Source organism: Periophthalmus magnuspinnatus, chromosome 21 (genome assembly GCF_009829125.3).
Source record: "Periophthalmus magnuspinnatus isolate fPerMag1 chromosome 21, fPerMag1.2.pri, whole genome shotgun sequence".
Classification (NCBI taxonomy): Eukaryota; Metazoa; Chordata; class Actinopteri; order Gobiiformes; family Gobiidae; genus Periophthalmus; species Periophthalmus magnuspinnatus.
Genome location: NC_047146.1, coordinates 8423924 through 8561916, shown reverse-complemented (window position 1 = coordinate 8561916; position 137993 = coordinate 8423924). Strand labels below are relative to the sequence as shown.

The 137993-nt window shown below is 39.9% G+C and overlaps 15 protein-coding genes and 1 long non-coding RNA gene across 19 annotated transcripts; 6 read left to right on the top strand and 10 right to left on the bottom strand.

The window, feature by feature from the left end:
* Positions 1-9234: 9234 nt before the first annotated feature.
* Positions 9235-11834, bottom strand: tmem182a (transmembrane protein 182a). The gene is made up of 5 exons (XM_033987045.2): positions 11487-11834; positions 10595-10694; positions 10107-10205; positions 9896-10033; positions 9235-9807 (listed from the first exon to the last, which is right to left on the bottom strand). Exons 1-5 carry the CDS (start codon positions 11637-11639, stop codon positions 9581-9583), a joined length of 717 nt encoding a protein of 238 aa, XP_033842936.1. The 5' UTR covers positions 11640-11834; the 3' UTR covers positions 9235-9580.
* A 5084-nt stretch (positions 11835-16918) lies between these two features.
* Positions 16919-22045, top strand: mfsd9 (major facilitator superfamily domain containing 9). Its single transcript, XM_033986713.2, has 6 exons — positions 16919-17038; positions 18069-18156; positions 18781-18824; positions 20188-20317; positions 20439-20648; positions 20723-22045. Exons 1-6 carry the CDS (start codon positions 16952-16954, stop codon positions 21538-21540), a joined length of 1377 nt encoding a protein of 458 aa, XP_033842604.1. The 5' UTR covers positions 16919-16951; the 3' UTR covers positions 21541-22045.
* A 240-nt stretch (positions 22046-22285) lies between these two features.
* Positions 22286-30938, bottom strand: slc9a2 (solute carrier family 9 member 2). The gene is made up of 13 exons (XM_033986712.2): positions 30401-30938; positions 30091-30305; positions 29765-30013; positions 27210-27460; positions 26905-27122; positions 25571-25770; positions 25391-25480; positions 25249-25319; positions 24345-24512; positions 24168-24267; positions 23419-23535; positions 23239-23326; positions 22286-23076 (listed from the first exon to the last, which is right to left on the bottom strand). Exons 1-13 carry the CDS (start codon positions 30663-30665, stop codon positions 22652-22654), a joined length of 2457 nt encoding a protein of 818 aa, XP_033842603.1. The 5' UTR covers positions 30666-30938; the 3' UTR covers positions 22286-22651.
* Positions 30939-31560: 622 nt separating this feature from the next.
* Positions 31561-43191, top strand: inpp4aa (inositol polyphosphate-4-phosphatase type I Aa). The gene is made up of 24 exons (XM_033986710.2): positions 31561-31624; positions 33579-33784; positions 33875-33919; positions 34327-34445; positions 34605-34721; positions 34875-34954; positions 35099-35216; positions 35588-35678; positions 35770-35917; positions 36227-36357; positions 36435-36539; positions 36624-36732; positions 36812-36829; positions 36906-37092; positions 37957-38238; positions 38320-38470; positions 38552-38584; positions 39018-39190; positions 39261-39384; positions 40277-40544; positions 41356-41453; positions 41528-41640; positions 41716-41870; positions 41948-43191. The coding sequence occupies exons 2-24, from the start codon at positions 33685-33687 to the stop codon at positions 42078-42080; spliced, it is 2898 nt and encodes a 965-aa protein (XP_033842601.1). The 5' UTR covers positions 31561-31624; positions 33579-33684; the 3' UTR covers positions 42081-43191.
* A 617-nt stretch (positions 43192-43808) lies between these two features.
* On the top strand, positions 43809-46817 carry si:dkey-4e7.3 (uncharacterized protein LOC402865 homolog). The gene is made up of 7 exons (XM_033987443.2): positions 43809-43868; positions 44342-44427; positions 44508-44701; positions 44955-45134; positions 45468-45579; positions 45645-45781; positions 46320-46817. Exons 3-7 carry the CDS (start codon positions 44519-44521, stop codon positions 46665-46667), a joined length of 960 nt encoding a protein of 319 aa, XP_033843334.1. The 5' UTR covers positions 43809-43868; positions 44342-44427; positions 44508-44518; the 3' UTR covers positions 46668-46817.
* LOC117389730 (cytochrome c oxidase assembly factor 5) lies at positions 46802-47522 on the bottom strand. The gene is made up of 3 exons (XM_033987447.2): positions 47329-47522; positions 47084-47167; positions 46802-46967 (listed from the first exon to the last, which is right to left on the bottom strand). The coding sequence occupies exons 1-3, from the start codon at positions 47428-47430 to the stop codon at positions 46926-46928; spliced, it is 228 nt and encodes a 75-aa protein (XP_033843338.1). The 5' UTR covers positions 47431-47522; the 3' UTR covers positions 46802-46925.
* Positions 47523-47790: 268 nt separating this feature from the next.
* On the bottom strand, positions 47791-64697 carry mgat4a (alpha-1,3-mannosyl-glycoprotein 4-beta-N-acetylglucosaminyltransferase A). Its single transcript, XM_033987442.2, has 16 exons — positions 64555-64697; positions 57567-57734; positions 57346-57486; positions 54822-54955; positions 54694-54740; positions 54509-54622; positions 53715-53790; positions 53241-53355; positions 52769-52899; positions 52580-52687; positions 52399-52473; positions 52209-52327; positions 51178-51256; positions 50909-50969; positions 49685-49797; positions 47791-49613 (listed from the first exon to the last, which is right to left on the bottom strand). The coding sequence occupies exons 1-16, from the start codon at positions 64646-64648 to the stop codon at positions 49587-49589; spliced, it is 1602 nt and encodes a 533-aa protein (XP_033843333.1). The 5' UTR covers positions 64649-64697; the 3' UTR covers positions 47791-49586.
* Positions 64698-65402: 705 nt separating this feature from the next.
* On the bottom strand, positions 65403-67885 carry creg2 (cellular repressor of E1A-stimulated genes 2). The gene is made up of 4 exons (XM_033987444.2): positions 67247-67885; positions 66574-66743; positions 66376-66489; positions 65403-66156 (listed from the first exon to the last, which is right to left on the bottom strand). The coding sequence occupies exons 1-4, from the start codon at positions 67643-67645 to the stop codon at positions 66015-66017; spliced, it is 825 nt and encodes a 274-aa protein (XP_033843335.1). The 5' UTR covers positions 67646-67885; the 3' UTR covers positions 65403-66014.
* A 344-nt stretch (positions 67886-68229) lies between these two features.
* cracdla (cracd like a) lies at positions 68230-74122 on the bottom strand. The gene is made up of 9 exons (XM_033987441.2): positions 73309-74122; positions 72182-72253; positions 71946-72084; positions 71729-71864; positions 71496-71651; positions 70856-71068; positions 69678-70665; positions 68590-69456; positions 68230-68517 (listed from the first exon to the last, which is right to left on the bottom strand). The coding sequence occupies exons 2-9, from the start codon at positions 72228-72230 to the stop codon at positions 68318-68320; spliced, it is 2748 nt and encodes a 915-aa protein (XP_033843332.1). The 5' UTR covers positions 72231-72253; positions 73309-74122; the 3' UTR covers positions 68230-68317.
* Positions 74123-74420: 298 nt separating this feature from the next.
* Positions 74421-76246, bottom strand: mitd1 (MIT, microtubule interacting and transport, domain containing 1). 2 transcript variants are annotated; one of them, XM_033987445.2, is made up of 7 exons: positions 76058-76246; positions 75886-75987; positions 75374-75510; positions 75165-75251; positions 74977-75086; positions 74828-74888; positions 74421-74735 (listed from the first exon to the last, which is right to left on the bottom strand). In XM_033987445.2, the coding sequence occupies exons 1-7, from the start codon at positions 76200-76202 to the stop codon at positions 74640-74642; spliced, it is 738 nt and encodes a 245-aa protein (XP_033843336.1). In that variant the 5' UTR covers positions 76203-76246; the 3' UTR covers positions 74421-74639. The 2 variants fall into 2 exon arrangements, with proteins under 2 accessions (XP_033843336.1, XP_055086534.1); XM_055230559.1 differs by having other exon boundaries at positions 74543-74730; positions 76058-76228.
* Positions 76247-76606: 360 nt separating this feature from the next.
* mrpl30 (mitochondrial ribosomal protein L30) lies at positions 76607-78082 on the top strand. Its single transcript, XM_033987014.2, has 5 exons — positions 76607-76727; positions 76807-76884; positions 76971-77117; positions 77708-77781; positions 77868-78082. Exons 1-5 carry the CDS (start codon positions 76680-76682, stop codon positions 77998-78000), a joined length of 480 nt encoding a protein of 159 aa, XP_033842905.1. The 5' UTR covers positions 76607-76679; the 3' UTR covers positions 78001-78082.
* Positions 78083-78383: 301 nt separating this feature from the next.
* On the bottom strand, positions 78384-80491 carry txndc9 (thioredoxin domain containing 9). Its single transcript, XM_033987464.2, has 5 exons — positions 80432-80491; positions 79655-79832; positions 79193-79311; positions 78814-79068; positions 78384-78735 (listed from the first exon to the last, which is right to left on the bottom strand). The coding sequence occupies exons 2-5, from the start codon at positions 79808-79810 to the stop codon at positions 78615-78617; spliced, it is 651 nt and encodes a 216-aa protein (XP_033843355.1). The 5' UTR covers positions 79811-79832; positions 80432-80491; the 3' UTR covers positions 78384-78614.
* Positions 80492-80589: 98 nt separating this feature from the next.
* On the bottom strand, positions 80590-88802 carry rev1 (REV1 DNA directed polymerase). Its single transcript, XM_055230557.1, has 22 exons — positions 88528-88802; positions 87969-88044; positions 87679-87811; positions 87419-87587; positions 86988-87323; positions 86176-86888; positions 85987-86079; positions 85802-85918; positions 85060-85186; positions 84837-84965; positions 84602-84756; positions 84407-84526; positions 84110-84330; positions 83870-84042; positions 83569-83783; positions 83324-83493; positions 83014-83247; positions 82852-82945; positions 82569-82768; positions 82357-82489; positions 82169-82271; positions 80590-82094 (listed from the first exon to the last, which is right to left on the bottom strand). The coding sequence occupies exons 2-22, from the start codon at positions 88032-88034 to the stop codon at positions 81983-81985; spliced, it is 3813 nt and encodes a 1270-aa protein (XP_055086532.1). The 5' UTR covers positions 88035-88044; positions 88528-88802; the 3' UTR covers positions 80590-81982.
* Positions 88803-90117: 1315 nt separating this feature from the next.
* On the bottom strand, positions 90118-100430 carry aff3 (AF4/FMR2 family, member 3). Its single transcript, XM_055230417.1, has 19 exons — positions 100315-100430; positions 97608-97722; positions 97107-97181; positions 97004-97037; positions 96859-96922; positions 96337-96388; positions 96205-96236; positions 95896-96073; positions 93112-94824; positions 92918-93027; positions 92696-92840; positions 92518-92621; positions 92372-92435; positions 91369-91505; positions 91208-91279; positions 91045-91138; positions 90902-90951; positions 90624-90826; positions 90118-90521 (listed from the first exon to the last, which is right to left on the bottom strand). The coding sequence occupies exons 3-19, from the start codon at positions 97176-97178 to the stop codon at positions 90400-90402; spliced, it is 3246 nt and encodes a 1081-aa protein (XP_055086392.1). The 5' UTR covers positions 97179-97181; positions 97608-97722; positions 100315-100430; the 3' UTR covers positions 90118-90399.
* Positions 100431-102139: 1709 nt separating this feature from the next.
* arhgef7a (Rho guanine nucleotide exchange factor (GEF) 7a) lies at positions 102140-118031 on the top strand. 3 transcript variants are annotated; one of them, XM_033986820.2, is made up of 22 exons: positions 102140-102518; positions 106409-106492; positions 108023-108107; positions 108938-109071; positions 109689-109890; positions 109967-110055; positions 110505-110599; positions 110684-110779; positions 111390-111512; positions 111669-111807; positions 111883-111942; positions 112014-112157; positions 112812-112898; positions 112981-113059; positions 113130-113269; positions 113429-113650; positions 114056-114149; positions 114226-114315; positions 114603-114782; positions 117104-117203; positions 117291-117345; positions 117553-118031. In XM_033986820.2, the coding sequence occupies exons 1-22, from the start codon at positions 102354-102356 to the stop codon at positions 117673-117675; spliced, it is 2586 nt and encodes an 861-aa protein (XP_033842711.1). In that variant the 5' UTR covers positions 102140-102353; the 3' UTR covers positions 117676-118031. The 3 variants fall into 3 exon arrangements, with proteins under 3 accessions (XP_033842711.1, XP_055086393.1, XP_033842710.1); XM_055230418.1 differs by lacking the exon at positions 114603-114782 and having other exon boundaries at positions 102142-102518; positions 114053-114149; XM_033986819.2 differs by lacking the exon at positions 114603-114782 and having other exon boundaries at positions 102144-102518.
* Positions 118032-120439: 2408 nt separating this feature from the next.
* Positions 120440-121223, top strand: LOC129457298 (uncharacterized). Its single transcript, XR_008649183.1, has 3 exons — positions 120440-120831; positions 120898-120991; positions 121134-121223. It is a non-coding gene; the product is annotated as an uncharacterized LOC129457298 (long non-coding RNA).
* Positions 121224-137993: the final 16770 nt, after the last annotated feature.

Genomic DNA, 137993 nt, shown 5'->3' with positions numbered 1-137993 from the left:
CGTATCGTACCGTATGCTCCCTCTGGCATCTCCTCCTCCAGCTCCTGCATATGGCACTGTCCTTTTTATATCAAACTTTGACTTCAAGAGCCTGGAAGACAAAAAGAGGGAGTTATCTAAAGCTAAAGTTAAAAGAAATGGTAGAACTTGTACTTGTATGGTTGAAAAGTTCTATATACTAAAGCATTTATGTAATTAATTTGAGTATTGAGTCACTTTAAAACTTTAAAATATAAGACTCTAGTTGAGGGTGGTTCATTTACTGAGTAGATTCTTCACGTTTAGTACTTTTTAATACAGAAAATTGCCACAGATATGCCCAAACTGTATGTAAATGTAAACATGAAATTGCAATCTGAGTTGTAAATGTAATCACTAAATCCAAACGCACAGATTTATAAATGCATAAAACAATATATTCATCTTTCATCTCCATGACGATACATTATTCACTCCACGCCTGACATTCCTGCTGGGGATGTTATTATACTTCAATTAATACAAATAGTTTTTACCATTGCAAAGCTAAAGAGTATGTAAGATTTCACTTTCAAAGAATGTCAGTCCTGCTCTGAGTCTGAGGTCGGATTTTTGCAAGTATAAACTCGTATAAAAGGCACAGGCTCCGCTCGGACTCTGGACACAACGGGACCGGTCAAACTGGAGAGAGATCCTGGGATCCAGAATGTGGAGAAATGGACTGTATTTTGACTGGGTTAAAGAAACACCTAAAAAGAAATGGTAAGGTTCAGCTGCATGTCCAGTATTTCTCTATAAGGTTTAGTTCTGCTTATAGTTAATGTTAGCAGTGTTTTTTATGTTTTTGTTTAAATGAAAGGTGAAGTTTTTAATGTTTTACATGGACTTGTCTGTTTTTCTGCTTGTATTGTATTTTAAACAGAACGCTCATGGAAAAGAGAGTCCAAGCGCTCTTAGTGGGTCTCCTGTATAAATAAAGACAAAGAAGAAAGAAAAGAAGCTAAATTATTTTTGAAAATGATTTGGGGCATATGATTTTTTACAGGGATGGTCATTTTTTTATTTTAAAAAGTCGCAAAATAAACATCTAGCTTATATGAAAATATTGAATATTATTATTAACAACATCTACATTTTGCTAAGCTAAATTTTTACTTTGTTTATGTCTTTTACACCTTTCTACATGGTGCAGCCGCTCTGAGACACGGCCCTGACACTGTGACCTCTCATTGTGTTTGTTCAGACTAAACCCTGATGGTACAAATCTTTAAGAGGATATACACTTTTCTCTAACCTTTCCTTTATTTCACCTGAAGTTAAAAATCTTCAGTGTAGAAATAACTGTGATGCACCGCTGTAGTTTTGCTGAAATGTTAAATATAATACATAATTTTCATAAATGTTGCTATAATGAAGAGAGATTGAAGCAAATCTAATGAATACACATGAAGCACAGAACAAAAAGTGCACAACATCCGAGCAGCTGCATTAGACTTGTATATTTTGTTTTTCTATTAAAGATGCTAAGCAGCAGCGTGTTAAGCCACACACAGTGACGTGGTTAAGATGTGACACAGTGTGGCATTAATAAACATGTGAAGGATTCAGCAGAAAGGAAGAGCAGACTCTCGCTCCACGGCCTGTACAAACGCCTCTGAGCTCTCATTTCAAGTGTGGAGACTGAACAATTTACTTTACTCAAAAGTTTTTAACTTTACTTTTTTAAAGTACAGACTGAATAATTATATGTTTAATTCTCTCAAGCACAGATTATTTAAAAGCAAGAAGAAAACATATTTTAATGATAAATCAAACTATTAGCAATAGACATGTTATTAATGCAAAGAATTATAAAGCACAGCCCTGTTTTACCAGCACATGTGATTTAAAGCTCATCCCTGAAAAATACCAGACTGTTGTAAAACAATAATGAAATATAAATCTGTAAAATGCTTGTCTTGAGAGAGCTGAGATGACTGGGATAAAGTCCTGTCAGGTTTGAAGCCATCAGAGCTGCTTCTCCACAGCCCTGCCTGTGTTACCACACTGAATAAGAAATGATATGCAAGAGGTATTTTTGAATATTCATGACCAAGTCTATTGGCTGTTTGCACTGTAGCATTAATTAATTGCTCCAGGGGATGCTAAACCCAAACGAGGAGCTCAAGTGTTGTGTGCTGAAACAAGCCATCCCCAGGAAAGACTGACGAAGACTGAGAAACTAACCTTTAAACTTTGGTGAAAACTAACAAGGGGCTGTCTCTGTGTGAGTATATGGGATGTATAATTACTATTATGCTGCAACACATAAAATATAGATAATGCAGTGATGTAAGTACAATATATAAGATAAAAATCCTATCAATGAAAATGTACTGCATAAAACTACCATACAGTCAGCCAGTCAGTCCCACCAAACGAGAATGGACTGAAACAGGCAACAGACGTACGATGAAAACAAATGTCAAAGCTAATGCATCTTTTGTGTTATTCAAATGTTCTTATTGGTGAAAAGAGTTGTGAAAGGTATGTGCTTTATGTTAGTGGTCCTAGTTCAGGACAAAGTGTGCATGACATTAGGCGAGTGTATGAATATTCAGAGGGGCGATGGTTGAAGAGTCCCAGCCATCTCCTACACAGTTTGCTCTGGCAGTTAAAAGAGTGCCGTGGAGAGGAGTTGCACTGTGAGAGGCATATTAGCATGCCTTTGAAACAAGAGACCTTGGATCTGAACAAGTGCTATCCATACTCACTTTGGAATGTGATTTATATGCACCAACGGAGGTGTGGGGCCAGAGGATGTGAGGGGGCAGGTGGAGACTTCACTGTAGCGGGCAGACATCTTTTACACCTCTCAGGATTCAGACGCTCCTGTGTACACAAACTTTTAATTGAGTGATATACACGTCTCCCGTCTATTGCTATTTCTCATCAAACATCATGTCATATTTAGGCGGGATACGTTTTAGTTTCCAGATACCCATTTGATGACAAAACTTACGCCAACGTGTCTCTACCACCAGTGACCCATGTGCTCCACTCTGAATTTATGCATACTGATAATACCACTAGTCCTCTGAATTGTAAATGTCCACAATTATACAGCCTATTGTCTATTCATAATTTCAGAGCGAATGGGAAATTATGTAAAAGTATCTCTAAAGAGGAAAGCGGCGTGTAATACGACTTGCCATATTGTTCATGCAATTCAAATCTTTGCTTTTCTCTAAGAGTTGAAAGTAATCAGATTGAAATGAAATCTGACTGGCATGTCAAGTGGGATTATGAGACGTTTGGTAGATAAGCAACGATAACGGCACAACATGAGGTGAGGGCACTCAGGCAAACAGTGTTTTCCAATTAACGTAAACCTCCCTCAAGGTTAAATATACAAACAATGTCTTCTTTACGGACGCCGGATTGAACTGATCATTTATGTCTATGTGTGAGTCTATGTCCAATTTCTTCAGGTTATTCTGTTGTTCAATAAGGTTGTACTCCTGTGTAAACACTAAAACGAGAAGTTGTGTCATAGTAGCGTAAAATAGTTCTCAGTTGGGCCTTTAACCTCATTTCATTTCTACTTCACACACACTTACAGGAGTATTTGTACGGATGAGAAAAATATGCGTCTACCTGGTGATACTGTAATAATATTGCTGCAATCATATACTGAAAATATATAAATAGAAAAAATAATAATTGTCCAACCTGGTTTTAGGGCTTTTCCAGTCCCTTTGAAGATGGGACTGTATAAATACTAGTCTTGTCATGACATTCTGAAGCACATTATATTGCTACATATATACTGCCATAAGCGATCATATTGAAACTGTTTTATGCCACACACGCAATAACAGTCGTGCAGGATAGTCCCAGTAAGATAATGTTTAAATAAAAAGCATCATTAAAAGGCAAGAGCAGCAACAAATACATGGCAGAATGAACCAGGACTTAGCCACAGAAGTCACTTTTTCAACTCTCTACAGCTCAAATCTTTAGTGTTATATCAAAAATAACAAAAATGTCACCACTATTGTAAAGAAACTGTACATACGAAGTAAGTACAAATAAGTAAGTAAGTCTTTATTTATTAGAAGGGACAATGTACAGAGACATTATGCTCAAAAAACAGAGATGATCTGCACCAGATTATAGCTAAACAGCTAGTTTTCATCTGCAGTCCCTGACAAACAATAAAAAAAAAGAAAAAAAATACACAGTGGAGATTAACATAATCAATAATAAAAGACAATAATCATTAATTCCTATTAGTCAGTGCATGCATTACATAGTAAAAGACATACATTTCATATTAATTGCATATTATAACAAAGGAATAAAAAAACGTTATTTCAATGCTGACAAGTCTGACTAGCCCATAACCATTTTTTGAGTTAAAACTGAGCCCCAAAACATTCAGTCGCCACATTCGCCAAAATCACATTTTGGTGAATGTGGAGAATGTGGAATGATATGTTGTGCTGGTTGGTTCTTGTATTTGGTAAGTTAGTGTGATGTTTTTTTTTTGGGTTTTTTTGGGTTTTTTTTTTTGTTTTTATTTATTTAGTAACATCTTTTTTAACGTATGCATGTTGTCCCATAATGCTTATAATAATTCTCAAAATGCTGTTATTAAGAGTATTTCCCCATGATTTGGGCCCAGAGTGGCTTGTCCACTGTTACTTCCAGAACTGCTTCCAGAACCCTCCTCTTTCTCCTCTTCCTCTTCTTCCTCTTCTTCCTCCTCTTCCTCCCATGGCCCTATCTCTCCTCATCCTCTATTCTCCTCACCTCCCGCCGCTCCTTGCGCCCCCGCCGCAGCGCGCACAGGTATTTGTTTAGGAATCTCTCAGTGGAAATTATGCCCCATCTCCGGCACTCCCTATCAACACACAATTATCATGGGCAATCATGCAGAACAGCGCACAATTCTGCTGGGACCCCCACTCTGATGACATTACTGACGGCAAGGCCAGGCTCGGGGAGGTAGCTGGCTCCACACCTGCACTGCACATCTCCTGCACATCTACTGCACATCTACTGCACATCTGCACATCTACTGCACATCTGCACATCTCCTGCACATCTACTGCACATCTACTGCACATCTGCACATCTACTGCACATCTACTGCACATCTCCTGCACATCTACACATTTCCTGCACATCTACACATTTCCTGCACATCTGCACATTTCCTGCACATCTGCACATCTCCTGCACATCTCCTGCAGTTAGGCAGAAGCCCTCCCTCTGTACGTTCTGGACAGGACATAAATAGGTGAAATTAAACATTTTCCTTTGGTTTGTCAAACTAGCCGCGGAATTCAATTTTGTGACCGCGGTGAAGTTGGTTTCATGTTGGACGTTGGATATTTGCCTCTGCATCCACAGCGGGAGCTTCCACCGCCTGTGCCCCGCTCCCTGCAGCACGAGGCGGAGAGCCGAGGTCTGAAGAGCCGCGAGGAGCTGTGGTTAGGGACCGTCAATAACTCTTGTAGTGAATGGCACAACAACACACTGCATAGTACAAAATATATTTAATAAAATATATATTTTATATTATATTTATGTTTTGGGTTTTTTGGGGGGTTTTTTTTGTTTTGTTTTTTTAGTTTATTCCATTATTTAATTCATGTTTTTAGCTTCCAGGTCAGGTGACCCAGAAAGTCCAAACCAAGTTATTAAAGTAGTCCCAGTCTCCAGGCATGCATGCCTTCTGGTTTCTGGAATTAACTCTTTGTGGGATTTTTAGGGATCTTTTCTATAGAAAATCACAACCTCACTGATCTGAATCCGAGCCTCCATCCATTTTGTTTTATCAGGCCAGGTCACAGAGGCAGCAATCTGAGCACGGATGCCTAGATTTTTCTCTCCCCACACACTTCCTCCAGCTCTTCTGGTAGGATCTACAGTCGTTCGCAGAATGTGCCCGGAACACCTCCCCAGGGAAGCATCCAGGAGACATCCGGAACAGATGCCCTAGCCACTTTAGCTAGCTCCTCTCGATGTGGAGGAGCAGCGACTCTACGTAGAGCTCCTCCTGTGTGACTGAGTTCAATGCCTCACTCCTCTATGCAGAGGAAACTCATTTCAACCACTTGTATCCGCGATCTTGCCATTACCCAAAGATCATGACATAGATGAGAGTAGGACCAGAGATCTAAACCAGGACTAAACCAGGACAGAGCCAGGGGCCATAGGTGATGATAGGAACACAGATTGAGCAGTAAATTGAGAACATTGCATTTGGACTCTTCTTCACTACAAAAATGTCTCATACAGTGACTGCACTGCAGACGCTGCACCGATCTGCACATTAATCTCACGTTTCAGATTCTGAGATACTTGAACTCCTCCACTTGAGGCAAGGACTCTCACTCACCTGGAGAGGCCACCTTTTTGGAGGTTTGGAGAAGCTGATTTTCATCTCAGGCACTTCACACTTATTTGCAAACTGCTCTGGTGCATGTTTCAGATCCTGGTTTAATGGAGCCATCAGGACAACATCATTTGCAAACAGCAAAGATCCAGTGGTCCCCAACTTGGACCCCCTGAGGAGTTTGATCCCCCTGTAGCACGCCCTCCAGCCCCCATTTTTTCAACAGAGGGACCACCAACCTGTCAACTAAGACAGTCCCACAACATCCTGAAACTTTGAGTACTCAGGACAGATCTTATCCAGGCCCAGAGCTTTGCCATCAAGGAGCATGCCAACCACCTCGGTGGTACACCTCTGAGTCCTAGGTCACTGCTTCCTCCTCGGAAGATGTGACAGTGGAATTGAGGAGATACTTAATGTATTCCTTCCACTGTCCGACCACATTCCCAGTCGAGGTCAACAGCTCTCCACCCACACTGCAAAGTTTACACCCTTCAAAGTTTATACTTGAAAGTTTACATTGAAAACAGTGTTAGTTAAACACTGCTCCTTCTCCTGCTAGCTAATACATCTCACCACCAGGTGATGATCAGTTGACAGCTCTGCCCCTCTCTTCAGAAAAAAGTTAATCATAAACCTCCAGCCTCGGGTGTCCTAGAGCCAGGGGCACTGATGGACCCCTTGTGCTTGAACATGGTGTTCACTATGGACAAACTATGACAAAGAATAACAGAACACTGCTCAGGTTAAAATCAGGGATCCATTCTGTCTGGTCACCCATTTCCAGGTGTCACGTGGGCATTGAAGTCAGCAGCCCTCTCGTTCACTGGGGTAAACTCCAACACGTGGAGCTGGGCTGTGGGGCTATAAGCAAGCCCACAGCAACCTTTGGCCTCTCTCCATGGGCAACGGCAGAGAAGTGTAGAATCCAGCCTCTCTTGAGGTATTGCACAGTTGCACCTCTACACACATCGAAGCCTGACTCTCTCTGGTTGGTACCTCTCAAACTCTCAGGCTCCTTCCCCCAGTGAGATCCTATGTCCCAATGGCTCTAGGAATCCCTGTGAGAGGTCATCCCAAAAGAGGGCGGGCACGAGCTGTCCGATCAGGCTGACCCTGGCCAGGCCCTGTAGGCAAAAGGCCCAGGCCATCAAATAATCCCACTCAAGCCTCATTCTCAGACCTGGCTCCAGGGGCCTGGGCCATCAGCTATACCGAGTATATTGTGAGGGTCTGTTGGAAACGCCTAGTTTTCCCGGGCATGGAAAAATATTATCATAGGTATGAGATCATCATTATATTACCTAGCCCTAGTTAATTTGGAAAACTAAAAAGAGTACTTGCTACAAAATGATAAGGAATACTATAATAACTTTATTGTATTGGGTTCCTCGGTCACCCGACTTAGAAACTATTGAAAAACTTTGAATTTCTACGTACAAAAATCCTTAATTTCCACAAAGGTTTAATTCTGGAAATCAAAAGGTGTGTGTGATACCTGGAGACTAGGACTACTTTAATAAATTGGTTTTGAGGTTTTAAGTCACCTGACACGGAAGGTATTGAAAAATTACATGAATGAATTAACCAATAAATACATTAAATATAAATATCAAAATATCAAATTTTCCTCTAAAATATATGTACATTTCATTTTTTTTAAATATATAATTTCAAAGGATACATTTTTTAAGCAAATGCCATTCACTACTAGAGTCATTCATTGACGGTCCCTAACCACACCTCCTCGCGGCTCTTCTGAGCGCGGCTCTCGTGCTGCAGGGAGCGGGGCTTAGGCGGTGGAAGATCCCGCTGTGGACGAATGTCCAACGTCCAACGTGAAACCGCCGTAATTTACTTGTATTTTAACGATTAGGCCTTTATAACCAGGCAGAGCTGATCTGCCCACTAGGCTGATCCCTTTGGTCAACATTTTTGACACTTAACATTCAAAATACAGTTAATAATAGTTAGGCTTTTCAAGCTCAGCCTACTCCAAATAAAAGCCTAAAAACATGAATGTGTAAGGCCTTGGGCCTAACCCTGAATATGGCTTCACAAAACTTTGCAGTTTGACAGAGCCTGAAAGTTCATTTAAGTCATTTATTTACCAGGGTGTGTGCTGTTTGGTGATGTTAGTTTAATGCGCACAACAGAATGAAACAGATCCATAAAATCAAGTGACTCAACACTTACCTTCAGCAAACTGTGCAGCTTCTGATGTTTGGGGTTTAATTATCCTAGAAGCTAGACATGTGAACACACTTTCAATTTCAGAATTTGTTTTTGAACGTGGCGAGGTTTGGTAATAGCTGCTAGACAAAAGACCTAGGACTTTTGAGCGTAAATGTCCATCTTTGGTCTGTTTCAGAGCAAACTCAACTTTTGGCGCAGTAGGCCTCATTATATTTTTGCCACTCGTGCATTTTTAGACCATAGATGCATTTTTGTGTTTATGATAACTTTATTATAGAGCCCTAAAAGGCACGTGAGAATTGACACAGGAGTCCATTCACTTCCTGATCAAATGCTCCATTCATGAGTGAAATTACATCCGTCTGTCGGCCAAGGTGTGAATGCTTTCATCTAGATACTACCTCAGAATGTTATGCATAACGCCACATGCACTGCGCCCAGAATAAAGATAAAGAGCTTTTCTATCACTATTACTACTTTTGTGATGCAATACTGCCCTCTAGTGGATGCAGGGAGTTCACCCACAGTCACTCACTTGAAAACTCATCTGTTACTATACACATCTGTAACTATACACCTATAAAGACTCCCAAAAAATCACAACATTTGTAATAATATTTTTTTTATTTAAAAACACTTGCAAATAATTTGCAAATATATTTTACAATGTGATAAGTCTATTTAATAATCAGCATGTGCTGAGAAGTTTTGCTTGCAGAAGAAGCACAAAGCCACACAGAAATATAAGTTACAGAATATAAAACAAAACACATCATGCCAATTATATTCTTTATTTAGACAAACTTCACTGGATCTGCTTTTTCAACCTTTCTAAACAAGTGCTATTCACACACACTTCAAATAATTTCCCCTTCAAGATTTCTGTATTGTATAAATACACTCACACAACTTAAAGAGCACATTTAGGCTAACAAAGCATTGGCACCATTATGATGATTATTGCACTGTTTCTCAGTCTCTGAAATTAAACACTTGTCCTTCCTTTTTCAGCCAGTCCCATCAGTGGCAGTGAATCCGTATTGTTCGGCCGATCAGGAGGAAGAGCAGCCCCGACAGAAAGCAGAAGAAAATGCCAATGGGAGCAAACATGAATGACAGGCCGTAGTCGATGGACAGGGCGAAGCTGGGGCACAGTGTGGCTCGCTGGTAGTCTACGTAGACACTCACCACATCCAGAACCTCCAGCCAAAGCACAAACATTACCACCACACAGAGCAGGAAGAAACCTGAGGGCAGAGGGACAGCATGGGCTCTCAAAATGTACCACATGATATGAGTTTACCTAATGTGTTTTAATGTTTATAAAAGTTTCACCTGCTGCAAGAAGAAGGCTGCCTCCTGTTTTATACAAACAATGGCTGGCGAAGGGAGCTGCACAGATGATGAAGAAGCCACCAACTATAACTGAAGCTACTCCAACCAGCATGAAAACACTCCAAAAGCCTCTGTAGACTGCACAACAGGAAGGTCAGACTTTAACATGTGATGTAAAAGGGACCTGTTACTAAGACACAAGGAAACTTACTGATGGCAGAGTCATACTGTGTGGCATTGTGGCTCTGATGGGACAGAGGGAATGGGAAGAGATAGGCGTGCATACAGATCTTTGAGGACGGCTGGTTGGCTATAGAAGGAGAAGTTAAGTTAGTTAGAAAATTGTACAGATGTTTTTGATTAGGGACTCTTCGACACCACCCCAAATAATTTACTACATTATGACATTGTGGTCTTTTACTGGTTTCTGTGAAATTCCACAGACTCTCAGAAGGTACCTCTGAACACCAGGCTGTTTCTGACAATGGCTCAGTGTTTATAAAGATTCCCTCAGGAAACATATGATGCAGAGTCACCTGACCACACCAGAATAACATCACATGGTGCTAAGTGCTCACATGAGAACAGCTTCTAACACTTTTGTTTATAACAGACATAGATGGAGTCAAGTCCACCGCTGCAGCTGCTGTGTGCTGTCTATAGTACATGCATGTTTACTCAGTCACACTGAACACTTACTGAACCAGAGCCTCCAGATCAGGTCATTGTCCTCCATGTTTGCTCCAAAGGAACACCTCCAGAAAAATCCTTCATGGTAAAGAGTAACATCGCTAGAGTCCTGGACAAAAAACAACAGAAAGCTTCAAACTCATAATACATCAAGAGGTTTGGCGCCAACATTCCACATTTTTGTATTTTAGTGCAGCGACACATGGCAGGTCAAAGGTCAAGCTGACCAAGCTCCTCTAACCTGCAGGTTGGTATGTCAGCCATTTACGGTGATAATCTAATACAATGAATGTGTTCATCAGGGACTAGGACTAGAACCTAGGACACGATTATCTCTTATTTCAGATAGAATGAGCACATTGATATCAGATTATCAAGCACTACTCACTGTTGCAACACTGATCACTGTTGACATGCACATGTCACTTTCTCCTTTTCAGATTGGACATTGGCATTGCCATGTGTGCATATATATTTAAACCTGCTGCCTTTATGTGGGATCACATATCTCTCAAAAGCTGACATGTAAAAATTCAAACTAAAAAATATCAGCCAATATATCATTTATTACTAGATATAAATCTCAATTGTTTGCAGATCATATTAAATGATCAGCTCCAGACGAAGTATGTTCCAGTCAGTGATATTTAATACACTGCTATGCCACAGGGACTACTGGTATTTGTATTGGTATCACAGAAGTGCAGGCTGGGTAAACGCCTAAGCCATGTCTCCAATGCACTGACAATGACATTTGTAGCACAGGGTGATAAAAGGATTTGCTGAGACTTTCAAGGAAAGTTACTTACAAAACATAAGAATTTAAATAGATGAGTCCAACATTTGACTTGTGCTTACAGCCTGTAACTCCACACTAGAATTCACTGTTTCTGACACTCACCTCACCACTGACCCCTTCTGTGCTCACAGATCCTTCAGGTTTACAGCTCTCAGACGCCATGAGCCAGTAATCCGTCCCAAATGAAAGCAAGATAAAGACCGCTGCCAAGGCACCAAAAAGGCCTGCGAAAAACAAGGCCACACTGAGCTTCATGATTAGTCCTGTCTTTTCTGACTTCCAGTTACAGTCTGTGCATGTGACAAGATCCAAGCAAGTTACTCCTCTATTGAAATTCCCCCTTTAAGACCAGCTCTCTCCAGTTTGAATTACTAGATCTCTGCTGCTGTCCTTGTATTATTGCAGAACAAGCTCATGCACATGATTCACCCACACCCTTCTGGGGTCTTTCTCACCCTCCCGCCATCCCCCCCCCAGGGCTATTTTTGGGATCTGACTGACGACTTCTGTCTTCTGTCTCCTCTCCCCTGGTTCACTATATGGGGGGTTGTGAATGGGAGGTATCAATGCAGAAATAACCAGCAGCAACTGGACACCCAATACGGGAATGCAGGAGAGGAGAAACAGAGAGGACACGGGAGGAGTTTTGGACCACCAGCATAACACGCAAATAAATGCACGCTGTTTCCTGTAAATGGGGTGGTGAAAGTAAATACAGAGAAGATGTGAAAGAGAAACTACAAGCCATCTTACAATATCAGACCCATTTTAGATCATAGTAAGTCTGCATGTGCTGATGTGATGTACTTAAGAGACTGTACAAAGAACAGTTTATACTATTAACTATTGTTATTTATTCACAAATAGGATAATAGGAACCAAGGAGAGACACAAAGAAGATAGGACTGCTTGAAAACTTGGTGAATTAAAAGATATCTATACTGTAAAAGCGAACAAAACCTCCATCGTGTTTTGTTTTCAGATTTAACACACATATATATTAAAAGGGCACACTTAAAGTAACTTGGAGCACCTGCATTGAAGTAACCACAGAACCTCACACACTTTATTAGCATGTATGAGGAACATTTAGCAGTCAAGTATTATGTCTACAGGCTCATTTACACCAAGACGTGACCAACGAGGATCCAAGGGGCAGACGAGTGTGGTTTACGCTGATGGAACACACACAATTATAAAGGTTCAGTTTCTTAAAGATTCTACAATGTGATTATGTTATACCCTCAGATGCAGGGAAAGAGCCAGATTTTTCTATTAATTACGTTGTACTTTGCCATAAAATATCTAAAAGGTAAATTCACCAACACTGAACCTGATCATTTCTGTCAGTGACTAGACAGATTAACGTCTTGTATTACAAAAAAAAAAAGCCAAAAAAACAAAACAAGCAGCATTTTAACAATATTCATTTTATCTGTTCCTGTCTGTATTAAATATTATTGGTCTATAGAATACTGTAATGTCATGTAAAACGCATCAATAGGACTATAAACCACACAGCACAAGCACCTCCACAGTCAAAAACATGTAAAGTACTTTTTGATTTATGCAACTTGTTGTTATAGAATAAACTAAGGCTGGATAAAGCCATGCAACATATTCTTGGCTGTGTAGTGAAAATAAAATGTGTCAGACTCCTCTTAACTCTTCTGTATGCTCAAAGTGGGCAGAGGTATGGCGTCACGTGACTATCTATAAGTTGAGGGACATTATGAACATGGAGGATGCACAGAAATCAGTAGCTAAAAGATTTATCATCGGTGTCAGACTCAAAAGCAGCTGTTTTCAAGTCATTTCCACTCTCTCATTTATGGATGTAGTGTAAACAGGAAGCTGCAGGTGCCATAGTGGTTGTTTTTTGATCCCACTGAGGCCATAAGAGCCGTGACGACCTGCTGCCTGGAGCCCGAAGAGTGGGACCCACCGGGGAATAGACATTTTCAAGTTAACAGCTCCTTTTACCTTTAGTTCAGTAGAGTTTGGAAATTGTAGGGCTGAAATAATCCAAATGATTCTAGAGAAGGTGTATGGAGTTTAAACACACAGCGGAGCACTTCCTGTATTACCACATGACATCACAAGGTGGAATAGAGTGTGTTCTGTTTGAAAGAAGGACTCAGCCTAAATATGCAGGGTTTTGGTGTTAAACATGTGTGAATGAAACAGAACACAGCTCATATGGGCCTTTTAAAGACGTGTCTGCAGCTTTATGAAATCAATTATTTAAGTTGTAGTTTCACATCTTCACCATGAGAATAAGAATACATGCAGAAAGTATTTGGGAACTCTGTACTTGTATTCACAGAGACTATAGTGTAACAGAAATATTTACTTGGAAAAATGAAGGTTTCTTTGCTGATTTTATAAAGCTTTTTGCATTGTAAGTATCATTCTCATGTGCTAACTGGGACTAACAAACAGTCAGCATCTGCAGTAAAAAAAATAAATAAAATAAAATGCCTGTGCTGGGTGTGCTACTTTAAATCTGAATGACATTTTTAGATGTCTTTTATGAAATGCTCTTGTTGTTGTTGTTGTTGTAGAAGAGTCACCGTCACTTGATTAAAGCTGCACTACACGAACCAACGCCTGATCAGAGGGGGTTAACCTTTCACCTGCATCAGGACCTACCAAGGATCTACTTATTATTCAATCAAGCTCACAATTTTAGGCTTAAAAACAATTACTCCATTTTTCAATTACTTTTGAAATGACCAATAATTACCATCAACAAAACTAATCATTTTTGTACAATCAGCATTTTGAAATAGTAGGCCTGTGATGATGTCTGTGATGACTAGTTTGGAATTTTATGTTCAGAGTTTCAAATAAAGTATCAGCCTGGTTACTTTGGTACAGTTTGATTGTAAACTCTGTTCACGTGAACATTGCATGTTGTGTTTTAATATATATTGAGCAGTAATGAAAAATCAGAGACACATTACACTTTCAATACAGGTTTGTTCATTTTGGGTCAAGCGTTTTTGACCCAGATCCCACTGGGACAATAAAGGCCCTAACCACCTGCTGAAGTGTCCGAAGAGTGGGTCCCACCCGGGAATCGAACCTTGTGGCTCGCAGCAAAATGCCTCCCATTCCTGAATGCGGAGGCATTTCACGACAGGTGAATGGAGGGGGCTGGGTGGAGACGGGCCTCTAAACCAGTCTCCTCGTTCGTGCGGAGCCCTCCTCATCTGTGGCGAGGTACGGATGGAAATACACGTCCACACGTACAATCTGTACAGCTTAATATCAGCCTACAACAAATCTGAACTAAAAAAAAAAAAAAAAAACATCAGTAGTGTCACGTTTTCAGCTGATACTATCTCAAAATCACATGATGGTTTCACTTTATTACGTGATAGTTTCATGTTAAAACGGGACACAAAACGATCATGAAATTACATGATATGTAAAACGAGGAGCTACAGCAGAGGATCTGTCTACTTTGGCCCGTGTGTGTGGTGAGATTCAGGCTATGCTAGTAGTAGTAGTAGTAGTAGTAGTAGTAGTAGTAGTAGTAGTGGTAGTAGTAGTAGTAGTAGTAGTAGTAGTAGTAGTAGTAGTAGTAGTAGTAGTGGTAGTAGTAGTAGTAGTAGTAGTAGTAGTAGCAGTAGTAGTAGTAGTAGTAGTGCCTCTAGGAGTAGGGCTACTTCTTGTCTGTAAATGACAAAGCCGCATCAGCAGTGATGAGCTGAGCCCATGAGGAGGCGCTCTGTCCTCTGCTCCTCTGAACTCAGGTCTGAGCCGTGAGAGACTCGAGTCTTTACAGACTGTGTGTCCAGAGTCTACAGCTGTGCACGCAGAATGAAGCATCTCTGACCAAAGCCTTCACCTTCAGCACTGCGCAGAGGCAAAGCCGCAAACAGGTGAAGAGCTCGGGGCGTGAGACTTTGGACAGACGGGCTGCGGGTTCGACTCCCACATTTTAACCCCGTGTGTTTGGCTCCGCGGGGCTGGATCACCCTCAGGCTCCTGTCTACGGTGGACTCGCTCCAGAGAGAGGACACTTTCACACCGTTATTCTTCGGATTTGTGTGGACGTTTTTTTTTTTTTTTTACAACAGTTTGCAGCGCTTCAGTAGAAGACTACGACCGGGACTGGGTCAGACTTGCAGAGGGGTGCAGAGGGGTGCAGAGGGGTGACTCGAGCACCCGGCCCATATCTCACCACACAAACGCGAAAAACTACAATAGTGTAGCTCCTCGTTTTACATATCATGTAATTTCATGATCGTTTTGTTTCCGTTTTAACATGAAACTATAACGTAATAAAGTGACTCCATCATGTGATTTTGAGATAGTATCGGGTCAAAACGTGACACTGCTGATGTTTTTTTTAGTTCAGATTTGGCAGATCTTCGCTGATATTAAATTGCACAGACTGGTTGTTCCTGCTTGTCTAAGTCGACGCTTCTGAGTCTGACGCCGGTGATAAATCTGTGATCGTCTGTTCAAGTCTTGTTTTGATGACGTATTTCTCATTGAAGAAAAAACAAAACAAAAAAAAAAACAAAAAACAAAAAACGAGCGGGCGCAGCAGAAAGACAGAGGGCGCTGGAGAGTGACTCACTGCGCACTCGCAGTGAGTCACTCTAAAACTCCTTATTACAAGTTTTAAACTCATAATTATGAGATTAAAATTCATAATTACACATTTTAAACTCCTATCAGTTTAAAACTCGTAATTATGAATTTAAAACTCCTAATTATAAAATTAAAACCTCTAATTATGAGTTTTAAACTCATAATTAAGAGTTTTAAAACTCCTAATTACGAGTTTAAAACTCAAAATTTTGACTTTCTGTGGAGCTTTTATTTATTTTTATTTTTTACATGGCAGAAACGGGCTTCCATAAGAATATATATATATATATATATATATATATATATATATATATATATATATATATATATATATATATATATATATATATATATATATACATACATACACCCCCCCCCCCACACACACACACACACACACACACACACACACACACACACCCCACCCCACCCCCACACACACAAATAAAAGCAAGTTTTGTCTTTTTACCTGTATCTTTCTATCCTCTCTCTTTTTTTTATCAGTGGTATCTTATTTCATGTACGGATTATGAATGTGCCAGATCACAAATACTGTGCAAATAAAAATATGTTCTACGATTTGTGCATAAATAGATAACAAAGTTCAAATGCTGTTTGGTAATGACACACGTGCGTAACCTGTAGACGTGACGTAAACAATATGGACTAAACCAAATGTCTAGAGTCCGGGGGGAGTGATTTAAGCGGCAGACTTTTTTGTGCAAAGGCAATAAAAAGATAAACATGCCTCTTTGTAAATCTCTGTGTATAGTCTATGTATATATTCAAACTGGTTGTTTTCTTGAACTTGTATGGATTTTTTTTTATAGTGTCTGTGTTGTAAACCTCCGTCCCCCCTGCACGCGGGCACACGCACATAACGGGACGTGAGTCTCTGGGCGCAGGGTCCAAGTGCCGCTTCCGCTTTGACTGGAGCCGGTTGTCACTGCGGGAGGAGGATGAATAAGAAGAAATGTAGCTCTTTATTTCTCAAACCTGGGGGTCGGACGAGGATAATACAATGCATCTACGTGGTGGGATTCATGGTGAGTAGATTGTAAAGATAATAACTCTATATGTGCTAAGAGGAGCCTGTCTTTCCAAACACAGGTGTCTCACTGGTGTTTTATTTTACATTTCACACATGAGTTCATTAGTTAAATTATTTTAGACTAGTTGTGAACTCTGTTGTTACCTCTCTCAGTAGCCTTATGCAAACCATCGCCTAACACAAGGTAATTCAAAGTGCTTTACAGAACAAGAAAGACATTAAAATCACAATACAGCAAATCAAAACATAAATAATCATCTTAAAATTAATATTAAAGGAGAAAAGTGCAGAATGAAAACCCTTTCAGTCATATGCACAGCTAAACAGAACAGTTTTGAGGCTGGATTTAAACATTTTCAAAGTAGAGGCCTGTCTCACATCTTCAGGAAGATTGTTTTTAGGATTTAGCAGAATTTATGCAGAAAACCCCATGTTTAGTCCTGACTCTGGGCACCAGCAGGAGGCCGGTCCCTGAAGTCGCCTCACAGTGCCAGATGGTTCGGCACTAACATGTCAGAGATGTACTTTGGTGCTAGGACATGTAGAGATTCCTTCCTTTAAAACAAGAAATTCCCATAATAGATTAGATTGAATGCTGCCTGCTGCTATGTATTTAAGTGTGGTGAGTAGAAATCACTACAAAAACTGATGGACTACAGATAAGCCCATCGGACAGGTCTAACAATAGCTTCTTTGTTAAGTACAGCAGCTTGTCTTGACAGTTTTTATGCACAAATATTTGCTGTCAGAAAAATATGTTCCATGTTAAGTGCAATCCAGGAGAAAAAATAACCTCATCAGTCAGTCAGCACTGTGCTGTTTTTAACTTGGGACAGAACATACTGTTAAACAATTAATCTAATGAGTTCTGCAGCAAAGTGCTATGTGACTTCAATCAAGACTTTGGCAAGAGCCGGTCTTAACGCACACCGCAGTTCTTTTTATCAACAGAGTCTAAAAGTGTCCCAGTCCTGGTGACATTTGTTTAATATTACATTAATCTGGTTTATTTGTGATGCTTGCAGGACCTGTTTGGGGTGAGCATGATCATTCCTCTGCTCAGCCACCACGTGAAGTCTTTGGGAGCCAGTCCTACAGTGGCAGGTGTTGTAGGTAAGACTATGTATTGCTTTCAGACCTATGCAATAATAAAGAATGGTTAGCTGTAAAATTGTGACCACGGACAGATGATATAAGGTAAGGCAAGGCTAGTGTATTTGTACAGCATAAGTCGTACACAAAGTAATTCAAAGTGCTTTACAGAATAAGTAGGAGATTGCAATACAACAAATCAAAACATAAATAAACATAAATGATCATCATAAAATTTGCATTAAAAGAGAAGAGTGCAGAATAAAAACCTTTCAGTCATATGCACAGCTAAACAGAACTGTTTTGAGCCTGGATTTAAACATTGTCAAAGTAGAGGCCTGTCTTTACTTTGACAATATTAGGATTGTCTTTTTATTGAGAGACCTGGTAATGAGTGTGACAAACAAAGTTGATAAAGGCCAGAGTGCAATGACTGGATGAGGAGGTTAGATCATTCAGCAACTCTCAACTGTTCCTTTTCAGTATAAAGTGTAGCTCCAGGTTGATGTATATGGATAGTGGCAGCAGTGGGGTTGAATCTATGGATTTTCTATGGATTTTAATTAAAATACTTGTCAGTGCATTGAATTATTAAATGTTTGTACTATGCACATGTCTGAATATGTATGTATCCCCTTTTTTCAGGATCTACTTATGGGATACTGCAGTTGTTCTCGAGCACTATAGTTGTAAGTACTGCCATTTTTTCCTGGACAATTATTTTGGCTTAACAAAGAGATGGTCATTGTAGATAAATTGCAATTGAATTTCCAATAATTCTTGGTATTCGACTGAAACAATACACAGTTGTGCCAAGATGGCGAAAGGCTGCAGTGTCTACATGTCACAGCGTTTGCAGAAGTACTACTAGGTTACTACAAAATCGTTGTTTTTTTTATTGTGACATTTGTCTTGCATTACCATATAGTTACATGCACACATACTTAAATATAGTCAGTATTCAAAATAGCCTTGAGGTCCAACAAGAAGAATGGCATCTTGGGGTGTGGTATTCTCAGTTTTCCACATCAATACAATTGATTTAATCTCTTGGGTCATGTGGCAAATTAAATGCATAAAGACTGACCTGTCTGTATCTCGTGTAGGGACTGGCTTCATCCAAGTACTAGAACTGCAGACAGGCTCGTCTTTCTCATAATCCACATCCAGAATACAGCAAATTCAATTGGTCCACAATTAACTTAAGTCTTGTGTAACATGTAATGCTTGGTTACAGAATTAACTTTTTGTCTTAAAGTTGGTGAAATCTTTTTTTTTTTTTTTACTTGGACTGGGCTTTGTGCAGTGGTGGAATGTAATGAAGTAAAAGTAGTAAACTACTGTATTTATGTAAAAATATTAGGTATATGCACTTAAGTAGATTTTAAAGTGGATACTTTTCACTTTTACTTCACTAAATTTGAGAGCCGGTATCTGAACTTTCTACTCCACTACATTGTTGAACAGGACTGAAAAGTAAAAGTATTTCTTTATTGCAGTTGAGACCTGCTGAAAAGGTTGAGGGGTTTCTTTTTAACGCGTTCGTATTTTGTTCAGTTCGTAGAAACAACTGAATCAATAGGTTTTTTTTCTAGCTGTTTTTATTTGTATATTTTTGTTTGCTCAAACTTCATCACAAATGTTTATCAAAATCACTACATTTGAAGCCTCATTAGATCTCAAAATCAAAGTACATTTATAGTGTATTTTTACTTAAGTTGATTTTTTTTTTTTTACTTTTACTAAGTAACAAAACTGACTACTTCTTCCATCAGTGGCTTTGAGATATGGCAAAAACTATTATTTCAATTATTTCCTCACATTTATCTGCCACAGTTCATTTGATGTCTTTCTCGATGAAAATTGTATAAATGTTTTTTTAATAATAAAGTGCATTAACTATTAAAAATCAACCTAATCATATGCTTTTAGTACATGACTGTAAACCTAAAGCCCAAAGCCAATAATTGTGATCTGCTACTGTTTTGATCAAACTTTGATATACATTTCTTTAATTGCATGACCCTTATTTTAATAAAGTGTGACTTGCAGGGCAGCTGGAGTGATGTGGTTGGACGGAGGTACTCTCTGCTAACCTGTTTACTGCTGAGTGCATTTGGGTACGGCCTGCTTGGCATGTCCACCAGCATCGCCCTATTTGTCCTTGCACGGATCCCTGTGGGTAAGGTGCCAAAAACACGCCAAAAATAGGACCTGGTTTCAGTTTTCATTTAAACTACAATATAAAGATGTTTAAGTAAAGTTTCAACCGTTATTTACTCTTTTTATGTTTGTTGTCTCAGGGTTGTTCAAACACTCCCTGTCCATCTGCAGAGCATTGTTGTCTGATCTAGTGTCTGAGTCAGAGCGCCCTCTGGTGATGGGACACTTTAACGCAGCCTCCAGTGTTGGGTTCATTCTGGGTCCTGTGGTTGGTGGTTACCTCACAGAGCATGACGGTGGATTTTACACCTCCGCCTTCACGTGTGCTGCCATCTTTGTCCTTAATGCTGGTGGGTTAAACAAACTGCTCTATATCTATATCTGATGTTGTTCGTGTGTCACTTTAATAATTGTTTTTTTTTAGGGCTTGTATTAATGCTGCCTTGGAATGATACAGTAATCAACTGCAACAGCACAAACGACAGCGCTAAAGCTTGTATAGACTGCTCCAAGTCCACACAGAATGGCTCGCATGCAAACAGCCTTTACCAAAAGCCCCCCTCAGAGCCAGAGGAGACGCACAGGGCTGTTGAGTGGGGGCAGGTGTCACTGCTACAGCCTGTTTGGAGACAGCTGTCCTCAGTGGGATGTAGGATTCACATGGTGGCCTCCTCAGACATGTGGGATCTCTTCCTCGTGCGACTTCTCATGGCCATAGCTATCATGCTCTACTACAGTAACTTCTCTCTGGCCATGGAGGAGCGCTTTTCTCTCAAACCAAAGATGACAGGTTACCTGATCAGCTACAGCAGCCTCCTAGGTGCCGTGTCTGGGTTTTTAGTGGGACCAGTCACAAAACTGTATGGGAACAACATGCATGCACTGCTGCTTCACTCCACAATGCTCACATGTACACTTATTTTTCTTTATGCCACTGCACCGAGTGTCTGGCAGGTCCTGCTCACCTCCACCTTTTTTGCCATTTCAACATCCATTGGGCGGACCTGTATCACAGACCTGGAACTACAAAGAGGAGGGGTACAGTCAAGTGGGACTCTGATTGGAGCGGGACAGTCAGTTACAGCTGTGGGTCGGGTACTGGCCCCTCTCCTGTCTGGACTGACCCAGGAGGCCAGCCCCTGTGGACCCCCCAGTCTGGGAGTGGCTCTGGCACTAGCTGCCGTTGGTTTACTGCTTATCCGTATTCCCACATGGAATGGGAGAAGGACAAAACAGGAATAACTTTGAATTTGAAACAGTCGACTCTGTTGACAGTTTAATTTCACTGTGCCGTTCACAGAAATGTTCCTTAATATACTGATGTGGGACATGTGTGGGAAGACTTGAGTGAAGGAGATAAATATGGCTCATTAGTCCGTAATCACCAGCATGGATGAGAACCAAACCACAGCAGTGTGTTATTTATAAGAAATATGGGCCCAAATACCAACTGATTTTAGTTTAACAATCACCACTGTTGAAAATGTAAGTATTTTTTTGCACAGTAGCTGATGACACTAAGATTTTAGGATGAAATGTCTCAACTACAAATGATGATTTTAGATTCTAATAGTTACTGAGAAAGCTTGATGTTCTCCACATTTACCTCACACTTAAAACTGCACTACCTAAAAGAGGACTGCAAGTGCTGTTAACTATTAGATATTTTGTTAATCAGATATGGCAAGTCTATATTTATAGAATTGTTTTTTTTTTAAATATGTAAATACAAGATATTTGTACAGATGCATTTTCAAATAAACCTGTTTAGAATAATATTTGTATACATGTTTGCAAATTTTCTGAGATCCACAACTAACCACTCTTATAAGCAGCTGGTAGCACAGTACATTTCTTATAAAGTTTCAGTATTTATAGCCCCAGTTATTGACCGGTGGTTAAGCAAACCCCAACTTTTGAGTGGACAGTGACACAATCTTGGATTTTACTGCCTCTAGCCTCAGTGTTGAACATTTCTTTTGCACTTTAACAATTTAAAACAACGTAGAAAATTTATTACAGTTAAAAGAGAAACATTTGGCCCCCTTGAGGTCTGCCACTGTAATAGACTTTGTTACAAATAAAAGGTGCGATCACACTGGATAAATATAAAAACATACACAACTGAAATGTCATACAATACATGAAAAATATTTACAAAAGTACGAAATATTCACAGTAAATTTAAAATGACACTAACTGTATAGTCAAATCTGAGTAAAAATCCTATGAAGAACGATCTCTACTATAATGTGCATAGTACCTGTAACAGTTCACCTGTGGCATTTTGCAAGACCACACTTATTGGTCTGTCGGCTTACATTTGTTTGCAGGTGAAACATTGCAGACTTCTTCAGGTCTTCTTTGGGTTCCACTGTGGTCTTCTCAGGAGAGGGTTTCTGTTGGCATTGTACCTGGGTTCAGCGGCCCAGGCTGGAGGAGGAGAGGGGGACGGGTGATCCTCCTCTTCTGCTTCATGATGCACATTTATGAGGTTGTCTGAAAAACCATTGTCCTCTTCTCTGGGGGGAGAGAGCTGCCGACGAGGAGCAGGTAGTCGCGAGTCCCTGGACGAGGAGTTTGTTCGGGTCGTACCTGCCCTGCTGCCACTGTCCTCCTTATTTTCATTTAACATGTCAACCGAAACGGCCTCTTTCAGTGTGTCCAGCCTTTTCAGAGGCATCATGGCTCTGGAGGAAGAGGAGCGTGTCGGCTGACTAGACCGGGACCGCCAATTCGTTATGGGATAGGCAGCTTCGGACATGGTTTCCCGATCATCTAAAAGAGGGAAAATAATTGCGTTTAAAATCTACAGCTTTAATATTTTTAATACATAACAAAACTGAATTGACTAAAGATTATGTAATTTTAAAAAAACAAAAAAAAACAAAACAAAAAAACGACTCTTGTATTATTAAACGTCAGCATTACAGTCTTTACCTGTCTGAGTCAGTCTCCGTGGGGAAAATCTTGACTCCAAGCTCTGGCCAGCAGGAAGAGAGTAGTACTTTTGGGATTTAGACACATTCTAATTTAAAACAAAAATAAATATATATAAATTGTAAGAGTTTTGTGTGTTTCTGTGATGTATAAAAGGTTTGCAGTGTGAAAGTGTCTTACAGAGTTCTGAAAGCTTCCGGGTCTGAGGCTGCGGCGGATACTGGCATGGCGCCGTATAAGGATTTCTTTGGTGTGCCGATCATTTGGCAGAGAATACTTACTTGTGAATGCCACAGTCTGTAGAAAAAAACATAAGCATCAAACTCAAACACAACAGTCTGTCATCTCAAACAGAACTACTGTATCTCTTTATGATGCAAGAAAAACTAAAGAACAAGACTATCAGAGGGACCGGCAGCTTATCTGTAATGTTTGCGTAAAGTACAGTTTGTAGGAACAGGGCGGTGTTAGTAACTTGAGAGCTTTTAACATAGTTAGGTCATTAGGCTACTCTAGAACAGAAGCACATGCACTCCATTTGTCTAAACATCAATGTAAAGAGGCTGATGTCATGTGGAAAAGTACTGGTTGCTGTTTGTAGTTATGCAAAACAGTGAGTTTCAGGGCTTGGTCATGTCATACACACAGACTCTGCTAAACAATGACACATGACAACATTTCTGCTTGAAGCTCATGAATCACAGAAACATGTATAAATGGACAAGGGATGCTTAATGCAGCTTAAATCTGAAGATGTGAGACAGGCCTCTACTTTGACAATGTTTAAATCCAGACGGTTCTGTTTAATTTTATGATTATTATTTATAATTATGTGTTGATTTCTTGTCTTGTGATTTTAATGTCTCTGTGTGCGAATTGTGCTATACAAATAAACTTGCCTGGCCTTAATAAAAATCTTTGCATCTTACCCGTTGTCTGATGTTGTACATGTTCTTGGACAAAATGTCATGCATGTTACGCAGATCGCCGGCCAAATACGCCTTAGGTTTGGGATTCTTCTTCTCTTCACTATTGAAAATACACATAAAAAATCTTAATGAATCTATCCAGTGAGGTGAAAGAAGTACAGGATGTTGTAGACTTACTATAGAGACACAATGGACGGAGCAGCACTGATGTCCCCAGCCACAGTGTCCAGAATCTCCATGGCGTTTTGCAGCTCAAGCTTTTTATATAAAGCCACGATGCTCGACTCCGCACGGCTGTCCCGGATCAGGATTTTACGAAGAATCCGAGTGTTAAACTTCAAAAATCTAAAAATGACCAAAAAAAAGCACAAATGCACTTCACCAGCATTACCACTTTGAATGTAACAAAGTATAAGTAGTAAAATACTGTACTTAAGTAGAATTTTTAGGTATCTGTGCTTTACATAAATGTAGTGAAGTAAAAGTAAATGTAGTGAAGTAAAAGTAAAAAGTATCCACCGTAAAATGTACTGAGAGCAGATAACTGTACTTTTTACCCCACTACATTTTTTTACTGGACCAAAAAGTAAAAAGTACTTTTCATATGATTTGAGTGGTTATTTTTATTTTTATGGTTTGTGGAAACACCCTGACCAAATTTGAGTTCAAGCTTTGACTTTGAGCAAGAAAAATAAATGCACAAAATTCTTAAGAAAAATTAAGAAATTGATTAGTGATACTGTTAAAAAATGACACATTTTGGTCACAAGTAGATTTTGTCATGTGATTCTTTTACCTGAGTAACTTTTTACCTCTGTATCTGCACATTTACTTAAGTAACAAAACTGAGTACTTCATCCATGTAATGCACAACAGCAATTTTACAGAATTTAAAAGAGGAAGCAGAAATGCAATCTGACACCACACTGAGGGAGGCTGCCTGCATCTCACAGTGTCCGCACAAGAACAATACTCAAAGACAAGACACCCTTCTATTCCCATTGTTTGAGTTTCACTGGAAAATTACATTTCTCTTTGCAGTTTTGTTTGTGCATTTTAACATTGTTCCTGTTTTTCTTACTTGTCTTTCCAGTAGAAATGGCTCCACTGTCCACACAGGTCCTCAATCCCAGCTACGGTGTGCTCCATGAGCTGTGAGAGAGAAAAGCACTGGTTAAAACTGTTTAAGATGCTCCATATTAACACTTACACTGGCTTCTTACCCTACAATGGACTTCAACATTGATGGTTTCAAGATTACGATTTGTCCTCCGAACATTTATGAACTCAATCAGAGGTCGGATACTGATCCCCTGTAAACAAATGCGTACCATTTATTAAAAACAGTGGTTCAGGAAAATTGTTTGCAACATGCTTTGACTGTACCCAAACAAGGATCACACCTGCAGGAACACAGTGAAGAGGATGATGGCGATCGTGGCTGTGATGAAGAGCTGCTTGCGGCCGATGTTGTCAGGCAGAGTGAAGGCCAAAGCAAAAGAAACGGCCCCACGGAGACCACCATAAGCCAAACCAAACTGATCCTTGAGGTTGAACGGGATGGTCCGGAAAGGGTTTATAATCTGGGTCAGCACCAGCACACCTGAAACAAGAAAATTACAGTTCTCCATACATCTGTGTAATCCCTCAGTCGTCCAGGTTTGAGCCATAGCAAAAGAAAAATTTAAATCTGTCAAATGCGCACGAAGTTTACGGAGTCAACTTTTTGTCCAGTTGAGAGATGTTTCTGTTCTCCATATTGAACTTTTACAAAGCAATATAAATCCTTGCTTGGAATGTTCCACACTATAGCATTAAACTTATCCATGTCTGTGTAATCCCTCAGTCATCCAGGTCTGATCCATAGTAAAAACCAAAAGTTAAATCTGTGAACTGGACAAAAAGTTGTAGGAGTGAAGTTTTGCTGCTCATCCAAGCCGCTCCTTCAAGTTGTTAACTTGAGAGTAAACTGGAGAAGCGGCTACAACTTGATGGAGAGGCGGCTACAACTTGATGGAGAGGCGGCTACAACTTGATGGAGAGGCGGCTACAACTTGATGGAGAGGCGGCTACAACTTGATGGAGAAGCGGCTACAACTTGATGGAGAAGCGGCTACAACTTGTTGGAGAAGCGGCTACAACTTGTTGGAGAAGCGGCTACAACTTGTTGGAGAAGCGGCTACAACTTGTTGGAGAAGCGGCTACAACTTGATGGAGAAGCGGCTACAACTTGATGGAGAAGCGGCTACAACTTGATGGAGAAGCGGCTACAACTTGATGGAGAAGCGGCTACAACTTGTTGGAGAAGCGGCTACAACTTGTTGGAGAAGCGGCTACAACTTGTTGGAGAAGCGGCTACAACTTGTTGGAGAAGCGGCTACAACTTGTTGGAGAAGCGGCTACAACTTGAGCAATTCAGTTCTGAAGAAGCAGCGAAACGTCTTCACTCAACTTCACTACAACTTTCTGTCCAGTTGACATATTTTACTTTTGGCTTTTACTATTAAACTTATCCATCTTTCATTTATTCAACTGCTAAAAGTACTTTGAAAAGCAGATATTTCCACTGTGAGCAGGTTTGCCTCTCCACAGATTTGTTACTTCACCTGACAGCGCCATCTACTTGTCTACACAGAGATAGATAAGTTAATGCCATTCTGTGAGCAATAACATCTCCATGGAGACAAGCATGGAGATTCATCATCAAAATGTAAGTAATGGAGAAGGCTGCTCTTACCCAGGCCCCTCCAGACAAAGGCAAACAGCAGAGTGAACAGGATGTAGCCCCAGTTCCACTCATGCTCTGTCGTTATGGTAACCACACCCAGGAAGAAGAAGATGAGGGTTTCAGAGATGGATCCCAGCATTTTAACAACATGGCGGATGGTCGTGCATGAACGCTGAGAGACGTTTTCCTCCACATAATATTTCATAGTAAGGGAACAAGTCACAATACTGCAAACAAAAAAAACGCACATGTTGTATTTGCAGCTCAAATTTCATAAATAAAATGAATAATAATGACTTAATAATGACTCTTACGCCATAATAGATGAAATAGCAAACAGCTCAGCCACCAGGTACGCCAGGTAACTGTACATGAAAATAAACAGTGGCTCGATTTCTCTGACTTTAGAGGTGAATCTTGTGGTAAACGCAGAGACAAAACCGAACAGGATCCCAAAGGCCATCCCCCCGATGCCCACCACGAAGAACCGAGCCACCCCTAGGAACACGTCCACGGGTTCCACCACCGGCATGTCCGCTACAAACGTGAACATGTTGTACAAGACCTGCGAAATAATACATATAAAGAGCAGGTGAGTTACCACACAGAACTGCACATGGTGAGGGCATGTGTCAAGTTTTAATCAGAGGGTTTGACTCTAGATAATATTATTAACATATTTACTCTGTTCTGGTCTGTAGGAACAAAGAGTGACTCATCAAAAACCCTGATCTGGTTTTACCTCCTTGTGCCGTGCAGAGGTGGGGAATATAAGGGTATAAAATAATATGTCTGCACTTTTAAGTTTAAAATTCACAGTCCTGGTTTGTGTGGTGGAAGAATTACTCCATTTTGTTACTTAAGTAAAAGTACAGAACCAGGACAAAAAATGCTCAAGTAAAAGTATCACATGAAAAAATCTACTTAAGTAAAAGTATTAAAGTATCCATTTTAAAATGTAAAGAGCTGAATTTTGTTCATCAGAAACAACTGAATTGGTAGTTTTTTCTTAGCCGTTTTTATTTGTATATTGGAAAAATTAACACTTCAACCTTTTCAGCAGGTCTCGAACTATAATAAATAATACTTTTACTTTTTCATCCTGTTCAAAAACGCACAACTATTTTTACTTTGTTACATTCCACCACTACCTTTGTTAATTTTAAAGTTCTTTCAGTCCTTCCCTGTATGGACATTGTAGCACATTTCTGATATAAATAATAAGTATAAATAGATTCACGTCATCAAGATAAAAATTAAAAAAAGAGATTTACTTTGCCACTATTGCAAACCCCAATGATATCCGTGCACTTTATAAGAGGAAGCACTTTGGATATATGTTTTAAAAAAAACTTCTGAAATAATTTTCTTGGCAAAATTGGCTCATTGTGGTCGTAGTACTTTTTACTTGTCTGGCACTATAGCAACTCAGCTGTTTGTACACACACGCGCGCACAAAAAACAGAGATAAGACACTGAAAAACACTACACGCTTTAGCCTGGGTGTCTCTTATCAAATTATACAACTCAAAAGCACCATGGAAAACTTCCTGTTAGATTTGTACAAGTCTATTTCACAGAGCAGGGAGTTCGTACATCTCATGGGTAAATGTTTGTCTTTATTTTACTGAACCAGCTCTGCTACTGTGTCGTCAACAAAAGGTTCGCCACACCAAAGAGAACTGCGTTAAATGTAGGAGGGCGTTTGAACACAAGAGGACACAGGATGAGGGGAAATCTGAGGAGCAACTCAGTCTGGGACACTAAGGGCTGTTCAACTCCTCCCTTCAGGCAAATGAAACAGTCAAGAGTAAAACTGGTTTAACAGCATCTGAGCAAACTCTACTGGGGACCGTTTATTCTGCTGCCGTCAACATACCTCTACTTCCACAAGGCAAATAAGCTATGAATGAAGAATTACACATAATTTCAACTTTTCGTGGGGGTTCAGACCAAACTGAGGGTGCGTCAGAGTTTCAAAGAGGTGCAAAAACAATACTATAAAGTGGTGAAGTGGTATTGTTTAACCTGCCTCAATGGAAGGGGCAGCTCTATAGTTTGCAAAGCACTTCAACAAAAAAATGAGTGTATAATTAAGTGCATTTGAGTAAATTTACAGTAATGATGGAACAAGTTTACCACCACAAATCATAGTCTCTTGTAGGGTCAAATAAACAGTAACGGCAGCATTTAAGCAAGTATTTTCTAGTTGTAGGGTTGTCAAAAATGAATATCAATTTTCACTACCAAAATAGTAACTAAGTATTGTTACTAAAAAACATAAATAGGACAAATGTGGACCCTTCCTGAAGAGTTTTAGAATAGTCTTGATCTTAATAAGAACTAGTACAAGACACATGATAATATTACAGACATTGTAATGTGTCTCTCTCTCTCTCTTAATTTGTATTATTTTTATTATTATTTTTATTTATAATTTTTTTAATGTATTATTATTATTATTATTATTATTATTATTATTATTATTATTATTATTATTATTGTTTTAATTTTATTTTTTATTATTATTATTTGTATTATTAACATTCTGGTATTGAAAAAGATTTAGAATATCAAACTTTTTTTCTCCTCAAAAATCGAGTTTTAAATTTTAGTATCGAGACAACACTAATCCAAATGTTATCTGCCTAGTTTCTAACTTTTTCATTTGCATATCTAAAAGCTCCTTGTTGACTTACTTGTGTTTTCACTGAGGTCAGCATCATGCATCCACCCACTGCTCTTTAAGTGTGCTCTTTTTGTGTTTTGACAACAACCAAATGTCAAATAGAAATGCCAAGTGAGTATGTGAACCATTAGCAGCCTGGTATTTTGGAGTTGGGGTGCTGTTTAGGGTTAGTTTACTCACCACAGTCACTGCATCATTAAAGAGGCACTCCCCAAACACCACAATGTAAAGCTGCTCGTTTACGGAGACGTCCTCAAACACGTTCAGGACAGCCACTGGGTCCACGGCGGAGATTATGGTGGCAAAGAGTAGGTTCTCCTGTAGGTTAATATCTTGAACGCCAAACGCTTCAATCTGGCATATAGCGAAAAGAGACATGCCTATGCCGATGCTGTTCCATAAAGTGCCCACCACTGCAAACCACAACACCTGAAACAGAGGAACGACACACTGAGATTAAGCAGACAAAACATACATGCGATCGGGAACATTTGGGAGAAACGTACCGTACCGATGTTCTCAAAGAAGGGCCTAGTGGGCATGAAGTAGCCCGAGTCCAGCACAATGGGAGGGAGCATGTAGAGGAAGAAGACATTACTGGTCAAGACTGCAGGAGGCTCCTCATGGACAGAGTGCATGATGGCTCCAACTATGAGGCCGATACTGATGAGCAAACAGGATTCTGGCACCCAAACTGTGATTTTGTGGTACACATGGAAGCCTGAGGGAAAAAAGGGTCTCTCAAGTTAAGATGACAAGTTGGAAAAAACAATGCATGAATTTGAAAAGAAGGAGGGGATAATTCAAACTACTCACCAATCTTTGCAAATGAAGCCAAGAGGACCCACAGTGTCACTTCAAATGGGATTTGTATCCTCGGGTAGTCCATTGTAAACACTGGTAAACTGGCCTTTTCTGCTTCAGGGTAAGCCTGAGGACCATCTATGGGTTTAATTGGGGGTAAAATGGTAACACTACCGGCAGGTTTGGGAGGCACCTCTCCATTGGAGCCAGGAGTTTGACTCAAAAGACAACAAACGAAAAGTAAAAACGCTGCAGATGTGGAGAATCTGATATCCATTATTGCGAATAAATAACGAGGTTAAAGTAACGAAAAGGTCAACTTTCACGTTGTGCTGAATCACTCCATAAGTTAAACATAAAAGTAAAGCGTGCCTCTTAGATAATAAGTTCCATGAATAAAAGTCCCCTTCATAGAGATCCCATAATATTTAAAGATGTTTGATGAGCGTTGTGAAAGCTTCGGTTCAGCACAGGAGAGCACAGGACTACACAGCACTACACAAAAGTACACAGACCTACACAGACCTACACAGGGCTGCACACAGTGGCCTGTACCTGGGCCTTACAGGCTCTGATAGGTGCAGGGCGCGGTCCACGGCGCTTCTGATTGGCTCATCCTGAGCCAAGAAAAAGGGCGTGTTTCTGCGCCCATTCAGGGCCAAAACTTTGGTTTCGGTGTCAAAGCTTCCATCCAGAAACACAATGAAGTTTCAACTTTCACACAAAGACTGGTTTGCTATCTCTGACAAGGCTATTCACAGGTTTCAACTTCCTGCTGATAGGCAACATTTTGAGGACTCTTGACCAAGATATAGGCTATAATATCCCTGTTATTACTTTATACTGTTCATTGTGGAGTGGTTAGATTGGCCTAAACCGCTGATCTAATTATTTACCAAAAATAACAGTTTGTGTCTTTATGTAGATTTTAGTGTCAGTCACAGACTTGATATTTAAAAATAGTCAAACAAGTTACACGTGTGATATTAGTTTTAATGCAAACGTTTACATTGTCTGTGTATTCTCCAGCGTGTCTTTTCCTCAGATGATGCTCATGAGGGGCAGGTGCTGTGTCCGTGCAGCGTTGGCGTCCTCTGCTGGAGAGGACAGGCTCTGCAGCAGGAGGAGGCATTACGTCTCGATGTGGAGTCTGGGCGAGTCTTGATTGCAGATGCCGTCGAGAACGCGAGCAGGATGCTAGAACTGCAGCGAGACATCTTGTAATTTCACCAGGAGGTAGGCTTTTATTCTTTATTGAATATTGAATGATACGCGTATCGTGACAAATACATGTTTAAAGACAATGCATTAACGCAGCCCATTGGAAATAAAGCCTCGATCCATTTCAACACCAGATCTGAATGAGCCATTTGTATTGACTGAGGATGTATTTTAGCATCAGTGTTGCGGGTGTTTGTTACACTGTGCGCCCTGTATCACGCGCACCGCTCAGTGAAGGCGCAATAACACCATGACGCACACTTTTGTTATTGTGACCAGCTAAACAATTTTACTCCGAGCTGCTTTAAATGTGCCCCTGTTGGTCTGTTCTACTATAAATAGACTCTTGATCTTGGCTCCTCCGGTCCTGTCTTCACTGAGAGACATTCTACACGGAATGTTTACGCGGGGCACTAATAGGCCAGAAAGATGATTAGTAATATGTAGCTTTTCTCTATGACTAATCCCGGATATGATGCTTAGGAAGTGGTGGGGTCTCGTGGCGCCTCTATAGGTCCCACACAGGTCCCACAACAGAACAGGCCATACTGATGCTCACCAACAGAGCAAGCCTACTCAGGGGTAAAGGAGCAGTAGGCCTAATAGCTCAAACCATCATGTGAAATAGATTTGTGCAATGCTTGCAATGGGTTAGTGGTATAACTAGGGACTAGGGCTTCTCATAGTTATGTGTTTGGATAGTTTGAGTAGGTCAGTACGTGCATCCCTCTCTCTGGATTTCTACCAATTCTCCTCAAAATACTTATAACCAGTGGTTGGGAGTAGGTACCCCAGCTTTGGACACACAAAAAAGAGATGTAGCCTATATCAGGCTTACAAAAGGACAGAAAGAGTGAAAGTGTAGTGAAAATTAATACCAAACATGCAAATGATATGGATGGGGGTGAATCAGGGACAGATCCACAAATCCTGCAGTGCAGCTGTAGCTGACAGCATCTGCAGCCATCAGCCCAGAACCGGGTCACTGCCCTCAAACATCCCCTCAAGACCCTGAGAACATGTAAATGTCTCATTTACAGTCATGTCTACATTTGGGGTAGGCAAGAACCCCACTGAAAAAGAGATGATACTTCTTAAGGGCAATCCAAAATAAATAAATATTCAAACACCCAGCACCACCTTCCAGTCAATAAAGATTTAAGGTGCAGGGGGTGGTGGGTGTCAAACACGTTACTGTGGATAACGCGTGACGCCCTATGGCTTTCATTAGATCTATAGTGGGTTTCCTAGTGAGCTCCACACGCAGGAGCCTGGACTGATTATAGCTTTATAAGACCTCACACTCACATACGTCTAATGAGGCATTTACAGTGTCACATGTGTCTCTTAAATCACAGCTGGACCTGTATGCAGCTGTGCTGTGTGTCACTATGACCACGTACTTCCATTTACACTCGCCAAGTGACGTCAAATTGTCACATGTGTAAAAATAGACTCCCACCCATACGCTTCAATGCTTAATACTTTTTTTTTTTGTTGTATCAAAGGCTAAGCTGACATGTTGCCGAGGTCTGGTTTATTGGTTGGGTGGTGTTTTTATGCTTGAAAGAGAAAATGTGTTGTTAAATATACCTCTCTAGGAAACCTTAAGTAGTATCAGATCAGGTTAGACATCACACAGCCTGTCTGTCCTCACTGTGTTCTATACTGCCTTAATAACAGAACTGAATATTTCCTCTGAATCTTCTTTAAAATCTTCAGAAATAAAACTGCATCAGGAAGTCTATGGTGAAGACAGTTGGATTTCCTACAGCTGTGAGAAAAGTCACACTTCTCTCTCACAGTGAAAATACCACTGCTTATATCAGCACAAAGAAAAATGAGTGGTAGTTAGACGCCAGATAGACATATATATTTACATAGACTTTATACTAGAAATGGTAGCATAATAATAAGCAACTGTCTAACAACTCCCAGTGAACACTGAATAATATATATTTCTTTTCAGATAAATCATGACAAACACTTCTTGGCAGCAAAAGAACAAAGTGTGTTTCTGAAGAGAGAGTTTTGGTCCCGCTCCCTTTGCACGAAGCCTGGAGACACGTGCCGTTATGTCGGGCAAAGAGCGCAGCCCAAGGCACCGGCCCTGGTCGGTCTACAGGGCCAACACGTTTGATCTGTCAGCAGAGATGATGGGGCTGGCCCTCGCAGGTAACCTAGTAACCACCACCATGGAAACCTGTGAAACGCACCCATGATGATGGTACATGAAAAGATCATGTCTTTTGTTTTGTGCCTCAGGAAGCAGTCAGGACCCGGATGAGCCTGTGCTGGAGTTTAGTCTAGGTAATGAGAAATCATAAATAATAACTAATGATTGATCGATATGGAACCTCAGTCAATCATCTTACACCACAGACATTCAAAGTAATAAAAAATATAGTATAGTAAGTGAATCTGTATTCAACCCTTACAAGATGAATGTATCTTAATTCATAATTATTGATGAATAAAAACATCAAAACTCTAATTAAAGGTAAAAAAAAAATAGCTCCTCTATAAAAGAGGTTTGAACATGATACAACAGTCACTATTGTTCCACTCATATATCGGTCCATTATTCTTTTTGCTTTAGGAAAGAGACCACTGTAAATGTCTTAGACGGTGTGCTGCATTTCCCCAGTTACAGATTAATGAGAATCCTCTTGATAAATCCTTCCATTTGCAATCTGTTGTGTTTAATGTTGTCACAGCCTGCAGTGAATTGGTCACTCCTGCACTGGACCGTAAGCCCACCAGCTTTGTGGCAGTAAGCTGCACCACTCCTCCACAGGCTTTCTGGACCAAGCACGCTCAAACTGAGATCATAGAGGTCTGTATCCTTTTACTGTCGGCTGCATCCACTGTTCAAATCCATTCAGGCACTCATCGCATTAATGCATCTGTATCATTATTTTACAAAATCTCTTCTCTTTACAGGAATAAGAACACACAGATCAAATTAAAATGTTTGTTGTTTGTTTGTTTTCAGGGCACAAGTAACCCTATATTCCTCAGTAGTATAGCATTCTTCCAGGACTCCATGATCACTCAGCAAACTCAGATCAAACTTTCTGTCTACGATGTGAAGGACCGAACACAGGGAACGGTGAGCTTCCACTCTGACCTAAAGTTTAGTTTAATACATGAGGTTTTGTGGGAGTATATGCACACATTTCTGACAATGACAAATTCAGTTACATTATTGTATTTGTCTTTGCAGGAAAGCTAACCTCTCTTTATTCTTCCCATGGTGTTACAGATGTATATGTTAGGTTCTGCCATGTTTCCAGTGAAGGAGCTGCTCCAGGACAAACACCACAGGCTGCACTTGACTCTGAGGTACTCACACTCACACACCCTCCTCTGCAGATACACACACATGTGCACACACACGCACACATACGCACACACACGCACACACACGCACACACACACAACCACCGCTGACCACATCCTTGTTTGAACACTGTCACTTTGCATTAGGTCAGCAGAGAGCGAGCGGGTGGGGAACATCACTGTGATCGCCTGGCAGATGGAGGAGAAGAGGGAGCAGAGGGCTCCTGGGCCCAGGTTACAGAGGGGAGACACTGTTAATGGAAGGGTAAAAACTAACCTATATCTGGCACTATTGTTTGCAATGTGAATATTAATATAGTATTGTCATGTATAATTAAAAAAAAATGCATAGTTGAGTATATTGCAGAAGCTTTAGGTAAAACATTGTAAGCAAATATCAAAACAAACAATCAACAAACAAAACTGTTATGGCCATATGGATTATTACTTTTAGATCAGTCTGTCTTTTCCTCAAGAGTTCAAAATGCTCTACTTCACCAGCTGATGTAATGAGGTGGTGTGTAAAAAACAACACTGTATCAATGTGAATGTGTTCATGAGTACTTTAAAAGTCTGAATAATGCATAATAGAAGCTCTAGAACAAACATGTTTTAACTCTTTGCGTTGCATTTCAGATGGTCCTACCTGTTGACCAGAGTCTAACTGAATCCATGGGCATAAAGTCTAAATCATCATCTATTTGTAAAGATCCACTGCTCAAGGCTGGTAAATAAGCTACAAACACAAACAAACAGAAATGATTATATTTAATAATGGTTTAAGGTGACTGTGAGCTGAAGCTGAAGCTCTCTTCCAGTGTTTGGGGGCGTTATGTCGCGCACTTACCGCTTTCCCATGACGGACGGAAACCATCTTCGCATCCTGGAGCAGATGGCTGAGAGTGTGCTCTCACTGCACATCCCTCGACAGTTTGTCAAACTGCTACTGGAGGAGGACGCAGTCAGGTGATGACAACAACAACAGTCCTGATTATCATAACTACTAATAACTAGAATTATATATTTCATATCAGTCTTTTTCTGTTCCAGTATCTGAAACACTCAATATTCTATCATTTATTAGGTATCTATATAAGCCTACATTAGTTTGAAAAATGTAATGACTTTAGTTCTCGTAATTGTTTTTACCATCTGTGTAGGACTCCATTAGGCTTATGAGTCACAGTGTGAGTCGTATTTGTAACCTCAGGGAGAATGCCATTTGACAAATGTCCTCATTAAACTGCAGTATGACTGTATGTGCATGTGCTGCAGGGTGTGTGAGCTGGAGGAGCTCGGCGAACTGTCTCCGTGCTGGGAGAACCTCCGCAGGCAGATCATCACCCAGTACCAGACCATCATCCTCACCTACCAGGAGACTATCAGCGATCTGCACGAATACAAGGGTTAGCAACTACAATAATAACACACCAATAATGATCACATATTTACACTATTCTATTGTGTGATGATGTTTTCATAGGGCCTTCATTTAAATCTAGTACTTTAAAAGCTGAGAAGAAGTTGGAGTTTATTCCCACTAACCTGCACATTCAAAGGATGAGAGTCCAAGGGGAGTCGGGCTATGGTATGTATGTGTGTAAGTGCACCCAAAACCCCATACTCTTGGCAAAAGTCTACAAATAATTGTATTATTTTGTTATTCATACAGACCGAACTTATGATGTAATAACTATTGGAGCTCCTGCAGCACATCATCAGGGTTTTAAAGGCTGTGGACTCCGGAAAATGGTGCAGAAGCTCGATGATGCCAGGAAACAGTAAGTAAAGAATGGAGTAAAAATGCTTACAAGACACAATGTATTTCTAACATCTTTTGTCCTTTTCATATCCACCCAGTACCTATGCAGACGATAGGTGAGAATCATTGTGCCAATACTCACTCATACACTAGTCACGCTGTTTACTGTATTTAATTATTATATGTTTAAAGCTCTTCTAGCTCTGCCTCAAAAGGACTGCCCTATCAACAGCAAGATGTAGTGAAGGCCAAGGAGCTGATTGGTCAGATTAACACTCTAAAGACACAAGTCTGTTACTACATAGAACGCCTGTCCAGAGCCGCAAAAGAGCGCTCCGCAAATGCAATGGAGAGGACTCTGGCCATCCTCAAAGAGAAGGTACACACATTAAAACTCTTGCAGAAAATTAATTTCATTTGTTAATCTGTTCATATTGGTACTACAGGCCTGTCAGTAAAATGACTCTATACTCTATTATATATCGACTTATCATATGAAAGCTTGAACTATATATTTTTGGGGGTTAATATTTATCACATGTACATTTTCTTTGCCCTACTGGGAAATTTTTTGCTTATTTTTTGGCTATAAGATAAGATTTAAGCCATAAATGGTTGAATTAATCACTTCTATGACTCATTACAGATGCAAACAAAGTACTAAAGTGTTTCATTCTGCTGTTTATTTATTGTATTCCTCATGATTTTTTTTTTAATTATTGAAGATTTAGAATAGTTTTTGTGGTTCAAACCTGCTCATGGGCTGTTGTATCAATGGCATAAATGGTTATTGTGACAGGGCTACTGTATTATACATTTACTACACATTATAACAACAATAAGCTCATTAATTCACTTTCAACATTGTCAAATAGACCAAATAGACCTCAATATGTGACCAGTTTTATGAATTCAAAGTTTCTGAATGGTTAAGCTAAAGTGACATGGGTAAAATAGGTTTTACTTTTCAGGAGTGTAGAAGTAACTTTATCTTGCTAGTCCTTACGTCTATATTTTGATTAAAGAGCCCTTATTACTCGGTTTTCTGATCTTTCTCATCTCAAACAGAGCTGGAGTTGTTTCATTCACACATGTTTAACACACAGACCCTGCATATTTAGGCTTTTTTATGCTAAACAGCCCACAAGTTGCATATATTATAGACAGTTCTGATTTAAACACTACAGCTCTATAGACTAAAATGATCTAATACCAGACTATTCCCTTTCCTCTCTACATTCAGGCCCATCAGCTGGTGACAGTGTGTGACTCCAAGCTACTGTCCACTGCCATTTTGGCCCTAGCAGCTGCTTGCCCTGAGTCGACCCATCACAGCACCCCGTCCCCCTCCGCCTCCTCCCTCTCCCCCTCGTCCAGGTCCCCATCTCGCTCCCCATCCCGTAACCCCACCTCTCCATCCCGCATGGCCATCTCACCCTCGCGGCAAGTAGCGGCTCCAGACAGCAACGATGGGAGCAAAAGTAAAAGGATGTCAATGCAAACAGATGCACATGAAGAAGAATGGGTGAGAACACTTGATTTAGGCTCTTTTCAATTCAAGATTTTGGTGATGTTTTTTTTCATGAAATTAAATATTTATCTGCAGGGAAATATCTGGATAAATGTTGATAAAAGTCTGGAGTGTGTGGTCCAGAGGGTGGAACGACTTCTACAAAAAGATCAAATTCAAAGTGATAGTAGTTCTGAAGATGTTTTCCTTCTCGCTAATGAGGAACAAGGCACTTTAAATGTCAAAGGTCTGCACTATTTTTGGCATTTTTAACCGTCAATATTTGTAACTCGTGACTCTATTATTTTTTATGTTTCTACATTTACAGATAATAGCCCAGAGATAGAAAAGACATCCCCTGGTAAAAATGCATTCCTGTTTTTATAATTTAGCACATTTTAGAATCAAATCAACAGTAGTGGAGCGTAAGAAAGTAAAAGTAGTAAAGTACTGTACTTAAGTAAAGATACAGATACCTATTTTTTTTTTTTAACTTAAGTACATTTTAAAGTGGATCCTTTTTACTTTTACTTCATTACGTTTGATAGCAGGTATCTGTACTTTCTACTTTCTTTCTAGGAAAAAAAACAATTGACTTTTGAAGCCTTATAAGACCTCAAAATATGTGTGAAATACTTTTACTTTTTACTCTAAGTATATTTTTAAACAGGTACTTTAATACATTTACTAAAGTACATTTTTTATATATGATACTTTTACTTGAGTATTTTTTTTGTATCTGTACTTTTACCAGTGCAAACCAAATACTAATATGAGTGATTCTTGTTTTTCAGCTGAATGGGGTGAGATTTTGTACCCCCTCCTCACAACACTGTCTGACTGTGTAACCCTCATGAGCGACAAAGCTAAAAAAGCCATGGTGTTTCTACTGATGCAAGACAGCGCCCCGACCATCGCCATGAGCCTGTCTGTGCAGTACCGCAGAGATGTGGTCTTCTGCCAAACAGTGAGTTTTCATTATAAATATATTACTTCAGCTGTATTACTAACCGCTTTGATGTTTGTCCCATTTGCAGCTCACAGCTCTCATCTGTGGTTTCGCTGTGAAGCTGAGGACAAGCCTCTGTGACTCAGGATTTCTCCGACAGCTCCATACCATCGGCCTCCTGGTGCAATATGAAGGTCTTCTCAGCACTTACGGTAACAAAAATAATCAACATACAACATAAAAAACTGGAGATGGACAATTAAAAGGTGCTCTATGCTACTTTTCGTGGAAGAGAGTACACTACCTGCTTGTCTCCGTCCCTGTAAGGTCTATCTGCATGGAGACAATAAGGTGGTGAAGAGCGACCCTGTTCACTGTGAGAATGCAGGTTTATCAAGGCATTTTTGAGCAATAAAATATGTCATAGTTAAATATATGCAGACACATTGTTGTAATGTTTGACAGGAGGGACCAAAAAGATAGAACTCGGGGAAAGGTTTAACAGTCTTTATTTACAGAAGTGCTAAGAGCAAAATGACTGTAGATCAATTGCCGTGGTTCAGGGTTAGAGTGGGAGTAGCAGAGTCTGAGACGGGATGGACAGTACCAGTAGAGAAGAGCAGGGTCGGAGACTGAAGAGCTGAGCGGGTCCAGGGAGCGGGATCTGGTGAAGAGCAAAAGTATCCAAGCAGGGCATACCACAAAAATACACGGATGATCTGGTGTGAGTGTCAGGTCCTGGCTCCTCTTATCCTCCCCGGGTGCAGCTGATTGCAGACTAGCTCCAGGTGTGCACGGGAGGAGCCAAAATCTCCGCCCCAGCTCCAGGCTCAGACACAGAAGGGAGAGGAGAAAGTACAAAAAAAGGGCAGGACCGACAGGGATCATGACACACATACAGTTTTAATCTCATACAACATTCCAGGCATAAGAATAACATGGACACAAGCAGACCTCCTACTAGAAAAGTTACATAGTTCACAAAATAGAAATATTATAGAGATAAAAACTTTATTTTTGGAACTCAATTGATCTAAAGTATAGTGCATATCATAATTTGAATTTATAATCTACTATATATTATAAAAGTCCTATTTGTTACAGGGGAGGAGCTTGCTATGCTGGAGGATATGAGCGTTGGTGTCATGGACTTGAGAAATGTCACCTTTAAAGTTACACAAGCGACTTCAGGTTTTGGACCAGACATGCTGCCAGTGATCACAGGGAACAGAAACGGCTTCAATGTCCGGGTGGCTTTGCCGGCGGCCATGTTTGAATCGTTGCCACGGGAGATCCAGAACGGGATGTTATTGCGTGTTCAGCCAGTCGTGTTTAATGTAGGGATCAATGAACAGCAGACACTGGCAGAGAAGTAAGTCAAACTCTTTAGTGTCAACACAAGTCATTTTTATCTCATCAGTATTTGGCATGAATCATTAATAAAGATAAATAATAATAATAAAATAATAACAGAATAATTAATACAAATGTAAAGATATATGAAAAATAATAGAACAACTTAACTACCTCTGGTGCATAGACTGTATATATTTATATGGACATAGCTAATGTGCGACAATGTTTCAAACAGGAAGTGATCAATTCACTTCAAAGCAAGAAACTGTCGCCCATCTCTCTGTAACTGCTGCAGTGAGACTCGTCATTCTGACTTTAAAATGTTCATATTATCCCGCTCTATACACGGTCCTGGTATTTTTATTTTGCTATTGTTTCCATAAATCAAGATATGAACATTAATAACAGACAAATCAATCGCCTTCTTTCCCCGAGGTCACTCCCGCTAGTGTTAGCAACAGGTTTGATTGACAGCGTTGCTAAGTGCCCGCTCCCTCCTAAACCAGAAGTGTGGACCGGAAGGGGTGTTACCTTCAACGGTCTCGCTCCAGATTGGCTCTTTGTTCGCTATGATACTTGCGGTCGGAATGCTACATATGGAACTCAGCCTATAACTCGCCCTGTCACCGCTAACCCCGATGAGCTTCATTTGACTCTAGCCGAACGCTATGGGTGACGTCACACTCACTTAGTCCATTGTTTTATACAGTCTGTGCTCTGGTGATTATAATTTGGCATAACGGCAGCTCTTATTTAGTAAATGTATTGCAAATTAAATAAAAGAAAAAAAAAATGAAGTGTTTATTATAAATGTCTAAATTTTGTAGGTTTGGTGACACAACGTTACAAGAAGTGATAAATATGGAAAACATGGCACGTCTTAGCTCTTATTATGACCAGTTCAAAGAAGTACTACCAGAGGACTGTGAGTATCAACACAAACGAGATGATTTTTTACATTTGTTTCTTACATTTCCTTACACATGGCTGTCTCCCCAGGCCTCCCCCGCTCCCGCAGCACCACCAGCCTGCCTGAGCTGCTCAAACAGCTGAGCCAAAATGTCAAAGCCAAGAAAAACAAAAATGTGGAGATTTTGTGGCAGGCGGCCGAGGTAAACCAGATGGACAAGCTTCATGTGATACAGTATTTTTCCAGGCAGAGCTAGTGAAAATAATTATCATCATAGGTATGCCGTAGACTGAATGGAGTGCGCTTCACTAGTTGTAAGAGCGCCAAGGACCGCACAGCTATGTCCATTACTTTGGAGCAGTGCCAAATCTTGGAGCAGGAGCATGGATTGGCCCCACAGGTTTTCTACCAGGCCTTGGACTGTATGCGCAGGTCAGTGGACAACTTAAAAAGTAATAATCATTCTTAAACATATTCTCAAATGAGTAGCCACATTTTCTGCTTTACAGTGAGGGATGCAGACGAGAAAATACCATGAAGAATGTTGGATGTCGCAAATACGCTTTTAATTCCTTACAGCTCAAAGCCTTCCCTAAACAATACCGCCCTCCAGAGGGGACATATGGAAAAGTGGAAACCTAAGTGGACTTTTTTAGCAGGAAGAAATGAAAAGACTACTGAGGAGGACTTGATAAAATAACACAAAGAGAAACGCCTACGAACATACCCCATTGTCCTTAGTCACAACTAGTTCAAGTGCCAGAATATGTTGTTTTACAGTTGTTTTACCCCCTAAATGAGTAATCATAACTCAGAACTAGTTCACAGCTTACTGTCGTTGTCTGTGTCAGTGGGTATGCGGGTTATTACAGTTCTTATCACTATACTTTTACTAGGCCTATTGCACAGTTATACAGCTATATCTATCATCAGACCAGCCGATAAGAAAGACTCTGCTCACAAAGAAGACAAAGCTGTTTTTGATATTCTCAGATTCCCTACAGGTTTCCATGTTATTGTGGCAAAAGACCAAGACCAGCAATGACATTTTATTATTGCACAAATGGTTTATGTCACTAATCAGCCTGTTCAGATACGTTATTCACATGTAGTTTCTAGAGAACAGTGTAAATACAATACATGGTTAGCTATTTGTTTGCTTAAAGATGCCAAATCATGACATGAAACCTTATTTGCCCAATGTAGCTATTTAAAGGTGCATTATGTCGAGGTGGAGATCCATGGAGATATTTATTGCTTTGCTTGGAATGTGGCACAGAACATCGTTAAATGTTTTGTTGTTTTATTCAGTTACAGGTATTTGTATTGTAAAGCACACCTTAAACAACAAGAGCGGGTTGATCTCTCTACAGATCTGTGACCCTGTGGCACCGTATGTTAGTTGGTCTCCATAGAAACATTTAATGCTGTACTGCAGACTATTCCAGATAAAACAGTAACATCTTCATGGAAACGAGCAAGTGGCATCTCTCCACCAGAAAAGTCACATTTAAGTTAAACATGTCTCCTTCTCTGGACCTAAACTTCCCTGTTGTATGCTGACGAATACAAAGCTCTTGGGTTGTTGTAGCACATTTTGTTGTCTCTCTGCTCAATGTGTCATTTTTATTAACCATACACTTTTTGGCATTATTTTCAAAATGTTGTGTTGTTGTTACAAGCATAATGTACAAATCACATACTAAGCTTTAGAGTAGTGATGTGATGTTTGTGAATGAGTCAGCTCTCATTTTTTAAAAGACCCAAATCCTTTTCTTTCTAATTTGTATGCATTTTCACACTGATTAACGATGAACCAATAGAAGAACCAGCACAGAAGCAGAGCAGGCAACGCAAGTTATTATTATGATGATGGTTATTATTATTATTATTATTATTATTATTATTATTATTATTATTATTATTATTATTATTATTATTATTATTATTTATTTATTTTTTATTATAACATTTTGGATTTCCATAATTCCAAAAAGGTAAACACACTCTCACTCAGTTTGCTAACTCTCATTTCTTTCTGTGATTAGTTTGCTGATAAAACGCACATTGGCTTCTGTCATATAAATAAATAAATAAATAAATAAATAAATAAATAAATAAATAAATAAATAAATAAATAAATAAATAAATAAATTCACCATCACTACTCAATATCAAGTGTTTATAAGCCTTCAGGTGACATCAAAAGTTAAAATCATACTTGTTAACATAGTACAGTAACTCGAGAGTGGTTCTTTTTAACTCATTTTAACAGTTCACGCTCTTGTCTCAGCCGTTTCGTTTAAGAACCCGGAAGTGACGTAACGCCGTGATATAACTTTGGTCCCTGACGTCGCGTATGGCGGGGCTTGTACAGTGTGTGCGGTGTGTAGCTGCAACCAGTTACACGTTTAAGCAATCTGTTTGGAGGTAAGGTCGTTATGGCAAATTAATAAGTATGAATAGAAAAAATACAGCCTATGCATTGTCTCTGCTTAGTTGACTAATCTGCTTTAGCCTACTGCAAGAAGCTTAATTTGTTTAATATTGTAGAGGTAGGGTCTCCACGTCTTCAAACTTAAAAAGTGGGACAGATCCGAGTTGGGATGATCGATAAAACTGACAAAAAAGCGCGTAACTTCCTCGCCATCCTGTGTTCTGTGTTTTAGTTAAACAAAAGAGAATATATTCCCCTCTTTGTCGTTGACGGGTATAAATATGATCAAAAATAGGGAGATTTCTTATAAACAACTGGGACAAATCAGTGGTTTTGGATAAATCTCCTTGGACATGGGACACAGCGCTCCAAACTGGGAGTGTCCTGGAAAATATGGACGTCTGGTCACACTTTCTAAGGAAATGGCTGAACTATTTATTTATTTATTTTTTATTGCTGTTCAAAGGTCATCTGTTCTGTTGAGCTATTGTTGGTTCAACTTTCCAAGAGGAAGTCAAATTGTAACTCATTATCGTAAATATTCACAGAGAGGTAAGACTGTGATGGATGTATTTTATCTGACAACATTTATAGATTTGAAAAGTTATTTAAACTGTGTGTCCTTTTCCTAGATTCTCCCAACATGAGTAAGAAGCTGTTGCTGCTGGATGTTGACTGTGGAGTGGATGATGCCCAAGCCATTATGCTGGCCCTGGCGGCTCCTAATGTAGAAATACTGGGGATCACATGTGTGCAGGGGAACACTTCAGTTGAGAATGTTTGTAAGAACGTCCTGCGCGTTCTTCAAGTCTGCAATAAACTTGAGGTAAATTACATTCTTCACACTTGTAGATTTTTCATGGTGTCATATGACTGGCACTAAGCTCCCATTGAAATGAATTAGACAAGAGTCATGCCACACAGCACATGATCTCTCCAAGTCTACATTCATCTAAAATGGACCTTATCAACATGAGTGAATAGACTAGTTGACAAAGAGGTTTTGATATAACTGCCCTCATTTGCTCAAAATAATCAATTTAATTTACTACTGGATCATTGACTCATCCTTATGTTAGATTCCAGTGTTCAAAGGCGCGTCCAAGCCGATCCTCGGACATGAAATTTTAGGAGCGAATTTTCACGGATTGGACGGCTTGGGAGATGCCCCAGACCCTAACGCGCCCAGTGCAGACATGATTCAGAAGGAAGGCGCTGTGTCTGCAATGATCAGAATTATAAATGAACACCCAGGACAGGTAACATTTATAGATACACTACCAGTCAAAAGTTTGGACACACCATTGCTTTTTCTTTATTTTTACTGCTTTCTACATTTTGGATACATACGTAAGATGTCATTTTATTTTATGTTGTGAAGAAAAAAGTTAAATAACTACTAATATTTTTCAACAAACAAGAGAGTGGATACTTTGAGGATTTGAATATAGTTTTTTAAGAGCAATTACTTCATATATTTGTGTAGAATGTTGTAAAAATAAAGCAAACAAACACTGAATGAGGGGTGTGTCCAAACCTTTGACTGGTAGTGTAGTGTGTATCCCAATAAATAAAAACACTTTCTATTCTAGGTGTCTCTTGTTGCCACAGCACCTCTCACAAACTTGGCCCTCGCAGTCAGGATGGACCCCTCCTTACCAAGTAAACTAAAGGGCCTATACATCATGGGAGGCAATACTGAGTGTAAGTATTATTACTCTTTAAGTTGTTTTAATATTATTCTGTTGAGTAATGTTCATGTCGTCTAGCCCGAGGAAACACTACTGTATGTGGGGAGTTTAATTTCGCTGCTGATCCTGAAGCTGCTTATATTGTTCTAAATGACTATCAGTGTCCCATCTACCTGGCATGTTGGGAGTTTACCTGCTACAACAAGTTGTCTTGGGTAAGAGTTTCATTTTTATACCTAGCTAACAGAAACTGTAAACAACAGATGTGTTAGTTTCAGTGGAGTTAGCTCCTCCCTTCAGACCAGCAATCTGACAAGAGTTGAAGAAGCTGCTTGGTTGGGAAGCAAAACTTTTTGTCCAGTTGACACGACTTAAATTTTTCTTTTACTATATATTTTTTATAAGCAAACCATCAGCTTCTACATTATTGAGGTAAAACATTGTTAAAGCTTTGAACAAATAAAAGTGGGGGGAAAAAAGCGCACTTAGATTGTGTACGCCCATGTCTATAATGGTCAATAGATGGGCTGAGAGATCTGGATTCAAAGCTGGAGATGGTCAAGTTCACCGGTCAGTGCTCTTTAAATCAAAACCCCTTTAATGCACAGTGATCTGGAGAATCAACTGATCATTTCCGTTTAGAGTTATTTATTTTGTCTTGAGCTTATTATTGGCCTTTCCTTTCATTTATTTTTGCACTGAATGCTACTAAATGCTCAATGACTAAATTGTAAGTTGTATTTATTTTGGCAGGAGTTTTGTGACCAGTGGTTGGCTCAGGACTCTGACAAAGCCAGATTCATGACACGCATCTTCAAACACAGCCTGGACATATCAAAGACTGAACGCTTTGAGAAGGAGTTTATTGATGGCACAGGACTCATTTCTTGTGACTCATATGCTGTGGCAGCTGCCATTGACGACACCTTTATTTTGGAAACTGACCAGTTTCCTGTCAGTGTGGAGCTCACCGGGACTCATACCAGAGGCATGATGGTGGTAGACACTGTGGGTGTCATGAACAAGACCCAAAAAGCATTTATTATGAAGAAAGTTAATTTAGAGATGTTTAAGCAGATGATGATGGCTGCTCTGAAGTAAATGCCCTTACTGTAACTTACGAACTTGAAAGTTACTCAGATTGTAAAACAAGGACTTTAAGGATTACTTTTTTATTAACATAATAAAATAATTAATACACATTTTGTATGAGAACCACAAATGCACCACTAGTAAAGTACCAAGGAAAAACACCAGTCCATGTGTTGATCTTGCCCGCTTTGTCCTTGGAACATCCCTCGATCAAGTGTCCCTTCGGTTCATGTGCGAATGACTTAGTTTAGGCTCATTTTTCCAAACTTAATATCCTTTTCTTCCTCTAAATCTCGATCTAGTGTCCAGCTGTCAATAGAAGACACAAAGATTTCGTTAATATGATGTATGCATGGTAAGGCGCCTAAACCAAAACTTTATTTGATTAATCTGGTGAAAGGTGTGTGGGATAGGCTAATGCTCACCAGTGATCTTTTACACTCAAAAAATGAAGTCTGAAGCGCTTTGCAATGGCCCTCCTTCAGACACTCACTTGGTGCTTTCCCTTCCTTCAAAATAAGGACAGAAATAAGTTATGACATAATATCAGACCATTCGCAATAAAAAGTACCCATAGACAGGTGCATCTAGTTTATTTAATATTTAAAAGCCACATACTGCATAAGATTTAATTCCCGATTTAGAGCTATAATATTGTTTGTGAACTTACCTTTACCACACAGTCGTGCTGAAGGAGACAAGCCTTAAAGTCCTCTCTGATCCCAGCACAGGAGCGACCGTCTTCCTCTTTATCCTCGTAGTATTTCGGCATGTTTAACACCAATATTTCACGTTTAAGGAAATCGCTACTCTCATACCATGGATTTAAAGCTGTAACAATTCTCTTGCGTTATCGAAGCTGTCATCTGCGCTCGCCGCCATGTTTGAAACAGTCTGATGGGAAACCGGAAGTGTAAGGCGGGGCATCATGGGACTTGTAGTTTTTAGGGATATGGGAGTCAGCGCAGTGTCCTTGCTGTTCCAGAAATGCACTTTTCTGGACTGAGGTGTCTGTTGTCTTTCCTAGAATCTGCTTATCTGCCGTTTTGGAGTTGCCCACTTGTTTTTCTGATCACTATACATAAATAATGCAAATGATATGAGAATGCATAAAGTCAAAAATGATTGAAAATGAATTGTAGCAAACCATTTGTTTATTTAAAAATGACAATGAAGATGACAAAGCTTCAGAGGAAGGCAGACACATGTACATGAAGGCACATGAACCAATGGCTGTGTTGAGCAAAGGAAGAATTTGTGTCTTTAAATGTAGCATACAGTGCTATGATATCATGCACATAACTTGTGGAGAAAGTTAATTTCCTAAACAACCAACTTCACAAGATTTCACGAAAAACTGTTGCACACCAACCACAAGGGGACAAAACGATTCAGTAAAAAGGCACTTCACATCTCCCTAGAAACACTGATCGCTACAATGAGAATGCACTTACAATGCTTTCAAGTCAAAACACAAACCTCTCTTTTACAAGTGAAGTCAGGCAACAAATGAAAGATGATTATATATTTACAATGTTTTACTATGTCTACTGAAATGTTTTAGTCAAATATTACTAAGAATACAAAATAGGGCAGCCATCAGTAGTCAATAAGTAGAATAATTTAAAATGTTAAAATAAATTACTGGGTCAATACATGTAGAACAGTAGGTTATATGGCAATGTAGTGCAAACAATGTGGTTACTGTTGAAATGTAAACAAACTACAGTGAATAGGGCTTGTTTGGCCATTAAATTTAACATAACAGCGAGGTGATTAGAAAGAGACAATCTGATGGTGGATCATGAAAGTGAATATAAGGCACATTCACTACAATTTAGACCAAACCCTACAAATCAACTCTAGCACTCAGTCAGCTGTTTAGACCCAAAATCTTTACAGAACAGTCGCCTACAACTGGGCCTAAAAATGCATTACAAAATTACAAGAGCAGCTATATGAACAAAGTCAAAATGAAATGCACATTAGCAGATAAACAATGCAGTTTGCAAATAATGACATCATTAAACTACCATAAACATCTATTATAATAAAAATATATTTGACATCTTGTACAAATTAAAAGATTTATTTCAAATAAATTAATTCACCTTCATAGATCGTCATAGCTGTAATATGTTTATCAATATAACAATATGTTCCTTAAAGACTGTGTTGCCAAGGCAATGGATGATTGGTTTACAAATTATGAAGCAGTGAGATGGACGCAGTCAACTTACATTGACATCATAAAATAAAGTGAAACAAAACGAGGAACACAGGTCAGCATTCACAGTACTGACGTCTGTAACGTAAAAAGGTAGTATGTTCTCAGTGCCAAATGTTAAACTGTAAAAAAAAAAAGAAAAAAGATAATAGTATGAAAATGTATCATTCGGGCTGGTGTTTATCAAATCCTTCAAAAATGAGAGCAGAACAACTGGCCATCACTGACGACATTCTTGATCCAAACATTGATCAACTGTTCTGACAGTGCAATACCCAACAGGTGCCTACAGGTGGCAGCATCAAGTAAAATAAGGATTTGGCAGCATCTGAACCAGTACTCCTCCAACTGATTTTCCCAAGATGTGAAGATTGTCCATATTCTTCATATTTGTATTACATCCAAAGCAACTGAGAAAGACAGTCACTGAGAGCCACAGCTGTCGTCTTCATTTTGCCGCAGTAGTATTCACATTCTCACACACTGCAACAGTCATGAGAAAGTAGAAGGGATTAAAGGAAACAAAGTGATGCAAAGCAGAATGAAAAGTGACACGCAAAGGAGCAGAGCCGAAGAGGAGCACTTCCATTACGAGAGACTGTACTGGGCTCTGGTGAGTTCACTGTATGTGGCTCTACAAAAGCAGTCTAGAGTTTGGTCCTCTGGGAGCCATGAGTCAACTGTCTCATGGCCAGTATCAGTCAGACTGCTATCCGCTTAATATGGATCTGGACAGAAACGGGTGAAAATTAATACTAGTTCAAACATGACAAAAAGCAAAGTATGCGTTGTGTCTTACTTCACTGAGAATTGCCCACACAGCCGAGTCTTTGTGGACTGAGAGCCGAAGTGCCAAAACAGGATTAAGTGATGGATCTACTGCTCCTTCTGCAACGCCTTTCTCAAATTGACCTGTTGTACAATAACATACACACACCTGTTACTACACACACACCCTTAAAGACAGCAATTTATTCTTCCAGTCATATTATAGTCTACAAATTGTGATATGGCTGTAAGTAACAATTAATCATATTTATTACCCTAGAAATCTGCCAGTGACTGCCAATGACAGCCAGACCAGGCAGATGAGCCAGCCCAGCTCTACAGGACAGCCATAGGCATGTGCAGACTTGGCTGAGCACAAACTTCCTGAACTTAAATCAAAATGTGGTGGTGTGGTTTGGCCGAACTAACCCAGTGCTTGGGCATGACAGTGATTGGTCCTCGGTCCTCTGTCCTCTTATTGTCACCCTGGGGTGATTGAGGATTCCATGTTCAAACTGGACAAGCACATTAACTCTGTCATAAAGTCCAGTTGCTTTCATTTGAGGCTCTCTGCCAAAGTAAAGCCCTACCTTCCACAGGCGGACTCTGAAAAAGCATTTATAACGCTGCATCTGGATTACTGTAATTCTTTGTATGTGGGGCTGGACTAGGCCTCCCTGCAGCGCTTGCAAAATGTCCAGAATGCTGCAGCTCTTCTGCTGACACAAACTACAAGACAAGACCACATTAGGCCTTTGTTGTGCAACCTGCACTGGCTCCTATTTCGTACTGGGTGAAATTCAAAATGTTATTGATTGCATTTAAATGTCTGCACTCTATGGGTCCTCTTTATTTGAGGGAGCTATTGGATCCCTATACTCCACCCAAAGCCCTGAGGTCAGCTGACCAGCTCCTGCTGGCTGTGCTCAGGGCTAGGCTCAAAACCAGAGGAGACAGAGCCTTTTCTGTGGCAGCGCCCACATTATGGACCAGCCCCCCCCCCCGGCCTGTCAGATCCTCTCAGTCTGTAGCAGAGTTTAAGACCAGACTAAAAACCTCTTCTCCCTGGCATTTGGTTCTAGCTAGGCAAGTTATCTTGGTGTTTTATTGTTCTTTGCATATTTGTGGTCATGTGAAGTACTTTGAGCAGCTTAACCTGTATTTAAATGTGCTATATGAATAAAATTGAATTGAATGCACCCTGTTCTTATTAGATTTTTATTTAAATGTTTTAAATTTTAATAGGCTGACTTACCAATCCTGTAAAAGCGATCTTCAGTGCGTTTATACTTTTCTTTAGCCTGTAGTCCTGCCTCCTAAAAACAGATTACAGATTTATTTTTCAAGGATGTGATTATGAGCTCACTGCAGGAATGTATTGCTAGCGGCGCCACATTACTGTGCCATGCTTACATTCTATTCTTGCCAATCAATCAATACAGCAAGCACTCAATGTAATCTAATCAGAGGCGTTTGCACATCACACCGCAAATGGACAACAGGCTGTGAAGTGTGTTTTCATACCGAGACAGGCAGTATTTCCACCGTTGTGTTTTCAATCTTGTCTCCAGGGTGCTCCTGGTTTCCACTACGAAACAGGAACCTGCCAATAATCGTAATGTCAATTTGCAAATCCATCACCATCCGTTTTATAAACAACTAAATGCAGACATCCCTCCAGTGTTGTACTAAAAAATTAAAGCGGTTTTGTTTGTATTTGTTAGTTGTTTTGATTTTGGATATACAAAACAGTTACAGTAAAAAAAGGAAGTCACGGACTGCTGGTTGAGTTATCGCTTTCGCATAAAGTGAGAAAATGTAAATCACCAATAAGTGTTTTTTCAGTGGCTTGAATCACGAAATGACCTGAATATATGTACCTATTTACTTCTTTTATGGAAATGTAAGAATATTTGTTTGTGCTTTGAACTATTTTTGTCATTTACCGGTACTACAGTGGGATGCTTCTGGTTGTGTGCTTGGCCCCCTGTATTTTTGCTATTTGTTTAGAAAGAATCTATGTTTTGACCTCCTTCAGGTTAGTCATCATCAGTCACCTTATCCATGCTTTGGTCTAATTTTAGACCTGGTGTAGCCCTAATCTAGGCCTGATATTGTCTGGGTTTAGATATGGTGGTAATTAGAAAACCAAACATTTCCGTGGTGGTACTTGCTGTGAAAAGTATGAGAACAACTGTGCCCTATAAGTAGATTTGACACATTGACATTGTAAGAAATAAAAATCCAAGGCTTTTTAAGTAGGAGAGAGCAGATCTAGTTGGTTGTCATTTACAGTATCCATGTTGTATCACCTCCTCCACCAGGATCCATAGAGGAGGAGGCTGGCCTGAGAACACTTATTTTAGAGCACTCTCATTAGCCTACACTGATCCCCACGGAGAGACACGCACACAGTGTAGCTCGGCCCAATTCTCTCATGGTCACAGCAAAAAGGTGCAAAAATATTCCACTTCTCTGGTCAAAACATCACCATTCTCAGTTTCTATTCTCAAACACAACAGACACAAATGCAATTCTGAAAACATTTAACAAACCTCTCTATGCTGACAGGTCGGTCAAATTTGAACAGAACGTAGTCTCCTGATGTAGGAGTTATGGCCCAGAAAAAGTCTTCTCCTAAGTATGTTTTTTCCAGAGTATGACCTTGATACACCTGCATTTGAAAGAGAGCTTTTTTAGTTTTTCTTTGACAAGAAATCAGCTGGTCCTGTTTGAATATGATACCTTCATTGAAGTGGAAACCTCCGCAGGAGGGTTGATGTGCATCTTGTGAAGCAAAGGTTTTAAGAAATCCTTGTCCTGCAGAGAGGGAGGGAGCACCAATGATATACCGTAAGTTTGAGTCTAGTTTTAGGGAGGCAGTAACTTAGAAAAAAAAAGAAAAAAAAAAGAGAAAAACACATACTGTGAGCTTTTGGAGTTTTCCAGCAAGAGAGGAATGAAGTCCCACGTGTTGAAAAAGTGAGGGTCGAAATCGTATCCTAAGGCTGGACTTTTGTCTTTCACAGTGTTTCTATAAAAAGAAAATTACTCATAACTTCTGAAACTTGCCTTGACAATGGCATGAAATTTGACAACAAACAACTGAGCATACCGCATCTTTCTCTGGATTGCAGACTTTGACCCAAAGAATATGATCTAGCAACCAGTCTATAGGCTTTTCTTTGTAAAACATAAAAATAAATTCCACTATAAGGTTTAGATCTGGAGCCTGGAACATTTTCCCTGTAAAAAAAAGTAATATAGTAATATAGATAGTATATGTTTATGTGGTTATGTGACAATTCAACAAAAACAGTATATTTAAAGCATTAAAAATTACACTTTGTGAATTATTAGCTTGTACATTAGGTGGATATATATATATGCAATAACTGGTATAGCTAAAATGTGCCAACTGTGTGAGGTGCCGACTCAGCAACGAGAGAGAAAACTACTTTAGAGAGATTATTGGCCCACAAATGTCATGGCTGCCTTTTGACATAAGCTGACTATGCACAACTCGCTCCAAGAGATGGACCCCCGGAGGTTTGTCGGGAATCGATTGGGCACTTAACGGGACGCACCAATGAAGCCCAGCTGAGAGAACTCCAGAATCATCCAGTCTTCAGATGAGAGCTGCAGGGCAAAGTTCTTCATTGTGGCAAAATAGTTAGGCTTGGCCACAATGTCATCCTCCAACTGAAGGAAACAGATAAATGGTGAGATGCACAGAGCACAGATAAAGCACGGCTGCTGTGAAATTTGCAGAGAAAGCATGTAGGGAACGAAAAGAAGATGCCTATGTTTACAGAGGGATACAGCTATGGTGTGGGCACAAAATACTGCTGAGCTAAACTGCTACAAGTAGGAAATACCTCTTCCCTCCGTGTGAGAACAGAATGGGAGCAAGGACACACAATTCATCAGACAGAGAAGAAGATAATAAATGAATTGTTCTGTATTTTTGCATACAATTATTTATTTATATATTTTTAAGTCATGTTTAAATATAACTTTAGACCAAAAAAATATTGAGTATTAAGACTGACTTTACATACCTGGACATAATAAACTCCTTTGCTCACAGCATACATCATGAGAAAAGAATAGTCCAAGTTCTGCTTGGTTCTCCATCTGCACAAAAATGCCAATAATATGTTAATAGATTGAGCTGATTCAAACACAAAGTGAACAAGAAGTTACACAAACAGACACAGTTCTGCCGTTCTAATCAGCTGATAACGTGAAGGACACAAGATATGATATCTTGGAGATTGTAGCAGACTGACTCACTGCTGTTAAATTAGCACATAAAAAAGTGGCAGAGGAAGCGAGGAATGCTTCTTTTCAAGGCAAAAACATTTATAAATATGGAGCAAATAGATTTGACACAGAAATCTAAACTCATTTGGCCCTTTTACAGTTGGTGTTATATAACCGACCATTAGAAGAACAAAGCTAAACACTTTATTCAAATAGACACTCACAATTTGTGCATTCAAATACGGTCATCTGGGTCTGAATCAATTTCCATACTAACACCAACAGTATTTAGCCTACCATAGGCAGATGATAAAGGCAAGGCACAACAGGAGCAAGCACAACAGCCAGAAAGAGTGCTGCAGCCGATGACCTTGATGTGACTTTGAGAAATGCCAGACGAATACTAAGTACCTAGGCAGTCTCTCTAAAAGCTTTGGCCTGCTTTAGGCCTTGTTTCTCATGTCTGTACCTCTTCTGCTGCGCTCATCACAGTCCCTCACGCCTCTAATCATTATAATTCTCTCTATGATTCAAGATGAAATGGTGCTTTATCACAACTCAGAGCACACAGCAGTCATTCTTCCCTCACCTGACGCGCTCTTTGGAGTCTCCAAATGTCTCTTTGAGGGTAGTGAGGTCAGGGTAATAGGCAGCTGGAGGAGAGATCACCTCCAGTAAACCTGAGCTCAGCTCTGTAGAAAACCTGTTAAAAACAACCAGTAGGTTGTAACAGAATCTACTTTCAAGTCTTAAAGCACAGTTTGGTTCACTTACTCTTTCTCAAGGCCAGCAACAACGCTGTTAACATAATCAACGTCAGTCTGCAAAAGTTAAAGAAATTTTACAGTCTGTTTACCATAGTTTTGATTTGAGCATTTACTCTGCAAATTACAAGAACTCACCTCACCGACATACACAATAATTACACAGTCAAGTTTTTCCTCTGGGGACAACTTGTCTATGAGGGAACGCAGTGTCTCTGACAGATACGATTTCACTTTCCTTTTAACTGTAGGGATTCCCATTACCATGGTAACTAGGAAAAAGCACAACATAATTCAACAATATTAGAGACAACCATAAAACACTTGTTTTGTCCACATGGCAAACGGTTGAAACTGTGAACTTTGTTATAGTAAATGTATAGTAAATTGTTTTTAAATCAATCAGAGACATTTTCTACATACGGTTTAAAATAGACTTTTCTAACAGCTGAAAGACAGGCCTTGCACACTGGAAGTTAAATGATGAAGTGAGAAGTGGAGATGTGAAATGATAAGAGAAGAGTGCACTATTGTCGTCTGTGGCCACTGTCATTGTGCGGGACTCCGAGTGGTCGTGTCTGAACAGACCAGTCTTTAGAGTGGAACTGAACACCAGACTAAGTAACAACACACTGCTGTAGACAATAAAGCTCTATTTCAATTACACACATACAAAGATCACTTTCACGAAGCCTTTACTGTCTGAGAGGAGAAATGTGAGATGTTATACACAAGGTTAAGGCTTATGGGAGTAAAATGTCTACTAGTAAGACATCAAAAGGTGCTACTGATAGCAAATCAATAGGTTTCATTATCAGCAGTTAAAACACCTTTATTTGCCCAGGATACACACACTATTAGCTTTAAGAAAATTAGAGAGCATGATAAACACAGAGCCTGTCTCAGTGGATGCACTTTTTAAGGGAACCTATTGATTTTTAAGCTCAAGGGCACAAAAGAAAATGCAAGGTCCAGACCAGGGGGGCTTAGTGGACATGAGAGTGGGTGATCTGTGTGGCGTGGAAAATCTGTCCCACTTGCTTTGTATTTCTCACACTGAGCTCCGAGACGTACAGCCATAGCCACCATCAACGCAAAAAGTAGGTCGAGGATGAAAGGAGAATGTGGGGGGGAAAGAAAAGAGACAGAATGGCAACATCAGAGAGAGGCAGTGGCACACAGACTGAAGGCCTAATGCGCCATCTCTGGACACTGCCTGATCACGCCACTGTAGACAGGTTCAACTATTCATCTTTGCCAGGGTCTGAGTTTGGGTCCCCAGACAAAGACTGGTTCAGAGTTTGAGAAAGTAATGTCCAAAAACATATACAGCACATGAAAATGTATTAATCTATGACTAGTTGCAGCTGAGAAGAATTACATTAATAGTACTATTTCAAAGAAGAATAGTGTCCCAGTAAAAGCGCAAAGCAGATTTCAGATGTCATGAGAGAACACCTAACTAGTTTTGTAAAATGAATCAGTTTATTGATGCAGTAGCATTTACATAATCTAGTCCTACCAAGCAACCGGCACAGGCAGGCAATTACATAATTCTAAAATATGATCATTTCTGAGCCCTCTCTAAAAGCCATCCACACTTCATTAGTTCCACTCTATTTCGGATGAAAACGTGAAATAAAGTTAAAAATCACGGTCGTGAGTGCAGGAATATTTAAATCAAATCGGTGTTTAGGAGTCCCACAGTCAGGCTTAGATGAAAGGATACAGTGCATGATATTTCCATTTCTGTGAGAAGCAGATGAAATGACAAATACAAAGACAAAATCTACCATTTTGAGTCAGCAGTTTAGTGAAAACACTTCTGTGGGCCACTGGTCAGACTGTCTGATCATCTCTGCAACAATTCTCATGATCACATGAAATGTATATCTGTCATTTTATCCACTTTGGAAGCTTCACAAAGTAGATGATGTAGATCAATGTCACGAAAAAAAAAATATTCTGAATTATTTATTTACAAGTGAACAGAGCCACTTTTGACAATGGCAAGTATAGAGCCAATGACATTATTCCTCTTGAGGAAAAGGACGCCAGGATTTATCTAATATTGTGCCTGAGCCTGCTATATACTTATACTTATAATCTATGACATCATGGATTATTATGTTATAATTTGCACATTTTAAATCGCAATATTCATCTGAAAGGATTTAATAGAAGAAATAAGTCCGCTGACTTCTGTTTTAGGAAACTGCAATGCCCAATGGAAGCTGACGTCAGCATAAACGTCATCACAACAAAGAGTCATGAAGTTGTCGGCACCTCCGATGGATAGCTGCAGATCAAGCTAATGAGACGCAGATTTTTTTTTTCATTTATACAAAAAGGACTAGGTGACGCTGATATATCTTGCGCATCTTATTGATTGAAAAAAATAAATAAAATTGAACAAAGTAGGAAAAGAGCAGTGTATGCCAGTGGCAGTGAAAACCGGGGTTGATTGGTAATATGGCATCTTGAAAAAAAAGCAATTAAAGATTGCTCAAACATGCACAAATCACTCCAAACACAACTTCAAAAGTGTAAATGAGAAGGAAACAACTATAACATGGTTAAAAGCTTTGAAAGGTCTATTTTCCGGAATAGGTCTGCTTTAATCTGACAACTGATAACTAAACTTTGATTGATTGAGACTCACCTCCAGTGCGTCCAAGACCGACCTGCACTGCAGGGTGCAAGCTGCCCTCATTGTTCAGGAGATGAGGCAGATGGTGATAAATATTTGGGACCTGCAACGGTTTTCGATTTGCGAGTTCCTTCAGTAGTTTCTGGGTTTCATCTAATGGGAAACGAAGAATAACATGAGCATCAGCACACATTAGCACACAATAGCACATTAGAGATAAGCTCCAGTCGTACCAGAGAAGTTGGTAAGTGCATCTTTGCTATTGTTAGTCTCAGCTATGGCCCGTCTGAACTGCTCCAAGATGTTGTTGAGCTCAGACGAGCGCTGCAGTGTCCTGTGCTCAGCCACACGAAGGCGTTCTTTCAAAGCATGAAACTCCCTCTGGTATGCTATCAGCTTTTCTAAAATAAAACAAAAACATAAGCAACTATTAGCACATTAATTCTGAACCAGTTCAAACACAATCCCTAACCATTTGCATGTATTTAGTTGTGTTATTACAGTAAGATATAAAAATGTTCATATGTAGCAGGCTGCTACAGATACTAGGACTGCCACACAGTAGTAGTAGTAGATTACATGTTTTCCCCAAGAGAATAAACTTCTTCTTTGACTCTTATTAGATGGTTGGGTCTGAGCAGAAGTGCATTCTGTGAAAAGGAGAAGCACAGGATATGACGGAGCATGTCCTGTGGGTTCTTTGGTTTATATACCGCATGCTTTTGTCTCCCTTGAAAAACATGGTGCTGCATCTCAAGGGGATTTCCATCGATAATAAATTCTAACAGATATTTTGTTGATTTTAACACTTGTTAAGTTGCAGCCTCTGATCTCTTTCTACATGTAGATATATTACACTAACACATATATCCATCTCTCCACATATTAATTTGACTACATTTAGAATATTTTTGGGAGACAGCCAAGGAATGGTAGATTTGTAAAGTACTGTTAATGAACATGAGCATCAGCGGGAGTTATTTAGCCTTCTACAGCTCAAATTTTCTCAGTCCAGAAAAATAACCAAAAGTTCCCCACTTGCACCCCACTCGGTACTTTTTCACATGCAGAATACATATTGACACCCCCAAAAGAATTTTTGGATATGTCATGCACTGAAGGATAAGTTGATACAGTAATTACCATGACAGGCCTACTTAAATCAACACTTTTATACCTCGGGAGAAGGAATATGCCATTTACTGGAAAACTGATCAAACTGTCAGAGGCATAAGTGATTTGCTGTAAAGTATGCACATTTCAATTGCTTGCCTAATGTTGGCAGAAAGATAGGATACGCAAGAACATCCACCACTATAGTATTTTGTTTAGTCGGGGCTCAAATCTCCCTTTAAAATATTAAATAAACATGAACAGATCAAGTTGAGCAGAAAAGTACACCAACAAGTATCACAAGCAAGCACTAAACATGTGCTGCTGGTTCAAAGCGTCTGGATCACTGAGTGCACACAATACATTAAGTAATCATGTCTCCAGGCCTGCACTATATCTATATCTCATCATTCCTCTCAAGCAGAAGCTCCGTGGGGGAAGGGCTAGGTGGCTGTTCCAATTCACTCTACGCACGCACCAGTTCTGTGTCTATAAAGCTAATGCTTCTTGTAATTATGTTTTTAAGTCTTTTTCTGAAACTGAAAAGTCAATAATGACAGACAATGTTATCTGGTTACACCTGATCTTTAAGTCTACATTGTGAGGTGCAGCATTTTAAAAACAAGACAATTCCTTACAAAGATACCTCCTGCCACCAGGGGTCAGTATAGAAAATGACTATGTTGGATCTAAATCTCCATGTAAACCACAGATACGGTTCTTCACTGTGACACTATAACAAGTGTGATAGTGAAGAGTAATGAAAGGTGTGGTCCAGTCTCTTAAGTCTGAATGTTTTGTGTTTTTAAACTGCCTCTTTTTGAAAGGCCACTGCTGTCTTGGCCTTGACCGCCACCTCCTGCTGCTGACTGCAGGGTGATGGGTGCTGATGTGGAGCTGTACAGACAAACTGCTGTGTCTCATATGTGCAGCTTTTAAGACAATCTCAGCGCTTCTAGGAACAGCCTCAAGACCTGACAATACACAATTTTGCACAGCCACCTCTGTCCGATGAAACTTACAAAGGCAAATTTAACACTTCAACTACAAATCCCTGGCACTGGTACTGTTGTCTGCTGAGAAACACTGTGTCACTATAGTTACCATCACATATTGAATTTGAGGGTCTCTTCAGGAGAAATCTAGTAAAAAAAAAACAAAAAAAAACAGTTATCAAATCATAACTATTTAAGCAGTCAGTGACCCTCTGCAGATTTAACTTGGCACACTTATGGATGAATGGTCATGTGCATGTATGAAAGTGATGCACTCACTGCAACAGATTCTGTATATGCAAATTACTCCACTGATGTAAACAGGCCTTAAGAGCACCGAAGTGTTAAAACGTAAATCCTGGGATGAGAAGGGCATTCAAGTACTCACGCAACAATCTTGCACGAGGTGCAGAATAGTAGTATTGATTTTTTGGGGTATATTCCTGAAAGAAACGCAACGTGATCCCACACTGGGAGCCTGATACTCCCTCAATGCTGTGCAAATCACACAAGTGCAGACTTTCTCCAAATTTACCACCACATTCATAAAGACTTTTAGGAATGTCAAATTTAAACCTTCACTGTTCATATAACTTCTTGGAGGGATCCTTGACCATCCAGACTGTGCTCCTACTAAAACACTTTCTCTGTGGCGCTTCGTATAAAAATGTGTTGATGGATAGATGGATATATATACACACACATAAGAGAGAGAGTATTGCTGACAGACAACTGTAAATATGGGCAATTAATTTAATTTCAATCCTTTTGCGATCCAATTATTATATAATTATAATTGGACTAGTTTGGTGCTTTAACCGGGAGGTCTACAGTCAATCCTCAGTGAGTAAAAAAAATGTTCTTCGGTGCCAATTGTGGATTTTTTTTTAAATGACTGATTAAAAGTTGTATATGTTAATAAAATGTTTGTGTGTTTTAGTAAGAAAATAATTAAACCGATGGTAAAACTACATGGGTTGAGGGAAGTCTGGGAGTCTTAGACTGCTGCCCCGACGACCCGGCACCGGATAAGAGGAAGTAAATGGATGAATGGATGGTAAAACTACATTTTTTGCACTGAGCCTGACACAAAGTCAAAACACTAAAATTATTTAAATAAAACAGGAAGTTTTCTTCCTATGCCACCTGGGTGCGCAACTGCATGTGTGGACAATGTTTCTCCATCTAAACGTATTAGAGGCAGATCATATCTGGTCCAGCTCCACCCAGACTTCCTGCTTACTGTAACTGCCCTGTGTGGTCACTTGACTATTTTTAGATTATTGTTTTAGCGAAGATTTGATGATGGAAGCAACCCATCCTTAAACAATAAGGAAACACAACACATGGGATTGAGAAAGGCAGACGGGAAATCACCTGCTTGGATCATTCCCAATGAACTTAAGTGTTTTGTTGAACCTACCAAGACTTCCTCAGTCAATCATTATGTCCCACTATTAACAAAAGTAGCATGAACCAGCTGACAAAGTTTGAATTTACTAAAAGCAAACTCTAAATATTGTTAACATGTGAGTTGTCAGTTATATAGTGCTGGTCTGGTTGATAAGCCGTACGTTATCAGCCACTACAATAAGACAAATATTGGATCTAGGTACTGAATAAATAATATGAACAGATGTCTCATGTAAAAGCTCAGAACCTCCAGAATTCACTCATTGAGCTGCAGAGGCTGCACTAACACTGATTAATGATTGGTTGCGATTGCTGGAGCTTAGGTAGTGAGGATTCAGCACTGAAACTGGCAACCCAAGCACTGAAACTAGCAACCCAAATTAGATTTTTGCGCTCAGACAGGATAATCACCTTGTGAACCAAAACACCATATTATTAACAACTAGGCCATTATGTCCAATGATTCTGTATTTGTTAATATATTCTAAATAAACATTAGAATTGTAATCAGTAAAAGCTATATTTGATTAAATGCTATCCTCATATCTTGGGACACAGATAAGTCACGTTTATGAAATTTAAAATCTAAATCTACTGTCCCTTTAAGTAAATATGATAAAGCAAGCCATGAATCCAGCCGCTTTTCTTTGTGTCTGCCAGTACCTCCTGGACCCTAAAGCCAGACAGCCCGGAGCGGCTCCTCTCTGACAGAAGTGCACTTTATGGGGAGTGTTTAGACAGCTGACTGGCACAGCTCTTGTTTGCAGCAGTCAAGTGACTAGAACAGGACAGGAAATTTAGAGCAAAAATATAACTCAATCCTTTTACTGCTTACAGGCCAGCACAATATCCCCACTATGGTCATGCGCACATACATTCAGTCAGGCTTTTGAAACATGTCCCTCAAGCATGACTCACACATCCAGTAAGGCAAAGTGTTAGTATATTTTTAGACACCAACAAGAAAGAAGCCCTCCATCTAAGTGCTAAGAAAAAACTCACGCAACTAGTACAAATATAAAACATATGTAGAATATTTATGTCAGTGACATCAATATTGTTACTTCCATAAATCACAACTTTTTTACTTGTGAGCATTCTTCTGAGCATTCTTGTGAACAGATATGGGATGATATTAAAATTTAGACTCACGATTATTGTGACAAAAATAATTGCGATTAATATTATCATCATGATAATTATTAAACAAAGGCAGTATAATGTCCTCATATGTGGACACCAGGCCCTAGTAGAGAAAAAAAAATATTGTGGCCTAGACAACCCAAAATGTGTTATCTACATATGTGGAGGTCCAGGTCCTAGGAGGTTATATGTATTCAAATTAATTCATGATTGTTGTAAAACTATGCGCCACTGCTAGCAACCTGTGCAATCAACTGTGCAAAATGCGGTTCAGCTAGTGCAAATCTAGCGATGGCAAAGTCGACACAAACAGATTCATACAAATCCAAACTAACAAAAACTACATTTAATAGTTTATTTCACACAGTATATTACTTAAGATGGATATTTTCGGCTCAAGTTTGTCAAACAATGCAGGCTGGCTGTCTCGTAAATGTGCATTTAAGTTGCCGGTGTTTGCTCTAAGAGCCGTATCTTTTTTTTCCAGATGGCTCTGCGGATTTGTGGCTCATCTTGTTGGCCTTGTTTTTCAGACTTCACCTTCCTGCCCACTAGCCATGACGGTGACAGAGGTGAAGAACCCCAATTCAGAATAGGCACAAAAGCCAACACGTGTCATTGCTACAATAGAGGGGCTCCTTGTGGGCAAACACCAGAACTGACATCTAAACATTGTATTGAAACCGGAAACATGAGGCAGTCTGGTGCCGTAAAAACAATTATAACCACGATCACGATTATTAAAAAATGCCACAAACAATTAATTGCGAACCTTTTTTAATCGCATTATCGTATATTGTCCCATCCCTACTTGTGAGCATTCTTGTGAGCATTTTTCAATTATATCATTCTTGAATTTCCTGTTTATTTGTCTGCAAATTTCTGTTAACCTGGCATATGTTTCAACATCCTCTCTGTCAGCACATAAAACAAAAGGGAAAATAATATTTTTTACAGTATCTTCAGAATCTGGGGCCATTATTCAACCCCAAAGACATGAGTTCAATAGACTTTAGGTCATAAGGTTAATCTCTAACCAATAATGATAACAGTTCAACATTAATGCATTATAAATTTGGATATTTCTTTTTCAAAACAGTAAATCTCCAATAGAATTATACGAGCCATTTCCCTCCATCTGAAAATATGACATCAAACGCGAACACAACCTAGTCTAACACAATAGTTGTCAGAAAAATCGCAAAATTGTGCAGCCCGGACATTAATGTACCCCAAAATCCTAGCATGTACTTACATTTAATAATCTTATGTTGTGACAGACATCAAGGACTCATTACAGATTCTTATCTCTTGTTTTACAGCAAAAGTAGGTATGTTTTTCTAGTCTCTCACTTAGACAGCTATACACTAAGAGGCAGACAAGTACACTTTTTTCTTGTGTTTGTGAAGGTGTGCAGATATTAATGAGCACTATTTATTCACATTCATCATTCCATTAAAAATATTTGACTTTTTTGATATTCACAAGCGTTCTTTTTTTCCCCAACTTCTCAATGTACCCTTCGGTTGTGTGTGGTGGCACTGGTTGGCACCATTTTAACGGAAACTATTTAATCAAACTGATAAGCAGAACAGAACAATGTGAAGCTCTGGCTTGGAATTTATCTAATGGCTGCAATTATTTACACTCTAATGATAACAACTCACTAAGCAGGCACTGCCCTCACCAACCCCTTCACAGCAAAACGAAACCAGATGGAAAGATGTGTACCATGTATAGGCTCCATAAACACTGCACTGAATAAAAACGGCTATAACAATTAGCATATTGCCCATTTGTTTCCTTGAGAAATTAACTACAGATTTGGCCAGTTGTAAATGAATGGCATTGAACTTTGGCACTTATAAAGATAGTATTACTACTCTTGCTACATTACATTGTGTTGGATACGATAAGCTGTGTAATCGATGTGGGCTTAACTCAAATCGTTTTAGGTTTAAGATACATCAGGAAGAAAAACTTTTCTCTTACTTAATGTTAAAAATGCCTAACATTCTGGACTAAGCAAACAGCCTACTATTGCACAATTTACAACCATTCACCAAATTAACATCCTGCAAATGTACAGCCCATTTGAAATTAACTTAAGTCAGTATCTTCTCTGGAATTTAAAAAAGTTTGTTCTTATGCAAGAGCTGGTTAAAGAGGTTTTGGTCTTATTTACCTATGAGTACCAGATGAAAGACTATATTGTATTTATCTACTTCAGGCCAGGGTCTTTGGCTAACTCATTTAAGGCAAGTAAAATAATGTCACTTATTGGAAGCATATTGTCTTGAAACTGGGATGCAACCCATTCAGTTTGGTTTGGACCTGGCCTGAGCTACTTACATGTTGAGTAAGTTGGGGGTGTCTATTATGAGAGGCAGGGGTTGACACAGTGCTGCTAGTGCCTGTATCAATCTGTTATTCGGTGATGTGCGTGCAGCAACACCTGCTGAGTGGGCTACATACACGGATGAAGATGATTATAATACAATAAGGCCCGAAGTGGTTTAGATCCGGAGTAATCTACAATGATGTAAACAGACTTACCTTTGCCATTCTGCCACGCTGTGTACCAGGACAGGCTCAGGAAGGATGTGAAGAAGATAATCGCCGTGGCCACAGTACCATTTCTGAGCCTCATCTCATTTTCATGTCAGCGATGCCTCTCTGGTGCCGCTGCCTCCCTCTCGCCTCTCGCTTCTCGGGGTTGTTCAAATGGGCGTAGACAGAGACATATGTGAGCGTCCAAGGGTAAAAACGGAGCGGATGGGCCGACAGCTCTGCTCGATCCTCGGTCGGTCGGTCTGGGGGTTAATGTTTTGTCATAGAGAGCCCCTGCGTCGTCCTACAGCAGCGGGTCACGAGTTAATCAGGGGTCCGAAAACACTGCTCACATAGTCGGCTAATGTAAAATTGACTTCCCGCCGATCAAACCGCAAACGTTCAAAAGCAGACGTAAGCTACAAGTTACAAAAATAAGGAATTTGAGTGTGTGACGGGTAGAGGCACGGGGATAGGCTGGCCGATGTCTGACGGTGTCCAAAAGAAACGCCCCGAATCACGTTGATTCGGCCCGAGCTGGCAACAGATGAATAAAACTACGGTGTGGTCCACTGCGAACATATAGCACCCTCTTTGTCAATACGCAGGTCAGCTGACCAGTCCTGCTGCAAACAAGCTAACTTACGTTCATGTTAGCAACGAAGTTAGCTACACCGCTACATTAAGTTACAAACGAGAAAGAAGGAGACGTTACCCCTCGAGACTGCCGTGGATTTATTAACAAAATCAACTCAGTTGGATAAACAAACTACCGAAAAAATATCATTTTAAAAGTCCACAGGTCACGACGCGTCGGCAAACTCACCAGCTGCTGCTGCCGCTGCTTTTGCACCGCCTGCACCGCCTGCACCCACCTGCAGTGCACACCAGCGCGCGTGCATGAGAACACCCACTGTTTCCGGCTCTGTCAAAATAAAACCAGAGCTCTGCTGTTTTCAAAGTGTGTATTTATTTTAGTGCAATCATTAACATCATAACATGAGGCTTTTGGCCTATATATTTTATACGTTTTACTTTAGTGGTGTGCATTGTATTTAACTTGGTTAGAGTAAGTGACATGGTAGGTTGCTAAATCATGAGGTAAACACCGTAGGTAAAGCAAACACATTATACAAAGAAATTTCCGATTGAACAGATGATGTGATAAAATTACAGAATTGGAATGGCAAAGTCTAAACCTAAATAAACTTTACTTGGAGTAGTAAATGGTCACAGTGCGCCATCTAGTGGGTAGATCACAAGTCCTAAAGCGTTTTTACCATTCAAGATGCCTGCGGGCTTGTGTGGTAGATGATAGTCATACATTCATTTTATTTTGGGACATATGCGGTGGATTTATACATTCTTTTAAAATACCGTAGATCAACTAGTCGCCTACTTAAACCTTCCAAGTACTGAAAAAAAATCATATCGATATGAGATACAGAAATACAAAGAAATTAATATCAGAAAGGAGTAGCTTTAAAGTAGTCTTCCAAAGGTATTAGTGATGTGCCTCCAATCCAGTCCTGCAGCCATACTTGGATCAGGTCTAGCCTCATGAAAAACCACTTGTGGCCCACTGGCCATTTGGCCATGACAGGGTGTCTGTAATTACAAAATAAATACATAAATATTACAGAAAATGTACAACTTTTTATTCTGTTTTGAAAGTTTCCATAGCCTTAGGCACATACGTCATAACAGAATGTAAGGTATGTTTATATTGGCTTTCAGTTTATTCTATTTTGAGAGTTTCCATAGCCTTAGGCACATATGTGATAACAGAATGTAAGGTATGTTTATATCGGCTTTCAGTTAACACACCTGGAAAACATTGCTTCCTTAGCAAATGATACATCTTCAGGAGGAACTTCCATCATCTTTCCTGTAAGAGTCAGTCGAGCACATCTCGGATCCTCAGGATCATAAATCATTTGCCTAAAATGTAAATATAGAAATAGATTTTAAAATATAACTGTAAATAATTTTTCTTCTATGTAACTTAATACAGAGGTAGCTTACCGACAAAAGTCGCCTTCTGCCTCAGAGAAGGTCAAAGAAGCATACGGGTTTATCTTCAAGTCTGAGACAGAGTTGTCCATTGGAGTCATATAGAAGTAAATAATGCCAGTGCTATTTTCCAGTGGGCCATCACTGACTGAAAAGATGTTTCCAAATGGGATTCCTTTGATCTGGATAGAACAACAAGCAAAACATTAGATTCACAGGTGGTCATCCACCAGGTGTATTTTAGTGCAATGAACAGTAGTAACTGTTTATTAGAGTCAGAGTTGGGACTGATTATTAGATTTTATTAATTGAGAAAGTAAAACCAGTTAAGCAATAATTGCTTTCAAAAAGAATCATTTAGCGTTAAAAGACTCTGACTTCTTGCACAATGGTCTATCTTATTCATACACAGAAGATTATGGTACATCTACATTATACGCCATCCAGGTCTAGTGGATAATGAGTTTTAGTACTGAGACAGGGCACTGTTGAGCATGTTTAAACCAGGGTCTAATATTGAAACAGATGCAACAGATTGAGTTTGGGTAAACAGATCAATCAAATTGAGGCGAAACTTTAAGTAATCAATATGAGCACGCTAGGCCAAAGTACAGGACAGGCAATCAGGCCTACACATGTATTATATTCATGTTCTATAATAAGGGCCTCCGCATTACCCTCTTACCCCCTGTTGAGAGGAGATGGTGGACAGCACGCCCCAGTCACTGCTGTGGGCGATGTATCTGGCTGTCCTCGCGGTCTCCTGATGTGGAGGAGGGGAGCTGCTGCTGCTGCTGGCGGAGTTTTTCACTTTTTCAACCGGATACGAAAAAAGACGAGACGAGAGCTGGACAACAGTGTCTTCCTCAGACTTCACCATCTCTCCGGGACTCTCAGCCTGCTTCTTCCACATCCCGGTGGTGTCCACCAGCAGCGCTGGGGCCACCTCCTCCGACAGGTCCGCGTCCTCCGGCTCCACCACGTCGTTCGAGACGACCCAGGACACCGAGCTCCTCAGGGTGTAGCCCCGACACACACACAGCACAGCGGCCGTGAATGCCAGCGAAATACAACGGGACTGCATCGAAGGGGTACAGAGGGGCCGCTCTGTGTTTACATGCTCACGTGTCACGTGTAACAGCTTCCGTTACACGAGGAGATTTACGACAGGGCCCCCTGCTGGCCAAAGAGGGGAAAGACAACAACAGGACTGGCAACGCATGGAAAAAGCCCATCTTCCTTACTGACAGATGGTCGATTTGATGCAGACAAATAGACAATGATAAAGAACAGATATTTTAGACTTATTTTACTTGTGTGCAGTCTGGATCTGTGGTTTCACAAAGTACCTGTAACGTAGAATGCACAGTGCATTCGTCTAAAGTACTATAAATTAATTAAAAGGATGTCCCATAATAATCCATAGATTTCTCATATTAAATAAGTCAAATGGGAGACAAATGGCAAGTTTCAATTTTCATCCAACATAAAAGGGAAAAAAACACAATTGTCACATTTAAATAAATCTGTGATGTAATCTGTAATTTGAACCTCTGATTATTTAAATGTTTTACATTATGTAAAGCTGCTACAGCCTACTGTACATAGACAAAAATAGCAAATTACAAAAAACAAATAGTTGTTTCTTACATTATATCCCTTTCTCAAAAATGTTACATTGTATAAAATACTTTTGAAACATTTACTAGTAAAGAAGATATTGCTACTTTTAAATATCCCCAGTACAGTTCAGCTATCATAAGTCCATGGTCTTATCACTCCAAGCCATTGATTTTCTTTTTGCAAGCTCTATCCAGGACAGTTCTCCACTGTCAGACATAGACTGTAGGGTAGAGGACAGGGTAGGAGAAGATGATGGAGCAGGGGAAGGATCAGCAGTTTTTCGAATCCATTTTTCTTCTTTTGGCCTCTCTGGGATCCTTTTAGGGTTTGACACTGTAAACATTTTTTTTTGTTATTGGTGGCTCTTTAACCATCATATATAGTAACTTTGACATATCAACTTACCTGTATGCCTAGTCTCTGCTTTTGCCTCTTTGGTGACTAATGTCTCACTTTTTATTTCCACTGGTGAAGATGTCCACTCAGCTCTTTTCTCCAAAAAAGCCGCTTTCTTACTCACTGATGCACCCCAAACTGACTGACCCTCCGTCTCTTCCAAAGGAGCTGTGCTGGTCTTAGTATTAGCAGTGGTATCCTGAGTCACTGTTAGACCTGTAGAGCGCAGACTGCGAGTGCTCCAGAGGGGCGGCTGAGATGTGCTGTGAGGACTGGAGGGACTGCCCTGTGATGTGCTTTCTACCTGTCGAACAGAGCGCAGAGGAGACTGACTGGTCCATATATTGCCCTGAGCTACAGAGTGGGTGACTGCCTCTGTTGACACTGGCTGTGACACTGTTGGTTTTGATATTTGACTTTCTCTAAAAGGAGATGCTGATGAGTTCTGCTGTGCTGTGGTTGTAGGTAGTAAAGGCTTTACAGTTTGTGCTGGGGGTTTGTGTTCCACTGCTTCAGTTGCAGAGACATTGCTTAATGGCTGATTTGTACTTTTTGCATCCAATCTTTGTGTGTCTGTTTGTGCTAGATTTGATGTTTGAACTTGTATTTTATGTGAACAAACTGCAGTCTGCCCTCCAGTGAGATCTTTGGGAAATTTACTTGTAAAAAGATTTTGAAGATTTCTAGTCTTTTCCATGGCCATACTCATCCAGGACACTTCTGTTGAAGAGGCTTGAGGCTGGGGCCCCTGAGGGGCCTGGGGGAAACCTTTAGCTTGTGAGGGCTGGGCCTCAGCACAAACCAGTGGGGTGTTAACAGGAGCAGGGGCTGTTTGTTTGGTTGGGACACTGGGTGCAGATGGGGCTGTAGATACATCTGTGGAAAGACAGAACTATTAGACATGCCCTAGAGTACGGCCAGCTTCAGAGGAATGCTAACGAGTGCAAAGGTCTAGAGTAAGAATGTTATCACTCACTGCGATTATTAACCAAGTGAGCGACTTTAATATACCATACATTACCAGCGCAAAGAGGCTATGTGTAATAAATAACTCTATAGGGAACTGAAGCAGAAAAAATATTCTTTCTGAAACTCACCGTACTTGGTTTCTGCAGTGGTGGCTTTTGTAGACAATAGGTCAGTATTATTACTTGTGTCTTGTTTATGTTGTTTTTCCTCAGTCACTGCTAACTTTAAACATTCATTTGAAGCCGTTTCTGGCCTCAGCCTCACAGACTGAGATGTGGACCGCAGTTTAACACCAAATGTTGTCTTTGCTTCTTCCTCCTCTGCCTCCTTTGCTGTGTCAGAATGATCACCTGTGTCTGTGAGTTTGTTTCTAGACGGTTTCACTGTTTCTACCTTTCTAAGACTATCCTTTATCATCCATGTTTCTTCTCTTCCCATTCTAAGGGGAACCCCACCAGGTTTTAAATCCACTTTAGGGCTTACATTTGGAGAGGGGTCCATTTTTTTCCCTCCTGTTTTTATCCAAGCATGTTCACGAACCCCAGTAAAACTGCCTGAACGTGGCCTTTCCTCCTCTTCCTTCCTATTAGAAGCAGACAAATGAAAGGAACCAGAGCCAGGGAGAGGTCTCTTAATTGCTGATGTCCTGTCTAACTCAACTGTAGGCCGTAATGCTATTCCTGTACTCACAGCTGGCTGGTCAGAGGACATTGTTTTAGACTTCATATTAGTAGCCCAAGTCTTGTTTTGTGTATCCCTCAAAAATTGTATGTCAAAATTTCCAGAGCTGTAAGGCGTTCCCTTTGCTTCTGACACAATACAAGATGAGTGTGGCCGGGGAATTACATCTGCAGGTCTGTTAGCTTTTGGCCGAAGAATCTGAGCGGACACTGTGGGCATTTTCCCAAGAATAGAAATGTCTTTTTGCGGAGAAACAATGCTAGACGGCTTCGGTGATGGCTCAGGCTTTGTGGGTTCTGATTCCACTGATGTAGTTTCATTCACCTTTGTATTCACAATTTCACTTGTTGGCTCTTCTTGGACAACGGGCTGTTCATTCTCCTCTTTAAGTGTTTCTGAGTCGTTTGGGTCAAATGTTAGAGCTGTGGAGTCAACCTAAACAAACAAGAATTAAATATGTTAATAGTAAAAATAATAGACCTTTGTTTTATTTAAAGTAACCAGAAAATGTGATATATCAAAAAAGAATGTTCAGAAAACAAACTATGGTAAAGTTGAACACTTGTAATTTATGTTGTACTATTGTGTTGCCATATATGCTGTAATTAGATGTGGATTGCATTACAGTGGAGACTCTCTTCTTTGAGCTGGCCCGCTGGTTTCGGGGTTTAACAGACAGGCGGTGGCGGGCAGCTGAGGTATCTAAGCTGGAGGTGAACTGCGCTGGAGAGCTGAAGTCTAGTGGTGTCTCCTCGATAGGAGACGTTTTTGGAGAAGGTTTGGTTGGCACTGGTTTAGTGGTGAGCAGCATAGGATTAGAGGACATTTGGGATAAAACCTGAAAAAGACAGAGTAAAAACATTCACACTGGCACATGTGTATTTGGGTATTCTGGTAATTGTAGAAACATGCAGTATATGTATTTCTTTAAGTATATTTTTCTGGTATAGATCTCAAACCTAAATTCTCTAGCAGTACCCTCCACAGTTATAATAGAATCTGTGTGACATTGGTTATCCATCTTAGAGACTTTTCCTACAGCTAGAACACGATGTGCATAATCCATGTTGTGGAATCTGAAAAGGTGTTTGTGGTACACTGCTCTTAACTGTATAACAAATATACATAATCTGTTAAAACATTAACTTATTCAGAAGAGTGGAAGAACACGTGAACAGTGCAGCACTTGAGTCTCTAGCCACACTTTATTGCTTTGTAAAATAATTATTTCACTAAACCTATACATTTAGAAGTTTTAGAAATACCTTATTTAGATGGTCCTGTGTTGTTATGGGCCTCTCTGTCATCTCTGATTCGTTGTGGACATCTTCTTCTGAGCGAACAGTTTGATCTTCTGAATATTTGCTGGGAGTAATCTGAGGTGGTGGCCCCAAATTAAACTTTTGTTGTTGTAACTTCTCCTAAAAATCAACATTAAATGTGTTTATTCAATAGTATTGAAGATATAGTTCTTGTTCTTGTTAAAAAATACTGATACCTGTAGTGCTTTGATTTTGAAGTGAACATTCTCCTGGGATAAAACTCTGGTTGGTTCAGCTTCTGTTAAGGCATGGTCAGCCAAAAAGATGCTGTCATGAGAAAATGCTCGCGATCCCATAGCTGCTGGATTACATCTAGGGATATGAAGCATAAAACATTTGTGTTAAAAGTTAATAATAATTCTTAACACTACGTCTAATAAAGCCAATTATTACACTAGATCTTCATTGGATCCAAGTGCCTCCGCATCTGTGATATCACTGGCAGACTGGCTCAGTTTTCTACTTGTTTGTCCTTTCTTGCTTTTCCCAAAGAGACGTGATTTTATTAACTTCAGCTTTGACTTTTTGCGTCCTAAATATGGGAATAACATATCCATATTTAGGTCATCATCTACACACCTGGATGCTTTTTAACATTGATTTTGTCCAGTGTAAATAGTTCATCTCACCTGAAGAGTCCTCAGGGCTTTCTTCTGTGTCTCCCAAGAAGGTCTCCATGTGTATTCTGTGTATGTCTTCTCCTGCGATGATTAGAGAGAAAGATTTATAAAAAATCTAATTTATCCAATACTTATTGCAAATACGGTCAGTTCAAGGCTGCGGGACAGACTCTTGTTCACTTGTGTAGAAACATAGAGATAGCTTAAGGTTGAGTTGAGATCAAAGGTTTATTGCTGTTATCAGCACTTTTACAAGCCTGATAGCTGGGAGTGTTGATACGAGGATACATTCACGTTTTCTTACTTTTTAAAACAATACATAGCTTGGTGTAAAGATATTTATTATAAAATGTAAAAATTAAGTGTTCCCCAATGAGTGGGTCAGGGTCAAAATGTTGTACACTGCTACTATATGTATATACTTTTTCATTTTTTTATTTCAAGCTGATATATTTGATATAATATAACATTATAATTAAGAAAACAAAACCAACTATGATAAGAAATGGTATTAATATGTGGCAATACAGCAACAACCAAGCAAACTTAATAAACAAATGCAATTCAAGACATTTTCAAAATCCGTTGAAAGGGACACACTGGTTAAGACTACTCAACATGTCTCTATGCAAAAAGAGACCATTCTTTAATGCTGAGTATTAGGTATATAATGTTGTACCACTTTCCTGTAGCCTAGAAACTGGTGTCAGCAGACCATAATATCACCTGCGCATGTTGCTTGATAAGAGTAGTGTCAGATGATGAATAAACATGCAAAGTCCACATTTCCACGACAATATAACCATGGCTGCACATGTTGTTGTTAGGTAAGCCTTACAAATTATTCTAAACATCTAATTTTATATTTAACATTGACATTCAACAGTCAGGCTGACTTATGATCTCATTTAGAGACAGCCAGACTATAGTCCCAACAGCAACACAGGATAATCTGGTGGATTATTAACATTGCTGAGAGATCCTTGTAAGATTTCACAGCACAGTAATCCACAGTATCTGCTCAATCACAGGCTCCCAAAAGCTTCTAAATGCATTTGAGATTCACAAAGAAAGTCCTAGTTACAGCGTTTTAGGTGGCACGCATATTTACACAAGTACAGCGCATTTAAACTCACCGTATGTCAGTGGGAGCAGCAGTGTGTCTCCTTGTCCCTGTCCTCTACTTTCCCTGCCTGGTTTGTCTTGTTCACAAACTGTCCCAGTCCTGATGTGGAAACCTCAGCATTTCATCTACAACGGCAAAGCAGTCTGAAAGAGGGATGACAGCCAAGGAGAATGAAAGACATGCGCTGAGAAAGAGAGAGAGGTCACTCCATGACAGAGTAAGCAAATGCACAAAGAGAAAAGAGGACAGAATGAAGAGAGAAAGAGCAAGAGAGAGAGAGAGAGAGAGAGAGAGAGAGAGAGAGAGGGAGAGAGGGAGAGAGATATTCTATTACATTAGTGGCACACTGTGGCCCTCTGCGCTAAGCTCCTTATAAAACGCTAACCTGATTTTTAGACCCAGAAATGAGAGGAGAAAAAGCCCCAGCTGGAATGGGGACAGATGTACAGGAATTACAAATGATGCACTGTTTATATTTTACAAGTCCAGCAATGTCTTCTGTGAACATATCTATCCATACAGTTGCTTGTTATTTGATTAACCATCTCTGTTGTTTGGATAAATATTATGACTGATAATCAAAAGCATTAATATCTCACCAACACATTTAAAAAACATTCTGATCTAAATTACTGTCTGTCCCATCACTGAAGACCCCCACAGGACAACATCCAGAGATGGAAGCACTATCTAGGCCACCCGGCTACATTCATTCAAAGGGAGGAGTGGAAGAGGAATGAAGGGAGAGGGCGGAAGTGGGAGGTGGTAAGCATAACTTAATAGTGTATATATAGTCTCATAATCGTAGCTTCTCATCACAGAAATCCTGAATATAAAACCCAGCAACTAATATCAGGATTACATGCAATGAACTACATGTAAGTCAGATAACAGGGCAGTAAATCCTTTCTCCGTTGTCAGTATAATATATATTTCTTTGGAGATACTTAAGCTTACTTTATTTGATTAAGTATTTCTGTAGACAACACTACTGCTGTTTTGCATACTGTTTTTTTTGTTGTTTTTTTTGTCTGTGATTTGTTTCTGTCTAACCACACTATTATTGATTGTATTATTATTTTATTACAATCATTTACAAAATTATCAGTTTAATACAGATATGTAAAAGCGTAGTAAAACTTTAATATTTAAATTATCCACAAGATGGCATCATTACATCAACAAAGTCATTTCTAAAGCACAGACTGGGTTTTACAGTTACCAGTATATACATTTGTCGGGGGGCATTGACGACCGGATCTCTGGTCATGGTAGTATGTTTAAACATTAAAAACAAATGAATAGTGTACCTTTGGTGTGTATGATTTGCATTAGAAAAGTTCACAATGTTTTTGTGTGTTTTGTGTGAAATATATCTACAGTGGTCTCATGGCATTGTCTGAGATCGTAGTCACAATAACCAATGGAAAATCTGCCCTGAGGGAAGAGTTGAGACAAATTACAATCATACCATTACTATTACACAGTAAACAGCTGAAATAAATGTTAGATTTCCTGAGTAATCTTACCTTTGGTCTCTTAAAATAATCCAGGCCTCTTCCTATCTTAATGATCCATCCGTTGTCAAATCTGAAAATGTATTTTAAAGTCACAGTTAGAAAATAATAGGACTCATTCAATAATCAATGTAACCTGCATTACACATTAAGTATCTTACCTGATCTCTCTGTCGTGTATGGTAGAGGAGTACTCCACATCCAGATTGACACCTTGAGTTTTGAGACTTTCTTTGATTTCAGTCAAGGCACTTGTTTGTAGGTTTTCAGTCTATAAATAAGGGTATGCAAAAGTAAATCCAAAATGTTTTATTACCGTTATTGATATAACATAAAACCCATAACCTACTTCATCCTGTGATGTGAGAAGGTGGATTTGTTTCACTTTGCCTAAACCTTTAAGGAGCATTTCACAGAACCTCAGGAAATTATACAGCTGTTGAAAAAACAAAAAAAACAAAAAAAAAAACAAAAAAAAACCCAAATGACAAACAAATAAATATCTGTGAAAATTCAAACTAATTGAGTGAAAGGAAATTTTAAAAGCCACAGTGTTACCTGATGTGTGTGCCGTATATATGGGTCCTCTACCCACACTTCTGTTAATGCACTACTGACGTAAGGTTTAAAAAGTGTCTCAAAGCTGTAACCAGTGGCATCTTCTGCTATCTTTATCTGCTCATGGTATTTTCCATCTGGAATGAGAATAAAATGGACTTTTAAGATGGATGTTGTTTATTCAATTGTTCATCATCAAGTTATAAGGTCACGTTATTAAAACAAATGCACATTTTAGCTTGCTCAAAGTATGTAGAACCTCTATGTAGAGCATTAACGGGACTAGACACCCATTTTTCTCCATGGGGATGTTATTGCTTTGCCTAGATATGTTATTGCTTTGCTTAGAGTGCTTTACAGAATGGCATTGCAATTATCTATCCATAAGCTCTCCTTGTAGACAGGCTGGTTTTGGACCCTCCATCAGGGAAGTTCATGGTGCACTGCAAGTATTTCTCTATATGAAGTAAAAAATCTATTTGAGAAATGTCGAGCTATCAGACAATGATCACCTTCTTTCAGCTTGTCGACGTGACATTTGATGTGCTCTGCCCTGTCCATGTATCCCTTTATTTTCTCTCTGTAGTGTCCCCTTTTTGAGTCTTCTCTCACTGCTGTTGACAGGGGAAAAGACATTTAAATACATTGTTAAATACTGTTCAACGATTACCCTTACTTAACTACCTTTTAACACGTCCATTAGCAGCTGGATCCCTTCTTGGTAACACACCAAAGACTCCTGAAAGCGTCCACTCTGGTCTAACTCCACTGCTCGTTTCAGAACAGACACAGCGGACGCTTCCATACCAGACACATGATTTTGTGTCATTTTGAAATGGTTGAAATGGACTGAACTAAACCATATTTGACTTCCTATATGGGGGAAACAGGCTGTGTCACACAAAAATAACTCCGGAAAAGATGTCCCTCGGGCATGGTGGTATACATGTATACACTAATTAAAGTTAAATAAAATAAAAAATAAAAATAAAAATACTGATACTATATAAATAACAACACTCGATATTTAATGATTAAACATATAATTAAAACTCCTTGTTTGTTACCTACGCTTCACATCGGAACAGTTTGAGTGTTACTCCCCGTGACTTCCTGCAACCAAAACGCGAATCAAAGTGAATGGTACATTTACATCGGATTAAACGTTTTATTTAGGCATGCCTTTGTTACATGATTAAATGTGATGGGTTTTTTTTTCTTGTCCCAGGTGAAATAGGATATAATATAACTTATTTTCCTCTGTTTGTCATAACCTTGGACACATGTAGGTGACGCTAACCTCGCTATGTCTGTTGCTGGGGTTTGTCAAGGTCTACGGTTCATCCCGAATAAGGTAAGGATCAAGTGTTTATATTATCGACAATTTAATTACAGTGTTCACCTTATTATTTGTCGCCCGCATCATTTTCCAGATCATAGCGGGGGCCACTCAATTGCCATGTTTAGTATTGGCACGAGGAAATTTTACCAGATCAAGGATGCCTCTAGAGGTATTGTTGTATTACAGTAACAAGCAACAGATGGGTGTTTGCTGTTATATTACAGTAATAAATGGCACGTATGTGTTTCCTTTCAGATTTTTGAAGAGAGATCAAAAGAGCATGAAAAATATGGAGGTGATCCAGAGCAACCTCATAAATTGCATATTGTGACACGCATCAAAAGTACTATTCGACGGCCATACTGGGAAAAAGAAATGGTCAAAAGTTTCGGGCTGCGTAAGGTAATAATTAAAAAAAAAAAAAGTAGCACTGAAAGACTATATGGCAGCTAAAGACCTTAAGTTAAAGAACAAAAATCACCAAGTCATAAAAATGATAATCTCAGAGAGGTAGAGATTTGGCGTCCATATACTGATCCTCAGGTGCCCCTTCACTTGTCATTAATTTCTCTGTAATTTAAATCACAACTGATGTTAGACTCCAAATGACCCTTTTCATGTGGCATTGTAGCTGTAACTAGTCCCATAACATGCTTTACAGAGAGAATCCTCAAGCTTAGGTAGGTCTGACCAAACCAAGCTCAAGATCTGGAGATGGTTCCCTGAGCGCGGTGCCCACTGCTCCTGACAGGTTGCCCCAATGGGATAGCAGGCTGGGTCAAAGGCAGAGGACAAATTTCCTCTACAGGGGCCGTAAAGTGTACCTTACCTTGCCTTTATGGATAGTTAGTGGCAAGCTGGCTAGAGTTAGGGCTAGACCAAGCCTTAAGAGATGTCCTTAAAAATCTCCACACAGATCTATATAAAATTATTTGCTGTTGCACCTGGGCAAAAAAGCCTATACATTTATTAAAATTATGTCTTTTTCTTAGATGCACGCTCCAGTAATTCATAAAAATACACCTGCAGTTAATAATCAGTTGAAATATATCAAACATCTTGTAAGGTAAGAATCACTGGAATTGCTGACTATTTTGCAGCTGCGTTTTGAGCTTAATGAAACTATTTTTAAACATTTCATGGCACCTCAAGGATACAACCACTGAAGACCCCCTATGGACTTCCTGCTGAGCAAGACATGGCTGAGACATATATCAACGTTAACGGAGAGCTTATTGTGAAGCGTTTGTTGCAGCCAGTGGAGACTAAGGCTGTTGATTCCTAGTGTATTGTAACATTTGTTCTGTAAATACAAGAAATTTATGTGCATTAAATAAACTTGATTTGATTTACTCATTAAAGGAATACAGACTTTGTTAAAGGAGTAAAAATCTGGAAATTTCAGAAACATCCTGAACACTCATTGAATACAGCTCATTGCACTAACAAATAATGCATTATTTTATTGCCATCTTATATATATATATATATACGTATATATTTATAAATATATACGTATATATTTGATAATTGTATACAAGGGATTTTTTTTGTAAATTATTCAAAAAAAGAAATGACAATTTCACAATAAAACAGACCGAAAAGACACACTTACATAACAGATAGGTTAAAGCAGGTCTGAAATAAATCACAAGTTCTGTTTTTTTCTGCAGTACTGTATATGGAAAAAAACAGGAGATGGTCTGAAATATTTACACTTCATTGGAAGAATAAAGATTAATTATTAAATTTGACAACAGTGCCAGTGTGAATAAAATGAAAAGTTTGGCATTAAATAAGTTGGTATGAAAAAAGAAATAAGTAGGCATGATGGATAAAAGCCTACATGTAGTGGATGTGTAATGAGCCAATCCTGAGACTAAAACCAGGAGTAGATCTTCAGTCATCTTCAGAGTCTGTATCAGAGTCGTACCCTCGTCCTCTGATAGTCTTCTTCTCCACTTTTGTAAACTTGGTTGCTGACTTTTTAGTCTGTGTTGGAGGCTCCATCAATTTGCCACTATTAAAAGTCAGAAACAAAATTCAATTTAATAAAAATGATTTCAATTATAGATCTAAAATTAACCTCAAATCTTACCTGTAATTGATGACGCCAGCACAGCCAAGTCTCCACTCAAGCATCTCAGTGGAAAACTCATCTGTATTGCCCAGATCAGTAAAACCAACCACGAAGTCCTTTGTTTTTCCATCTATCAACAGAGCCAGCGTGGGAATGACTTTAATGCCAAGTCTCTCTGTGAGAAATGGCGCCTTCTCTGCATTTAGTTTAAGAAATTTGGTCTCAACATGCTTTTTAGCCAAGATGGAGAGGTGTTTGTCAAGGATCTTACACCTGTATTTGAACGAAAAGGAGTTTATTTTATATTTCTGTAACACAATTGAATACCAAATGCACACTGTAAATAGAAAAGCATCTGTAACAATATATTTTTCAGCAGTAAATGTATTTTACCTACCTGAAAGTAGAATCTTTATAGAAATGGCAGACAACATTTTTGCTTTCTTTAACCTCACTGAAAAAGTCTTTCTCGCTTGGAATTTCTCTGTATTCACCATGACCTTTTGACAACCATTCCTTAAAATTGAAAATAAAAAAAAGATTAGAGGGGAAGGATGTAAGAATTTTATTTTGTCTACTTCTGGGTCCAGTAGTATTTCAGTCTCACTCATTGTAATGGAATATCTGGCAGATTTTAACCTGTAAAGTTGTATTAATTATTCAAACCCTTTTTTCCATTATACTTCCATGCTGAAAATTAAAGCTGCCCAAAAAAAAAAAAAAAAAAAAAAAAAAAAAGGTGTGCCCATTGATGGTATTTATTATGAAACTGTTTCCTCTAATGGCTAATGGCATCATTGTTAAAATTGATACCACAATTTACAATGACATATTGACATATTAAAAAGACAACACTCACCTGCTTCTGTTTATGAGCTTTTTTGAGAGCCTCTAGCCGTTTTTCTCTCAGCACCTCGAAATCTTCTTCCTTCAGTTGTTTGTTCAGCTCTGCATCTACCTGCTCTTCCACTTTTTCCAAAACCTTTGCTATCACGTCCATTGGTTGATTAGCCATGGCTGGGCAGTTTCAATACAACCTAAAGGATTAAGAAACAAAAAGAGATCTGTGATCAAATTACCCAAATGTTGATTTCAGAGAAGTTGGAGGTACCCAGATTTATGGAAAGACAAAAATATGAAGTGAAATGCGTTTACATACAACAATGTTTAATGTATAAGGGACACCATCAAAGCAGGCCCAGCGGCACAATGACGAGCCTGTGGTCAGGGAGTGTCGACTATGATATTTCGTTTACAGACAAAGCCATGGAGACGAGGGGTTTCGCTGTAAGCTGTACCAACGCCACAATGCTACTACCCACATTAAATCGAGCTCTGCGCAATACATTCCGTCTAGTTTCTAACATTATAGTTTTCGTTCTAGTTTAAAATTTTACCATTACAATATCTGGCTGAAGGCATTCTTTGACTAAAAACGCTTGTACATTATGTACGTTAGCATACTTCTTGGTTAGCCGTTGCTGGACTGCCGGCTAATAAAAACATTAAGCGAAGAGAGTGCCGTTAAGTGTTTTGTTGTCCAAAAAAAGCGACGAAATGCAATTTGTTTGAAGTGCATAGACTATATAAAAGCCATCGATGCAAGGGAATAAATGATCCACACGCATCAACCTACCTGTGCGCTACGGCTCCTCTAATGCGCCAAGAAATGACCTAACCCGGAAACTGCGTCACACATAATATACGTCATAGAAATAATAAATCACTAAAGTCATGCTGTATTTTTTTTACACTATTAATTAATACTTAACGACTTAAACAAAGCAATCTGTATCACAGTTGACAATTTATTTACAAAGACTTAAAAAACTTACAAACGTTCACAGCTTCAGGTCTTCAGGCACCAGCCAGAAAGGAAATGGCAAGACAGACCGTTTTATTTTGGCCATTCCCTTTAGAAACGTAACAGAGAAAGCTAACATCTTTGAGGTGAGCAAAAATCTGCACATTCTGAATTACATTCATTATCACTTTTCAGAGCAAACTATTTTATTTGCTTGTTGTAATCATAGGTTGGTTTGTCAATATCTGATTAAAAAAGCATCTTCATCACCTCTCAAATGTTAACTTAGTAGAAATACAGGAAGTACTGTCAAAATTTCTTTCTACATGTACAATACACAGGTGAGATACACAGAATTAAAAGTTAAATTCCAAAAGTGGTACATATTCAAGTTTATAAAATTTACTCCAATATAAATGCTGTATGAAATGTTAGAGGTCTTGAAAGGACATCTTATTTGCTGAAATAAAATGCATAGGCTAATTATTGATTGCCATAGCCCCTGTAAAATTGTTTTAGCTCAACAGTGCTTACAAATATGACTATTTGACCTTAGTGAAGCGCTTTAGCCAGCTTCTGCCTCCCATAGAAAGTAGTGGAAACATTCATGTACTCAAGTAAAAATAATTACAAATTTAGAATACAGTTACTAAGAATTCACTACACGTAAAACAAATACAGGACATATAAACATTTACATGAGTTTACATTATTTACACATAACAGAGTTTGGCACTTGGTAAAAAAAAAAAAAAAAGAATACTACCTCATGCAGCCTTTGTCTGGCTGCTTTTTTTGACCCAGTAGTAAAATTTTAAACATTTTCACTGGAAATTATGTTACATCACTGTTACATTCCTACTGAATGATGGAATGACCAAACTAATTCAAATATAAAATAAAAATACTGTCCATTACAATCTTCAGAGGTCAACACATGGTGAGAATGTATAGCCTCTCACAGTACAAACTGTCAGAAATAAGAGGAAAAAATGTCATGGTGAGTAGTTAAAGAATAAAAATGTTTTGAGGCGTGATTGCACATATAAAATTTCAAATATTTTAGAAAATGGATGCATTATTTTACAAAGTGCTAAATCTGTATAATGCTGTATAAAATGAATTACCAGCATTTATTGTTACTCTCATTAGGTGGAAAAAGTTGCCTTACAAGAATTCACTTTGGCAGCTTTACTTTGTCACACTTGTCTCTTGTTAACTGGTTTTGGTATATTGTTTATGAGTGGTTGGCCAATAGGGAAACCCGTAAATCAAACTGGCAGCACACCATTTTGAGAAAATGTACTTTACCAAAGTGAGTGTACTCCTGAGGATGTCCATATATGGTGACATTGGGCTTCAAACCTTAATTGCCACTTTCAATCACACCAACTTGAGAGTGCTACCGTATGTTTGCTGCAGAACGACCTGAACATTGTCTACAATAAAGTCAAAAGCCATACTCCAAACAGACTCCACTGACAGCTTCATAAGCCTGAAAAAAATGCCAATTAAAGCAATGGCGAGAGCAACATTCCAAACTGAACAATATTTGGGGGGACTACATACCTTTTCATGTATTTTATGACCAAATCCAACTTCTCCAGATCTTTGTCCTCAATTAAATCAGTACAGTATTTCACAACTTGAAGTATGTCTTCCTCCATTGGTTCTAACAAAATGCAACCATTAGTTGCCAGAGGATAATTTAAATCTAAAACATGTACAAATTTCTGCTTTAAGCAAGTTATTTTTACCTGTGATAGTAGTGACCCATTCCCGCAGAAGAGTTTTAATGTCTGTCCATTCAGAGGCTCCAGCCAGTGTTGGAGAAGCACGAGACACTGCTGCAGACTGTGGGATGTCTTGCTTTGAGGAACTATTTTCAGTCTAAGGGAATAACATGACTGTAATCTTGAAAACAAAAATGCTACAAAAATGTATATTAAATTTAAATTTTTTTACTCACCTTAAGCCTGTCAATTGGTTCTCCCAGCTTTATTGGAGATGGAAGGATTTTAGCTGGACTGTTGGTCAATGGTCGTTTCTTAAGAGGAGAAGGGCCATTTTTAGCTGGACTTGAGTTGTTCTTCCTCTTGTATTGCCTCTTAACGCGAACAGGACCGACTCCTGCCTGTTTCAACTGTAACAGTGGATTTCTAACCTCGGCTGCAGAAATGAGGGCATGAATCACAGGGCTGAAGAAGATGGCATGTCAAATATACTCATTAAATACACTTTTACAAACTTACATGCTTGCTCTTTTTGATTGGTTGTTCGGCTGTAGGCAGACTTAATCTCATCCTGCAGCTCTTTGGGTAGGGCAGCAAAGACCTCCGGGTCAATCTATATAGATAATATAAGGCCAATTGTCAAAGACTCCAGTGAATGACACGTTACAAAAAACTACCCACCTGTGAGAAGTTGGGCAATTCTAAAACAATTCCTGTGTTTTCTGGTTGATTTGGTATTTGTAATATTATTTTGCTTGCAGTTGGAGATGGCTTTGTTGAGTCAGATGGAGAAGGATGAGAAGGCTGTGGATTTAGGGACATATCACCATTTAATTTCACTTCTCGAAAAGTCCATGACTGTTCCACTTGTTCTCGAAGATCTGCAGGCAACGCTTCTAATACAGAACGATCCACCTGGGGTAGTATACAGAAATGATTAGTGAAAGGCAATTTTGGTGTGCAATAACCCCTTCCCTACATCAGTGCCTACCTGGGAAGGAGAGGGAACATCAATGCTTAGTCTACGGTGTGATTGAGGATTATGTCGAGTTGTGAGAGTTTCCCTTTTACTTGTTTCAGAAACTGCCCCGACAGAAGAGGCAGGGGCTGAGGATGATTCTTGAGGCATCGCTGTGGTATTTTCCTTTGTGGGTCCAGTGCCTAGACCAAGTCAAAATGTATTTTATTCATTAGACAAACAATTACTCAATCCACCCAAATGAAACCCTGATGAACCTGTTTTGGGACATTGTGCTTGAAGTCCCTGTCGCGTGAACAAGTCTTTGATGGAGCGAGAGTCTGGATTCACAGAGTTATTTCCTTCAAGCAGCTGGACCTGGATTCCCACCCCTCTCAGATCTTGGACCTGCAGCTTCATTGCATGGAAAAGCTTGATGACAGCCAATGCAATAAGTTGACCATTGTCTGTAGACTGAGCAAGCATCACAGTCCTACAGATTACAAAAAATAGATAAAGATGTAATATCTTTGCGACACAGAAAGCAGAAACACTTGCAGTTGACTGGTGGTGACTTACCTGGCTATGCTGTCACATATGCCATGACCTCCATATTTAGCAGGCTCTATTGGAGCTCCCACTTTGCGAATCATGACTTTAAGGGTTACTCTGCGGCCCCGTAACCCAGCTGCTTTTAATCTTTTTTGAACTTCCATGGATAAATTTGTCAGGAAGCACTCCGCCTCATCAATCTGTAATAGCAACAAAATGTGAACATTCATGTTTGGGTTTAAGATGATGATATATTTGGCTACTTACCCTGGTGAAGCGTATGTTGTAGTTCATTTCAGCAGAAACTGACTTGCGTTCCTTTTCATAACGAACAGGTCTGTCATCCAGGCCTCGGCAAAAACGAAACAATGTTTGGCCGGTTCTTGGTCCAAACTTCTTTTGAAGTACAGACATGGACACTTGTCGGAGATCTCCACAAGACCTGACCCCCATTGCAGCAAGTTTTCTGCCCATAGCAGGCCCAACACCTAGAGAAAAATATCAAAATCTTTAGAACAAATATTTCATATTGATATCAAAATAGAAAGTAAAAAGGTTTTATACCAGGTAAGCTAGTTACTGCCAAATCCCTGATAAAATCATCTACTTCTTCAGATTTCAGAAAATATTGCCCGTTGGGCTTGGCTCTACGTGTTGCCAGCCTAGCCAACAGAATGTTGGAACCTTAACACAGAGCAAAAGGACTGCATGAATAACGGTTGCTCCAACGGTACATTTTTTAAGGAAAGGTACCCTTACCCATTCCAACTGAGGCACAACATCCAGTTTTCTCCTTGATATCAGCTCTTATGGCACTGGCCAGGTCATTTGGGCTTATTTTCAACTCTCTGATCATTGAGGTGGCATCTATCAAGACCTCATCACAGCTCAAAGCCTCTATGTCATGAGTGTAACTGTGGAGAACAAAGGGAACAGGTTTATCCTATAAACTTACCTCTTGACTTTCAACAAATAAACTTTTTTTTGTTCTTACCTAGCTAAAGTCTCATACATTGTGAGAGCAACTTGTTTATAGGCTTCAAAGTCATAAGGGACAGATTGTAGTGATGGACACAACTGTTTAGCTTTGCCAAAAAACATTCCGTTTTTTACACCCGCCTTCCTGTGTATACAGTAAGGGGTAAAACAAATTACAGTAAAAAATATAGATTCAATACATTTTTAAATATATTTTTATATTAAAGGAAAACTTTTACCTTGCCTCATAACTACATGATGCAATCTCTGCCATAGAAAGCGCAGTAGCATCCTGTTCTACACCATTAGTATGCAAGTCAGGTATCTCTTGTGAAGGAGTTCTGTGTAGATCCTCATCCTCGTTTCCTAAGATACAAAATCCACACAATTTTAAGCACACGCTTAAAGCAGCACTGCGTAACATTTCTGGTGCCGAGATGATAGAAAGCCAAACCAAACTCTGAAACATTTGTCATGGAGGTACATAAGTTTCATTGCATGGCCAGCCAAGACCAAGTTTTTACAAAACTTTACAAAGACATTATGGTCTGGAACCATGTCCTGTCTCCCCGATTTCCAGTTGGCACGATTGACATGTGGATTAACTGATCAGAGAAACGTATGGCACGTTTGTGTTAACATAAACATATCTGTCCCAAAGTTGTATGAAGGTGTGGTTCCAGACCCACCTGTATTCAAACAGAAAGGAGAGGCTGGCTCGCCAAGCAATAGGTTTTAGTCCTTTCTGTGTAATGTTCCAGACAAAGCAAGAACACCTCCATGGAGAATGGCAGATCATTCAGCAGAAAAGTTAGTTTTGTGTAGCGACAGACCCCCTCAAAGCAAGGGTGTATGTTTTTCCAAGATATTTTAGAGCAATAAACACACCTGTAATTAGTTTCAGTAATTTTTTTGGCTGAAATTGTATGCTGTAGGGCTTTAATTAATGTTGGGCAGAAAAACACATGTTGGACAACTCACTATGTTGAGCGTGATTTAGTTTTCCTTCATAGTAGTTCTTTTCCAGCTGAGGGTTGGCGCCAGGCCTCAGGGGTACTCTCCCTAGTCCCCGGTTACTGGTCACAGCAACAGGTTTGCCTATATGAAAGAAAGAAGAGGTAAGTCTCATTTAAAACGTATTCTTTAAGTTATTCCAAGAAACTTGCCTTTTAGGTCTGGACGGTGTCGAATGCCAACAGATACAAAAAAGCAATCCATGTCAACATGAAATATGCAAGACTTAACAGTTACAGATGAACCTGAAAATGGATAAAATATTTCTTTATTTGTTTTGTTGAATATTTTTGATCATATAAATTGAATAATTCTAATATAGTCACCATGTATTTAACTACCTTGGCTGGCACAGCTGCCTTGTCCTTTCATTTTTCTAAGCCGATCCACCCCAGAAAATGAAGTAGTATCTGATGTTTTTCTTTTGCAATGAAGCTCATTGACATATTCAGAAAAAGCAGTCCTCCATGTTGAGATCTGATGTAAACGCGAATGTGAGTAGAACTCAGAAATCAAATTATCTGTTTGAGCCTGCAACTCTGAGGACTTTGACAATGTTTGCTCAGTAAAGGAATCATTTTTGTTCACTGAGGAACAGTCAGAAATATTGTGGTAATGTCCATTCAAACGTGACACACATGAATTTTCTTGACAAGAATCACCATTGAGACTTGTCTCAGGCTCTTGTGAAGATGGACAGCAAGTAATTTTTATAGCTTTGGGTTCTGCCTTATTTAGAGCATCAACACAATGCTGATCCTGCAATTCAAAGTCCTTTCCAGACTGAGTTTCAGGACTATGAGGGAAATCGTAAGGATCCCATTTTGAATGAGGACCTATTGAAGTAAAATGTTTGTGGTCTGGACCTCTTGCCTTGCTTTCAAGCAAGTAAAAGTCAGAGGGCTCAGTAACAGGGGAGAGATCCTCCTGTTTTAAGGCACCGTTATTGAGGCGAGTGTGTCCATTTGTAAGAGGAACTTCATTCAGTGAAGAATCTTCATTTGCAGCCAGTGCAGAATGGCTTGTGTCGAGTAGCGTTGTAGCATGTCCATTTCTGCAAGTACAGTTATAAAATAATGACAAAAAGCATATTAATATTTCAGGTTTTAATTTACCAAGTGTGCAAAAAGCAAACAAAAAACAACAAACTTACATTTTAATGTCCACACCATTCTGACATCTGAGTGACTTTATCTGAGGTTGTGGGTGGCCAAGTCTTTTGTCCTGAGCTACGCTGGAACTAAACTGCGGTTGTAAACAGGCATAGTTTTTGGCATGATTAGGGCCTATTTTTTTATGGTAAGTATTTAATGAGTGCTTGCTGTGCTGTGGCAGAAAATGATTTTGACTGACGTTTGGTTGAGGTAGGGCTTGGAAGGGATCTACAATATTTGTATCTTGACGAACATTTATCCCTGTGAAAAGCACACCTTTGCCTTTGGCATATAGTTGGTACTGTAAATATGGAAGGAGTCGTCCAGCCTTGATACTGAAAATATATAATATACAGTATTAGTTAAAGAAAATGGAGAAAAAACAAAACAAAGCAAAACTATTTCACCCCTTAACTAAAACTGAGCACACCTGTCAGTGATCCACTCTGGTCGAATAACTTTTTCACCTTTAAGATCCTGAATTTTGCTGTTGGGCAAATTATTAGCAATAATATGAGTGGTCTTGGAGCGACGGTAGTAAACATGGAATTGACCACCGTGTAGCATCATCAATCTGCGCAACTCATCTGCACTTGGATCTGTCATAAAAAAGATATATTCACATGTGAAAATCAACAGAATTGTGTTGGTAATTCAGAATGACTAAATATACAAATGATGATTTTATACCTGTGTATCCATTAACATAGATTGCAATTCCACTGAAAATAGCTGAGGATGTGCCTTCTTTGTGTTTTTCTCTGGGAGCAGAGAGTTTAAACTGTTCATCTAGCTTGGCAACTTTGGCAGCCATATAGCCACCCTGCAAGTGAAAGAAATTACAACAAAAATATGAACAAATCGTAATATTGTGCAGTATGGTCTTTATTCAATTTATAATCTGGAGAAATGAGGTGCGTGTAATTTATCTTCTTTGCCAGTCAATTTATATTAAGAATTGCCATGAATGCATTACTCACCCTTTCAGCCCAGCCATTATCATCGCCTGCAAGAGATTTCTTCTTCATCCATCCATCTCGACTCATGCTGAGCTACCTAACATTAAAGAATTCATAATCATTTCAACGTTAAAACATGTTAAAAGCACTGCAAACTTTTAACACGTGAACCAATCATCAGATCCACCTCAACGCGTGTAAAAGTTCATTTGGATTAGAAGTTGTTTACTGTTGTCATGTGGAATAAACAGTATTAGCAGCGCGGGTGGCAGCCAAGGACATGCCCGGGCAAATATGGGAACTGACAGGTAGTTAGTCTGAATGCAAAGGCTAAATGCTAACACTAGCTAGACAGACTACTTAGGGCAATGCTTGGCGACCCTTCTGCAAAAACATGAAGCCACTTGAAGCAGACAGAATACAAATTATAGCGTGCTGCATTGACTCATTACAAAACGCACATGCAACACAAATCAGTTTTAAAACTCTTTGACTCATTACTTGATCCCCCATGCTACTAACAGGTTGGACAAATCACACTATGAGAAGCTTGGTAACGTAAGTCTTGCTTTAACATTACCTTTTATAATGTGAATCGCAGCTTGTTAGCCACAGACTTGTTCCTGCAGATAGAGCCCCGGTATAATCCAAGTGCGCGGTGATAAAAAGCTAAGCCCTCCACACTGTTAACTCGACCCCTCGCTCTTTGTTTTGGTCGCGACAAAACCACTTCCAGTGAACCAAAGTGCCCCTGTTTTGTCACGCTGCCACGCCATGTCACTTGAGTATTTTCGCCCACCTCGCAGTCCTTTAGCTCTCTACCGCCTGCTTTGCTGCTGCTTTCCTTTTCTATACAAGTCCTACAAATTTAAACAAAAACCTAAGCATTTCCGGGGGTTTTCAAAATAAAACTTTCTCTGTCAGATTATTTAATTTATTGATTGATTGATAAAGACACTTAACCAGCTGTTGACAGTTTTGTTAATCTTTATAGATAGAGTTTCTACTCTTATAGATATATTATAAAACGCCAAGCAACAAACAACGTCAAATAAAAATAAATATGAGGCACTTATTATGTAGTAATACTCATACTTCCGGTTACGTTGTACGTCCGTTCCTAGCTTGATTTCAACTTTCTGGACCGCTGGTTTTCCCCAGCTTGAATTTATATTGTAGTGCTGCCACTTTGCGGTGAACAAGTGCATGTCACCTCAACTGACTGGGTCATTCTGGATCAGGCACATGACTTCTCCATCATAGCTTTTTTGTGAAGTGAACAATATGATCATATGGGCATGCAATTGACGCTAGTTGTGTCTTTGGTTTATTATCTAACTTAAACTTGTGTAGGAAAATAGTGTGCGCTGTGCAACGCAAAGTCTGGTGTGTCAGCTAGCGTGTCTGAGATCTGGACCATGGACAGATAAACGACCTCTTCCATATTCACAGGACCGAATGAGAAAGGCAAAGGTCTGAGCGTGTCCTCAAACGGCCTGGCACGCGGGCACTGGCCGTGACGCAGAGGCACGTGGCGCACAAAAAAACAGCGAGCCTTTATGGCACAGTTGTCCAGACTAGAGTTATCGTCGGCTGATTGCACCTAGTGCTCATAATAACACGTGCACTGAAGGTGTCTGGGGAAACAGACCCATGTACAAATGCAGTCGTAGGATGTATTGACCCTGGGTTTGCAGAGTCCCGGTTGTTCTCCCGGTTGTTCTCTGTTGCTATGGTACCAGACGGTGGGATGCTGAAGTTTAATTCCTGCTTTTTCCTCCTTGGTGATGCGGGAGGAGCATAGACTGTCTAATGGGGAGGAGGACTATGCAGAATCACAGAAATGATGATTTTAGGCTTACAGCGATAAGAAAATACATTTTATATTGGGCTTGGACATATGCCAATGTCAATTCTGAACCTGGTATGGCATAAAACATTAAATTCTGATCTTGTAGCACTATTTATCCAGTGTATATAGCCTAAGCTGAATAAAGGAAGCTATATTTTACAAAACAATCAACACATTATATTTTGATTAAAAAAAGGCTTATTTGTTTATTGTATTGGTAGGCAATATTTCATATACTATAGCCTGCTACAAGTGATGGAAAATATTTCAATATGAATGGTGAAAAATAGAATGAAAAATGTGTAATAATAGTAAACACTCAAAAATGTAATTTATTATTTTTTTGTCAACCAAATGAACTCAACACAGAAAATAATGTTCCCTCAGAAAGAGAAATTAAAATTAAACTCAGTCTTTGAGTTGTTCAGTCAGACATGTGCATGAAAGCACACTAACATCCTATGAGGATGACAGGCAATAGACTCCAAACAGCACAGTAGCACCTTATTTGACATAGAAATATATCGTCATAGAAACAAATGTTCTACATTTGGTCCAACAAACAAACAAACAAACAAACTGTGGCAAATCCAGGCATTTTTAGTTCAGTTTGGCACTAATGCGTATCCACTGCAAAGCTTGCCTGGTATACTGCACAGCATGGGCAATGCTGCTGTGGAGTGTCAGTGGGCCAGATAAGGTGTTCAAGTAGTTGAAGAACTCTGAAAGGAACAAGACAGTAGATGTAAAGTTAATTTTCACAATTGCATTGTGGATATAGGCCACTCCCTCATATTCCAGGCACTGAATTAGCTCTTTTTTACCTATATTATCCTTTGCCAGGTTGTCCGCTACCTCCCAGTACTCATAACTGTACAATACACTATTGGTAATGTTTAAGTGGTTTGCTGCCATCTGGTGGATTCTGTGGGGAATGTTGATGAAGGAAGATGAGTTGCCCCCATGTGAACTCCAGCTGCGATTTTTAGCATTAGGAGAGAGTGACAAAGGGTGTCCTCCAGGGCTCCTGAGAGAAATAAACACAGCAGAGTAATGTAAAGGTAGACATGCATTACACAGTGAAAACTTGTAGATCACCTACTTTCCAGAGCCATTCCAACAAGGGGCGCTAGCAGGCACTTTAGGAGAGGTCTGCCAAAACCACAATATGTTTCATTGGAAAACTATCGATTTATAATATACATAGTAACATTGTTTTTTGTCTATATTTATTTTCAGAGATACCTTAAAATAATCAAGCAGAACTTTGGAATATTTCAGTGCATGGTCCTTTTTTAAGCGAAACATCTGCCAGTAAAGGAGGGCAAGGCATCGGAAGCTGCAGGCACACACTAATTGTACATTAGATGCATAATCAGTTTTACAGTATCAGTGTACACATACGCACCACAGAACGGCCAGTTGTTTGTCTTCCTGTCTTGCTCCGGGACCTGAATGGCTCTTTAGTCTCATTGCATATCTTTCCCCAGATGGATATTAAAGAAACATTTTTAAATCATGTAATGTTGTAGTGCCATGTGATGTTAGGGGCAATAGTGAGAAACTTACCTTATAAGTTCAACAGTCTCTGCGTACATTGTATATGGAGACTTTGCCTCAAGAGGACCTTGCTCCATTGCCTTTCCACATTCCATAAAAGACAATGCAGCATCAACATAATTCACTGCCTTTCCAAGTTTGTCGACCTAAATAAGAGGACATAAATATACAATTATTAGGCATTATTATATGGACTTTTGTTTATGTTTTTTTTTTTTTAATGTAAAATTGTAGTTGCCAAAGGAAAAGTCAACTGATCTGTATATTTTTTTTATTCATTTATAAGACTAGACTAGAGTTATGAGCTAGTGATGAGCTTTGATAAGACTTAAACTTGAAGAGATCAACATTTTAAACTCAAAATACGGTCTAAATTATATGTACCTTTCTAATATCTTGACTAAAAGTGGTGCAGATAAACTTGCTCAGGCACTTGTTAAATCATTGTTATTCTACTGTAACTCCATACTCCATAGCACCATGGCTCTAAAATTAAACTCTGTGCACATGAGCCTTGGAGCGAGCCTCCTTCACTCTGGTGTACTCCAGGTTAGTTTTTTATTGATGGGACAGAGATGTCTAAGAAAGGATTCTCTGAGACAGTTGCTCATTTGCTTGTTTTGTTGTTAACAGATGGCTTTACTATTGTTTAATTCACAGGCTGTTTCTGCTGGTTAAATTAACAATTTTGTGCAGCTCTGTGAGGCCTCTGCTGTTGTAATTTAGAGCTGTACAAAAATAAATTGAATTGAATAAGAGAAGGTAGACTGTCCAAAAGATATTCTGCACTGAGGCATATGGCTATTTTGATTTGTCGAGCTTTTGGTAAAACTGCTCTCTGGATTACAGTACCAAGTGGTTCATAGCCAGATTTGTAAGAACATTTTAATATTGATTTGAAAAAACATAAATTACTCAAGCTCTCAATCCAAAATTGAAATTTGCCAAATGACTAAGAAAATGTGGCCCATGCTTCTTTGTAATAAATATCTTCCAATCAAACATTACTAACCATTGCGTCAGCCCGGTGCTTCATCCTCTTGGCTTCATGTAAATAGTACTCTGCATGGTGTTGACTGCAGAACACAAATAAATCATATCAACGGCTAAGAAAGGCATGTACATTAGAGTCTTGTTGAATTTTGTATTCTCTCTCACATTTCAGGAAGAGTCACAGCTCCTCTATGTCCTGATGGGCCCCAGGATTCAGTAGGTGGTTTAGTGCTTTGAGGACATTTCAGTGATTCCACCTCCATCTTTGGCTAATTTCACAAGAAAGAATGTATTAAGCCCAACGTTTCCATATTCAACCAGAACTACTTATCAATCGTTTTACTTTGATGGCAACATCTCGTTTCTTGTCTCTGTTCTTCTCAGATGTCTTGACTTGGGAGCTGGGCTTAATAAACTCCGGACTGTCAGGGGATACTGGTGATAGTGGGGACAATGGCCTTTTACTGTCCAAATACTCATTTATGGGCCTGTAAGTACACATTTGTATTAAACAAAAAGACATAGTTAAGCATTTTCCGTGTGGTTTAATTTCATTCATTCTTACCCACTGTGTGTCGTTTCAGTGAGAATGTGATTGTCAGCTGCAGGACCTGAAGATTCATTTGCATAGGTTACACCCCTCTTACTTTCTCTGTGTGAGACTCCATTCTCCATCTGACCACAGTAGAAATGAATATGGCGTATTAGCTACCGTCTACTCTCACGGTACATATAGAAATGATACGGGATGATGAGTACCTTGCGTTTTCTCTTGCCATCAGGGACATACAGGTGTCTCATAGCCTCCCGCTGTTTGTCTTTTGTAGCAGAAGAGACGTGTGATGGAGGCTTTTTGGCAGGGGGAAGAGTAGTGCTGTCTGGGACCCTTTTGAGGAGACAGAGATCGATTTGCACCACCAGATTTCCCAGTCCACGCTGAGAGGATGCTGCACTTTTCTCACCACGTCCAAATGGGACCAAAGTATAGAGTTTTTGTCTGCACTCACTCTGCTGTTTCTCACATGGGATACCTATTCGGAGGGGTGCTGACTTTGACCTGTTGACATCGGACCGAGTTGGATCACGAGCCCTTCCGTGAACTGGTTTTTGGGATGTTGAGTCAGCAGGGACCTTTGTAATGGGAGCCTGATATTCAGAGTCTGCACTTGAGGACCAGGTAGAGGAGGGGGACGGACTAGGGGGTGCTGGGGAACCACGCAGAGAGATAGTTGTCCGTCCCTTCTTGGTCTTGTCTTTTTGTTCCTGAAGACAGTGATGACTGGTGGGTGGTTTTGGATTGACCTGGGCTGTGTGCCATTCGTGTTTCTGTTTCTGCTCCCTTTTGCGATGTTCCCTCTCCTCTCTCGGCCCTCTTCGCTCTGCTAGTGCTTCTTCTTCGTAGTCTTCCTCTGAGCTCTGGATCCAGGGTTGTCTAAGCTGCTCCTCCGCCAGCCTCCTGCTTTCTCGTTTCTCCCTTTTGCCCTGTTGATTCTCTTCAATACTATGCTTTTTTCTTTCGTGTTGCCTATTCTCAATGTCTACATGTTCATTGTACTGCTCCTTAGACTCTGATTTCCTCAGCGGGCGCTTTAAATCTTGCACAAAAGTGGCAGTAGATGCTGGCCTGGTTTTGGAGTTTAAATTCTTGTTGGTGGTATGCTGGGGATGGGAGCTGTGATCAGTCTTGTTATTGGTCTCACAGTTGATATGGGAGTTGAGTTGAAATGAAGGCTTGTGGCTAGATTTGCTATTTGCTTGCTGGATTGTGGTTGGCTTAGATTTGGAAATGTCAGAAGCCTGTTTTGAGCTAGAAAAATAATTAGACGGAGCTTTGTGATTATGGCTTGAAATCGTGTCAGTCTTTGCTCTACTGTGATTTTGCTCTTGTGTGTGTCTAAATTTATGTTTAGATTTATGTAGCTGTTCAGTACTAGTTTTATTCCTTTTCGTATTTTCAGTATTAGGCAAATGGTTGTTCCATGTTCTGATTTTTTTCACCTGAGTGGCTGGTCGCAGGTGGCTATGATTGCCAGGATGTTGTTGATGATGAGTAGAGGGTAAAGTAGGACTGGGACTCCGTGGAGGATCTTTTGGCAGTGGGCTAAGCTGGCTGGCTCTAGGACTTCCACATGGACTCGGACAAACACTTAAAACTGGGCTAGGGACTGGACTCGGTCTTGGGATGGAACCAGGGCTGATATTGGGGACTGGGCTTTGGTACCCAGGGCTTGGCACAGACGGACTTCTGGTTAGTCTATAATTGAAGTGGGGGATAGAAATAGGACTTTGGCACGGGCTGTATTCTTGGTTGCTATCCCAGGACCTGGCCGGTGATGGGGCTTTTTGGGCGTACGGAGAGGGCGGGTATCCAGGAATGTTCTCAGAAGGATCCTGTTCACCGCTGGATGATTTCTTTCTGGCTTTCCTCCACCACTTATCCAACTGCCAATGAGCCGCTGAAGGTTGACCAATCTTAAAATAAACAACATAAAACAACTATTATGACAGAAAGTATGATATGAATTTAGATTTAGTGATTTTTATATGACTAAAGTTGATCCAGTGCCTTGTCATCTTAAATATGTGTGTGAACTCAGTGCTCTCCTATGGCCACTTGAGATACTATAATAAAACCTGTGGATCTGTTATACATAATGAAGAAATACTGTATTTCTTAGATTTTAATGTTTAGTTTTAGCTAACATTTTAGGATTCCATGGTTACTCACTCATGCTCTTCTTTTTCAAGTTCACATCCATGCTTACAACCCCCATCCAATTAAGTCAAATGACTCATGTAATGCTGACTTAACACTCTACATCCATAAAGGAAATAAAACAAGAAAAGTACAATACTCACAGCCTAAAGTTATATTCCACTGCCTCTGCCTTGAAAGTCTTTTCCTCTCTGACCAGGGCTAAATTGAACCTCCACTTCCCAAGTCAAACAGAACGTCCCACATCGATTGCTCTCTTTCCTGAGAGGACACTGCATCTCTTGTACCATCGCGACTGCCCTCCCTGCTTCTGCTCTGTCCCTCCCTCTTTCTCTTGCTACCTGGAATTCTGTATATGCAGTCTTCAAAAACGCCAACCCCCATCTCCTTCTTCAGAGACACTCGAACGCAAATGAAAAACACATGCTTTACACCCCACCCTTCCAACATGCACTCCTACCTCCAGGGGCCCAGTTTGCATTTGGTCTTACAGTCCACTACGTACAGGGCTTTCCATTCATTGAGGTTTCCTTTCCATTGCCTGGATATCTGAGGCCAAGTCCCACAATAAGTAACAACCCTACCATGTCTCCTTCATAACTTAATATAAAAATCACTTACAACAAGCAAACTGTGCAGTAATATGCTAATAAATATAGCCACATTAAGTTATTATAATATATGAATTAACTCAAGAAACTCTCACCTGTATGAGAGTTCTGAACAAATTAATATTGTCATTACTGAACAGTATTTAGGTCATATAATAAAAATCATGACATATTTAAATGCTAATATAATAATATAACATAGTGATGTGTTTGTACCTCTTTGCTGCTGCAGGGGTCTTGTGCGGTCGTAGGTGACACAGTTTCGGGGCGAGTCTTTGGACTGGAGCTCTGGGAGTGAAGACTACTGCTGCTTGAACCGACACTGGAGTTTGAGTCAGAGGATTCGGAGCTGGAATGTCGCACCCTCCTGCCATGTGAGATCTGGGCTGTCCGGCTGTCATTCAACACAAACAGAGGTGGGCTGAGTGGGCCAACACACATAAACAGCACTGAAAACTCTGTTGTGTGAGGAAACATAATTTATATGCACGAGTAAAAATGTCTAAAAGAGGAGAAGTTAGGTACCTGTGGCCATCCCATGCTGGCTCATGGTTTACCTACAAAACAAAAGTGCATAAAGGCTAGTTTTTTGTATCCAGAACCTACACATTTAAGTATAAATATAAGGTATACACCAGCACTCAAAATTAAACCTACAGTTTGGAAATCCTCTTCATCACTGCTCAACTTCAGATCATCTGCAAGCATGCTGTAAGGAAACAAAATCCCAGTGTTTTAAAGAGTAAAATGAGGGATGAATGTGAAAATGTTTACTTGTTTCTATAGGTAAGTGTTTATTCAAATAGCCCATTCTTGTAAATGTGTTAGTGCATACTGTAAGACTACTGCTATAAGTAAATTATTTACATTACCTGAGGAGTAAATGAAAGAACATATGTTTTGGATCAAAACAAGGACATAAAGAGTTAACTAACTGGGGCACATCACTTCCCACTGACAGCTTTCAAGAATGTTCACTGACCTTTGACCTAGCCTATGCTCTGTAGCCTCAAGCACCCTAATTTCCTCCTTCCCTTTGTTGAGCCCTTTCTTATAGCTATACACGTGTGGATGTCTTGTTTTATGGCTAAGAATGCTCATTTGTGGTTGACATATGGTCCTGGCCTGCTGGTTTCAGATTTGATGACTTCTGATCATGTTTCTTCATTCTTCACTTACGATTTGTGAGGGGCCACGTGAGGGTGTCGGGTCATTCGCAGCTGTGCATCCCCCAGATGACCTGCTGATGAAAACAAGCCTTAAAAATAAGGCATTTTTATTCATTAAACAACTGATAGAGCTATAATCCTATATCAATACTTACATTGCCTTAGATGTGTGGGTGGCTGTGTAACGTCCTTTAACACAGGATAAAGATTATAACTTGCACTGAAATGCACTGTAAATAGAGTTATCATTTGGGTTACCTTGGGTTTATAGAGGATTCGCTGTGTATTCTCACCCCCCAAAGTTTGTTGCGAGATCCAAGATTGAGTCATATCCTGTGTAAAAAGGAAAAATGAAAGCTATCACAATCCATTATTGAGACAAATACAGGTTCTCTTATAATATTACTTACTTTACATATAATATAATATATATAATGTAATACTTTATATAACTCCAACTTTTCAGTTCATGCAAATACATTTTCCCACTCGATTCCACCAGAGGGAGTAATTTTACTAAACTAAGAAGCTGTTATTTTTTTTAATGTTATTATTATTATTATTATTATTATTTTATGTATTTATGTATTTATTTTTTTAACATTTATTTATCATTTACATTGTCATTGTGCCCCAAAGTCTTTTATTTTCCTCTTAGTAGGATCAAATTGGTTGCTCTGATTTTCTTAAGAGCATAAACTGTACTGTGCCCTGAAAACACTGTGACTATGTAGGCGTCAGTGTAGTGTCTCTGCTCACCTGGTGGGGCTTGTGCTGTGTATTTTGAGTAGAGGAGGAAGGGTTCCCAGCTCGAGCTTGTTAGCTCCATGTCACTGCGTCTTTTTGTTTCTCATTTCCTGTCGAAGTAGAATTTCTGTCAAAACAAAAACAGGACATTAAATAAAGTCAACTTGTTGCTTCACTAATGCTTTGCTCTGGGTGACTCTCTGGTGCAGTTTGTAACCGTCCCTTAGTAGTGATCATGTATAGTTCTGTGTTGGATCGCCACTAATACTGCACACCTGAGCCAAGTAAAATACATGCAAGAGATGCCGAGTGGTGCTAAAGAGGTAGTACTAGTGTATATGTATATCTCAGAGCAGCTGAATGGCTTAAGCCTCTCCCCCTGACTACTGCTCACTACTGTCTGGAGTCCTAAGGGAGGGTGTTTCCTCTCTGCTTTGCATTAACTCCCACAGTCACCAAGGACAGAGCTGTACCATCTACATCAAGCTCTCTAGACGGACATTTATGTGTCACTGTTCTTATTATATTTCACCGTTATCTCAGTCTTAAAGAATGCATTTTAAGAGGTAATTTAAAGAGCGGCATAGTAACAGTTGTATGTTTATGATAATGTAAGTAAAAGTTATTTATTGCTTAGCTAGTTTTTAAACTTTGAAGGAGAAAATGTGACTGTATAGCAAACTAATTTACTCTATATTCTCAAAACATGAATTAACTTTTGCTTGATCAGAGTTTGTAATAAAATATGAACACATTAAACTGTTAGTAGACCTAGTACACACTGTAGGTTATAAAAATGGCTGTGCATTTTTCTTTTATTGTTTTTACTGAATGATTTTTTTCCCACATATCTGCATATTTTTAAAAAAGTTATTACAGATAAGGTCATTTTGCTTGCAGTGTTTTCAAGTTCATTCACTGCCTTGTTTGTAAGACATTCTTGCGTGTCTCTACAGGTCTTATTACATCAATTTTAAATCTGTTCAATGCCCTGCAGCTAGATACAACATCTCCGCCAAAATCCTATAGTTACTGGAGCTCCTGTCATTTGAGACCCCACAGGGAACTGGTGGAAGATCAATGGGTCACTTATTCTCTTACCTCCCAATTCTGATTGGAACATAGTTGACTTGTTGTTTCCTATCAAAACAAAGCAGCAGAGGAAAGTAAAAGTAAAATTGCAGTGATATGAAATTAGCTTTGGCATATGTGTTCTTAAATTATTATAAACATTTCTTTAATCTTAAGATACTCAACTGAAGAACACTTGATTGAATTCACCTGCGACTTAAAGGTCCTACATTACGCAAAAATGACTCTTGTAAGCTTTAAACCATGTTATCATGCTATTAACGCCTCAAAAAACACACCTGGACTTGTGTTTTGTTTCATTCACACGTGTTTGAGTAACTCTTTATTATTAATCTGTCTACATCTCCAAAGCTCAAAATGCTCTGTTCCAACTTGTGATGTCATATAGTGGAAGTTTTCAACATCTCCTTTTACCTTTTGTTTAATAGAGATTAACAAATGCAGAGCTGAAATTATCTAAATCATTCTAGTGTATGGCATTTAAAAACATAGTGGAGCACCTCCTGTATTACCACATGATAATAAAAAGTGTAACAGAGCGTTTTCTGTTTAAGAGAAGAACCTAACCTTAATATACAGTGTTTGTGTGTTAAATGTGTAAATGAAACTAACACAACTCCAGGTATGTTTGTGATGAGGAAACAACATTATAACAGATCGGAAAATAGTTTAATATGGGTCTTTAATAATGATTTTGGCTTAGTACAAATGCTGGGTTGTATAGAGATAAGTGACAAATCTCTAAAGTTACATCTGGACTAACAGATGCCGTGGACTTTCAGTTGACAGTGGGAAACTTTCACATTTCAGTTCACAGTGTAAATCTGTCTCCTTCGTTGCACATGAACGCTACTTTCTGAACATAAAGAAGACATTTTTGTTTAAGTTTACTGCTCCATGCACATGTTTCTTCCAGCGCATGTAAAAACCCTAAAATGCCAGTGTATAGGCATCATTTACATATATGCTTTGTTGAATGAAGTGTTTATATTATATTATTTATTGTACCAGTGGCGTAACGTAGTTTTAATATTATCATTTATCACAGTATATCTCTGTATAAATATATCTTGCTTCAAAATTTGTTACTGTGACAGGCCTAGTATTTCTAATCCCCGGCTGTCAATCACTTACAAAGGTAGATAAATACCCCCAAAACAACAGAAAATGTGTCTATGTGCTACAGCCTCATTAGAGGTCAATACGAAATATATTAAAGGAAGCAAAACACTAATGGCCATATTATATCATGCACTTGATTCACAGCAGCCACAGTCCTAGTGCAATGCCCTAATGAATGAACTCCCCCAGGGGCCAACCAAACCACAACCTTTAATAACACCTGCAACAGGCCACATGCAACAACTGTACTGCACCACCTGTTACATTCTTAAAGTGGCAAACACTGAAGTTATGCTGCTTGAAACCCGGTAAAGTCATATACACCTATTACCATCAACAGAAACTATTAGATTTAGAATGTAATTTATTAACAGTTAAAAAAAAAAAATCAATATTTGCCTATATGTCAACAAGTCAACATGGAGTGTCCTGACAAATGAACAATAGCCTACAGACATCCTATCAAGAAGCCAACAAGCCAAAGTGATTTTAGATAGTCTCTCACCAGATAACAGGCGCATCGGAGCAGAGGGCGGACATCAGAAAGTTTCCTTTTGTCGAAGGGGACAGCAGGCATGTTTTCACGGTACTGGTCAGTGGTCCCTGTCCGTGCCCATCACAGTGACCGCTCTGCCGTCCCTTACGTTGAGAGCAGCGTCGTGCACATCTAACTGAGCCACAGGGAAGGGGTTCTTCTGTCACTGAAGCAGGCGAGAGCGCGCGAGAGCGTCGTGTGGAGCGCGCTAACGTCACCCATGACACGCATGGTTTTACGCACATCAGCGTGGAGTGCCAATAAACGCATGTCTCACTGCGGGGCACGGCGTTGGCTTAAATGCCCACTCAACGTTATTCAGTTTTTATCCGTGATCTAAAATACAATAATAACCCAGTTTTAACCAAATTAAATGGCCTGTTCTGTGTGAAATGATGGAAGTTATCTTCACACACAGTATAAAGTACCTAAACTACCCGAACGTGTTTCTGTACTTTGGAAAACAGCTCATATGTCTACTAAAGTTTGCACAATTTTAATAATAACAACGGGATTAGCCTGTAGTTTGGTGAATATTTTGCCTTTTAACAGAGAAATGCAGAAACTGCTGGGAGAAACACCTGGTTAATTTGACTGTGTAAGAAAGTGGAAACAAATAAAGCAGGAATGAAATGCCCGGGGCCATGCAGTCAACAACATGCTTAGATACAAACCCTTGGTGACAGGTCCTCAAAGGCGCAGCCACGTCCCCTGGTGCTGTTCGCCAGAGACACACATGGCCCCTGGTGCTGTTCGCTAAAGACACACATGGCCCCAGGAGTCCGCCTTCCTGACAACACTCTCTTGCACACTTCACAAAACAAGGTGCATGAGATATGTAAATGATTTTTTTTTTTTTTTTTTTTTTTTTTAAACACCCTCCGCGGTGCCTTTATCCTGCTGCACTGCTGCACACGGCGGTGCTAGTAGACAAAAAACACACACTTAGATTATTTTACAAATGGGAAATATTATATCATATCAAATATCATTATTTTATAAACAGAAAATATCATCATTTTTGAGTGATGATGGTACATCAAATTAAGGAAAAACGTATCTTGATTGTTCTGGGACTAATGTGCAGTCCGCATTAGAGAATTCAACAGTGTCAAAAATAGAAAAGAGTTTAACAATCAGGGTGTTTCAGTGGTGTTTTCAGAAGTTTTACGCGCAACAGCATATTACTGCACCAGTTACGCATCACCAGAGCTCAGAATGTTCTAGTCTTAAATGAATCACTCGTGCTGTCCTATGCTTATAACTGTGAGTTTTGTGCTTTGACAGAAACAAAAGCATAATTGCTTGGTAACGAAGCAAATTGTTCACCACTCTGAAATCCGTGGATTATGTTTTCTTAGTGCAGAGTGCCACTTAGTGGTTGAAAAGTGAAATGTATGTGTTAAACAGACCTGTTATTCTAATGCATAAACTGGACTCTGCGCATTTGGGTGTGATAAGACATGAGCGAGACTCCTTTTTATTGGCAATAGGCCTTTATAGGCTCAGTAACGATGATTTGAGAAACTGATAGGCTTACGTGTCAATAATATGGTAGGCAACTATAGATTGCCCAAAATGGCAGCCTAATCATTTAGTCCTAGTTATTTTGGGTCGGGGAGAAGGTAACCTGTTTAGCCTTCCGGCCACATATGGGACGACAGGCGCAGAGGCACTTTCATAGGCAGCTGCTCTGACCCGTGCTGCACCGGCTGCGGACTGTGATGTCATCAGATGGATGGGTGGCGGGCGGCAAAGATGCGCTCGTTTACAGCCCACTGCCTCAGCTCATCACAGTGAGCTGCTCCTGACAGCTGCAGGTTAGAGAGAGGCAGCAGAGACAGCGCGTGGAGGGAACCAAACGTCACGAGACAAAAGCCTATATCGCACGCGTCATTTTGGGCCATGTCTCCGCTGTAACGCACAGGAGGGTATAGTACAGTTACAGCCTGTAGCCAAACCCCAGCGCTTAGGGGAGCTTGTAGCCTAGGCCTATACTGTGACTGGACATGAATTCGGCAGAGCAGACGGTGACATGGCTGATAACGCTTGGGGTACTGGAATCGCCGAAGAAGAGCATTTCGGACCCCGAGGGCTTCCTGCAGAGCTCATTGAAGGATGGGGTAGTCTTATGCAGACTGCTGGAGCGCCTCAGTCCGGGCTCCATGGATAAAGTAAGAGACATATTTCACTATGCTAGCCTATACACCTCTGCTTTCCTCTACACAAGCCCGCCCTGGCGGCGTGTCTGTGCGCTCCACATCCACAAACTGACGGCTTGTTGTCTGACTGCTGTCCACTGGTCCATGAGGCGATTTCATTTGTAGGTCACAGCAGCCTGTGTTATTGTCTACATTAGGTCTATAAGCTCTACACAGGCTATGTAGAATAGAAATAGAGAGGCCCCTATTTCTGTTGCGTATCGATCCTATGGCAAAACATCGAAAACGCGCCAAACAATTACCTACTGGAAATTGCGTTTTTATCATTATAGTCCACATTTAAACGTCTGTGGGTCTAATGCTCTCATAATCCAAGGACTCGTCATGTCGCTAGCCTACATATTAGTGTATTTTTATAGCCACACACTGATCATCCAGGAATAGATTCACCGCACCGAGAAAAAGCGCGTCACTCTATTGACTGCAAAGGCGCACGGATTGTAGCGGAATTAAAGAAATAACACAGTAAAAACAGTGTTGGCAGGTTACTGATGTGTCGCACGTCTATCAGGCCTACACTATAGCATATTCTGTCATAAACCTTGACCAGGCTAAGCCTACTGCACAAGGTGCTTTGGTCTTGAGCAATCTTGGTGATGAAATCTAATTTTAGTTTTTATTCTTTAGATTTTATGACTCCACAACTAAACTAAATATTTAACACTAACTAAAATAAGATTTGGCATCAGGTTTTTTTTTTTTTTTTTTACAATATCTGTGTTTTTTAGGTGTAGTCTATAGGACAATCACACTAACAGGCCTATGTAATTACAAGGTTTTTGATGTGTGTGTGTGTGTGTGTGTGGGGGGGGGGGGGGTTATTGGTTTAGGAAAAAGTCCCTCGTAACATGAGCTCTATACAGCTCTGTCCCTTACAGAACATTTCCTGTTAAAGACATTTTCAGGAAGCCTCAGTGCACTTTGTTTATCAAGCTGTTTGTATCGACTACAATCTCAGAAAGCCACAGTCAGTGTAGGTTAGTCTTGTTATAATCAGGACCTTTTAAAAGCAAATCCAGATTCTGTATATTATCTTATATTTCATTACATTCTAGCAGGATAAGTATAAAAGTATAAAAGTAACCCTTTATTAAAATAATATTTTAAATATAAAATAAGCCATTAAGTAATGAGAAAACCTTGCAAGAGTTTCACAGTTGGACTTGTGATTTGCAAAACAAGATCTTGGTCCAAAGAGCACTAACTAATGAAACTAAACTAAAGTAATGACTGAAAGTGCATATGTATCAAATTAACAAAAAGAGACAATAAACAACACAAAACATTTTGTTATAGTTTTCCATGAATAACTGTGCACCTATCTTATGGCTATGAATAAAACTGAAAAGAGTGCATAGGGTTTCATGTGCTGCTGTCACTGTCAGATCAGAGTTATCATATATAACCTCATTTGCAAAACAAAACATTTAGCATTTGGTCAGTATGACTCTTTTATGCTCAGATCCAAGCAGCCACCTATGGCTGTTTACACTCTGAAGATCAGTTTATTGTCTTGTGTGCATTTTTCCCTTTAGGCTTGATACATTGTGAGATTTGGAAGTGATGGTATAATCCATAGTTGGTGACGTCTGCACTTGCTGATGTTGGAGGTAACCAGTGTGTATGGACAGATATATCTGTACGTAGCTAATGCATTTATGCTGATGAGAGCTTCCATGGCCAGCTCAGGTCCAATGTAATGTTTTTAACTTTTTTCACAAAAACTGAAGTTATTGTGGAAAACAGTTGAAACAAGAGAGTGTTAAACAAGGGAAGGGACAACGAGCATTCTGTGGTAGATGAATTACTATGTGAGATCTAATCTCAATCTCCACCAGATGCCCCCAGAGCACCCCCAATCCCCTCAGAGCCTAGACACTGGTGGTGTCTAGATTAAATAAGACAAACTCCTTTTAAAGTGCTTAAAGACGTAGACATGTGAATGGGAGATGCAGATGAAGGGGAAATGACAGGTAAGAGGGAGATCTGAGCAGGTGTTGGGTGATTACGAGAGCACGGCAGCTGAGGCAAGAACATGACTTTGTAATGAGGCTGGTGACAGGGTGAATGAATAGTCTTCAGTCTGAACATTCGCTACAGCTAATGATTTTACTCATAGCTTTTGAAACTTTTGCCATTATACTTTGTGCCACGTCCACTGACGAGCTTTGTTACTGGTTGCCCTCGCTCTGGTGCCAGGCCAGCCTCTTGCAGATGCCCCCGGAGGACATAGCCTGAAGGCTCTTACTGTAGTAGTATTGTGGGAACAGTTGCAGTATGAGGAGGAGTATTTAAGTAATACAAATAATAGTGGAAGTGGTAGTGGCTGCAGTAGAAGTGGTTTGTAGCAGCTTTGGTTCGGTCAGAGCCCAAACTCAAGGATGGTATTTGGTCCAATAAATGTCTTGACCTGGGAAGAACCAAACCTGTGCACTATGGATACTCAGACCACACCTTAGTTTGGGAGTGGTGTCCAATAGCACTTGTTCCTAACTCTACACGTCCTCTAATGTGTGGACAAATATATTCTTTCTACCCTTCTTCTTCTTCTCTTTTTTTATTTTTAGAACATTTGTTAACTTAAGTCTTGTGGGTTTCTTGGGGCATTTGATTCCTAGTATTGAAGCAACAGACCTTTGACAAGAGGAAAAAAATCTTTCCCTTTTTTAGGTTTCACATCATCATGCATCATGCAAAGAAGCGTGGGCATATATTTACAGATTTAGGGAGCTCAACAGTGATGGCCCACCCCCAGTTCCAGATGTAAATTTCCCATTAATTTTTCTCATAGACTTTCAGATAAAAGTAAATATTAACAGTTTGAAAGTTTGCTCAGGACTAATTAGCCACTTGGTAACTAATGACCACATGTTTCTGAAACCTTATGATCTGTTACGTTATTACATAGCTGCAATGTCTTTGTTCAAACTCTTGAATTTGAATTTTTCCAAAAGTCTATGGGAAAAATTAAAAGCTCCATATCACTTTTTGTCAGTAATATATTAGCCTATGTGAATAATGATGATGATAATAATAATAATAATAATAATAATACCGTCACTTGTGCACACACCACTTTCAGGTGGGTTAAATGTCTTGCCCAAGGACACAACGACTGAACAGACTACTACTTTAGCTCAATAATTCATTTATGTTGATTTGCTGATGCCATCCAATGCCAGTTGTTGGAACGTTGGCATCAGATTGGCTCTTATATTCCTACAAACTACTCTACACAAACACTATGCACAGGTCACCATTAGATGCTGTTTTTGGCTTGTGTCTAAAAGGATTCAGATGTAATTTGGTATTATTCTCATATAGGCTGTTTAAGTTGACTGTCATGTCCTTTAGCCCACTAAACTTCCCCAGTGGCATCTGTACATGTGCATCATTACACTACAACCAACTTCCACGAGGCGCCAGCATCATTTAGACAAGAAAACATCTATGAAAACTGACTGAACTGAACTGCACTTACCTGATGATTTGTTTAAAATGCCTTGACTGTCTATTTGTTTATTTGTAGCGTTGTGGATGATTCAGAAACAGAGCAGGTCCAAAGCTGTGCGCGCAGAGGCTGTACAAACTACGGGGATCCCTTTAGACAACGTCATTTCCCCCGTCCTAAGACAGCCTCCTGCACTTCCTCGCTGCACGATTTGTGTTGAGCCGAGGTTGCGCCAGGCCCAGAGAAAATGCACACCGAGCAACGAGCTTCTTTCTCTGGGCAGATGAGTGAGACGCGAGCCGCTGTGTGACTCTTAAACGCGCTACTCTTTGCGCAGTCGCTCTCTGGAGGTGTTTCTTACCGGCGCTTTTGTTTTTGATCGGTTTTGCAGATATACCACGAGCCGAAGAACGACGGAGAGTGCTTGAGCAACATAAAGGAGTTTCTCAAGGGCTGCTTATCCTTTCGCATCGAGGTAAGGTCTTGGGTTTGTGCTTGTTTCCTGTTGAATCGGCCGGGGGACTCTATCCAGCAGGTCTAAGAATGAAACATCATATAGAAACTGTAGTGCAAAATGGGCTAAAGACAATGTAAGCTGACAGATTTGCCCAGTGGTGTAAGAGGAGTGAACGACAAGCCGAGAACAATCCCCCCATCTCCTCCCCGGACAGCTCGTTGTTTTGTCCTGCTGCGAGTGGGCTTTTTATCAGCCTATCTGGCGACGCACAACAACACGACACAGCCCATGTCAAATGGTTAATACCGCGCGGATGTTTTGGCCCATCTTTAACCATTCACAACAATGGTTTATTTCTGGTTCTCCATTAGCCTATACAGATATAACCCGGCCTATTCGCCCCACATTCACCCCCTAAATAAACCTAACCGTTTCTGCAGCACACAGCATAATGCAACCACAAAGTTGTGCAAAGTGTAACCTAAACATAGTATAGGCAAATTGAGTATAAAGCATACTATTTAAGGAGATGCATAGTGGTCCCATTGAGCCATCATCATGGTCCAACAATACATCAGTGTTTTCTGCTTTGTGTTTCCACGTTGGGGTCTCTAAGGCTAAACAAGATGGGAAATGCTCTTTTCACTGCGCGTTTCTGTATCTCCTGAAAAAGAGCCCACAATAATCCATCCGCTGGCTATGAAGTTGTTTGGCTCTCAAACACTACACTGAGTTCTAGTTCACTAGACTGTTGCACTAGAGAGAGCAGGATTACACAGTATTAAATGGCAGCCTTCCTCTTTCTGACTCTGCTGCTGGTTAAAGGAAGATGTGTTCACAAACCTGTTCCTCTCTTTGCAACTGCAGCCTTTTAGAAACACCACAATAAACATGAACACATTGGTTTTGCACTTGCACTAATAATGCTTATCTCTTCAAAATTTTACCAAAGTGAATAATAGAAATATAATGTTTTAAGGCGATGCCGCAGTGTGGCACTTGTTTTGTAGCTTAATGCAATAGGGAATATAGTCAGTGGAAAAGTCTCCCATGCCTGAGTCCTTGTATAGCACCAAACCCTGAGTATTCGAATCACAAGAAGACAGAACCAGTGCATTCACCAGCACAGATACAATCGCTGCCATTCATACTAATGAAGAATCCAGCGATGGTCACATTCAGACAACACACTGCCTTAGGAATAAAACTGGCACTATTCAGTTGGTCACAAGCTTCCACCACAAACCAATTAGAAGTGATTTTCAAGCTACAATGTTAAAATATTGTTATCTTTTACAACAGCATTGTAATTGGTGTAAGAGAACATCACTTTCTGTATTTGCTTGTCAGTTGAGAATTTTAGTGAAAATAAGGAACTGTAGATATTGAGACAGATATTACATTATTAGTGTATTTGAAGTGTGGCTGCTGCTGGTAAGCACATGGTTTTACCACAAGCATGTTGGGGCATCCTGATTATACCTCAAGGTGAACAGTTATTACCTTTTACTGCAGTTGTAATGTTTTTTTTTTCTTCTTCCCATGTAGCCTTTTGAGGCCAGTGACCTCCTCTTGGGACTAAACTTTTCCAAAGTTTTGAGCACTCTAGTGGCCCTGAATAAAGTAACAGCAGGTTAGTATAACTCTTAACGTGACACGTTACCCCTGTTTCAAGAAGGAGATTCACATTATTAAATTGTGTCTATGTAAGTAAAAAACATGGCAGGTTACAGTGGTAAACTACAGTAAGAAGAAAGAGATACACTGAAAAATGAATATTTTGGTATAAAGTGATATCTCTATTCCTTTTGGTAATAATGCGATGATTTGATACTGCTATTGGATTTTAGAGCTTATACAGAAAAAAATGGCAGATTGATAATAAGACTATTTTCTGTCGGCTGATGGCCAGAACGCCTCATGTCTAATGTCTAATGTTTGAACTTTTATTTTTTGTATTCTAATCAGTTTGGCCATATGTTATTTATGTTTAAAGGAAATTAAAGCTGTTTACAGTGCCTGCTCTCATATTGGTTGATACTGGGTATCGCCAAATTAAGTGCAGAACTTTAAAAAGTGAATTGCAGCTTTCTGCTGTTTTTTCTATTGATGCTCTTAGCTTTTTTCCTATTATCAATGATATGCTTCATATTTTGGGATATTATTCACCGATTACTTCATTACTTTAATTGTAATTCTTAATTGACTTCCTTTCTTCTCCAATGCCCACTTCAGTGGTGGCTTTTACCCTTTGCTAAACTTAAGGGGAATAAAAACAGTTTTCTGAAATTGGAAACTGAGTTGTCACAATCAGAGTAGTAGTAGTTTGTGTTTTACCCTCTTTGTGGAATTGGGTCATTGCGTTTCATTTGGGTGATATTTGGGGTGGGTCGTTTGGGGTTGAAAATGTGTGTATTATTGGACATAGTAGTCAGCGTTTATGCATCTCTGCCCTCTGCACAGATATTGGAGTTGGCAGTGACTCGGTCTGCGCCCGTTACTCCTCAGCTCACCGTATTAAATCATTCGAGTCGCTTTCCTCTCAAGCTTCACTGGGCCGGTCCTCTAAGCTGATTCAAAACCAGTTTCGTAGTCTGGTAAGACCAATTCTTATATTCCAATTGAAATCCTCACAAGCACAAATGACAATTGATACATGGGCACACAGCACTGTGCACTGTTCAGCATATGCCCCTGTTCTGACACCTGTAGAACACATTTTACACCTGCACTTAAGCACTGTGTTGGCTAGTGTTATGTGTTAGTTGTTGTAGTGACAATGTTAGCACGAGACAAATCACAGTTTCGCTTTATTTTAAATAGAATAAGATCTTACAAATTATTTGCTTTGTTTTGATTTTATGCTACGTCCATTATGTAAAGCTTTTACTCTCTAATTTCCCTGACCTGACCCTTTCCTGAAAAAACATTCAAAAACAGACAATCTGTTCTAATCACACAATAAATATTTTGTATTAAAGTGACAATGGGCTGGCATATAACAGCACACTGGGAATCAATCTTAAGAAGTTGTTTGGTGCATTAAACCCCTTCAAAACATGAAGATGATTTGAGCAAGCACAAAGAATGATAAATGGATAATTTTCTGCTCAGTGTGTTCCTTCTGTGAATTGTAAAGAAAAGAGAGATTACCTTTCGGTAGTTTAACCTTACAGTCACTACATCACTTCAACTGAGTTTGTATTTTTGACAGGACATGTCAGAAAACAGTGGACAACAAGTGCTGGTCAAGGCTCGGTTTAACTTCCAGCAAACTAATGAGGATGAGCTCACCTTTAATAAGGGTGACATCATCAATGTGACTCGCCAGGAGGAGGGTGGCTGGTGGGAGGGGACCCTAAACGGAAAGACTGGTTGGTTTCCAAGCAACTATGTACGGGAGGTCAAAGGCTCTGGTGAGTTCAACCGACTAATATAGTTCGAATCATATGTATTATGGGACCACATTATTCACTATCACTCTGGCTGCAGACAAACAAGTGTCCCCCAAGTCTGGCACACTCAAGAGCCCACCTAAAGGCTTTGACACTTCTACTATCAGCAAAACTTACTACAACCTGGTAATTGCAGACATTTTATCCTTTTGTACACTCTATACATGCTGCGCTATGAATGGAAATTCATTATGAAGCCACTGGCTCAGACTATAATACATAGAAATGATTTTATCTTCAGACAAGAGTCTGAATGACAAAAGCCAAAACGATATGGCCTAATGGAGTGCATAAAAAAGATGAAGAGCGGTTCATTGTATCCTCAGAGTAGATGTGTTAGACAAACCAAACCAAAATATGCAAACAACAACATCCATGTGTTTTAGGTTAAGGTTAAGGTGAACTGATCTCAGTGTCTTTCAGTTGTATGCAACAATATAGGGGTTGCATTCATTATTTTTTTCAAACGCAGCTTATCATACAGGTAGCAATGGCATCGAAACACTAATAACTGCTGTGACATGCTCTTTATTTGAATAATAATAAACGTAAAATTAACTTTCTCATTTGTGTAGGTGTTGCAAAACATTTTAGAAACTGAAACAGAATATTCCAAGGACCTTCAGAGTCTCCTCACAAACTACCTGCGACCACTGCAAAGCACTGACAAGTAAGAAAGAAATATGTTGACAAAATGTTTAACTCATTTTTCTTTTTATCGGTGATTTTTAACATGATGATTTTCTCTGATCAGGTTGAGCTGCTCAGATGTGGCATTAATTCTTGGTAACCTGGAGGAGATATGCACGTTCCAGCAGATGCTTGTGCAATCACTGGAGGAGAGTACAAAGTTAGTACCTCCCAAACGCTCACACCCTAAACCACATCGTAACATCTATACTGCCCATAGTTAAAAATTGTGGAAGTGCAGGGCAGAATTATATGGAAGAATTTGTGTTGTAAATGTGAAAATGTTTTGACCTAGTTTTGGGATATTATCTGGGTCCCTCGACATGAAACTAAAACTTTAATGAAGTTCAATGTCAACAAAACATTAGCTATTCAAACACACAGGCTCAGTTGTCATCAGTTAATGAGATGAGAAGGGAAAAGGAATAATATAGCTCGTTTGTGAACTCAATCAAACAAATGTCAAACAAATGTCTAGGTTCAACATGTCGATTTTCTTGACTTAAATCTTCTGATCAAGGCATATGATGGGGTAGAAAGTATTTGCACTTGCTTACATTTAAATGTTTGGCCTAGTTATAAAATCTCAAAAACAATGTTATGTCAGAAAATGATCTCAGATGGACCCATTGCACTAATGGTTCTATTTTATACATGAGAACAAGGACATTTAACAGTGCTGCCGTATAGTCTGAACGAACTGAGCACAATTTACCTATCAGTAAGTAATAACATTAAATTTTAATGTTAACTGTGTGTTATACTTTCAGACTTCCTGAAAGCCAACAAAGGGTAGGTGCCTTTTTCCTGAACCTCATGCCACAGATGAAAGCGCTTTATGTGGCCTACTGCTCCAACCACCCCTCAGCTGTCAATGTGCTCACCCAACACAGGTATGTCCTCATTCATTCAATGATAAACACTCCGCAAACACTGTATTTGTTAATTTTACTGTTACGGGATGCTCTAAAGATCTAGTGTTGTGGTTGTCATATTTTTGTGTACTGACCTGATAAATAGGCAGTGCTTTGTTTTCTGTTTTTTGCCAGTGAATATTTGGGTGAATTTATGGAGGGTCATGGAGCGGTCAACCCTGGCACACTCACACTCACCACTGGCCTCAGCAAACCTTTTATGAGACTGGACAAATACCCAACCTTACTCAAAGAGCTGGAAAGGCACATGGAGGTGTGTCTCTGGAAATATACATTTTATTCATAAAAGATGTACGCTATGTTTTCTAAAAATAATTACAATTTTTAGGAAGGGCATCCAGACAGGACAGACATACAGAAGGCAATGGTGGCTTTCAAAAATCTATCTGTGAGTTCTGTCCCTTTTACTAACCAAAGCACAACATTAAAGATTATATAATGGTAGTTTTGTTGTTGTAGAGCCATTGCCAGGAGGTGAGGAAGAGAAAAGAACTGGAGTTGCAGATCCTGACAGAGACTATCCGACTGTGGGAGGGAGATGATATTAAGACTCTGGGCTCCGTGCTCTATATGAGTCAAGTCCTGGTACAGGCCGGATCTGAGGTAAGGCTGCAATTTAGGTCTAGATGTAGTTTGTATTCCAGTAATTATAAGAATGTGTATGAGCATCTCCACAGCGCATTCAAGTAATTTTTCATCACTTGGCATCAAATGAAATTGCAATATTTCTGTTAATCACTTTTTTCTTTGTGTGTTTTTTTTTCATCTGAGCGTGTCTTATTTTCTCAGACTGATCTCTTGATTGTGGCATCTCAAGTATCAAAAAGCACTTGCAAGTTGATTTTTACAAAAGCCACGTCTACAAGTGTGTATTGTGTGATAATGATGATAACATGTTATGAATTAGCTCTTGTCTGACTGGAGAGCACCTCTCTTTAAAAACTCTTTAAAGGCACATCTTATCCTGACATTTCCTCCATTATGATTATGAAATAATACTTCACTCACCCAGTTAACACTGTAATTACACACTTCAAGCCACTGCATTAAATCTGTTCAAAATCACATTCACCAAGGCAGTTTTACGTTCGACATTTCAGCAACTCGAACTTGTCTTGTCAAGCTTTAACTGATGTGTTTAGTTCAAGGTAACAGGTGCACTATCACAGTCTGTCTTATCATTATCAGTTGGGTTTAGTGCTTGGAAATATCCAGCATTCATTTATCACAAAATCTCCTATATTTGTCTTTTATCAGGAGAAGAGTGAACGGTACCTCATGCTCTTCCCTCATGTGCTTCTCCTATTGTCGGCCAGCCCCAGGATGAGCGGGTTTATATTTCAGGTCAGAAATGCTCGTTTGTTATCTTGCAAGTATTGAAAATGTTGTATCGCTCAGTACTGACTATAAAATATGCTTTCTTCAGGGGAAATTGCCCCTTGCAGGCATGATTGTAAGTAAATTAGAAGACTGTGAAGCCTATAAAAATGCATTTGAGCTCAACGGTAAACATAATTTATTTATTAAGGTGATGTTGTTTATTTCCTTCTAAATGTTCTTTGTATTCTACACTAGGTACACTGTTTGACCGTCTACTAGTGGTATGCTTGAACCAGCAGGATCTTCAGGACTGGATTGAGCACCTCACTAGACAAATTAAACACAATGCAGCTACAGCGCCCAGTCACAAGCCACTCACCGTGCCCTGTCATACGGTGAGATTATTTAATACTATTCAGCATCATTTGAGGTATTTTTTCCCCTACATAATCACCCTTGTATAGTGCATCACCACTGAAGATTTGGACCCTCCGCAGAAGTATGAAACCATAAAAATATTAATCCTTTTTTTTTTTTTTTTTTTACATCTTTAGCTCCCATCTCACCCCCTCACTCCATCTCGGCATGCTGAGGGGAGGGCCATGACAGTCGCTCCTACCTACCACACGCTGCCACACCCCTCGTCTCATGGGTCAACCCACAGCACTATGATGTGGGGTCCGCTCGAGCCCCCCAACACACCAAAGCCCTGGAGCCTGAGTTGCCTGAGGCCTGCCCCACCTCTACGGCCCTCGGCAGCACTTTGTTACAAAGAGGTGAGCTGATTTTGGAAATGTATCCAATTCCTATTTTTCTGACAATCATTGCAGTTACAACTCTCTGTACATTAACATTTTAAAGCAGATGCCTTTTGAAAAGTTGCTTGCGAGCATTTTCTAACAATTTCTTTTTATAAATTGTTCTAATTCAACAGATTCAACGGGCCAAAATGCTATTTTTTATGATTTTTTATGATATATTTTAATTGTCATAGTGATAGATAATGGCTCCTCTGCAAGCAACAAAATATCCTAATTTATTGATGATTTGCTATTTGCTAATTGTATCCTTTTGAAAATTGGGATTTTGATTCAACAGTGATTTATCTTGCTGTCCTAGTGCTAATGTTTTTTTTCTTCATTTTTTACTTGTGGGAATTCAAATTATCTTTATTTAAGCAGGATTTAAGTAAAAGCCCCAAGAGTGTGAAGAAGCTCCTTCCAAAGCGTAAACCTGAGAGGAAACAATCAGAGGAAGAGTTTTCCTTGAGGAAAAGTGAGCATCATTTCATATTTGGATTAACTTTCTACAGCTTTGATATTTGGCATGGACTTATGATTCTGTTATGCAGGCACTGCTGCTTTGGAAGAAGATGCCCAGATCTTGAAAGTTATTGAGGCATACTGCACCAGTGCCAAAACAAGACAGACTCTCAACTCCAGTAAGACTTTTACACAGTCCTAGAAATGTATCTTTTCTTGTCTAGTCTTTTTAACACTGGTATCTTGGATTGATCTTCTCTAACCTCTTTCTTCTTCTGTCTCCTTCACCCTTCACTCATTTGCGGCATCATTTTTGTTTTGTTATTTGTGTTTTACCTCCACTTCATGGTTTTGTGATCTTTATGTTGTGTTTGTCGCTTTCTCCTTTTGTATCTACATCTTTTTGTTTTCCCACTTGTTCTTCTTTCATCTGCCCTATATTAACTCCCTGCCGCTGCCTGAGCAGCCTGGCAGGGCACTGACCTGATGCACAACCACGTGTTGGCTGACGTGGACCGGTCCTGTGTGGACTCTCCGGGCCGCCGTAGCAGCGTGTCACGGCCGGAGTTGTCCTCAGACCTTTCTGAGGACTCGGACTATGACTCCATCTGGACCACTCACAGTTACAGGATGGGATCAGTGCCCCGCAAAAGCTGCATCTCTCACCAGAACTAAAGATCGTATAGATTGCTGTAGCATAATATGCAGCAAGTTCGCCTCTTATGTAATGTATTGAAAGATTTTTTTTAAATTTGTATATTTATTTTCTATTTTATCTGTTAATTTCTATTAATTTATTACTTTTATTTATTTTACAAATATCTTTAAGATGAGCATCTCCCTGTTGCCTTCTCCACTTTCCCTTTTATGTGCCTCCTCTTTCTGTAGTCATGCAGTAAGTGTTTAGTTGTTTGTTCTTCGTGTTTTTTTCTTGAATGTGACCACTCCCCTTGATCATACGTGTGTTGTCTCGTCGTATTGAGAGAACATGGATGTTGAAGTGAAATACAGGGGAGAGAAAGTAAGTTTTTTTTTCCTATCTGATATTCAGATGAAGTTCAGGAATTAGTCAATTTTACTCAGCATGTGCTGTGCTGTACACGCATATATGTGGCACATATATGTCCACAAATGTACTGATCACAGCTACTCTATGTAACAGATTGAACCACAGTGCAAGTTACACAGATTTAGTACAGACCTTTTCTAAAAGATACACATTACATATAATGCATAATGGAACCAAACCATTCCTTGAAACCCAAATACAATGATATGTTAATTTTGGGAGATACTACCTACACACTTACATTATTTATTGTATTTATTTATTTTTCATTTTAAATGGCTTTTCTCTCCAACAATGCTCCAATGCAATGGATAATCCTAAGAGCACAACATCAGCACATTTTATTCAAACAACCTATTACTGAGAAAATTGTGTCGATAAAAAGTGTTGACATTATGCTCCTGTGACCATGTCTGGAGGATGGATTTAGTTTAGATTTAGTTTTATTTTATAGCTTTTTAGATTAAATGTGAGTATTTATAGAAGACTGGTAAATTTTCCTAACAAGTCAAATCCAAACAAGGTGGAGGCTTGACAATATTTTAAATAAGGCTTTATTTAATATATTTGTTTGTTTTAACTTATTACAGTCTGAAGTGGTAATTGCATCCTATTATAATGGTTTTTATAATACCCAAATACCTTTTATTTGATCTTGATCCTATAGTACGCATTCATCTCATTATTCCCCAACGTTAACCTCGTGCAATCCTAAATGAATCAAATGAATCAGTAGAGGACAATAGGAACACCTTTGTTACCACTGTACCTATGGCATGCCATCATTTTCCCACTTCTAATAATGTAATAATTTCCTGCATCGATTACTATTTTTATGAAGAGCTATTTTTACAGCAATGGTACAGAAAGCACATGTTGGGATTCATAAATATAACACTACTGTAAGCAATGCCCTTGTTACAAATCTTAGACTAAAATACTTTCTAGATAATTATTATTAACTTACTTCATTTCAATTGACTTGATTGACTTGTTTATGTCACTGTTTACAAATGGATTTCTGGAACATTTGCTCATTTTTTACGTGTTGAAAGTTTTACACTGGAAACAATTCAAGTGTTTTGGATTATTTTGCACAATCATGTAACGGGCCAGTGGGTGGGAGGGGTAGAATCTGTTGTACAGTATTTTCTGTCGTCTGCCTATAGAGTGTGAATGATATAGTCCTAAAGGTAGTATTTAGTGTTACTGTAAAGTTTAAACTCATTTGTAGAGTATATTCTCTCCTCTAGTGCTCACTGGGGAGATTAAAGAAACATAAGTGTACGATGATACAGATTTCTATGTAAACTGCTCATTCAACCTCAGAATACGGTCGGTGGACTTGAAATATGAAGAGCACATTGTGTCCCTCTGTAAATAATAGTTGTCTTGAAACAAAGTCTGTTCCTATATTAGTATTTGAGCTAAGAATAATACGGTCCTTATGCTATGTGCTATATTTTGTGCCAGGTGTATTCAGTGATTTAAAAAAAAAAAGTTAAATTTGGGTCAGGACAGGTGAAAAGACGAGGACTGTCCTTTTGTGTGCTCTGTATTAAATTGACACGTGTGACTGTCTTCTGCTAACAGCGCCTTCAGTGTACGGTTCAACACAACTGAAGTGTTCAAGTCCCTATGTATTATGAGTTTTGAATAAATCTGTCATTTGGTAAATGGCGGCATTGTGATGGTCTTAACTTGATATTGATAACTATATTCTACATTAATTATTTTACATCAATGTTTTCTTTTATCTCTCTTCTGTCTTTTCTTCTGTTGAATCTTCGCATGACTAACACCCTTTGCTACTTGAGCACAGTTCCGGCTGATATGGTTCACACATCTCTAATTGTGAGCTTGTATGGATCGATGAGTGCTCTTGTGTTTTGGAACAGGACCTCAGAAGAATCCAGGGCTGCACGTGATCATCCCTGCTGAGGACAAGGTGCTAATAGGAGATCCCAGTCGCAACGGACAAAGTCGACTGGAAGAAAAGTAAGATCCAGACCGTTTTAAAAACCATCTGACAATGAAATGATTCTGTAATACTGTGTTATTTAAATGTGATTCTTGCCTTTAAAGGAGTTTGGTAGATATTGTCTATGCCTTAAGGGATGAAGTTCAAGAGTTGAAACAGGTAACTACACACACTCATGACCAAATTGATTGTTTATAGTGTTGTTTCAATAATCAGCCTGAATCTGTCTGAACCAGTAGCACAAGGAATGAAAGTGTGTTTGTTTTCATTGCTCTGGTGTAATGTTTCTGCTCAATTGTTGTGTAATAAATGGCCTATAGTGTAAATCACATTAATAACCTAGTATTCTCTTTTTACTGCCCACAGGATACCAAGAAGATGAAAAGGTCACTGGAGGAAGAGCAGAAAGCTCGAAAGGACATTGAGAAAGTTGTAAGGAGGGTCTTAAAGAGCATGAATGACCCAACATGGGATGAGACCAACTTGTGAAACCCCAATTTGCCTAAAATATGCACTTGTGTGTGAACGGTGATCATTTTTTATAACATATAGCATTATGAAAAAAAGCTATGCCTACAAGGCTGAATCTAGGTTATTTATTTAAAAATCCTTAAACATTAAGTTCCATTGATGGTAACCTTTGTCGTTTCTTGATGTTTACAATATGTTCTCCAGTGGTACATGAGCACTGTATTCATGGTTTATTTAAATAGGCCTATATCAGTGGAAGTATGAACTTAAGTACTGTATTTGTGCAGTGTACGCCATGGAAATTGTACAGATCCTGTCACTGTGTTGGCTAATGGTTATTGTAAATACTGATGAAATACAAACTTTTAAAAAATAAAAAAAAATCATAAGCTATCGAAGCATTCAAAGAAACAGTGGGGCCTGTAAAAAGGCAAACTAAAATGTGTCTATTATTGTGAATTGCCCGTTAATCTTTGCGCCAGTGTACTCTGTGCAGTGTACTCTGTGCACTGTGTTCTGTGCAGTGTGCTCTGCAGTGTGCTCTGTGCAGTGTACTCTGTGCAGTGTGCTCTGTGCTCTGCAGTGTGCTCTCTGCAGTGTGCTCTGTGCACTGTGCTCTGTGCACTGTGCTCTGCAGTGTGCTCTGTGCAGTGTGCTCTGTGCTGTGTGTTCTGTGCTCTGTAGTGTGTTCTGTGCACTGTGCTCTGTGCAGTGTGCACTGTGCTGTGTGCACTGTGCTCTGCAGTGTGCTCTGTGCAGTGTGCTCTGTGCTGTGTGTTCTGTGCTGTGTGTTCTGTGCTGTGTGTTCTGTGCTCTGTAGTGTGTTCTGTGCAGTGTGCTCTGTGCAGTGTGCTCTGTGCAGTGTGCACTGTGCTGTGTGCACTGTGCTCTGTAGTGTGCTCTGTGCAGTGTGTTCTGTGCTCTGTGCAGTGTACTCTGTGCAGTGTGCTCTGTGCAGTGTGCTCTGTGCTCTCTGTTCTGTGCTCTGTAGTGTGCTCTGTAGTGTGCTCTGTAGTGTGCTCTGTGCAGTGTGCTCTGTGCACTGTGTTGTGTGCTCTGTGCACTCATCAGACCCAGGGACCTTCTGCTCCACCTGCCCCTGTGCAGCTTTCAGGCTGCTGTCTCTGAAGGTAAATTGGTTGTTAGGACTCTAGTGCTTGGCTAAATTATTTCATTGCTACGAATCTACTGATGTGAGATTAACTTTGTCAAACTTAAACTGAGCGTAATGACTTTCCATTGCGTGGAGTTTGACCCTGTTATGGGCCACACCGCAGACTCGTAGGCCTGTTTGTTTTTTATTAGCACTTCATTGACAAGTAGTATTGAGATTGTTTTAGAGACAAATCAGATTGGCCTTTGGTTGTGTTATTATCTTGTCTGCTCCATGTGTCTCGCAGGTGTTGCCTTTTTCACTCACACATCTCTTTAGCTCAGTTTTAAGGTGTAGTGATCTGCTGTAGCCTTGTCTTTGAAACACATGTTGCAAACATCCTGCAGCTTTTTAAAATGAATAGAAATTATGCACTTCATTATTTTCGCAATTACGTATAATTTAAGAGCTGTAAAGAGTTTTGTGCACAGAAGGGTGTGGGGCCTTGAAGATTCTTAAAGGCTGCAGAAGTGCGTACAATTTAGGAAATACAGTATTGGCTTTATATTACATGCACTGTGTAGTGTAGTTTTGCTGTTTATTATTATTATTATGCTGGCCCTGCACTGTCCTGAACATTAGGTTGCCAGCCTCATCATTCATCATTTAGGCATTTGATTTGGTCATGGTCTGGCACCAGTGAACATTTCTACACGTGAGCTCCACTGGAACAGGTATGTGAAAAGTTTGGTTCAATCTTTACATTATTGATATTCATATTGGGAGAACTGAAGGGCTTTCGTGTCACTGTCAAGTGTCTGTTGAGTGAGAAACTTGTCAGTTGCAAAGGCAGTGTATTATCTGAGCTGTGACCTGGTCCATTTGCTCCTGGACTGGAGTGACAGCTTGTCACTGTGGTCACGCCACAATAAGACTCAAACCTACAGACTATTGTGGCTCTCAGAAAAGCACCAAGGTCTTCCTCTCTCTTTCGTTCACTATTTTTTTGTTCTTTTCAAAGCAGAGAATCAATCAGCTGTACACACATACATACACACTTTGCTCAGTCTATTCAGCAGCAGTGATCATTTAGACTTGACATGTATTGTGAAAAACTGAGCTGCTCTGCCTCCTTCTTCTCCTCTTTCTTTCACTCCCTTTCTCTTTCAACTGTCTGTCATTAATGTCCAGGTCTTACAATATACTAACAGAAGAGAAGAAGAAAGCCAAGAGTGAGGGATGAATTGATGGATGGGAGGATAAGCACTCTGTGTCCTTTCTTTAAAGATTTGTTATTGTACAGTACTGTCTCCCAGTCATTTTTGGTTGGTGTTTCAGTCTGAAAGCCCGTCCACGTGCTCTTTTGTATGGGAAAGCAATAAGGCCCCATTGAATGAAGCTGAATGGACCTGCCATCCTTAGGGGCTGAGGCCTGAGGACTCCTATTCTTTAGCCCCCAATCTAATTGGAGCTGAAATGAAATGGAGGTTTCTTATGAAAATAGGCTTTGTTTGGCCGCAAGGCTGGTAATTCATAAACAATAAGCAGGGCCCCATTGTGTAGATAATAATATATTCATGCCGCTGGAGATGGGGAGAAGGCAAGGCGAAGGCTGGGGATATATAAGGCGGATAGGCAGCGACAGGGATGGAGAGTAGATGTGGAAGGGGAAGGGGCTAATAGCAAATAGTGGGTCAGACAAAATTGGTAATGGTTGAGTACAGGCAGAGGACTTATTAGAGCAAGTGAAAGGACTTAAAGTGGGAAGAGGTGAGAGAGGTGAAAGTGGTGGGAATGGGTGAGATGGGCGAGATAAGAATGAGGCAGGAGAGTGTCAGATTGGGAAATGGTTGGAGCACCTTAAGCCTTCTGCTGTCTGCTGTGGCTGCACTACGAGAGAAGAGGCGAGCGAGTGAGTGTCATCAAATGGAATAGGTTGCACAGTGCAAAGATCTGTGGACTTTGTAGTTGTTGAAGTGGGTTGGTCAAGTGAAGAGAGCAAAGCAGTGAGTGTAAGAGGGAGGGATAGTGAGAGAGCACAGAGCTGCTGACAGCTGGCTTTCACCAGCGCCAGGAAACAGGTGAGCTTTAATGTCACTTTGATGCATCCATCTCTCTGGGCTGTCTCTCACACTTATGTTCTCCAGGAGTGCCGTGCTGCTGATCTTCACCTGAAGTAACATCTCAAAGAGGACACTGCCCTTTAGATTTTTCAGGGAATGGACCTAAAAAGTGCTGGATGTAAGTGGCTTGGCTGCTTGACCAAAAGGACGTGCTTATCTCCATCTCTTTGGACAGATGATGTGGGGCAAACTCGGGGGGGTTGTTTTGGACCAAAAACACTGCTGTGGATTATTTCTAATTTTGATCTGTTTAATGACAGTGAACACTTGAGGACTACGACAGCGGAAGTGGAAGGGACAGGGCTGAAGAAAGACTTAAAGTGCATTAAGTGTTGCTGCCTCGTGGTGATGGTTGCTCATGGTGAGTATAAAGTAAACAGATTTTTGCAGTAGATCCTCTTTATTTTTATACTTTGTGTTTAATCATTAAGTCTAATAATGTAAATGATAACAAAATATTGTTATTGTTATGTTAATAATGACATTTAAAAATATCAGAACTTTATTTTCTTTTAGTGTATCTTGTTGTAGTTTATTTCTAAAGTCACATTTGTTAATTATCTAATGTGACAAGTACAAGAAGTGATGTTAGAAGTTGCAGGTCTCATCAACCATCTGGTCTTGGCTGTGGGCTGTGTGAGTTTCATGTCATTGCCTTTATTACAGCAATCTCTGTGATATAGTCAAATACATTAGGGGTGTTTATTCTCATTAACAGTGGTTTGCTGGCAGTGCACACATGTCTCACTGCATCATGAGGCTTCATGTGACAAGTTGTGCTGACTGTCACAGTTGTATTGCTTGGCCACTAGATGTCACTATATAATAAGATACAGGCCTAGAGAAGATTTCTCCTCAACGGAGGCTCCTTAGTAAAACAAAATATTACCTTTGATATCAAGGAATATTATTATGATTATTATCATTAATAATACTAATAATGGTAATAATAACAATAGCAATAGTAACTATAATAACAACAATAGTAGTAGTAGTAGTAGTAGTAGTAGTAGTAGTAGTAGTAGTGTATGTGCCAATGTATATAATGTATATAAAAATAAAAAATATTGCTATTATAATAAACAAGGGTCTATTATATTAAGATTAAGATAGTTTTCTTTGCTTTCTAATAACAAAAACATTCTAGATATAGTTATGATATTTGTTTTAAATAGAATTTTAAGAACCAACTATGCAGTGAAAGTTAAAAAAAAAAAAAAAAAAAATAGCCACTTGTCCACAAGGTGGCAATCACACATCATAGTGCGCCTATCAGCGCCCCCAGTAGTGTGGTGGAGCAGTCTCAAACTGAATGTTTTTCATGTTTTATTTTTTAACAGTAATGTGTTTTTAGCATATTTTGTTCTGAAGGTTTGATTCTATTGGGTCTAAGTCTATTAGTAATTATACATTAGTTTTCTGTGTTATGTAGTGCAGATGTACAGGGCTGGGTGTCTTGCTGGAGCTCCTTGTTTGTTTTGTTTTGTAGCAAAGTGTTTGCTGGCGATGCTGGTCACTACAAGTGTCTGGCATTCTGAGCCCACGGCTAATCAGGCTGTGGGCAAACTGGGTGGCAGTTCCATGAATGGTTTTCTGGAGATTATCCCAAAATTATCCATGAATTATCCCCCCGAATTATGCCGTTCCAGTCAGGCCTTGTCCATTGGCGGGACTGGGTAGCAGCATTGCAGGGACATGAGTATGTGCATGTAGTCGGGGGGAGATTTGGACACAGCCTTGGTTTCTGTGTCTTGAAGCATGCATTTTGTGTGTTTGAGTCTGAACTCATTTTGGCTGTGTTGTTTCATCAGGGTAATGAAGCATGGTTAATCCAAATCAAACAGCTATTTACCACAGACTTTTAAAGAACGCTGCTCTCATTAATGGGAGTTTGTAACATACTGGTTTATTTACGAGCTGTTGTCTTTGCTGAAATTCCTAAATACAAATGAATAAATATATATTTATTTAAGAAGTAAATGTTGTAATATCCAAATGTATCTGATAATAATTTTTAATCAAGAATATGTAATTTATTTATTTATTTATAAATAATTGTTATGAATCTTGCACTTTCATTATGTCTGCTGTTACTGTCTTTTAGATGTACTTTGTGATGCTACTGTCATTAACGTCTAGGTAGACAGAGGGGACTAGTTTTGTGCCAGTGTGTGGCTGCTGGAGCCCTGGGGGGATGAATAGTGCCGGTGAACCTCTCTGCGATAAGTGTTTGGTAAACAGGTCAGTGGATTGTCCTCTGAGGCTCAATCTGAGCTATTTTCCCTGGTTGAGAACACAAATTATCCTCCGTATTCATCCCAACAACAGACCACCAATGGTGCACACTGTTGCGTTTGTATGCGTAGAATCTTGTATTTAGCATTTAAACCACAAGGGGAAAAAGACATGCATCTTTGCTTTTTAAACATTAGTAAACTCACAGTCACAAAGAGAAAAAGGCATTTCCTCTCAGTGTGAGTTAGCAAAGATGGAAAAATAATTAGTTAAGAAGGGGATTGGCTGGTTGCATTTGGCACAATGTGAAAGAATAAAAAAGTGAAAGTCACAGGGCCAAAATAAGGGAGAGGCTGAGGTGCTGAAAGGTTAAGTACGTTTTATTTTTTTAGATTCTCTACTTCCTGCAGGGCCCAGTTACTTGACCCGCTGGTTAGAAGCGAGAGGTAAAAAAGGGGACGAAACAGGAGGTAGAGAGAAAAGGCTAAAGCTGCATGTGAGGGTGCAAGGTGAGAGGTGGAGGAGCTAAAATGGGAGGAGTATTTGCCTCTGGCTGATGGGAACAATTGGACACACACTCAGACCTGGAACAAAAATGGACATTCTCTCACACACACACCACACACTTAGGACGACAGTCCCAGCAGGCTATGAACTTCAGTGCAGTTGTTGCCATGGCGATACACTGAGTTGCTGACCCCCTGACTCCATTTTTCCTGCCGCTCAGCTATTGAAAGAGATGATTGACAAGTGTCCAAATGTCAGCCGACCCAGCCGGCCACACAGATAGGGGGCCAGCCATTTTCTGTTACTTTGATTCACACTGGGGAAGGTGTGTGTTTGTCACTTGAATACTTGTGCCTATACATACATATGCAATACATGCAGCAAAGTAAAAATTTTGCTCTATGAAGTTGTATAGAATCAACTTATGTTAAAACATTTTCAGATATTGTGTAAGCAGTTAAACATTGTGAACTCCTGAGTAAATTTAAATTGTAAGGCTAAGGTTGGAAAAAAGGATTTTTTTTTGTATAAAGGCATTATTTGTAAATTACACATTTTGTAAGAAATAAGGAAAATGAGACATTGAAATTAGTAGAGGATGTACACCTGTGTATAAAGGGGTGCCTTTGCCTGAGGCGTCTGTGGACTCTCACTGTGTCATTGTCCCCAGACCTGAGGAGATGGGCTTATCTTGATCACCCACAGTAACACATTAACCTCTTCTCTGTTATCGCGCCGCTGGTCATTAGTGCCAAAAGCCTTTACGTCCTATTGACAGGGGCCAAGAACTCTGCCTCTCTGCGTTTGTGTGGACGATAGTGTGCGGGCGTTAAGTTATCACAGGTGACATGTGCTTTTGGATCTGCTGAGCTGGCGATCTGGCGCGATAACGTTATTGGCATGTTTTGTGTTTGTGTGAAAAGCGCAGTTTTATATTTGAGATTATTATTTTAACCAGTCTGTAACATCTTCTCATTGTTGTCAAATACTGCATTAACACAAGTTTATTTGTGATATTTATTGAACACAACTAATTGAAAAGAAACGCCTATGCACAAATGCCACTTTTCCTTTCAGAAAAACTCTTTCCCCGGAAAGTAATAATTTAAAAGGTAATCATCGCATCTTCTGTGAGGCCATTTAGGAAGTATTGAGAGAAAATAAAGTGTGGCTCCTTGTCTCTTATGTAGTAGCTTTGCCTCGTGAGAGCTTTATACCACTTGCTGTTGATGGAGCATTACACTCAAGCTGTCAAAGACAAAGAGCAGTCTGTAAAACAAATTAAATCAACTTAGTGATATGATGTCCTGACAAACACTTGTCAGTCACTACTGGCAGCCAAATTAACACCTGCAAACCAATCTGCTGTTTTAGTTACATCAACATGAGGCCAAAGACACTGTGCAATTTCAATTCAAAACAAACATGCCTTCATCGAGTATAACACAAAACAAAAAATACACCTTATAATAAATGCCATTTAGTCTGTCTGCATCCCCCATGTCTCCTCCCGCTTGAGGGGCTGCCAGTCGAACAGGTTAAAAGAATAATTGCAACTCTATTTAGCCCAAACAGCCTCTCCTGTGCACATAATTGCGTTGACACATTCATACCTCCATACATAGACACACAGACTGCACTCAGACAGAGGGACGGCCCGGTAGTAACAGCAGTGCGTTTAAGTGTGAGTCCAGCTCTTGTGCTCCTCTTCAGCACGAGAGGAACACACCCGCATTGACCGCGCTGCGCTGCCTTTGTGGGTGTGCAGTGTGTACAGATGGAGAGGCAGAGATTGAAAGATGTGAAAATATTATGACAATGCCCTCCTCCAAGGTGAGACTTTCTATAGCAAGGGGTTATTATTATTTTATCCAACTATATAATAAACAAGCAGAGAAACTATTAAGCTTCCAGGCAGAATAATTTGAAGTTAATCAAATTAACTTTGCAAAAATGTATGTATCCAAAACAGTCAATAGGTATTTTTTATGAACTTATACTACTTAACTTTCGGTCCTATACAAATATTGTGTTAAGTATTTTTGAGTAGTGAGAAATATTACAGTGGAATCAGAAGCAGAGTAATAATTGTCAGTTTTGAATTTCATGCCACTCTGATAATTGCTTTTTGTTAAGAGCTTTTTAATTGCGCACACAGCGGCCCAGTTGTAAATGTGACATGCTACAGTGAAAAGTCCATATTAATTCTTGTGTATGATCAGGCACAGGTCTGCTCACAGAGTGTGTGGCAGGTGAGGCAGTGCCCCTTCCTGGACCTTGGTGGCGCTGATGCTGCGCTGTGATTAATAAACCGTAGGAGTTTTACAGTGGATCCACTCACAATCCAGCATTACATTAGGAGACATTATCTAAATACTCTACAAAGTGAAATTGAATTTAGGGCTCTTTCTCCAGCCCCCTCCCCTGCCACTGGGTGAACTGACTCTAGGATCCCATTCTCTCCTTATTGTTGAAGCGAGTAGCCGGGATCCTGTGCCCCTCATCCACTCTCAAATTGAATCAGGCTCAATTTGACCTTTTATGTAGCAGAATCTGCTGCATACTCCAGGCTACAGATGTACAGTATGTGCATGGAAGTGCAATTGACACGTGCGCGCCCATAGTACGTGCCCCCGTGTCAGCCCGCATTGCTTGTTGTGAAGTGGGAAACAGAATCTCCCTATTTGCGGCAGAATAGACCAATTAGTGTTTAGCAACAGAGCAGGAACCCATGTGAATGTGTCATTGATTAGCAGGATTTGGCTAATCATCACATCTCATTGGGTGAGCTGCTAATGTCAGCTGGATCTCACACACATGTTTTCCGCACTTGTCTTTTGGCCCATCTGCCGCTGTCTGTCTCCTATCCCTTCCTTCCTGTCTTTCTCCGTGCCTTCCTTCCTCTCTATGCCTTTCTCCTCAAAAGTACAGGGTTTACAGTAGTAGATCAGAAGACGCTATTGCCCTCATATTCCAGGAAAGTGCACCTCATATTTTTCAAACCCAAAGCATCTACAACTGCACTGCTTTTATTACGCAGTCAGTCGAGATACTAGAAACTTTTTTTTTTCTTAATCTCACATTGTTAAATCACTGAAAATATCTACCATGAAATTGGGTCGAGTAAATGCAATAAAAGACAGAACAGAATAGATTAGACTTACTCAAGCAATAACATTTTACCTGATTCAAATTTTGTAAATGAAATTCTTCTGCAATTCCAGTATTTATACATGGTAAAATCAACAAGTATTAACTGTATTTGAATTAACTTTAAACGGATCGTACATATCTATAATAATGATAATGAAACTTTAAGTAGCACAGTATAGCAGCAGGTTAAATCTATTGTTTATTTATTACTATGTGGGAATGTGTCATCTGCAGGGTAATCTACTATTTATCATTTTGCTGATTAAAATAAATGTACAAATTTAAGTGCTAACATTGCATGCATTTTTTTTAAACAGCACATTTCAGAAACATTTCATATTGTAGTGATAGAACAAAACTGACATATTGTTTTAACAATTTAAAATGAAATGAGTGATCTTTGCTGTAGGTGTTCTGCTCATATTAATTATCATGTGTACGGTGGCCAGCTGGGTGTTTGAATGGGGACGTGCCACGCGTGCATGAGGTTACAGGAGGGAAACTCACAACGTTTGATTTGTTGTGTTGCTAATGTGACACTGATTATACAGGTCAGGGTAAAACAAAGCAGTGAGGCGCTGCTATGCTAATCCCTACTGTCTGATAACACCATGGTTGCGCACGTATAGGCCTAAACACACACACACACACACACACGCGCACATATACATATTCTGTACATGTCTTAGTCTTTAGTCAAGAAACACTGGACACTCATAATACATACTCACTCACTTCATTAAAAAAATATAAAAAATCACTATGACTTCAAAACCCTTTTTTTTTTTTATTTAGAAAAAGTAGTCTGTTGCCATGGAGAGAAGAGGTTAGTGAATTTGACCTATGCTATCATGCTAGCTTTGGTACCGCAGCTGTAATTTCAAATGAGAGAAAAAAAATATGTGTTTCTCAGTGAATTGATTTATCCCTATGTTTATGAGTAGATAAGTGCAGTGATGCTTAGATGGAGGGTTATTTTCATGGGGTGACTCTTTTGTGCGTATTGTGTTATCTAGGCCACTGTTGATGTAGGGAGTACTGTAGCTCTTTTTCGCACAGCGGGGAGCCTCTTTTTGTGTTTGTGTATATGGGCTTCAGTATGTGCATCTGTGATTTGTTTGTGTGTGCCGGTCTTCTGCACAGCTCAGGCGAAGGCATGGACGACATTGTGTTTTAGAAAAAGCAGTGCGTGATCAGACTGCCCTGCTACTGTAACAAAATCAGGCACAATAGGATGGAAAAAGCACAAGTCACTAAATAACGTTTAGTGTTTTCGTACGTAACCTCTTCTTTTAGTTTAGGCCCCGTGTCCTTGGCTCACTTCCTTTACTTCGTCACACATGCAATCCAACTGTAATGGTTACGGTAAATATATGTAGAAACGGTTTGCTGACAATAATACTTTGTTATTTTATATTTTGTTTAGAATTGAAAGTGGCAAAATAACATAGGAAACGTGCACCCTGTCAGTGAACTAGTCCCGTCTCTGCGCTCTGAAGTTTCCCATGGGTGCATTTTAAATTTATCCGTTTCAGAATATGTCAGAATTGTATATAAATTAGTGTAAAAATATCAATATGTTTTTGTCTCTGTATTTTGTGGAAAAACGTTGTTATCTGTTTGTATTGATTCCTCTTTAGATCCAGGTTAAATGTTGTTACCCCTAACCACTTTAAGGTGAAACATATGGACAATGACAAGAAGCAAATTGGTTGCTAAGATATTGGGTCCGTCTGGGTTTTGGAGTAATTTGCAGAGGCGGGTGACAGTGTTTGTGGGTGTGGGCGGTCCCTGTCAATCGTCTTTGACAGGTTGTCATGTCGACCAGCAGCCACAGCAGAGACGCCACAGATGCAGGGGCCACGCGGGGTCAGTGCCTGGCCCCTTCGGTAGCACAGGGCTCTGAGGAGGTCAGTGTAGGGGTGATCCAATTCCCTCTGTTTGGGGCGTTAGGAGATTGTGTGCTCACCTTTGTCGGTCTGCTCTGCACACAGGTCAGCAAAATAAGATGAGCCACACTAGGGTCAGGCGCGCAGGACGGAGTCAGCACTATACCTGTTTGAATAATCCGCTGTCACCAACAATGCCATGACACTAATGTTGTCTTTAGCAGCCTGAACAAAAACATTATGGTTCAATTGACCACAGAAGCCCCTGGGAACCTTATAGAGTGAAAGTCACCCATCTTTCCCCAATACAGTATACTATGTCCCTCTTATCTAGCTTTAGTTGTTGTTGTTTTCTCTTTCAACTTTGTATACTTTCCACCTTGAAAGGACCCAAGATACTTAGACTCTGTGGAAAAAAATTCCCAAGTGTAAAACCTTTATTCTGGCATCTAAACTAAATCAGTTGTGTCATTCAGCACTTTAATTTACATTTGACTTCAAGGTTGTATTTTGTTGTGATATTTTTTATTTGAGGAAGGTTGGACATGACGTTCTGGCTAAAGGACGAGGGTGTGTCTTTAGTTACTTATCGCTATAGATGTAATGAAACCATATAACGTGTAATCTATTTTATATACACAGTGTGCAAAATGTAGTTGTATGTGCATTAGTTGTTTGTCAGGAAAACCAGTAGGAACTACCATCTGTTGGTGAAGGCCCGGGCCGTTGGAGCTGCTGCAGGAGCCTTGTCAGTGGCAGCTGCTTGAATGTGTAATGTGTGTCTGGCCTCCAATGTGGACACCTATACTACCCCTATCTGCACGTCTGCATTCACTCTTATGGTCATTGTCAATGTACTGCCATTCGCATTGTAAAGATAGACCAAGAAATTAACAAGACACCTTTCTGTGGACAGCGACAAACATATTCGATCACATTCACGGGCTCTTTTTGACATACGAAAAAGAACTGCAGTAAAGAAAAATATACCAACATCAAAAATAATAACTGATTTCGACTAACTGCTGTCTACAAATTGTATGTTTTTATCCTTAATGACTAAAAATCTTCCCTAGTATTCCCATGTTTGACAGTTTTGTGAGGTAATTTTACTTCCTGGTTAAACATGGGCAGCAGATGTGACATAGTTAATTCCAATGCTCTTGCTCTTATATTATTGTAGAGCTCTGTTTATTTTCTGAACACAAGAGACTGTAGGCCGTAACCCGTGCCAAAACGACAACAAAACAACAACAGTAACAACTCACCAGAGCCAGTCTCCAAAACTGACTCGAAAATGACAAATCAAACCATCACATCAACTTGTCGGCATAGCAACCAAGTGTCACATACAAAAAAGTTACATTTACAACAAGAACAGCAACACAAACAGTTACAAGAACAATGAAAGGTGTCAAAATATCAGCTCATTACACATTATCATTACTTAATTAAAAAAATACAACATCTTTTCCTAAATGGATGTTAAAAGTGTCAAAATGTGTTCCTTGTACATAAATTGTCCTTGTCTAATGTAAGTTTGTGTTTTGATGACACAGGCAGAGGGATTATTTTTTGTATGTTTCAACTTTTTTTTCTTATCTTCATAAACTGCAACTTCATTGATGTAAAACTATAAAGATATAATTGTAATTCCGTGTCTTCTATGATATTGTAATGGTCAACTGAAACACAACATACAGGTTTGTGAATATAACTTAAACAATTATGCCTCCTCCTCTCCCCTCTGATCTCCCCCTCTGCTCGTCGCCTCCCTCATTTTACCTCCACTTAAATCCCAATGGTAACGACTGACAGCTTTGTTTGTTGAGCGCTAAGTGATTTTTAATCAACTAGTCTGTAAGAGTTCTCCCAGGACTAAGAGCAGAAGCATGGGAGGTTTATGTAGAGCTACTGGACACTAAATCCATTATCAGAACCGTCACTATGATCGCGATGGTAACTTTAGTCGCCCAGCCCAATACTAATTAGTGGCTTTGCATGTTTTCAATAGCTGATCCCTGTGTAAACCCTGAACTCTTACAGACACTATGGTTGTATGGATATGGTTAACTCAAACACAGCACAAAAAGCTGTTTAGTGTTTTAACTCTTATTTCATTGCTGCTTTTCTGCCTGAAGTCAAGGCCCTGGGCCCACAAAGCCCTATAGAAGCAGTGCTTTAAGTGTAGGAGGTGAACATACTGTAGGCAGGGTACTTGTGGGAGATGTATTTGTGTGTCACTATTGTAAAATGACCTTCAAGGAGAAAGGCTGGCCTGCCACTACCAATATTAACAACGAGACCATCAGTGCAAACACGGGTCTTTTGGATAGGCTCCCTGTTTTGTAATATACAGATAAAAACACTCTGTTTGCAACAGAGCCAAATCAACTTTTCATAAGATTTTATTCTGAAGTTATCCACATCTGGACAAACTTATAGACTTGTGTGATGACCCTGTGTGGCCTGTCTTTACCTATAGACCACAGCAGTGTTTTCAGCAGCTTGTTTGTGAACGTGTCTCTGAGCTGTCTGCTATCTGCAGTCACTGCTCTCTTTCCCCTCCTGCTCTGCAGAAGCAGCTGGGTGAAGCAGAGATAACTCTTAACTTTGTTTTGACACTTTTGATTAAGGACCATTGAAGGAACACCTGTATGGCGGGAGGGAACAATGCACCGAGCCCGTAGAGAGATTGATTTTGTGCATTAGAGAAGCAGCCTTTGTCTAAAGCCACAAGGCCCTTTGTTATGCTAACCAGCCGTGGAAGATTTCCAATTCAATTTCACCTGAACGCTGGTCAGCCGCACGCTCCATTGTATGGCGTCCCTCGGGCCCGGCACCCCCCACCACCCCCCCACCGCCACGGACACCACTGCCTCTCCCCTGTCGTCTCTCAAACTGCAATTTAGCCACTGAGGAGGGTGAGCGTGTGTGTGTGCGAGGGACCACGAGCTGAGATTGACAGGCGCTGGGATAGTCTTGCCACAATATTCGCTCCATCCTGCCCTTGTGTGTGCAGTGGGCCGCAGAGAGGATCACAGTGAAATGAGATGATATTAATTATCCTAATCCTGATAGCTCTCTCTGGAACTGCGCTTTCTCTCCACTGTCTCAGGAGAGGGCTTGGATGGTCAGACGGAGAATGTCAGAGAAATGAAATGAAAGCTTCAAACTCTGTAGAGAATACTTCAACAAAAACTGCTCTTGGTGAATATGGCAGATCTGCTTGTGGCTTTCTTCTCCCTGATTTTATGCCCACTTTATTGTCATTCCTCTTTGACAGTCATCTCGTAATTGAGAGTCGCAGTCTGTCTTAATTTTTAAGTCAAATGAATCAAATACAATAAGATGAATAGTAAATATACCTTTTCTTTTGAATTAGCAATTTTATTATGTCATTCAAAAATTATCATTGAGTATGCTTGTGCAGTGTGTGGATTGCAAATCATTTATACATTGCCAAATGTATTTTTTTGATAAAGCCAAACGAAGAGCCCTTTTAATTGAATATCTCTCCAAAAGAGCATGGTGATAATTAAACTAGTGGAAAACGTAGACTTCATGAATAGGCCCATATTACATAGAGATTTGTATTAAGATCAAGTCTCTGCAATGATGAAATAACACAATGCTCAGCTGCAACCATTTACACCAAACTTCTTAACACACTCATTTCACTTGATGAGTGCATTATTTTAGTAGTGTTCCACTCCACTGGGTTGTACTCGATAACATCATCCTCAGAGCTCTCAGAACTAATGAATGTTTTCTTTTAAGTTTTCATTAAATGTAACCATAAAATTGTTTACTTTTCCTAGCTGAAAAGTTTTTTTCCTTTATCAAACTACACTCAAAATCACCATTGTCCAGAGTGAAGAGAAAAATCTCAATCTGTATAAATGTATTTTTATGCAACCCCTTAACAACTCTCCCTGTAAGCAAACCTTGAAGTTTGTTGAAACTAAAATCCAATATTCTACCTGCAGAGCATTTACTGTTGTATTAGTATAATCGTCAGAACATGACAAAGGGACAAAGAGATGTGATAAACCAATATGGCATTTACCTTTGAGTCTTAATTATTTTATCAGTTATTAAACACAGATATACACATGTAAAGTATTATTTGAAACCTTTAAAAATGCCACTATAGGACACACATTCTGCAGTGTCTTCATATACTGAATGCCTGATAATGTGCTTGATTCAGTTTGAATTTACCCTCATTTAAATTAATTGATTTGTCTGTGATTTATCTGTGTTTGCATGGTTGTTTTTGCTTCTGATAAGTCTTTGTTTAGTAATGGAGCACATCACCACAGATGTGTGTACAGAAAGGCCTAATCCTGGCCTCAAGTGGAGCTACTGTATATTTGGAGCTTGTTTGATTGTGAAGCTCGTTATTATTGAATTTGAGTGACGATCATGCTCGTTTGATCATGAATCAATCCTGCGCTCTTCATACTAGTGTGCTTGAGGGGACGCAAAGTGTACAAATTGTTTCATGGGGGCATTTTGCTCCTTTTCCAGATTCTGTTGTCTTCTATCTTGAGCTCGCCCTGTAGCCCGATGAGACCCCTGTGGGCGCCCGCCTCACCCCCGCCTATAAGCCAGCCCATCTAAAGTGTGGAGAATAGCTGTTTACCCCTCTTAGTGCTTGAGGTATCAGTGCCAGGATAGAGTGGCACATCGCTCCACTCCCACCCCCCTTCCATTCCTTCAATAGGCTTCTGAAGTGTGAAGTATATTTTTGTTCTGCTGTTTTTATACCAATTTTAATTCCACAGCTGCATATCTGAGAAGCAGGATTTCCTTGGTTGGCTTCCCAGATTTTTCTTTCTCTCCTCAGTGCTATTTCCCTCCCCTATATCCTCCCTGTCCCTCACCCACCCCTACAATCCCTAACCTCTCAGTGCATCTCTGCGGTACTACCCCCCCACCGCCCGGCCCACCTCCCCTCCCGCCCCCTTCCGTTGCCTGGGGGCTGAATATTTTTGTGGAAATACCTCCATGGTGTGCTGCTGCCAGATCCTGCCAGCCCAAGCCTCTGCCACCGCACCCCTCTCCCCCCCCGCCCCCATGCCCACATCCCTCCACTTAGAATAACCAATCTGATGATGTGACAGTTTCTTTCTCCCCATAGAAAATCTGCCGCTAACCCTTTTTCCTCTCCCTCTCGCATTTTGGATTCCAGCGTAGTTTGACATGTTATGGAAGGGTTTCAGCGTCCCACCTCCGCAATCCTTATTCTATCCCAGGGAAGCGCTTGGCATGGGAATCTAATACTTGGCAAAGAGGCCAAGAAGAGGGAGGTGGTGACGGAGGGGATGGTATTTTAAAAAGAAAGTCATTTTAAACACATTAAAGACTTCTTCTGTACTTTTTGTTACATGGATATCATGTTTATTTCCACTGAGAAATTGGGTGTAAACTTGTACCTTAACTTACTTTTGGCAGCTCGGATTTCTGTGGTTTATAGCTGTATTTCACCTTGAGTGCATGCATCTGTTTCCTTGTCAAGTTACTATGCCAATACTGTTTGGTCCTCAAGACGGTGGTCACTGGTTGCTATGACGCTGGCAGCAGAAGACATCAGGTCCACTTACAAAGCTTTGATGAGTCGGACATGAAAGCCCTTTTCTTCCAAACATTGAGACTAACAGGAAGAGTTGTGGCTGTCTTCTTGCCGCCCGTGGTGAAGTCGCTCCCAGTGTGCAGACATCCCCTGTATTTCTTACATTAATCCTAATACAATTTGCCTTTTAAAAATTCACTTTGGCAATCACAGTGATGGCGGTCAAAACTCATTTTCCATCATCATCTGTCATCAGCGTCATTGTCATGCAATCATATAGTGGGAATTTGCCAATTATGGTTCACTCATGTTGGTTTTGGCTGTTTTGGGCACAGTCTGCAAGAGGTTAATCAGAGCTCCCTTGTTGCATTGTCTCAGCTAATACATTGCCTAAAAGTGCCCTCTCCTTCCCTCTCTCTCCCTCTTCTTCTGTCTGTCTTGTTTTTTCACAAAGCGTTAGCCTTGGTGGGATCTGGCCGCCTACAGATAACTGCAGCCTTTGTGTAGCCCATTCGAACCAGACAGATACTGTACTATTCAGAGGTTTAGGTTATTTATTTGTCCATTCTGATCATTTACACGCATTTCCATCACTCGTCCCTCAACACATATCTTTATTCAGTCGCAAATCTACATATTGTTATGTTCTAGATGCAAATATAAGTGATCATACAGAACATAAGCTGTGTTTATAAAATGGAGGTTTAATCTCAGGCAAATCAACAACTCGGTTCATGTCCGTTTTGCAGAATCTGATGCAAATAGGATGCATATGCGCGGCACAACAAGCCATATTAACATGTATGGCAGAGGAGATTGGCAGCGATAGCCCAGTCCACGCTGTCTTGTTTATCAACGTGCAGCTCCTCGGCATGCATAACAGCCTGGCGGCCCCCAGTGTGAGTCTGAGCAGCCAGCGCCGTCATTGTTTAACGCCTCCCCTGATTAGTTTACTCTCGCCTGATTAGAAATTAATTAAAATGATGACACAGATCCCAGCAGAGGAGAGGGAGGAGGAGGCAATGGAAGAGAAGGGAGACGTGTTCGGAAGGGGCTACAAGGTGAAAAGAGTGTTAGGCATTTTGGTGGTACCCGTTGGGAAGGGGTGATGTTAAGTCGGGGGGCTTTTAGCAGGAGAGCAGTGCAGAAGGGAGGGACTTGGTTTAGAGTGCGTGGCAGGCATTTGGGTAAGTGTTTTGGGGCATAGGGGGGTAGTGAGGGGGGAGTGGTGCTCTGGCAGGGGACAAACACAGCTTAATGAGTGACTCTTGTCGCAATCAGAACATCATTTCCTCATGCATTCTAATGAGCTGGATGTTGCAGAGGATATGGCTTTAATTTATTCAATATATTTTGTGTATTCACCCTGTTTATTTAATAACAGGGAGCGTGCACATTAATCAACATCGTAGCCATCACATCACCGTGAATATTCTCTCCTCTGGCTGGGTCGTGTCACCGCTCCTCAGGACAACATGGCTGGAACATTGTGCTGCTGCTATCTGCCTCTGGGTTATTGCATCTGTATACATGTTCCCGTGCAAATCAGAACAAAAGCTTGAGTATTACATAGAAGTTTGATAAGATCAACGATGTGCAAATATCACTGTTGTAAACATTTGAGTGTGCCACGCAGGCTTACATGTCACCCATGGATGAGCTCGTAATTCTCTGCACTAATAATGCCCCCCTGAGTCCCGCCTCTGTTATCCTACACGGCCTGTCTGCGCTCCTGCCTCCCGCCCTCTGTCATTGTCTCTGTAAGGCCCAGTATTAGGCACACTCGTAATCCATTGCAAGATTTTAAAGTTAATCCACCATAACATCCAACTTTTGATCCAAGAGTTAGGGTCGATTAGCCTTTGCCATGACCTTTTGCCCTATTCTTGATCTGACTTTTTGTCCCTTATGTGATAATCAAAGGCTTGTCGGTAGCGGATACTACATAAGTTGCCTGTGTGAATGTGTGCGGGACTAGGGTTAGCGGGTTTCCCATAGCAATGAGGGCCTGTGGTTCTCCTGGTAACCTAATTGGCATGCGTTTCCTGGCAGGTTGTATTGTGGCCTCTTCTAATCACTGTCCCCAGCCTTAACAAGAGCGACCTACAGTACTGCTGCTGCACTGAAGGAGCATGTCTTTTGTGGTTTTATTTCTTTCCTGCTCTTGTCTGTCCTCATCCCCCCTCGTTCTATCTGGGGGACTCGCTCCAGCCGCCTGATTAGACCTAGGATTGTTTGTAAAGATGAATATATCTGTATGAAATAGGCAGTGATTTTTCTGATTTAAAAGCAGAATTTTTACACAAGCAGACTCCTACCCAACAGAGCATGTAAACCCTAATTGGGAAATGCTTTAAATAATTTCTCATTAGTTCAAGTGTGGTAGTAATTGGCTGGGTAATCTGAGGATTAATTAGGAGCGATGTGTGTTCTTGAGTGTGTGCTTTGCCGTCTCTGTCTATGTGTCCACAGAAGCAGTGCGTCAGGACCGGGCGGACTCTGAATAGACCCCAGGTTCTACAGCCGCTAATGGAATCCTGCCCACTCAAGGAGGTCTGTGGAGGAGGGAGCCCAAGACAGAAGCAGCTTTGTTGGCCGAGTTGTCCTGAGGGTGGCCCCCCTGCCCACAGACCCCCCTCCCCTCCATCCCCCCTTCTCCTGACCCGCTCCTTATTTAACAGCTAACCTCGCCTCTACCTCTCCATCACCTCGGCCGGCCACCCCCCCCCCTCCTCTTCACGTCATGCATGCTGCTCTCATGTGCTTTCTTTGGCTAAATGACACGTTTTATTTTCTTTGACCCAATATGCTCCCAAGCCTGGCCCTGCTCCCCCTGTCCCCCATTTCTTCCTCCAAGTATTCTTCTGGGCCTTTCTCCTCTTGAGCCAGCCTCTTCTGCTCCTCATCACATCTTCCTGTGGAGGAGAGGGTGAGCTAGTGTTGGCCTCTTGAGCTGTGTACTTCCACCTGGTCTAGCTTCTAATTACTGAATCCTTTTTTCTAGAAATGGAAGGGGGAAAAAAAGAGAAAATGAATAGGAAGAAGAGGACACCCACTTGTTGCTGTGAGCAATTTTGTACAGCACTCTTTAAAATGTGCTTATTGAGTGATAAGAATATATGCTTTTACAGATTCATTGGATTAGTTTTTTCTTTATAAAAGCTTTAACCTTTAATATTTTAAGCACAACATTATGAAAGGTGTCATCCTTCTAAATTTAGCCCAGCTTTTTACTAATGGGAAGTTTTCCATGCACCTTTATCTCAGCGCACACATTGTGAATCCGTCTGTGCAGCGTCACCTCCTGCCTCTGTGTGACAGATGGCTGTCAAGGCTGCAGAAATGGGATGCAGGGAGCATGTAAACAAACATACCAGGATCAATACAGGAGACTAATTGGAGAATGACACAAACCATTTTAGCTAAAGACCCTTAGTCATTTGTAAGTCCTTTCATATGCCAAGCTTTGAACTGCTATGTATCAGTATTAAAACATCACATTTAGGTAGAGTTCTTATGAGTGCGTGGGGAAATGCACCCCCTTGTAAAAGCCTGATTTTGTCAGATCCCAGACGATAAGCAGGGCTGGACCTGGTTAGTACTTAGAAGGGAGACCGCTGGGAATTCTAGGTGCAGCAGTGGGTCGTTGTGTCCTTAGGCAAGACACTTCACCCACATAGAATGAATGTGGTGTGTGTGTGTGAGTGTTAGTGATGGTCAGAGGGGCTGATAGTCTCCCCAAGGGCAGCTGTGGCTAC

Excerpts from the sequence above, each read along its gene's own strand:
- mgat4a (XM_033987442.2), bottom strand. The coding sequence starts at position 64,648 with ATGAGGCTCAGAAATGGTACTGTGGCCACGGCGATTATCTTCTTCACA. Across the intron at positions 54,741-54,821 it reads TTATTGTGTATGTCGGTGAG|ACTGACGTTGATTATGTTAA; the intron begins GTGAGTTCTTGT and ends TAACTTTTGCAG. Across the intron at positions 52,328-52,398 it reads AGGTTTCCACTTCAATGAAG|GTGTATCAAGGTCATACTCT; the intron begins GTATCATATTCA and ends TTTCAAATGCAG.
- inpp4aa (XM_033986710.2), top strand. The coding sequence starts at position 33,685 with ATGTCGGGCAAAGAGCGCAGCCCAAGGCACCGGCCCTGGTCGGTCTAC. Across the intron at positions 35,918-36,226 it reads CTGGAGGAGGACGCAGTCAG|GGTGTGTGAGCTGGAGGAGC; the intron begins GTGATGACAACA and ends CATGTGCTGCAG. Across the intron at positions 39,385-40,276 it reads AGGTCTTCTCAGCACTTACG|GGGAGGAGCTTGCTATGCTG; the intron begins GTAACAAAAATA and ends TATTTGTTACAG.
- arhgef7a (XM_033986820.2), top strand. The coding sequence starts at position 102,354 with ATGAATTCGGCAGAGCAGACGGTGACATGGCTGATAACGCTTGGGGTA. Across the intron at positions 113,651-114,055 it reads CAGCACTTTGTTACAAAGAG|GATTTAAGTAAAAGCCCCAA; the intron begins GTGAGCTGATTT and ends TTATTTAAGCAG. Across the intron at positions 114,783-117,103 it reads CAGGATGGGATCAGTGCCCC|GACCTCAGAAGAATCCAGGG; the intron begins GCAAAAGCTGCA and ends GTTTTGGAACAG.
- LOC117389730 (XM_033987447.2), bottom strand. The coding sequence starts at position 47,430 with ATGCCGAAATACTACGAGGATAAAGAGGAAGACGGTCGCTCCTGTGCT. Across the intron at positions 47,168-47,328 it reads AGCACGACTGTGTGGTAAAG|GAAGGGAAAGCACCAAGTGA; the intron begins GTAAGTTCACAA and ends CTTATTTTGAAG. Across the intron at positions 46,968-47,083 it reads TTGAGTGTAAAAGATCACTG|CTGGACACTAGATCGAGATT; the intron begins GTGAGCATTAGC and ends TTCTATTGACAG.
- rev1 (XM_055230557.1), bottom strand. The coding sequence starts at position 88,034 with ATGAGTCGAGATGGATGGATGAAGAAGAAATCTCTTGCAGGCGATGAT. Across the intron at positions 84,043-84,109 it reads ACAACATACGCTTCACCAGG|ATTGATGAGGCGGAGTGCTT; the intron begins GTAAGTAGCCAA and ends TTGCTATTACAG. Across the intron at positions 83,494-83,568 it reads AGCACAATGTCCCAAAACAG|GCACTGGACCCACAAAGGAA; the intron begins GTTCATCAGGGT and ends GACTTGGTCTAG.
- mitd1 (XM_033987445.2), bottom strand. The coding sequence starts at position 76,202 with ATGACACAAAATCATGTGTCTGGTATGGAAGCGTCCGCTGTGTCTGTT. Across the intron at positions 75,988-76,057 it reads GCTAATGGACGTGTTAAAAG|CAGTGAGAGAAGACTCAAAA; the intron begins GTAGTTAAGTAA and ends CCCTGTCAACAG. Across the intron at positions 74,889-74,976 it reads ATACACGACAGAGAGATCAG|ATTTGACAACGGATGGATCA; the intron begins GTAAGATACTTA and ends ATACATTTTCAG.
- cracdla (XM_033987441.2), bottom strand. The coding sequence starts at position 72,230 with ATGGAGACCTTCTTGGGAGACACAGAAGAAAGCCCTGAGGACTCTTCA. Across the intron at positions 72,085-72,181 it reads AAGCCCTGAGGACTCTTCAG|GACGCAAAAAGTCAAAGCTG; the intron begins GTGAGATGAACT and ends TCCCATATTTAG. Across the intron at positions 69,457-69,677 it reads CACTGCAGAAACCAAGTACG|ATGTATCTACAGCCCCATCT; the intron begins GTGAGTTTCAGA and ends GTCTTTCCACAG.
- txndc9 (XM_033987464.2), bottom strand. The coding sequence starts at position 79,810 with ATGGCTAATCAACCAATGGACGTGATAGCAAAGGTTTTGGAAAAAGTG. Across the intron at positions 79,312-79,654 it reads AAGCTCATAAACAGAAGCAG|GAATGGTTGTCAAAAGGTCA; the intron begins GTGAGTGTTGTC and ends TTCAATTTTAAG. Across the intron at positions 78,736-78,813 it reads GCTGGCGTCATCAATTACAG|TGGCAAATTGATGGAGCCTC; the intron begins GTAAGATTTGAG and ends GACTTTTAATAG.
- si:dkey-4e7.3 (XM_033987443.2), top strand. The coding sequence starts at position 44,519 with ATGAGTAAGAAGCTGTTGCTGCTGGATGTTGACTGTGGAGTGGATGAT. Across the intron at positions 45,580-45,644 it reads CATGGGAGGCAATACTGAGT|CCCGAGGAAACACTACTGTA; the intron begins GTAAGTATTATT and ends CATGTCGTCTAG. Across the intron at positions 45,782-46,319 it reads GCTACAACAAGTTGTCTTGG|GAGTTTTGTGACCAGTGGTT; the intron begins GTAAGAGTTTCA and ends TTATTTTGGCAG.
- slc9a2 (XM_033986712.2), bottom strand. The coding sequence starts at position 30,665 with ATGGATATCAGATTCTCCACATCTGCAGCGTTTTTACTTTTCGTTTGT. Across the intron at positions 30,014-30,090 it reads TCTTTGAGAACATCGGTACG|GTGTTGTGGTTTGCAGTGGT; the intron begins GTACGTTTCTCC and ends CCTCTGTTTCAG. Across the intron at positions 25,481-25,570 it reads TCTTCACTGTGTTCCTGCAG|GGGATCAGTATCCGACCTCT; the intron begins GTGTGATCCTTG and ends ATTTGTTTACAG.
- mfsd9 (XM_033986713.2), top strand. The coding sequence starts at position 16,952 with ATGAATAAGAAGAAATGTAGCTCTTTATTTCTCAAACCTGGGGGTCGG. Across the intron at positions 18,157-18,780 it reads TACAGTGGCAGGTGTTGTAG|GATCTACTTATGGGATACTG; the intron begins GTAAGACTATGT and ends CCCTTTTTTCAG. Across the intron at positions 20,318-20,438 it reads CCTTGCACGGATCCCTGTGG|GGTTGTTCAAACACTCCCTG; the intron begins GTAAGGTGCCAA and ends TTGTTGTCTCAG.
- mrpl30 (XM_033987014.2), top strand. The coding sequence starts at position 76,680 with ATGTCTGTTGCTGGGGTTTGTCAAGGTCTACGGTTCATCCCGAATAAG. Across the intron at positions 77,118-77,707 it reads AAAGTTTCGGGCTGCGTAAG|ATGCACGCTCCAGTAATTCA; the intron begins GTAATAATTAAA and ends TCTTTTTCTTAG. Across the intron at positions 77,782-77,867 it reads TATATCAAACATCTTGTAAG|GATACAACCACTGAAGACCC; the intron begins GTAAGAATCACT and ends TGGCACCTCAAG.
- aff3 (XM_055230417.1), bottom strand. The coding sequence starts at position 97,178 with ATGACTCAATCTTGGATCTCGCAACAAACTTTGGGGGGTGAGAATACA. Across the intron at positions 96,074-96,204 it reads CCAGCATGGGATGGCCACAG|CCGGACAGCCCAGATCTCAC; the intron begins GTACCTAACTTC and ends GTTGAATGACAG. Across the intron at positions 91,506-92,371 it reads AGCACCGGGCTGACGCAATG|GTCGACAAACTTGGAAAGGC; the intron begins GTTAGTAATGTT and ends CCTCTTATTTAG.
- creg2 (XM_033987444.2), bottom strand. The coding sequence starts at position 67,645 with ATGCAGTCCCGTTGTATTTCGCTGGCATTCACGGCCGCTGTGCTGTGT. Across the intron at positions 66,744-67,246 it reads CCATCTCCTCTCAACAGGGG|ATCAAAGGAATCCCATTTGG; the intron begins GTAAGAGGGTAA and ends TGTTCTATCCAG. Across the intron at positions 66,157-66,375 it reads AAGGAAGCAATGTTTTCCAG|ACACCCTGTCATGGCCAAAT; the intron begins GTGTGTTAACTG and ends TTGTAATTACAG.
- tmem182a (XM_033987045.2), bottom strand. The coding sequence starts at position 11,639 with ATGAAGCTCAGTGTGGCCTTGTTTTTCGCAGGCCTTTTTGGTGCCTTG. Across the intron at positions 10,695-11,486 it reads CAGAAGGGGTCAGTGGTGAG|GACTCTAGCGATGTTACTCT; the intron begins GTGAGTGTCAGA and ends TTTTTTGTCCAG. Across the intron at positions 9,808-9,895 it reads CAGCCTTCTTCTTGCAGCAG|GTTTCTTCCTGCTCTGTGTG; the intron begins GTGAAACTTTTA and ends CTCTGCCCTCAG.